We start from the raw sequence: 144,179 nt of genomic DNA, 5'->3' as shown, positions 1-144,179 counted from the left end.
GCTGTGATGTGATTGCGACAGTGAGATTGAATGACAGTGCTACCCTGAGACACAGGTGACTTTGATATTCATGTTAGGGTTCAGGTCCATCATTCAGGGCAAGTGTTAGGTTTTGGTATGTGGGAATGTGTTCATGGGAGATATGTTTACGCTTAGAGTCTGGAGAGGTACCTGATGTGATGGGGTGTGCAAAACTGGCTCTCAGGTATAGGCTTTGGTGGGGCTTACCTTAATGGAATTCTGTGGAATACGGTGCCAAGTCCTGGGCTAGAGTTAGGTTTAATTGTTTTGCAATGCTTAGGGGCAGGATACGCTACAATTACAATGTGAATCTGTCTCCAATATGAGGGTTAAGGCGACATTGAGTGACATGTTTATGGTGAGGTCTGGGTGACATCGGTGTTCACCATGACGGTCAAGTCCATATGCCAGGGCTAGGCTTACATTTGTCTGTTTGGAAACAGGTAAGTCAGGATTGTGCTTCGGCTACAGTGAGGTTCTGACTGTGATGAGAGATCGAGGGCGAGATTCGGTCTCACATTTACTATTTTGTGGGGCTGACAAGAAAGGTATTCTGATGGGTGAGGAACAGAATACAGGGCTAGGGTTAGGGTTAAGTGTTTGTTAATGATTATGGGCAGGATAGCACTATGATTACAGTGAGAATCTGGCTGTGATGTGAGCATGAGGGTGACATTGCGTGAGAGGTGTAGGTTGAGCTGTGGGTTTTGTCGATGTTGACTGTGAGGTATCAGTCCCAGGGGACAGGGCAGGGTTCGGGTTAGGGGTTCAGTAAGGTGTATGGGCAGGATAAGGTAATGTTTACATTTAGGACTCTGCTCTGATATGAGGGAGACAGTGTGATTGAATGACAGTGCTACAGTGTCATAAGTTTGGAGATGATATTCATGGTAGGGTTCTGTTCCCACAGTCCGGGCTAGGGTTAGGGTTCGGTGTTTGAGAAGGTGTACTTTGGTGATAGGGTTTCGGATCTAGTTAGGGTCCGTCTGTAATGTGAGGGTGAGTGGGGGATTGGGTCTCGGGTTCATGATTTTGTGGGGCTGACCGTTAAAGCATTATGATGGGTCCAGTGCACAGTACAAGCATAGGGTTAGCGTTACATGTACGGTAATGGTTATCGGCAGTATAGTGCTATTTTTACAGTGAGGTGCTTTCTCTGATAAGAGGTTGAGGGAAAGATTGAGTGAGAGCATCACGGTGCGGTGTTCGTTATGTCGATGCTGACCGTGAGGTTCCGATCCAGGAAGCCGAGGAGGGTTAGGGTTCAGGGTGCAGTAATGTGTACGGACAGGATAGCATTATCAGTACATTTAGGGGTCGGCTGAGATATGAGGGCAACAGTGATATTGAATGACAGTATTACGTTGAGACACGGATGACGTTGATATTCATGGCAGGCGTCTGTTCCAAGAGTCAGGGCTAGGGTTAGAGTTCGGTGTTTGGGAAGGTGTACGTTGGTGATAGGGTTTCAGTTCGAGTTAGGTTTCGTCTGTAATGAGAGGGTGAGTGTGAGATTGGGTCTTAGGTTTCGATTTTGTGGGGCTGACCCATAAAGCATTCTGATGGGTCCCATGCACACTCCCAGTCTTGGGTTAGGATTAGATGTTCGGTAATCGGTATGGCAGGATAGTGCTTCTTTTACAGTGAGTTTGTCTCTGGTATGAGGGTGAGGGCGAATTTGAGTGTCGGTTTATACTGAGCGGTGGGCTTTGTCAAAATTGTCCCTGACGTGTCAGTATCAGGGGCCAGAGCTAGGGTTAGGGCTAAGTGATCGGTGAGACGTGCAGGCATGATAGGGTTATGTTTACATTTAGGACTCCACTCTGATGTGAGGGAGACAGTGCGATTGAATGACAGTGCTACATTGAGACATGTGTGTCGACGATATTCATGGTAGGGGTCTGGTCCCAGAGTCAGACCTAGGTTTATTGTTCTGTGTTTGGAAGGACAGAACCTCACTGTAAAAGAGGCACTATCCTGCCCATACCGATTAACGAACATCTAACCCTAACCCTAGACTTGGAGTGTGCATGAGACCCAGTAGAATGCCTTAAGGGTCAACCCCACAAAATCGTAAACCCGAGACACAATCTCTCACTCACCCTCACATTACAGACGGACCCGCACTCGAATCGAAACCCTATCAACAAGGTACACCTTCTCAAACACCAAACCCTAACCCTAGCCATGACTGAGGGATCAGACCCCAACCATGAATATCGTCGTCACACATATCTCACTATAAGAGTGATATTCAATCACACTGTCCCCCTCACATCAGAGCAGAGCCTAAAAGTAAACATCGCCTTATCCTGCCCATAAACCTTACTGAACCCCTAACCATAACCCGACCCTAGCCCCAGGGATTGATACCTCAGAGTGAACAAAGACAACACCCACAGCTCATCCTACACATGTCACTCAATGTCACCCTCACCCTCACATCAGAGACAGATTCTCACTGAAATCATTTGCTCTCCTGCCCATATGTATTAACAAACACTTAACCCTAACCCTAGCCCTGTACTTGGTTCCTCACTCATCAGAATACCTTTCTTGTGAGCCCCACAAAATAGTGAATGTGAGACCGAATCTGGCACTCCATCCACATCACAGACAGAACCTCGCTGTAGCCAAAACACAATCCGGACTTTACATGTTTCGATGCAAAGAAACGAAAGCCTAGACCTGCACATGGACTTGAAAGTAATGTTGAACACCGACATCACAAAGAGTTCACAATGAACATGTCACTCAATGTCGACTTAACCCTCACAATGGAGGCAGATTCAGATTGTAATTGTAGCGGTATCCTGCCCGCAAGCATTGCAAAGCACTTACACCTAACTCTAGCCCAGGACTCGGAACCGTTTTCCTCAGAATTACCTTAAGGTAAGAACCATGAAAGGAGAAACCTGACGTCCAATTTTCACAGACCGTAACATCAAGGACCTCTCCTGACTCTAAGCGGAACCGTATCTCCCATAAACACATTCCCACATACCGAACCTTAACCCTAGCCCTGAATGATGTACCTGACCCTAACATGTATATCAAAGTCACCTGTGTCTCAAGGTAGCACTGTCATTCAATCTCACTCTCGCCCTCACATCACAGCTTACACCGAAATGTACTCATAAAACTGTCCTATCCAAACACCTTACTGAACCCCTAACCCTAAACCTTTCCCTGGCGGCTGTATGCAAACCTCACGGTCAAAATCGACATAACCCACAAATGAACATAAAAGTGTTGTGCAATCTCACCGTCACCCACACATCACACCCGGACGCTAACACGAATCACATCCTATGCCCTCATACAACTTGCAAAACACCGAAGAATAACCCTAGCTCTGAATCTTGGAAAAGACTCCTACCATGAACATCGATGTCACCCTGGTGTCACTGTAACACTGTCATTCAATCATGCTGTCTAGCTCACGTCAGAACCGAGTCCTAAATGGAAACATAACCGTATCACTCCTGCATGTCTCACTGAACACTTAACACGAACCCTAGCTCTGGCCCCTGGAACTGACAAGTCAGGGTCAACATTGACAAACCCCACCACTCAACATATACCTGACACTCAATCTCGCACTCACCCTCATACCAGAGACAGAACCTCATTGTAAAAGTAGCTCTATGCTGCCCATACTGATTACCGAACATCTAACACTAAGCCTAGACTTGGAGTGTGCATGGGACCCATCAAAATGCTTTAAGGGTGAGCACCACAAAATCGTAAACCTAAGACCCAATCTCACACTCACCCTCACATTACAGTTGAAACCTAACTCGAACTGAAACCCTATCAACAATGTACACCTTCCCAACAGCGAACCCTAACCCTAGTCCTGACTCTTGGAACAGATGCCTGCAATGAATATCAACGTCACCCATGTCTCAACGAACGTAATACTGCATTGAATCTCCCTGTTGCCCTCATATCTCAGTCGACCCCTAAATGTACTGATAACCCTATCCTGTCCGTACACATTACTGTACCCTGAACCCTAACCCTTCACTGCTTCCTGGATCGGAACCTCACGGTAAGCATCAACATAACGGACACCTCACCACGATGCTGTCACTCAATCTCTCCCTCACCCTCATATCAGAGAAAGCACCTCACTGCAAATATAAAACTATCCTGCCCATGCCCATTACCGAACATGTAACCCTGACCCTAGGCTTGGACTGTGCACGGGACCCGTCAGAATGCTCTAAGGGTCAGCCCCACAAAATCGTAAACCCGGGACCCAGACTCGCACTCACCCTCACACTACAGACAGACCCTAACTCGAACCGAAACCCTATCAGCAAGGTACACCTTCTCAAACACCGAACCCTAACCCAAGCCATGACTCTGGGACCAGACCCCTACCATGAATATCGTCATCACACATATCTCACTGTAACACTGTCATTCAATCACACTGTCTCCCTCACATCAGAGTGGAGTCCTAAATGTAATCATATCCTTATCCTGCCCACACACCTTTCTGAACTCCTAAGCCTAACCCTACCCTGACCTCTTGGACTGAAACCTCACAGTCAAAATCGACAACACCCACAGCTCACACTACACCTGTCACTCAATGTCGCCCTCACCCTCACATCAGAGCAAGATTATCACTGTAATCATATTGCTCTCCTGACCATATGCATTAACAAACACTTGTCTCTAACCCTAGCCCTGTATTCTGTTCCTCACCCATCAGAATACCTCTCTTGTCATCCCCACAAAATAGTGAACGTGAGACCGAATCTCGCCCTCGATCTCACATCACAGTCAGAACCTCTCTGTAGCCAAAGCACAATCCTGGCCTTACCTGTTTCCAAACACAGAAACGTAAGCCTACCCATGGCACATGGACTTGACCGTCATGATGAACACTGACATCGCACAGAGCTCACAATAAACATGTCACTCAACGTCGACTTAACCCTCACATTGGAGGCACATTCAGATTGTAATTATAGTGGTATCCTGCCCATAAGCATTGCAAAACACTTCCACCGAACTCTAGGAAATGACGGCACCGTTTTCCTCAGAATTCCTTTAAGTTAAGCCCCACCAAAGCAGAACCCTGAGTCAGGAGAGGTCCCTGATGTGAGGATGAGTGCAAAATTGGATCTCAGGTTTCTGCTTTGGTAGGGCTTACCTTAAAGTAATTCTGAGGAAAACAGTGCCGAGTCCTGGGCTAGAGTTAGGTGTAAGTGTGTTGCAATGCTTACGGGCAGGACACCGCAACAATTACAATCTGTATCAGCCTCCAAAGTGAGGGTTTAGGTGACATTGAGTGACATCTTTATTGTGAGTTCTGAGTGATGTCGGTGTTCACCATTACAGTCAAGCCCATGTCCCAGGACTACGCTTACATTTCTGTGTTTGGATAGAGGATAGGTCAGGATTGTGTTTTCGCTACAGTGAGGTTCTGTCTGTAATGTCAGATCGAGGGGGAGATTCGGTCTCACATTCACTATTTTGTGGGGCTGATAAGAAAGGTATTCTGATGGGTGAGGAACAGAATACAGGGCTAGGGTTAGTGTTAAGTGTTTGTTAATGCATATGGTCAGGAGAGCAATATGATTACAGTGAGAATCTGGCTCTGCTGTGAGGGCGAGGACGATATTGAGTGACAGGTGTAGGGTGAGCTGTGGGTGTTGTCGATGTTGATTGTGAGGTATCAGTCCCAGGGGCAAGGTTAGGGTTAGGTTTAGGGGTTCACTAAGGTGTATGGGTTGAATAAGGTTATGTTTACATTTTGGACTCCGCTCTGATGTGAGGGAGATAGTGTGATTGAATGACAGTGTTACAGTGACATATGTGCGATGACGATATTCATGGCAGGCGTCTGTTACAGGAGTCTGGGTTACGGGTAGGGTTCCGTGTTTGAGAAGGTGTACCTTGGTGATAGGGTTTCATTTCGAGTTAGGGTCCATCTGTAATGTGAGGGTGAGTGTGAGATTGGGTCTAGGGTTTACTATTTTGTGGGCCTGACCCTTAAAGCATTATGATGGGTCCCATGCACAGTCCAAGCCTAGGGTTAGGGTTACCTGTTCGGTAATGGGTATGGGCAGGACAGTGTTATATTAGCAATGAAGTGCTTTCTCTGATATGAGAGTGAGGGAGAGATTGAGTGACAGCGTCTCGGTGAGGTGTCGATTATGGCGATGCTGACTGTGAGGTTGTGATCCAGAAGCAGTGCAAAGTTTAGGTTTCAGGGTTCAGTAAAGTGTACGGAAAGGATGGGTTATCAGTACATTACTGGTCGCTGAGTTATGAGAGCAACAGTGAGATTGAATGCCAGTATTACGTTGAGACACGGGTGACGTTGATATTCATGGCAGGCGTCTGTTCCAAGAGTCAGGGGTAGGGTTAGGGTTCGGTGTTTCGGAAGGTTTACGTTGGTGGTGGGGTTTCAGTTCGAGTTAGGTTTCGACTGTAATGTGAGGGTGAGTGTGAGATTGGGTCTTAGGTTTACGATTTTGTGGGGCTGACCCATTAAGTACACTGAAGGGTCCCATGCACACTCCAAGTCTGGGGTAAGGGTTAGATGTTCGGTAATCGGTATGGGCAGGATAGTCCTAATTTGACAGTGAGGTTCTCTCTCTGGTATGAGGGTGAGGGCGAGATTAAGTGTCAGGTATATGTTGAGCGGTGGGGTTTGTCAATGATGACCCTGACTTGTCAGTTCCAGGGGCCAGAGCTAGGGATAGGGTTAAATGTTCAGTGAGACGTGCAGGCATGATACCGTATGTTTCCATTTAGGACTCGGTTCTGATGGGCGGCAGACAGCATGATTGAATCACAGTGTTGCAGTGACACCAGGGTGACGTCGATGTTCATGGTAGGAGTCTTTTCCAAGATTCAGGGCTAGGGTTATTGTTCGGTGTTTGGAAAGTTGTACGTGGGTGATATGATTTGATTCTTGTTAACGTCCGGGTGTGATGTGAGTGCGACGGCGAGATTGCATGACTCCTTTATGGTGATATGTGGGTTATGTCGAATTTGACCGTGAGGGTCACATGCAGCACCCAGGGCAATGTTTAGGGCTAGGGGTACAGTAAGGTGTCCAGATAGGATAGGTTTATGAGTACATTTCTGTGTCAGCTGTGAAGTGAGGTCGGCAGTGAGTTGAATGACAGTGCTACCTTGAGACACAGGTGACTTTGATATTCATGTTAGGGTCAGGTACATCATTCAGGGCTAGGGTTAGGGTTCGGTATGTGGGAATGTGTTCATGGGAGATACGGTTATGCTCTGAGTTAGGAGAGGTACCTGATGAGATGGTGAGTGCAAAATTGGATCTCTGGTTTCTGCTTTGGTTGTGCTTAGCTTAAGGGAATTCTGAGGAAAACGGTGCCGAGTCCTGGGCTAGAGTTATGTGTAAGTGTTTGCAATGCTTATGGGCAGGATACCACTACAATTACAATCTGAATCTGCCTCCTATGTGAGGGTTAAGTCGACATTTAGTGACATGTTTATTGTGAGCTCTGGGTGATGTCAGTGTTCACCATGACGGTCAAGTCGATGTGCCAGGGCTAGGCTTACGTTTCTGTGTTTGGAAAATGGTAAGGTCAAGATTGTGCTTCGGGTAAAGTGAGGTTCTGACTGTGATGTGGAATGAGGGTGAGATTCGGTCTCACATTCGCTATTTTGTGGGGCTGACAAGAAACGTATTCAGAATACAGGGCTGGGGTAAGATTTAAGTGTTTGTTAATGCATATGGGCAGGAGAGCAATATGATTGCAGTGAGAATCTCACTCTGATTTGAGGGTGAGGGCAACATTGAGTGACAGGTGTAGGGTGAGCTGTGGGTGTTGTCCTTGTTGACTCTGAGGTTTCAATCCCAGGCACAACGGTAGGGTAAGGTTTAGGGATTCAGAAAGGTGTATTTGCAGGATGAGGTCATGTTTACATTTAGGACTCCGCTCTGATGTGAGAGGGACAGTGTGATTGAATAACAGTGTTACAGTGAGATATGTGTGACAACAATATTCATGGCAGGGGTCTGGTCCCAGATTCAGGGCTAGGGTTAGTGTTCGGTGTTTGAGAAGGTGTACCTTGGTGACACGGTTTCGTTTCGAGTTAGGTTCCGTCTGTAATGTGAGGGTGAGTGCGAGTTTGGCTCTAGGGATTACGATTATGTGGGTCTGACCCATAAAGCATTCTGATGGGTCCCGTGCACAGTCCAAGCCTAGGGTTAGGGTTACCTGTTCGGTAATGGGTATGGGCAGGACAGTGTTATATTAGCAATGAAGTGCTTTCTCTGATATGAGAGTGAGGGAGAGATTGAGTGACAGCGTCTCGGTGAGGTGTCGGTTATGTCGATGCTGACTGTGAGGTTGTGATCCAGGAAGCAGTGCAAGCGTTAGGTTTCAGGGTTCAGTAAAGTGTACGGAAAGGATGGTTTATCAGTACATTACTGGTCGCTGAGTTATGAGGGCAACAGTGAGATTGAATGACAGTATTACGTTGAGACACGGGTGACGTTGATATTCATGGCAGGCGTCTGTTCCAAGAGTCAGGGGTAGGGTTAGGGTTCGGTGTTTCGGAAGGTTTACGTTGGTGGTGGGGTTTCAGTTCGAGTTAGGTTTCGACTGTAATGTGAGGGTGAGTGTGAGATTGGGTCTTAGGTTTACGATTTTGTGGGGCTGACCCATTAAGTACACTGAAGGGTCCCATGCACACTCCAAGTCTGGGGTAAGGGTTAGATGTTCGGTAATCGGTATGGGCAGGATAGTCCTAATTTGACAGTGAGGTTCTCTCTCTGGTATGAGGGTGAGGGCGAGATTGAGTATCAGGAATATGTTGAGCGGTGGGGTTTGTCAACGATGACCCTGACTTGTCAGTTCCATGGTCCAGAGCTAGGGTTAAGGTTAAGTGTTCAGTGAGACGTGCAGGCATGATACGGTTATGTTTCCATTTAGGACTCGGTTTTGATGTGAGGTAGACAGAATGTTTGAATGACAGTGTTACAGTGATACCAGGGTGACGTCAATGTTCACGGCAGGAGTCTTTAACAAGATTCAGGGCAAGGGTTATTGTTCGGTGTTTGGAAACTTGTCTGTGGGTGATAGGATTTGATTCGTGTTAGCATCCTGGTGTGATGTGAGGGTGACGGCGAGGTTCCGCGACACTTTTACGGTGATGTGTGGGTAATGTCGATTTTGACCGTGAGTTTCAGATCCAGCAGCCAGGGCAAGGATTAGGGTTACCGGTTCAGTAAGGTGTCAGGATAGGATAGGTTTATGAGTACATTTCGGTGTCAGCTGTGATGTGACGGCGACAGTGAGATTGAACAACAGTGCTACCTTGAGACACAGGTGACTTTGATATTCATGTTAGGGTCAGGTACATCATTCAGGGCTAGGTTTAGGGTTCGGTATGTGGGAACGTGTTCATGGGAGATACGGTTCCGCTTAGAGTTAGGAGAGGTCCCTTATGTGAGGGTGAGTGCAAATTTTGGATCTCTGGTTTCTGCTTTGGTAGGACTTACCTTAAAGGAATTCTGAGGAAAATGGTTCCGAGTCCTGGGCTAGAGTAGGAATGTAAGCCTAGACCTGGCACATGGACTTGACTGCAATGGTGAACACCGACATCAACCAGAGCTCAAAATAAACATGTCACTCAATGTCGACTTAACCCTCACATTGCAGGCAGATTCAGATTGTAATTGTAGATGTATCCTTCCCATAAGCAATGCAAAACACTTACACCTATCTCTAGCCCAGGACTCGGCACCGTTTTCCTCAAAATTCCTTTAAGGTAAGCCCCACAAAAGCAGAAACCTGAGATACAATTTTGCACTCACTGTCACAACAGTGACCTCTCCTGACTGTAAGAGGAACCGTGTCTCCCATGAACACATTCCCACATACCGACCCCTAACCGTAGTCCTGAATGAAGTACCTGACACTAACATGAATATCAAAGTCTCCTGTGTCTCAAGGTAGCACTGACATTCTATCTCACTGTCACCCTCATATCACAGCTGACACCGAAATGTACTCATAAACCTATCCTATCCGGACACCTTACTGAACCCCTAGCCATAAACCTTCCCTTGCTGCTGGATCTGAAACTCAAGGTAAAAATTTACATAAACCACACATCACTGTAAAAGTGTCGTGCAATCTTGCCGTTACATTTACATCACACCCAGACCATAACACTAATCACGTCCTATCACCCACGTACAACTTTCCAAACAACAAACAATAACCCTAGCCCTGAATCTTGGAAAAGACTCCTACCATGAACATTGACATCACCCTGGTGTCACGGTAACACTGTCATTCAATCATGCTGTCTACCTCACATCAGAACGAGTCCCAAATGGAAACATAACCGTATCATGCCTGCACGTCTCAAAGAACAGTTAACCCTAACCCTAGCTCTGGCCCCTGGAACTGACACGTAAGGGTCAATATTGACAAACCCTACCACTCAACATATACCTGACACTCAATCTAGCCCTCACCCTCAAACCAGAGACAGACCCTCACTGTAAAAGGAGCACTATCCTGCAAATACCGATTACCGAACATCTAATCCTAACACTAGACTTTTAGTGTGCATGGGACCCATCAGAATGCTTTAAGGGGTCAGCCCCACAAATATCCTATACCTAAGACCGAATCTAACACTCACCCTCACATTACAGTCGAAACATAACTTGAACTGAAACCATATCAACAACGTCCACCTTCACAAACACCGAACCCTAAGCCTAGCCCCGACTCTTGGAACAGAGGCCTGCCATGAATATCAACGTCACCCGTGTTTCAACGTAATACTGTCATTCAATCTCACTCTTGCCCTCATATCTCAGCTGACACCTAAATGATCTGATAACACTATCGTGTCCGTACACATTACTGAACACTGAACCCTAACACTTGCACTTCTTCCCGGATCAGAACCTCACGGTCAGCATCGATATAACCGACACCTCACCGAGACGCTGTCACTCAATCTCTCCCTCACTCTCATATCAGAGAAAGAACTTCATTGCTAATATAACACTGTCCTGCCCATACCCATTACCGAACAGGTAACCCTAACCCTAGGCTTGGACTGTGCACGGGACCCATCAGAATGCTTTAAGGGTCAGCCCCACAAAATCGTAAACCCGAGACCCAATCTCAAAATCACCCTCACATTACAGACCGACCCTAATTCAAAACGAAACTCTATCACCAAGGTACACCTTCTCAAACACCGAACCCTAACCCTAGCCCTGACTCTGGGACCAGACCCCTACCATGAATATCGTCGTCACACATATCTCACTGTAACACTGTCATTCAATCCCACTGTCTCCCTCACATCAGAGCGGAGTCCTAAATGTAAACATAACCTTATCCTGCCCGTACACCTTACTGAACCCCAAACCCTAACCATACCCTGGCCCCTGGGACTGATACCTCACAGTCAACATCGACAGCACCCACAGCTCACCCCACTCCTGTCACTCAATGTCGCCCTCACCCTCACATCAGAGCTAGATTCTCCCTGTAATCATATTGCTCTCCTGACCATATGCATTAACAAACACTTAACCCTAACACTAGTCCTGTATTCCGTTCCTCACCCATCAGAATACCTTTCTTGTCAGCACCACAAAATAGTGAATGTCAGACCGATTCTCGACCTCGATCTCACATCACAGTCAGAACCTCAATGTAGCCGAAGCACTATCCTGACCTTAGCTGCTTACAAACACAGAAACCTAAGCCAGCCCTGGCACATGGACTTGAACGTCATGGTGAACAACAAAATCACCCAGAGCTCACAATAAACATGTCACTCAATGTCGACTTAACCCTCACATTGGAGGCAGATTCACATTGCAATTGTAGCAGTATCCTGCCTGTAAGCTTTGCAAAACCCTTACACTTACCTCTAGCCCAGGACGTGGCACCGTTTTCCTCAGAATTCCTTTAAGGTAAGCCCCACCAAAGCAGAAAAGTGAGATCCAATTTTGCACACACCCTCTCATCAGGACCTCTCCTGACTCTATGAGGAACCGTATCTCCCAAGAACACATTCCCACATAGCGAACCCTAACCCTAGCCCTGAATGATGTACCGGACCCTAACATGAATATCAAAGTCACCTGTGTCTCAAGGTAGCACTGTCATTCATTCTCACTCTCGCCCTCACATCACAGCTGACACCAAAATGTACTCATAAACCTATCCTATCCGGTCACCTTACTGAAATCCTAACCCTAAACCTGGCCCTGGATGCCTGAACTGTACCTCACGGTCAAAATCGACATAACACACACATCACCGTAAACGTGTCGCGCAACCTCGCCGTCACCCTCACATCACACCCGGACGCTAACACAAATCAAATCCTACCACCACGTATAACTTTCCAAACACCGAAAAATAACCCTACCCCTGAATCTTGGAAAAGACTCCTACAGTGAACATCGACGTCACTCTGGGGTCACTGTGACACTGTCATTCAATCATGGTGTCTACCTCACATCAGAACCATGTCCTAAATGGAAATATAACCGTATCATGCAGGCGCGTCTCACTGAACACTTAACCCTAACGCTAGCTCTGGTCCCTGGAATTGACATGTCAAGGTCAACATTGACAAACCCCACCGCTCAACGTATACCTGACACTCAATCTCGCCCTCACCCTCATACCAGAGAAAGAGCCTCACTGGAAAAATAACTCTATCCTGCCCATACCCTTTACCGAACATGTAACCGAACCCTAGGCTTGGACTCTGCACGGGACCCATCACAATGATTTAAGGCTCAGCCCCACAAAGTCATAAACCCGCAACCCAATCTCGCACTCACCCTCACATTACCAACGTTCCCTCACTCGAAACGAAACCCTGTCACCTAGGTACACCTTCTCAAACACCGAGCACTAACCCTACCCCTGAATCTGGGACCAGACCCCTACCATGAATATCGTCGTCACACGTATCTCACTGTAACACTGTTATTCAATCACACTGTCTCCCTCACATCAGAGCGGAGTCCTAAATGTAAACATAACCTTATCCTGCCCATACACCTTACTGAACCCCTAACCGTAACCCGACCCTAGCCCCAGGGATTGATACCTCAGAGTGAACAAGGACAACACCCACAGCTCACCCTACACATGTCACTCAAGGTCACCCTCTCCCTCACATCGGAGACAGATTCTCACTGTAATCATATTGCTCTCCTGCCCATATGCATTAACAAACACTTAACCCTAACCCTAGCCCTGTATTCTGTTCCTCACCCATCAGAATACCTTTCTTGTCAGCCCCACAAAATAGTGAATGTGAGACAGAATCTAGCCCTCGATCTCACATCACAGTCAGAACCTCACTGTAGCCGAAGCACAATCCTGACCTTACCTGTTCCCAAACACAGAAATGTAATCCTAGCCCTGGCACATGGTCTTGACCGTCATGGTGAACACCGACATCACCCAGAGCTCACAATAAACATGTCACTCAATGTCGACTTAACCCTCACGTTGGAGGCAAATTCAGATTGTAATCGTAGTGGTATCCTGCCCATAAGCATTGCGAAACACTTACACCTAAATCTAGCCCAGGACTCGGCACCGTTTAACTCAGAATTCCTTTGAGGTAATCCCTCCCGAAGCAGAAAAGTAAGGTCCAATTTTGCACTCACCATTACATCAGGGACCTCTCCTGACTCTAAGTGAAACCGTATCTCCCATGAACACATTCCCACATACCGAACACTAACCCTAGCCCTGAATTATGTACCTGACTCTAACATGAATATCAAAGTCACCTGTGTCTCAAGGTAGCACTGTCATTCAATCTCACTGTCGCCCTCACATCACAGCTGACACCGAAATGTACTCATAAACCTATCCTATCCTGACACCTTACTGAACCCGTAACCCTAAACCTTGCCCTGGCTGCTGGATTTGAAACTCACGGTCAAAATCGACATTACCCACACATCACCGTAAAAGTGTCGCGCAACCTCGCCGTCACCCTCACATCACACCCGGATGCTAAAACGGATCAAATCCTATCACCCACGGACAAGTTTCCAAACACTGAACAATAACCCTTGCCCTGAATCTTGTTAAAAACTCCTGCCGTGAACATCGACGTCACCCTGGTGTCACTGTAACACTGTCATTCAAACATTCTGTCTACCTCACATCAAAACAGAGTCCTAAATGGAAACATAACCGTATCATGCCTGCACGTCTCACTGAACACTTAACCTTAACCCTAGCTCTGGCCCATGGAACTGACAAGTCAGGGTCATCATTGACAAACCCCACCGCTCAACATATTCCTGATACTCAATCTCGCCCTCACCCTCATACCAGAGAGAGAACCTCACTGTCAAATTAGGACTATCCTGCCCATACCGATTACCGAACATCTAACCCTTACCCCAGACTTGGAGTGTGCATGGGACCCTTCAGTGTACTTAATGGGTCAGCCCCACAAAATCGTAAACCTAAGACCCAATCTCACACTCACCCTCACATTACAGTCGAAACCTAACTCGAACCGAAACCACACCACCAACGTAAACCTTTCGAAACACCGAACCCTAACCCTACCCCTGACTCTTGGAACAGACGCCTGCCATGAATATCAACGTCACCCGTGTCTCAACGTAATACTGTCATTCAATCTCACTGTTGCCCTCATAACTCAGCGACCAGTAATGTACTGATAACCCATCCTTTCCGTACACTGTACTGAACCCTGAAACCTAACCCTTGCACTGCTTCCTGGATCACAACCTCACAGTCAGCATCGACATAACCGACACCTCACCGAGACGCTGTCACTCAATCTCTCCCTCACTCTCATATCAGAGAAAGCACTTCATTGCTAATATAACACTGTCCTGCCCATACCCATTACCGAACAGGTAACCCTAACCCTAGGCTTGGACTGTGCACGGGACCCATCAGAATGCTTTAACGGTCAGCCCCACAAAATCGTAAACCCGAGACCCAATCTCAAACTCACCCTCACATTACAGACCGAACCTAATTGAAAACGAAACTATATCACCAAGGTACACCTTCTCAAACACCGAACCCTAACCCTAGCCCTGACTCTGGGACCAGACCCCTACCATGAATATCGTCATCACACATATCTCACTGTAACACTCTCATTCAATCCCACTGTCTCGCTCACATCAGAGCGGAGTCCTAAATGTAAACATAACCTTATCCTGCCCGTACACCTTACTGAACCCCAAACCCTAACCATACCCTGGCCCCTGGGACTGATACCTCACAGTCAACATCGACAGCACCCACAGCTCACCATACTCCTGTCACTCAATGTCGCCCTCACCCTCACATCAGAGCTAGATTCTCCCTGTAATCATATTGCTCTCCTGAAAATGTGCATTAACAAACACTTAACCCTAACACTAGTCCTGTATTCCGTTCCTCACCCATCAGAATACCTTTCTTGTCAGCACCACAAAATAGTGAATGTCAGACCGATTCTCGACCTCGATCTCACATCACAGTCAGAACCTCAATGTAGCCGAAGCACTATCCTGACCTTAGCTGCTTACAAACACAGAAACCTAAGCCAGCCCTGGCACATGGACTTGAACGTCATGGTGAACAACAAAATCACCCAGAGCTCACAATAAACATGTCACTCAATGTCGACTTAACCCTCACATTGGAGGCAGATTCACATTGTAATTGTAGCAGTATCCTGCCTGTAAACTTTGCAAAACCCTTACACTTACCTCTAGCCCAGGACGTGGCACCGTTTTCCTCAGAATTCCTTTAAGGTAAGCCCCACCAAAGCAGAAAAGTGAGATCCAATTTTGCACACACCCTCTCATCAGGACATCTCCTGACTCTATGAGGAACCGTATCTCCCAAGAACACATTCCCACATACCGAACCCTAACCCTAGCCCTGAATGATGTACCGGACCCTAACATGAATATCAAAGTCACCTGTGTATCAAGGTAGCACTGTCATTCAATCTCACTCTCGCCCTCACATCACAGCTGACACCAAAATGTTCTCATAAACCTATCCTATCCGGTCACCTTACTGATATCCTAACCCTAAACCTGGCCCTGGCTGCCTGAACTGTACCTCACGGTCAAAATCGACATAACACACACATCACCGTTAAAGTGTCTCGCAACCTCGCCGTCACCCTCACATCACACCCGGACGCAAACACGAATCAAATCCTACCACCACGTACAACTTTCCAAACACCGAACAATAACCCTAGCCCTGAATCTTGGAAAAGACTCCTACCATGAACATCGACGTCACCCTGGGGTCACTGTAACACTGTCATTCAATCATGGTGTCTACCTCACATCAGAACCATGTCCTAAATGGAAATATAACCGTATCTTGCAGGCACGTCTCACTGAACACTTAACCCTAACCCTAGCTCTGGTCCCTGGAATTGACATGTCAAGGTCAACATTGACAAACCCCACCGCTCAACGTACACCTGACACTCAATCTCGCCCTCACACTCATACCAGAGAAAGAGCCTCACTGGAAAAATAACTCTATCCTGCCCATATCCATTACCGAACATGTAACCGAACTCTAGGCTTGGACTGTGCACGGGACCCATCACAATGCTTTAAGGCTCAACCCCAGAAAGTCATAAACCCGAAACACAATCTCGCACTCACCCTCACTTTAACAACGGTCCCTCACTCGAAACGAAACCCTGTCACCAAGGTACACCTTCTCAAACACTGAGCACTAACCCTACCCCTGAATCTGGGACCAGACCCCTACCATGAATATCGTCGTCACACGTATCTCACTGTAACACTGTTATTCAATCACACTGTCTCCCTCACATCAGAGCGGAGTCCTAAATGTAAACATAAACTTATCCTGCCCATACACCTTACTGAACCCCTAACCGTAACCCGACCCTAGCCCCAGGGATTGATACCTCAGAGTGAACAAGGACAACACCCACAGCTCACCCTACATATGTCACTCAAGGTCACCCTCACCCTCACATCGGAGACCGATTCACACTGTTATCGTATTGCTCTCCTGCCCATATGCATTAACAAACACGTAACCCTAACCCTAGCTTTGTATTCTGTTCCTCACCCATCAGAATACCTTTCTTGACAGCCCCACAAAATAGTGAATGTGAGACAGAATCTAGCCTTCGATCTCACATCACAGTCAGAACCTGACTGTAGCCGGAGCACAATCCTGACCTAACCTGTTCCCAAACACAGAAATGTAAGCCTAGCCCTGGCACATGGACATGACCGTCATGGTGAACACCAACATCACCCAGACCTCACAATAAACATGTCACTCAATGTCGACTTAACCCTCACGTTGGAGGCAAATTCAGATTGTAATCGTAGTGGTATCCTGCCCATAAGCATTGCGAAACACTTACACCTAAATCTAGCCCAGTACTCGGCACCGTTTAACTCAGAATTCCTATAAGGTAATCCCCCCCAAAGCAGAAAAGTAAGATCCAGTTTTGCACTCACCCTTACATCAGGAACCTCTCCTGACTCTAAGTGAAACTGTATCTCACATGAACACATTCCCACATACCGAACCCTAACCCTAGCCCTGAATGATGTACCTGACCCTAACATGAATATCAAAGTCACCTGTGTCTCAAGGTAGCACTGTCATTCAATCTCACTGTCGCCCTCACATCACAGCTGACACCGAAATGTACTCATAAACCTATCCTATCCTGACACCTTACTGAACCCGTAACCCTAAACCTTGCCCTGGCTGCTGGATCTGAAAATCACGGTCAAAATCGACATTACCCACACATCACCGTAAAAGTGTCACGCAACCTCGCCGTCACCCTCACATCACACCCGGATGCTAACACGGATCAAATCCTATCACCCACGGACAAGTTTCCAAACACCGAACAATAACCCTTGCCCTGAATCTTGTTAAAGACTCCTGCCGTGAACATCGACGTCACCCTGGTGTCACTGTAACACTGTGATTCAAACATTCTGTCTACCTCACATCAAAACCGAGTCCTAAATGGAAAAATAACCGTATCATGCCTGCACGTCTCACTGAACACTTAACCTTAACCCTAGCTCTGGCCCATGGAACTGACAAGTCAGGGTCAACATTGACAAATCCCACCGCTCAACATACCTGACTCTCAATCTCGCCCACACCCTCATACCAGAGAAAGAGCCTCACTGGAAAAATAACTCTATCCTGCCCATACCCATTACCGAACACGTAACCGAACCCTAGGCTTGGACTGTGCACGGGACCCATTACAATGCTTTAAGGCTCAGCCCCACAAAATCATAAACCCGAAACCCAATCTCGCACTCACACTCACATTACCAACGGTCCCTCACTCGAAACGAAACCCTGTCACCAAGGTACACCTTCTCAAACGCCGAACACTAACCCTAGCCCTGAATCTGGGACCAGACCCCTACCATGAATATTGTTGTCACACATATCTCACTATAACACTGTTATTCAATCACACTGTCCCTCTCACATCAGAGCGGAGTCCTAAATGTAAACATAACCTCATCCTGCAAACACACCTTTCTGAATCCCTAAAACTTACCCTACCGTTGTGCCTGGGATTGAAACCTCAGAGTCAACAAGGACAACACCCACAGCTCACCCTACACCTGTCACTCAATGCTGCCCTCACCCTCATATCAGAGTGAGATTCTCACTGTAATCATATTGCTCTCCTGCCCATATGCATTAACAAACACTTAAACCTTACCCCAGCCCTGTATTCTGAATACCTTTCTTGTCAGCCCCATCAAATAGCGAATGTGAGACCGAATCTCACCCTCAATCCACATCACATTCAGAACCTCACTTTACCCGAAGCACAATTCTGACCTTACCATTTTTCAAACACAGAAACATAAGCCTAGCCCTGGCACATTGACTTGACCGTCATGGTGAACACTGACATCACCCAGAGCTCACAATAAACAAGTCACTCAATGTCGTCTTAAGCCTCACATAGGAGGCAGATTCAGATTGTAATTGTAGTGGTATCCTGTCCATAAGCATTGCAAACACTTACACATAACTCTAGCCCAGGACTCGGCTCCATTTTCCTCAGAATTCCCTTAAGCTAAGCACAACCAAAGCAGAAACCAGAGATCCAATTTTGCACTCACCATCTCATCAGGTACCTCTCCTAACTCTAAGCGTAACCGTATCTCCCATGAACACTTTCCCACATACCGAACCCTAACCCTAGCCCTGAATGATGTACCTGACCCTAACATGAATATCAAAGTCACCTGTGTCTCAAGGTAGCACTGTCATTCAACTCACTGCCGCCCTCACATCACAGCTGACACAGAAATGTACTCATAAACCTATCCTATCTGGACACCTTACTGTACCCCTAGCCCTAAACATTGCCCTGGGTGCTGGATGTGCCCCTCACGGTCAAATTCGACATAACCCACACATCACCATAAAGGAGTCATGCAATCTCGCCATCGCACTCACATCACACCCGGACGTTAATAAGAATCAAATCATATCACCCACGTACAACTTTCCAAACACCGAACAATAACCCTAGCCCTGAATCTTGGAAAAGACTCCTACCATGAACATCGAAGTCACCCTGGTGTCACTGTAACACTGTGATTCAATCATGCTGTCTACCGCCCATCAGAACCGAGTCCTAAATGGAAACATACGGTATCATGCCTGCACGTCTCACTGAACATTTAACCCTATCCCTAGCTCTGGCCCCTGGAACTGACATGTCAGGGTCAACATTGCCAAACCCCACCGCTCAACATGTACTTGCCACCCAATCTCGCCCTCACCCTTATACCAGAGGCAGAACCTCAGTGTAAAAGTAGCACTATGCTGCCCATACCAATTACCGAACATCTAGCCCTATCCCTGGACTTGGAGGGTGCATGGGACCAATCAGAATGCTTTAAGGGTGAGCCCCACAAATTCGTAAACCTAAGACCCAATCTCACACTCACCCTCATATTACAGTCAAAACCTATCTCGATCTGAAACCCTATCACCAACGTACACCTTCCCAAACACCGAACCCTAACCCTTGCCCTAACTCTTGGAACAGACACCTACCATGAATATCAACATCACCCGTGTCTCAAAGTAATACTGTCATTCAATTTCACTGTTGCTCTCATATCTCAGCGACCATTAATGTACTGATAACCCATCTTGTCTGTACACTTTACTGAACCCTGAACCCTAACCCTTGCACTGCTTCCAGGATCGCAACTTCACAGTCAACATCGACATAACCGACACCTCCCCGAGATGCTGTCAATCAATCTATCCTTCACATTCAAATCAGAGAAAGCACCTCACTGCAAATATAACACTATCCTGCCCATACGCATTACCAAACATGTAACCCTAACCCCAGGCTTGGAGTGTGCACGGACAAATCAGAATTCTTTAAGCGTCAGCCACAGAAAATCGTAAACCCGAGACCCAAGCTCGCACATACCCTCACATTACAGACGGACCCTAACTCGAAACAAAACACTATCACCAAGGTACACCTTTCAAACACCGAACCCTAACCTTAGCCCTGGCTCTGGGACAAGACCACTACCATGAATTCGTCGTCACACATATCTCACTGTAACTCTGTCATTCAATCACACTGTCTCCCTCACATCACAGCGGAGTCCTAAATGTATACATAACCTTATTCTGCCCATACACCTTACTGAACACCAAACCCTATCTTTTCCCTGGCCCCAGGTACTGATACCTAACAGTCAACATCGACAACACCCACAGCTCACCCTACAACTGTCACTCAATGTCGCCCTCACCTCACATCAGAGGCAGATTCTCACTGTAATCATATTGCTCTCCTGCCCATATGCATTAACAAACACTAAACCCTAACCCTAGCCCTGAATTCTGTTCCTCACCCATCAGAATACATTGCATGTCCGCCCACAAAATAGTGAATATGAGACCGAATCTCACCCTCGATCTCACATCACAGTCAGAACCTCACTGTATCCGAATTACAATCCAGACCTTACCTGTTTCCAAACACAGAAATGTAAGCCTAGACCTGGCACAAGGACTTGACAGTCATGGTGAACACCGACATCAGCCAGAGCTCACAATAAACATGTCACTCAATGTTGCCTTAACCCTCACATTGGAGGCAGATTCATATTGGAATTGTAGCGGTATCCTGCCTGTAATCATTGCAAAACCTTTAAACTTAACTCTAGGCCAAGACTTGGCACTGTTTTCCTCTGAATTCCTGTTAGGTAAGCCTCGCCAAAGCAGAAACCTGAGACCAATTTTGCACTCACCCTCACATCAGGGAACTCTCCTCACTCTCAGAGGAATCGTACCTCCCATGAACACATTCCAACACACTGAACCCTCACCTTAGCCCTGTATGATAGACCTGACCACTCATATTAATATCGAAGTCACCTGTGTCTCAAGGTACCAATGTCATTCAATCTCACTGTCGCCCTCACATCACAGCTGACAAAGAAACGTACTCAAAAACCTATCCTATTGGAACGCCTTACTGAACCCCTAACCCTAACCCTTGCCGTGGCTTCTGGATCTGAACCTCACAGTCAAAATCGACATTACCACACATCACCGTAAAAGTGTTGTTCAATCTCGCCCTCACCGTCATATCACATCCGGACACTTATACGAATCAAATCCTATCATCCACGTACAATTTCCCAAACACCGAACAATAACCCTAGCCCTGAATCTTGAAAAAGACTCCTACCATGAACATCAACGTCACCCTGGTGTCACTGTAACACTGTCATTCAATCATGATATCTCCCCCACATAAGAACCGAGTCCTAAATGGAAACATAACCCTATCATGCCTGCACGTCTCACTGAACACTTAACCTTAACCCTAGCTCTGTCCCTGGAACTGACACGTCAGGGTCAACATTGCGAAACACCACCGCTCAACATAAACCTGACACTCAATCTCGCCCTCACCCTCATACCAGAGACAGAACCTCACTGTAAAAAAAGCACTATCCTGCCCATACCAATTACCGAGTATCAATCCCTAACCCTAGACTTGAAGTGTGCATGAGATCCAGCAGAATGCTTTAAGTGTAATCCCCACAAAATCGTAAACCTAAGACCCAATCGCACACTCACCCTCACATTACAGTCGAAACCTAATTCGAACTGAAATATTATCACTAACGTACAACTGCAAAATCATTGAACCCTAACCCTAGCGCTGACTCTTGGAACAGAGGCCTACCATGAGTATCAACGTCACCTGTGTCTCAACGTAATACTGTCATTCAGTCTCACTGCTGCCCTCATACCTCAGGCGACCCCTAAATGTACTGATAATAATATCCTGTCCATAAACATTACTGAACCCTGAACCCTAACCCTTACAATGCTTCCTGGTTCAGAACCTCACGGTCAGCAACGACATGACACCTCATCGCAGTGCTGTCACTCAATCTCTCCCTCCCCTCATATCAGGGAAAGCACCTCACTGCAAAAATAACACTATCCTTCCTTACCCATTACCGAACATGTAACTCTTACCCTAGGCTTTGAATGTGCACAGATACAAAGAGAATGATTTAGGGGTCAGCAGCACAAAATAGTAAACCGGTGACAGAATCTCGCACTCACCGTCAAATTACAGATGGACCCTTACTCAAACAGAAACCCTATAACCAAGGTAAACCTTCTCAAACACCGTTCCCTAAACTTAGCACTGACTCTGAGACCAGACCGCTACCATGAATATCGTCATCACAGATATCTCACTGCAACACTGTTATTCAATCACACTGTCTTCATCACATCAGAACGGAGTCCTAAATGTAAACATAACCTCATACTGCCCATACACCTAACTGAACCCCTAAACCTAACCCTACACTGGCCCCTGGTACTGATACATCACAGTCAAAATCGACAACACCCACAGCTCACCGTACACCTGTCACTCAATGTCACAGTCACCCTCACATCAGAGCCAGATTATCACTGGAATCATATTGCTCTCCTGACAATATGCATTAACAAACACTTAACCCTAACCCTAGCCCTGTATTATGTTAACCACCCATCAGAATACCTTTCTTGTCAGCACCACAAAATAGTGAATGTGAGTCCGAATCTCGTCCTCGATCTCACATCACAGGCAGAACCTCACTGTAGCCGAAAGACAATCCTGACCTTACCTGTTTCCAAACACAGAAATGTAAGCCTAGCCCTGGCACATGGACTAGACCGCAATGGTGAACACTGACATCAACCAGAGCTCACAATAAACATGTCACTCAATGTCGACCTAACCCTTACATTGGAGGCAGATTCAGATTGTAATTGTAGCAATATTTTACCCATAAGCAATGCTAAACACTTACACTTAACTCTAGCCCAGGGCTTGGCACCATACTCCTCAGAATTCCTCTAATGTTAGCCCCACCCAAGAAGAAACCTGAGATCCAATTTTGCAATCACCCTCACATCAGGGACCTCTCCTGACTCTAAGCAGAACCGTATCTCCCATAAACACATTCCCACATACCGAACCCCAAACCTAGCACTGAATGATGTACCTGACCCTAACATGAATATCAAAGTCACCTGTGTCTCAACGTAGCACTGTCATTCAATCTCACTGTCGCCCTCACATCACAGCTGACACCGAAATGTACTCATAAATCTATGCTATCCGGACACGTTACTGAAACCCTAATGCTAAACTTTGCCCTGGCTGCTAGATGTGAACCTCACGGTCAAAATTGACATAACCCACACATCACTGTAAAAGTTTCACGCAACCTCGCCGTCATCCTCTTATCACCCCGGTATGCAAACACGAATCAAATCCTATCACTCACGTACAACTTCCCAAACACCGAACAATAACCCTAGCCCTGAATCTTGGAAAAGACTCCTGCCATGAAGATCTACGTCACCCTGGTGTCACTGTAACACTGTCACTCAATCATGCTGCTACCTCCCAGCAGATCCGTGTCCTAAATGGAAACATAACTGTATCATGCCTGCTCATCTCACTGAACACTTAACCTTATCCATAGCTCTGGCCTCTGTAACTGACACGTAAGGGTCAACATTGACAAACCCGACCGCTCAACATATACCTGACACTTAATTTCGCCCTCACCCTCATACCAGAGACAGAACCTAACTGTAGAAGTAGCACTATTCTGCCCATACCTATAACCGAACATCCAGCCCTATCCCTAGAATTGGAGGGTGCATGGGACCCATCAGAATGCTTTAAGGGTGAGGCAAACATAATCGTCAACCTAAGACCCATTCTCACACTAACCCTCACATTGCAGTCGAAACCTAACTCGAACTGAAAACCTATCACCAACGTACACCTTCCCAAACACCGAACCCTAACCCTAGCCCTGACTCTTGGAACAGACGCCTGACATGAATATCAACATCACCCCTGCCTCATCGTAATACTGTCATTCAATCCACTGCTGTCCTCATATCTCAGCCGACCCCTAAATGTACTGATAACCCATCCTCTCCATACACATTACTGAACCATGAACCCTAACCCTTGCACTGCTTTCTGGATCGGAACCTCACGGTCAGCATCGACATAACCGACACCGCACCGCGATGCTGTCACTCAGTCTCTCCGTCACCCTCATATCAGAGAAAGAACCTCACTGCAAAAATAACACTATTCTGCCCATACCCTTTACCAAACATTTAACCCTAACCCTGGGCTTGGACTGTGCACGGGACCCATCAGAATGCTTTAAGGGTCAGACCCACAAAATTGTAATCCCTAGAGCCAATCTCGCACTCACCCTCACATTACAGAAGGAACCTAACTCGAAACGAAACCCTATCACCAAGGTACACCTTCTCAAACACCAAACCCTAACCCTTGCCCTGACTCTGGGACCAGACCCCTACCATGAATATCGTCGTCACACATATCTCACTCTAACACTGTCGTTCAATCACACTGTCTCACTCACATTAGAGTGGAGTTCTAAATGTTAACATAAACTTATCCAGCCCGTACACCTTACTAAACCCCAAACCCTAACCATACCCTGGCCCCTGGGACTGATACCTCACAGTCAACATCGACAGCACCCACAGCTCACCCCACTCCTGTCACTCAGTGTCGCACTCACCCTCACATCAGAGCTAGATTCTCCCTGTAATCATATTGCTCTCCTGACCATATGCATTAACAAACACTTAACCCTAACCCTAGTCCTGTATTCCGTTCCTCACCCATCAGAATACCTTTCTTGTCAGCACCACAAAATAGTGAATGTGAGACCCAATCTCGCCCTCGATCTCACATCACAGTCAGAACCTCAATGTAGCCGAAGCACTATCCTGACCTTAGCTGCTTACAAACACAGAAACGTAAGCCAGCCCTGGCACATGGACTTGAACGTCATGGTGAACAACAAAATCACCCAGAGCTCATAATAAACATGTCACTCAATGGCGACTTAACCCTCACATTGGAGGCAGATTCACATTGTAATTGTAGCAGTATCCTGCCTGTAAGCTTTGCAAAACCCTTACACTTACCTCTAGCCCAGGACGTGGCACCGTTTTCCTCAGAATTCCTTTAAGGTAAGCCCCACCAAAGCAGAAAAGTGAGATCCAATTTTGCACACACCCTCTCATCAGGACCTCTCCTGACTCTATGAGGAACCGTATCTCCCAAGAACACATTCCCACATACCGAACCCTAACCCTAGCCCTGAATGATGTACCAGACCCTAACATGAATATCAAAGTCACCTGTGTCTCAAGGTATCACTGTCATTCAATCTCACTCTCGCCCTAACATCACAGCTGACACCAAAATGTACTCATAAACCTATCCTATCCGGTCACATTACTGAAATCCTAACCCTAAACCTGGCCCTGGCTGCCTGAACTGTACCTCACGGTCAAAATCGACATAACACACACATCACCGCAAAAGTGTCGTGCAACCTCGCCGTCACCCTCACATCACACCCGGACGCTAACACGAATCAAATCCTACCATCACGTACATCTTTCCAAACACCGAACAATAACCCTAGCCCTGAATCTTGGAAAAGATTCCTACCATGAATATCGACGTCACCCTGGGGTCACTGTAACACTGTCATTCAATCATGGTGTCTCCCTCACATCAGAGCGGAGTCCTAAATGTAAACATAACAGTATCCTGCCCATACCCATTACTGAACATACAACCCTAACCCTAGGCCTGGACTGTGCATGGGACCCATCAGAATGCTTTAACGATCAGCCCCACAAAATCATATAACTGAAACCCAATCTCGCACACACCCTCAAATTATAGACAGACCCCAACTAGAACCGAATCCCTATAACCAAGGTACAACTTCTCAATCACTGAACACTAACCCTAGCCCTGACTCTGGGACGAGACTCCTACCATGAATATCGTCGTCACACATATCTCACTGTAACACTGTCATTCAATCTCAGTGTATCCTTCACATCAGACCAGAGTCCAACATATAAACATAAACTTATTCTACCCGTACACCTTACTGAACCCCTAACCCTACGTGTATGCTATCCTCTGGGACTGAAACCTCACACTCAATATCGACAACACACACAGCTCACCCTACACCAGTCCCTCAATGTCGCACTTACCCTCACATCAGAACAAGGTTCTCACTGTAATCATAGTGCTATCCTGCCCATATGCATTAACAAACACTTAAGCCTAACCCTAGCCCTGTATTCTGTTCCTCGCCATTCAGAATACCTTTTCTGTCAGCCACAAAAAATAGTAAATTTGAGACCGAAACTCGCCCTCGATCACACATCAAAGTCAGAACCTCACTGTAGCCGAATCACAATCCTGACCTTACATGTTTCCAAACACAGAAACGTAAGCCTAGTCCTGGCACATGGATTTGACCGTGATGGTGAACACCGACATCACCCAGAGCTCACAATAAACATGTCACTCAATGTCGGCTTAACGCTGACATTGGAAGCAGATGCAGATTGTAATTGTAGCGGTATCCTGCCCGCAAGTATTGCAAAACACTTAGAGCTAAGTCTAGTCCAAGACTCGGCACTGTTTTCCACGGAATTCCTTTAAGGTAAGCCCCACCAAAGCTTAAACCTGAGGTCCAATTTTGCACTCACCCACACATCGGGGAACTCTCCTGACTCTTAGCGGAACAGTATCTCCCATGTACACATTCCCAAATACCGAACCATAACCATAGCCCTGAATGATGGACCTGACCCCAATCGTGATCGAAGTCACCTGTATCTCAAGGTACCACTGGCATTCAATCTCACTGTCGCCCTCACTTCACAGCTGACACTGAAATGTACTCATAAACCTATCCTATCTGGATATCTTACTGAACCCTTAACCCTAATCCTTGCCCTGGCTGCTGAATCTGAACATGACTGTCAAAATCAACATAAACCACACATCACCGTAAATGTGACACTCAATCTCGCCGTCACCCTCACATCACACCTGGATGATAACACGAGTCAAATTCTATCAACCACGTACAACTTCCCAAACACCAAACAATAACCCTAGCCCTGAATCTGGGAAAAGACTCTTACAATGAATAGCGACGCCACCCTGGTGTCACTGTAACACTGTCATGCAATCATTCTCTCCTTCACATCAGAACGGAGTCCTAAATGGAAACATAACTGTATCATGCCTGCACGTCTCACTGAACACTTAACCCTATCCCTAGCTCTTGAGCCTGGAACTGACACGTCAGAGTCAAAATTGACAAAACACACCGCTCAACATATACCTGACACTCAATCTCGCCCTCACCCTCATACCAGAGACAGAACCTCAGTGTAAAAGTAGCACTATCCTGCCCATACCGATTACCGAACATCTAACCCTAACCCTAGACTTGGAGTGTGCATGGGAACCATCAGAATGCTTGAAGGGTCACCCCCCAAAATCGTAAACCTAAGACCCAATATCACACTCACCGTCACATTACAGTCGAAACCTAATCAAACTGAAACCCTATTACCAACGTGCCCCTTCCCAAACACCGAACCCTAACCCTAGCCCAGACTCTTGGAACAGACGCCTGCCATGAATATCAACGTCACCCGTGTCTCAATATAATACTGTCATTCAATCTCTCTGCTGCCGTCATATGTGAGCTGACCCCTAAAAACACTGATAACCCCATTCTGTCCGTACACATTACAGAAACCTGAACCCTAACCCTTGCACTGCTTCCTGGATCGGAACCTCACAGACAGCATCGACATAAACAACACCTCACCACGATGCTGTGACTCCATCTCTCCCTCGTCCTCATATCAGAGAAATCACCTCAAGGCAAAAATAACACTATCCTGCCCATACCCATTACCGAGCATGTTACCCTAATCCAAGGCTTGGACTCTGCACGGGACCCATCAGAATGCTTTAAGGATTAGCCCCACAAAATCATAACCCGAAACCCAATCTCGCACTCAACCTCACATTACAGACAGACCCTAACTCAAAAAGAAACCCTATCTCGAAGGTACACCTTCTCAAACACCGAACCCTAACCCTAGCCCTGACTCTGGGACCAGACCCCTACCATGAATATGGTCGTCACACATATCTCACTGTAACACTGTCATTCAATCACGCTGTCTCCCTCACATCAGAGCGGAGTCCTAAATGTAAACATAAACTTATCCTGCCCATACAATTTACTGAACCCCTAACCCTAACCCTACACTGCCCCCTGGGACTGATACCTCACAGTCAACATCGACAACAATCACAGCTCACCCTACACCTTTCCCTCAATGTCGCCCTCACCCTCACATCAGAGCCAGATTCTCACTGTAAACATATTGCTCTACTACCTATATACATTAAGAAACACTTAACCCTTACCCAAGCCCTGTATTCTGTTCCTCACCCATCAGAATACCTCTCTTGTCAGCCCCACAAAATAGTGAATGTGAGACCCAATCTCGCCCTCGATCTCACATCACAGTCAGAACCTCACTGTAGCTAAGCACAGTCCACACCTTATCTGTTTCTAATCACAGAAATGTAAGCCTAGCCCTGGCACATGGACTTGACCGTCATGGTGAACACTGAGATCACCCAAATTTCAGAATAAACATGTCACTGAATGTCGCATTAACCCACACATTGGAGTCAGATTCAGATTTTAATTGGAGCAGTATCCTGCCCGTAAGCATTGCAAAACCCTTACACCTAGCTCTAGCCCAGGAGTCTGCACCGTTTTTCTGAGAATTCCTTTAAGTTAATCTCCACCAAAGCGTAAACCTGAAATCCGCGTATGCACTCACCCTCAGATCAGGGACCTCTCCTGACTCTAAGCGGTACCGTTTTTCCCATGAATGCATTGCCACATACAAAAACCTAACCCTAGCCCTGAATGATGGACCTGACCCCTAACATGAATTCGTGTTAGCGTCCGGGTGTGATGTGAGGGTGACGGCGAGATTGAGCGACACTTTTACGGTGATGTGTGGGTTATGTCGATTTTGACGTGAAGTTTAGATCCAGCATCCAGGGCAAGGTTTATGGTTAGGTGTTCAGTAAGGTGTCTGGATAGCATAGCTCTGTGAGTACATTTCAGTGACAGCTGTGATGTGAGGGCAAAAGAGAGATTCAATGACAATGCTACCTTGAGACACAGGTGACTTCAATATTCGTGATAGTGGTCATGTCCATCATTCAGGGCCAGGGTTAGGGTTCGGTATGTGGATATGTGATCATGGGAGATACAGTTCCGCTTAGAGTCAGGAGAGGTCACTGATGGGAGGGTGAGTGCCAAATTGACACTCATGTTTATGCTTCGGTTGGGCTTACCTTAAAGGAATTCTGAGGAAAACAGTGCTGAGTCCTGGGCTAGAGTTAGGTGTAAGTGTTTTGCAATGCTTATGGGCAGGATACCGCTACAATTACAATCTGAATCTGCCTCCAATGTGAGGGTTAAGTCGACATTGAGTGACATGTTTATTGTGAGCTCTGGATGATGTCGGTGTTACCATGACGGTGAAGTCCATGTGAAAGGGCTAGGCTTACATTTCTGTGTTTGGAAACAGGTAAGGTCAGGATTGTGCTTCGGCTACGGTGAGGTTCTGCCTGTGATGTGAGATTGCGGGCGAGAATCGGACTCACATTCAGTATTTTGTGGGGCTGACAAGAAAGGTATTGTGATGGATGAGGAACAGAATACAGGGCTAGTGTTAGGGTTAAGTGTTTGTTAATGCATATGGGTAGGAGAGCAATATGATTACAGTGAGAATCTAGCTCAGATGTGAGGGTGAAAGCGTCATTGATTGACAGATTTAGAGTGAGCTGAGGGTGTTTTCGATGTTGAGTGTGAGGTATCAGTCCCAGAGTCCATGGTAGGGTTAGAGTTAGGGATTCAGTATGTTGTATGGGCAGAATAAGTTTATGTTTACATTTAGAACTCCGCTCTTATGTGAGGGAGACAGTGTGATTGAATGACAGCGTTATAGTGAGATATGTGTTATGACGGTATTCATGGTAGGGATCTGGTCCCAGAGTCAGGGATACGGATAGGGTTCGGGGCTTGAGAATGTTTACCCTGGTGATAGGGATTCGTTTCGAGTTAGGGTCCATCTGTAATGTGAGGGTGAGTGTGAAATTGGGTCTTAGGTTTACGATTTTGTGGGGCTGACCCATTAAGTACACTGATGGGTCCCATGCACACTCCAAGTCTGGGGTAAGGGTTAGATGTTCGGTAATCGGTATGGGCAGGATAGTCCTAATTTGACAGTGAGGTTCTCTCTCTGGTATGAGGGTGAGGGCGAGATTGAGTATCAGGAATATGTTGAGCAGTGGGGTTTGTCAATGATGACCCTGACTTGTCAGTTCCATGGGCCAGAGCTAGGGTTAAGGTTAAGTGTTCAGTGAGACGTGCAGGCATGATACGGTTACGTTTCCATTTAGGACTCGGTTTTGATGTGAGGTAGACAGAATGTTTGAATGACAGTGTTACAGTGACACCAGGGTGACGTCGATGTTCACGGCAGGAGTCTTTCACAAGATTCAGGGCAAGGGTTATTGTTCGGTGTTTGGAAACTTGTCCGTGGCTGATAGGATTTGATTCGTGTTAGCATCCGGGTGTGATGTGAGGGTGACGGCGAGGTTGCGCGAAACTTTTACGGTGATGTGTGGGTAATGTCGATTTTGACCGTGAGTTTCAGATCCAGCAGGCAGGGCAAGGTTTAGGGTTACGGGTTAAGTAAGGTCTCAGGATAGGATAGGTTTATGAGTACATTTCGGTGTCAGCTGTGATGTGAGGGCGACAGTGAGATTGAATGACAGTGCTACCTTGAGACACAGGTGACTTTGATATTCATGTTAGGGTCAGGTACATCATTCAGGGCTAGGGTTAGGGTTCGGTATGTGGGAATGTGTTTATGGGAGATACGGTTTCACTTAGAGTCAGGAGAGGTCCCTGATGTAAGGGTGAGTGCAAAATTGGATCTTACTTTTCTGCTTTGGGGGGGATTACCTTAAAGGAATTCTGAGTTAAACGGTGCCGAGTCCTGGGCTAGATTTAGGTGTAAGTGTTTCACAATGCTTATGGGCAGGATACCACTAGGATTACAATCTGAATTTGCCTCCAACGTGAGGGTTAAGTCGACATTGAGTGACATGTTTATTGTGAGCTCTGGGTGATGTCGGTGTTCACCATGACGGTCAAGTCCATGTGGCAGGGCTAGGCTTACATTTCTGTGTTCGGGAACAGGTAAGGTCAGGATTGTGCTTCGGCTACAGTGAGGTTCTGACTGTGATGTGAGATCGAGGGCTAGATTCTGTCTCACATTCACTATTTTGTGGGGCTGACAAGAAAGGTATTCTGATGGGTGAGGAACAGAATACAGGGCTAGGGTTAGTGTTAAGTGTTTGTTAATGCATATGGACAGGAGAGCAATATAATTACAGTGAGAATCTGTCTCCGATGTGAGGGTGAGGGTGACCTTAAGTGACATGTGTACGGTGAGCTGTGGGTGTTGTCCTTGTTAACTCTGAGGTATCAATCCCTGGGGCTAGGGTCTAGTTACGGTTAGGGGTTCAGTAAGGTGTATGGGCAGGATAAGGTTATGTTTACATTTAGGACTCCGCTCTGATGTGAGGGAGACAGTGTGATTGAATAACAGTGTTTCAGTGAGATATGTGTGACGACGATATTCATGGTAGGGGTCTGGTCCCAGATTCAGGGGTAGGGTTAGTGTTCGGTGTTTGAGAAGGTGTACCTTGGTGACAGGGTTTCGTTTCGAGTGAGGGACCGTTGGAAATGTGAGGGTGAGTGCGAGATTGGGTTTCGGGTTTATGATTTTGTGGGGCTGAGCCTTAAAGCATTGTGATGGGTCCCGTGCACAGTCCAAGCCTAGGGTTCGGTTACATGTTCGGTAATGGGTATGGGCAGGATAGAGTTATTTTTCCAGTGAGGCTCTTTCTCTGGTATGAGGGTGAGGGCGAGATTGAGTGTCAGGTACATGTTGAGCGATGGGGTTTGTCAATGTTGACCTTGACATGTCAATTCCAGGGACCAGAGCTAGGGTTAGGATTAAGTGTTCAGTGAGACGTGCATGCATGATACGGTTATATTTCCATTTAGGACATGGTTCTGATGTGAGGTAGACACCATGATTGAATGACAGTGTTACAGTGACCCCAGGGTGACGTCGATGTTCATGGTAGGAGTCTTATCCAAGATTCAGGGCTAGGGTTATTGTTCGGTGTTTGGAAAGTTGTACGTGGTGGTAGGATTTGATTCGTGTTAGCGTCCGGGTGTGATGTGAGGGTGACGGTGAGGTTGTGCGACACTTTTACGGTGATGTGTGTGTTATGTCGATTTTGACCGTGAGGTACAGTTCAGGCAGCCATGGCCAGGTTTAGGGTTAGGATTTCAGTAAGGTGACCGGATAGGATAGGTTTATGAGTACATTTTGGTGTCAGCTGTGATGTGAGGGGGAGAGTGAGATTGAATGACAGTGCTACCTTGAGACACAGGTGACTTTGATATTCATGTTAGGGTCCGGTACATCATTCAGGGCTAGGGTCAGGGTTCGGTATGTGGGAATGTGTTCTTGGGAGATACGGTTCCTCATAGAGTCAGGAGAGGTCCTGATGAGAGGGTGTGTGCAAAATTGGATCTCACTTTTCTGCTTTGGTGGGGCTTACCTTAAAGGAATTCTGAGGAAAACGGTGCCACGTCCTGGGCTAGAGGTAAGTGTAAGGGCTTCGCAAAGCTTACAGGCAGGATACTGCTACAATTACAATGTGAATCTGCCTCCAATGTGAGTGTTAAGTCGACATTGAGTGACATGTTTATTATGAGCTCTGGGTGATTTTGTTGTTCACCATGACGTTCAAGTCCATGTGCCAGGGCTGGCTTACGTTTCTGTGTCTGTAAGCAGCTAAGGTCAGGATAGTGCTTCGGCTACATTGAGGTTCTGACTGTGATGTGAGATCGAGGTCGAGAATCGGTCTGACATTCACTATTTTGTGGTGCTGACAAGACTGGTGTTCTGATGGGTGAGGAACGGAATACAGGACTAGGGTTATGGTTAAGTGTTTGTTAATGCATATTGTCAGGAGAGCAATATGATTACAGGGAGAATCTAGCTCTGATGTGAGGGTGAGGGCGACATTGAGTGACAGGTGTGGGGTGAGCTGTGGGTGCTGTCGATGTTGACTGTGAGGTATCAGTCCCAGGGGCCAGGGTATGGTTAGGGTTTGGGGGTCATTAAGGTGTACGGGCAGGATAAGTTTATGTTTACATTTAGGACTCCACTCTGATGTGATGGAGACAGTGGGATTGAATGACAGTGTTACAGTGAGATATGTGTGACGACGATATTCATGGTAGGGGTCTGGTCCCAGAGTCAGGGCTAGGGTTAGGGTTCGGTGTTTGAGAAGGTGTACCTTGGTGATAGAGTTTCGTTTTGAATTAGGGTCGGTCTGGAATGTGAGGGTGAGTTTGAGATTGGGTCTCGGGTTTACGATTTTCTGGGGCTGACCCTTAAAGCATTCTAATGGGTCCCGTGCACAGTCCAAGCCTAGGGTTAGGGTTACCTGTTCGGTAATGGGTATGGGCAGGACAGTGTTATATTAGCAATGAAGTGCTTTCTCTGATATGAGAGTGAGGGAGAGATTGAGTGACAGCGTCTCGGTGAGGTGTCGGTTATGTCGATGCTGACTGTGAGGTTGTGATCCAGGAAGCAGTGCAAGGGTTAGGTTTCAGGGTTCAGTAAAGTGTACGGAAAGGATGGGTTATCAGTACATTACTGTTCGCTGAGTTATGAGTGCAACAGTGAGATTGAATGACAGTATTACGTTGTGACACGGGTGACGTTGATATTCATGGCAGGCGTCTGTTCCAAGAGTCAGGGGTAGGGTTAGGGTTCGGTGTTTCGGAAGGTTTACGTTGGTGGTGGGGTTTCAGTTCGAGTTAGGTTTCGACTGTAATGTGAGGGTGAGTGTGAGATTGGGTCTTAGGTTTACGATTTTGTGGGGCTGACCCATTAAGTACACTGAAGGGTCCCATGCACACTCCAAGTCTTGGGTAAGGGTTAGATGTTCGGTAATCGGTATGGGCAGGATAGTCCTAATTTGACAGTGAGGTTCTCTCTCTGGTATGAGGGTGAGGGCGAGATTGAGTGTCAGGAATATGTTGAGCGGTGGGGTTTGTCAATGATGACCCTGACTTGTCAGTTCCATGGGCCAGAGCAAGGGTTAAGGTTAAGTGTTCAGTGAGACGTGCAGGCATGATACGGTTATGTTTCATTTAGGACTCGGTTTTGATGTGAGGTAGACAGAATGTTTGAATGACAGTGTTACAGTGACACCAGGGTGACGTTGATGTTCACGGCAGGAGTCTTTAACAAGATTCAGGGTAAAGGTTATTGTTCGGTGTTTGGAAACTTGTCCGTTGGTGATAGGATTTGATCCGTGTGAGCATCCGGGTGTGATGTGAGGGTGACGGCGAGGTTGCGCGACACTTTTACGGTGATGTGTGGGTAATGTCGATTTTGACCGCGAGTTTCAGTTCCAGCAGCCAGGGCAAGGTTTAGGGTTACGGGTTCAGAAAGGTGTCAGGATAGGATTAGTTTATGAGTACATTTCGGTGTCAGCTGTGATGTGAGGGCGACAGTGAGATTGAATGACAGTGCTACCTTGAGACACAGGTGACTTTGATATTCATGTTAGGGTCAGGTACATCATTCAGGGCTAGGGTTAGGGTTCGGTATGTGGGAATGTGTTCATGGGAGATACGGTTTCACTTAGAGTCAGGAGAGGTCCCTGATGTAAGGGTGAGTGCAAAATTGGATCTTATTTTTCTGCTTTGGGGGGGATTACCTTAAAGGAATTCTGAGTTAAACGGTGCCGAGTCCTGGGCTAGATTTAGGTGTAAGTGTTTCGCAATGCTTATGGGCAGGATACCACTACGATTACAATCTGAATTTGCCTCCAACGTGAGGGTTAAGTCGACATTGAGTGACATGTTTATTGTGAGCTCTGGGTGATGTCGGTGTTCACCATGACGGTCAAGTCCATGTGCCAGGGCTAGGCTTACATTTCTCTGTTTGGGAACAGGTAAGGTCAGGATTGTGCTTCGGCTACAGTGAGGTTCGGACTGTGATGTGAGATCGAGGGCTAGATTCTGTCTCACATTCACTATTTTGTGGGGCTGACAAGAAAGGTATTCTGATGGGTGAGGAACAGAATACAGGGCTAGGGTTAGGGTTAAGTGTTTGTTAATGCATATGGGCAGGAGAGCAATATGATTACAGTGAGAATCTGTCTCCGATGTGAGGGTGAGGGTGACCTTGAGTGACATGTGTAGGGTGAGCTGTGGGTGTTGTCCTTGTTCACTCTGAGGTATCAATCCCTGGGGCTAGGGTCGGGTTACGGTTAGGGGTTCAGTAAGGTGTATGGGCAGGATAAGGTTATGTTTACATTTAGGACTCCGCTCTGATGTGAGGGAGACAGTGTGATTGAATAACAGTGTTACAGTGAGATATGTGTGACGACGATATTCATGGTAGGGGTCTGGTCCCAGATTCAGGGGTAGGGTTAGTGTTCGGTGTTTGAGAAGGTGTACCTTGGTGACAGGGTTTCGTTTCGAGTGAGGGACAGTTGGTAATGTGAGGGTGAGTGCGAGATTGGGTTTCGGGTTTATGATTTTGTGGGGCTGAGCCTTAATGCATTGTGATGGGTCCCGTGCACAGTCCAAGTCTAGGGTTCGGTTACATGTTCGGTAATGTGTATGGGCAGGATAGAGTTATTTTTCCAGTGAGGCTCTTTCTCTGGTATGAGGGTGTGGGCGAGATTGAGTGTCAGGTATATGTTGAGCGGTGGGGTCTGTCAATGTTGACCTTGACATGTGAATTCCAGGGACCAGAGCTAGGGTTATGGTTAAGTGTTCAGTGAGATGTGCATGCATGATACGGTTATATTTCCATTTAGGACATGGTTATGATGTGAGGTAGACACCATGATTGAATGACAGTGTTACAGTGACCCCAGGGTGACGTCGATGTTCATGGTAGGAGTCTTTTCCAAGATTCAGGGCTAGGGTTATTGTTCGGTGTTTGGAAAGTTGTACGTGGTGGTAGGATTTGGTTCCTGTTAGCGTCCGGGTGTGATGTGAGGGTGACGGCGAGGTGGCGCGACCCTTTTACGGTGATGTGTGTGTTATGTCGACTTTGACCGTGAGGTGAAGTTCAGGCAGCCAGGGCCAGGTTTAGGGTTAGGATTTCAGTAAGGTGACCGGATAGGATAGGTTTATGAGTACATTTTGGTGTCAGCTGTGATGTGAGGGCGAGAGTGAGATTGAATGACAGTGCTACCTTGAGACACAGGTGACTTTGATATTCATGTTAGGGTCCGGTACATCATTCAGGGCTAGGGTTAGGGTTCGGTATGTGAGAATGTGTTCATGGGAGAAACGGTTTCACTTAGAGTCAGGAGAGGTCCCTGATGTAAGGGTGAGTGCAAAATTGGATCTTACTTTTCTGCTTTGGGGGGGATTACCTTAAAGGAATTCTGAGTTAAACGGTGCCGAGTCCTGGGCTAGATTTAGGTGTAAGTGTTTCACAATGCTTATGGGCAGGATACCACTAGGATTACAATCTGAATTTGCCTCCAACGTGAGGGTTAAGTCGACATTGAGTGACATGTTTATTGTGAGCTCTGGGTGATGTCGGTGTTCACCATGACGGTCAAGTCCATGTGGCAGGGCTAGGCTTACATTTCTGTGTTCGGGAACAGGTAAGGTCAGGATTGTGCTTCGGCTACAGTGAGGTTCTGACTGTGATGTGAGATCGAGGGCTAGATTCTGTCTCACATTCACTATTTTGTGGGGCTGACAAGAAAGGTATTCTGATGGGTGAGGAACAGAATACAGGGCTAGGGTTAGTGTTAAGTGTTTGTTAATGCATATGGACAGGAGAGCAATATAATTACAGTGAGAATCTGTCTCCGATGTGAGGGTGAGGGTGACCTTAAGTGACATGTGTACGGTGAGCTGTGGGTGTTGTCCTTGTTAACTCTGAGGTATCAATCCCTGGGGCTAGGGTCTAGTTACGGTTAGGGGTTCAGTAAGGTGTATGGGCAGGATAAGGTTATGTTTACATTTAGGACTCCGCTCTGATGTGAGGGAGACAGTGTGATTGAATAACAGTGTTTCAGTGAGATATGTGTGACGACGATATTCATGGTAGGGGTCTGGTCCCAGATTCAGGGGTAGGGTTAGTGTTCGGTGTTTGAGAAGGTGTACCTTGGTGACAGGGTTTCGTTTCGAGTGAGGGACCGTTGGAAATGTGAGGGTGAGTGCGAGATTGGGTTTCGGGTTTATGATTTTGTGGGGCTGAGCCTTAAAGCATTGTGATGGGTCCCGTGCACAGTCCAAGCCTAGGGTTCGGTTACATGTTCGGTAATGGGTATGGGCAGGATAGAGTTATTTTTCCAGTGAGGCTCTTTCTCTGGTATGAGGGTGAGGGCGAGATTGAGTGTCAGGTACATGTTGAGCGATGGGGTTTGTCAATGTTGACCTTGACATGTCAATTCCAGGGACCAGAGCTAGGGTTAGGATTAAGTGTTCAGTGAGACGTGCATGCATGATACGGTTATATTTCCATTTAGGACATGGTTCTGATGTGAGGTAGACACCATGATTGAATGACAGTGTTACAGTGACCCCAGGGTGACGTCGATGTTCATGGTAGGAGTCTTATCCAAGATTCAGGGCTAGGGTTATTGTTCGGTGTTTGGAAAGTTGTACGTGGTGGTAGGATTTGATTCGTGTTAGCGTCCGGGTGTGATGTGAGGGTGACGGTGAGGTTGTGCGACACTTTTACGGTGATGTGTGTGTTATGTCGATTTTGACCGTGAGGTACAGTTCAGGCAGCCATGGCCAGGTTTAGGGTTAGGATTTCAGTAAGGTGACCGGATAGGATAGGTTTATGAGTACATTTTGGTGTCAGCTGTGATGTGAGGGGGAGAGTGAGATTGAATGACAGTGCTACCTTGAGACACAGGTGACTTTGATATTCATGTTAGGGTCCGGTACATCATTCAGGGCTAGGGTCAGGGTTCGGTATGTGGGAATGTGTTCTTGGGAGATACGGTTCCTCATAGAGTCAGGAGAGGTCCTGATGAGAGGGTGTGTGCAAAATTGGATCTCACTTTTCTGCTTTGGTGGGGCTTACCTTAAAGGAATTCTGAGGAAAACGGTGCCACGTCCTGGGCTAGAGGTAAGTGTAAGGGCTTCGCAAAGCTTACAGGCAGGATACTGCTACAATTACAATGTGAATCTGCCTCCAATGTGAGTGTTAAGTCGACATTGAGTGACATGTTTATTATGAGCTCTGGGTGATTTTGTTGTTCACCATGACGTTCAAGTCCATGTGCCAGGGCTGGCTTACGTTTCTGTGTCTGTAAGCAGCTAAGGTCAGGATAGTGCTTCGGCTACATTGAGGTTCTGACTGTGATGTGAGATCGAGGTCGAGAATCGGTCTGACATTCACTATTTTGTGGTGCTGACAAGACTGGTGTTCTGATGGGTGAGGAACGGAATACAGGACTAGGGTTATGGTTAAGTGTTTGTTAATGCATATTGTCAGGAGAGCAATATGTTTACAGGGAGAATCTAGCTCTGATGTGAGGGTGAGGGCGACATTGAGTGACAGGTGTGGGGTGAGCTGTGGGTGCTGTCGATGTTGACTGTGAGGTATCAGTCCCAGGGGCCAGGGTATGGTTAGGGTTTGGGGGTCATTAAGGTGTACGGGCAGGATAAGGTTATGTTTACATTTAGGACTCCACTCTGATGTGATGGAGACAGTGGGATTGAATGACAGTGTTACAGTGAGATATGTGTGACGACGATATTCATGGTAGGGGTCTGGTCCCAGAGTCAGGGCTAGGGTTAGGGTTCGGTGTTTGAGAAGGTGTACCTTGGTGATAGAGTTTCGTTTTGAATTAGGGTCGGTCTGGAATGTGAGGGTGAGTTTGAGATTGGGTCTCGGGTTTACGATTTTCTGGGGCTGACCCTTAAAGCATTCTAATGGGTCCCGTGCACAGTCCAAGCCTAGGGTTAGGGTTACCTGTTCGGTAATGGGTATGGGCAGGACAGTGTTATATTAGCAATGAAGTGCTTTCTCTGATATGAGAGTGAGGGAGAGATTGAGTGACAGCGTCTCGGTGAGGTGTCGGTTATGTCGATGCTGACTGTGAGGTTGTGATCCAGGAAGCAGTGCAAGGGTTAGGTTTCAGGGTTCAGTAAAGTGTACGGAAAGGATGGGTTATCAGTACATTACTGTTCGCTGAGTTATGAGTGCAACAGTGAGATTGAATGACAGTATTACGTTGTGACACGGGTGACGTTGATATTCATGGCAGGCGTCTGTTCCAAGAGTCAGGGGTAGGGTTAGGGTTCGGTGTTTCGGAAGGTTTACGTTGGTGGTGGGGTTTCAGTTCGAGTTAGGTTTCGACTGTAATGTGAGGGTGAGTGTGAGATTGGGTCTTAGGTTTACGATTTTGTGGGGCTGACCCATTAAGTACACTGAAGGGTCCCATGCACACTCCAAGTCTTGGGTAAGGGTTAGATGTTCGGTAATCGGTATGGGCAGGATAGTCCTAATTTGACAGTGAGGTTCTCTCTCTGGTATGAGGGTGAGGGCGAGATTGAGTGTCAGGAATATGTTGAGCGGTGGGGTTTGTCAATGATGACCCTGACTTGTCAGTTCCATGGGCCAGAGCAAGGGTTAAGGTTAAGTGTTCAGTGAGACGTGCAGGCATGATACGGTTATGTTTCATTTAGGACTCGGTTTTGATGTGAGGTAGACAGAATGTTTGAATGACAGTGTTACAGTGACACCAGGGTGACGTTGATGTTCACGGCAGGAGTCTTTAACAAGATTCAGGGTAAAGGTTATTGTTCGGTGTTTGGAAACTTGTCCGTTGGTGATAGGATTTGATCCGTGTGAGCATCCGGGTGTGATGTGAGGGTGACGGCGAGGTTGCGCGACACTTTTACGGTGATGTGTGGGTAATGTCGATTTTGACCGCGAGTTTCAGTTCCAGCAGCCAGGGCAAGGTTTAGGGTTACGGGTTCAGAAAGGTGTCAGGATAGGATTAGTTTATGAGTACATTTCGGTGTCAGCTGTGATGTGAGGGCGACAGTGAGATTGAATGACAGTGCTACCTTGAGACACAGGTGACTTTGATATTCATGTTAGGGTCAGGTACATCATTCAGGGCTAGGGTTAGGGTTCGGTATGTGGGAATGTGTTCATGGGAGATACGGTTTCACTTAGAGTCAGGAGAGGTCCCTGATGTAAGGGTGAGTGCAAAATTGGATCTTATTTTTCTGCTTTGGGGGGGATTACCTTAAAGGAATTCTGAGTTAAACGGTGCCGAGTCCTGGGCTAGATTTAGGTGTAAGTGTTTCGCAATGCTTATGGGCAGGATACCACTACGATTACAATCTGAATTTGCCTCCAACGTGAGGGTTAAGTCGACATTGAGTGACATGTTTATTGTGAGCTCTGGGTGATGTCGGTGTTCACCATGACGGTCAAGTCCATGTGCCAGGGCTAGGCTTACATTTCTCTGTTTGGGAACAGGTAAGGTCAGGATTGTGCTTCGGCTACAGTGAGGTTCGGACTGTGATGTGAGATCGAGGGCTAGATTCTGTCTCACATTCACTATTTTGTGGGGCTGACAAGAAAGGTATTCTGATGGGTGAGGAACAGAATACAGGGCTAGGGTTAGGGTTAAGTGTTTGTTAATGCATATGGGCAGGAGAGCAATATGATTACAGTGAGAATCTGTCTCCGATGTGAGGGTGAGGGTGACCTTGAGTGACATGTGTAGGGTGAGCTGTGGGTGTTGTCCTTGTTCACTCTGAGGTATCAATCCCTGGGGCTAGGGTCGGGTTACGGTTAGGGGTTCAGTAAGGTGTATGGGCAGGATAAGGTTATGTTTACATTTAGGACTCCGCTCTGATGTGAGGGAGACAGTGTGATTGAATAACAGTGTTACAGTGAGATATGTGTGACGACGATATTCATGGTAGGGGTCTGGTCCCAGATTCAGGGGTAGGGTTAGTGTTCGGTGTTTGAGAAGGTGTACCTTGGTGACAGGGTTTCGTTTCGAGTGAGGGACAGTTGGTAATGTGAGGGTGAGTGCGAGATTGGGTTTCGGGTTTATGATTTTGTGGGGCTGAGCCTTAATGCATTGTGATGGGTCCCGTGCACAGTCCAAGTCTAGGGTTCGGTTACATGTTCGGTAATGTGTATGGGCAGGATAGAGTTATTTTTCCAGTGAGGCTCTTTCTCTGGTATGAGGGTGTGGGCGAGATTGAGTGTCAGGTATATGTTGAGCGGTGGGGTCTGTCAATGTTGACATTGACATGTGAATTCCAGGGACCAGAGCTAGGGTTATGGTTAAGTGTTCAGTGAGACGTGCATGCATGATACGGTTATATTTCCATTTAGGACATGGTTATGATGTGAGGTAGACACCATGATTGAATGACAGTGTTACAGTGACCCCAGGGTGACGTCGATGTTCATGGTAGGAGTCTTTTCCAAGATTCAGGGCTAGGGTTATTGTTCGGTGTTTGGAAAGATGTACGTGGTGGTAGGATTTGGTTCCTGTTAGCGTCCGGGTGTGATGTGAGGGTGACGGCGAGGTGGCGCGACCCTTTTACGGTGATGTGTGTGTTATGTCGACTTTGACCGTGAGGTGAAGTTCAGGCAGCCAGGGCCAGGTTTAGGGTTAGGATTTCAGTAAGGTGACCGGATAGGATAGGTTTATGAGTACATTTTGGTGTCAGCTGTGATGTGAGGGCGAGAGTGAGATTGAATGACAGTGCTACCTTGAGACACAGGTGACTTTGATATTCATGTTAGGGTCCGGTACATCATTCAGGGCTAGGGTTAGGGTTCGGTATGTGAGAATGTGTTCATGGGAGAAACGGTTTCACTTAGAGTCAGGAGAGGTCCCTGATGTAAGGGTGAGTGCAAAATTGGATCTTACTTTTCTGCTTTGGGGGGGATTACCTTAAAGGAATTCTGAGTTAAACGGTGCCGAGTCCTGGGCTAGATTTAGGTGTAAGTGTTTCGCAATGCTTATGGGCAGGATACCACTACGATTACAATCTGAATTTGCCTCCAACGTGAGGGTTAAGTCGACATTGAGTGACATGTTTATTGTGAGCTCTGGGTGATGTCGGTGTTCACCATGTCGGTCAAGTCCATGTGCCAGGGCTGGCTTACTTTTCTGTGTTTGTAAGCAGCTAAGGTCAGGATAGTGCTTCGGCTACATTGAGGTTCTGACTGTGATGTGAGATCGAGGTCGAGAATCGGTCTGACATTCACTATTTTTTGGTGCTGACAAGAAAGGTATTCTGATGGGTGAGGAACGGAATACAGGACTAGGGTTAGTGTTAAGTGTTTGTTAATGCATATGGTCAGGAGAGCAATATGATTACAGGGAGAATCTAGCTCTGATGTGAGGGTGAGGGCGACATTGAGTGACAGGAGTGGGGTGAGCTGTGGGTGCTGTCGATGTTGACTGTGAGGTATCAGTCCCAGGGGCCAGGGTATGGTTAGGGTTTGGGGGTCAGTAAGGTGTACGGGCAGGATAAGGTTATGTTTACATTTAGGACTCCGCTCTGATGTGAGGGAGACAGTGTGATTGAATGACAGTGTTACAGTGAGATATGTGTGACGACGATATTCATGGTAGGGGTCTGGTCCCAGAGTCAGGGCTAGGGTTAGGGTTCGGCGTTTGAGAAGGTGTACCTTGGTGATAGAGTTTCGTTTTGAATTAGGGTCGGTCTGTAATGTGAGGGTGAGTTTGAGATTGGGTCTCGGGTTTACGATTTTGTGGGGCTGACCCTTAAAGCATTCTGATGGGTCCCGTGCACAGTCCAAGCCTAGGGTTAGGGTTACCTGTTCGATAATGGGTATGGGCAGGACAGTGTTATATTAGCAATGAAGTACGTTCTCTGATATGAGAGTGAGGGAGAGATTGAGTGACAGCGTCTCGGTGAGGTGTCGGTTATGTCGATGCTGACTGTGAGGTTGTGATCCAAGAAGCAGTGCAAGGGTTAGGTTTCAGGGTTCAGTAAAGTGTACGGAAAGGATTGGTTATCAGTACATTACTGGTCGCTGAGTTATGAGGGCAACAGTGAGATTGAATGACAGTATTACGTTGAGACACGGGTGACGTTGATATTCATGGCAGGCGTCTGTTCCAAGAGTCAGGGGTAGTTTTAGAGTTCGGTGTTTCGGAAGGTTTACGTTGGTGGTGGGGTTTCAGTTCGAGTTAGGTTTCGACTGTAATGTGAGGGTGAGTGTGAGATTGGGTCTTAGGTTTACGATTTTGTGTGGCTGACCCATTAAGTACACTGAAGGGTCCCATGCACACTCCAAGTCTGGGGTAAGGGTTAGATGTTCGGTAATCGGTATGGGCAGGATAGTCCTAATTTGACAGTGAGGTTCTCTCTCTGGTCTGAGGGTGAGGGCGAGGTTGAGTATCAATAATATGTTGAGCGGTGGGGTTTGTCAATGATGACCCTGACTTGTCAGTTCCATGGGCCAGAGCTAGGGTTAAGGTTCAGTGTTCAGTGAGACGTGCAGGCATGATACGGTTATGTTTCCATTTAGGACTCGGTTTTGATGTGAGGTAGACAGAATGTTTGAATGACAGTGTTACAGTGACACCAGGGTGACGTCGATGTTCACGGCAGGAGTCTTTAACAAGATTCAGGGCAAGGGTTGTTGTTCGGTGTTTGGAAATTTGTACGTGGTGGTAGGATTTGATTCGTGTTAGCATCTGGGTGTGATGTGATGGTGACAGCGAGGTTGCGCGACCCTTTTAAGGTGATGTGTGTGTTATGTCGATTTTGACCGTGAGGTACAGTTCAGGCAGCCAGGGCCAGGTTTAGGGTTAGGATTTCAGTAAGGTGACCGGATAGGATAGGTTTATGAGTACATTTTGGTGTCAGCTGTGATGTGAGGGCGAGAGTGAAATTGAACGACAGTGCTACCTTGAGACACAGGTGACTTTGATATTCATGTTAGGGTCCAGTACATCTTTCAGGGCTAGGGTTAGGGTTCGGGATGTGGGAATGTGTTTTTCGGAGATACGGTTCCTCATAGAGTCAGGAGAGGTCCTGATGAGAGGGTGTGTGCAAAATTGGATCTCACTTTTCTGCTTTGGTGGGGCTTACCTTAAAGGAATTCTGAGGAAAACGGTGCCACGTCCTGGGCTAGAGGTAAGTGTAAGGGTTTTGCAAAGCTTACAGGCAGGATACTGCTACAATTACAATGTGAATCTGCCTCCAATGTGAGGGATAAGTCGACATTGAGTGACATGTTTATTGTGAGCTCTGGGTGATTTTGTTGTTCACCATGACGTTCAAGTCCATGTGCCAGGGCTGGCTTATGTTTCTGTGTTTGTAAGCAGCTAAGGTCAGGATAGTGCTTCGGCTACATTGAGGTTCTGACTGTGATGTGAGATCGAGGTCGAGAATCGGTCTGACATTCACTATTTTGTGGTGCTGACAAGAAAGGTATTCTGATGGGTGAGGAACGGAATACAGGACTAGGGTTAGGGTTAAGTGTTTGTTAATGCATATGGTCAGGAGAGCAATATGTTTACCGGGAGAATCTAGCTCTGATGTGACGGTGAGGGCGACATTGAGTGACAGGAGTGGGGTGAGCTGTGGGTGCTGTCGATGTTGACTGTGAGGTATCAGTCCCAGGGCCCAGGGTATGGTTAGGGTTTGGGGGTCAGTAAGGTGTACGGGCAGGATAAGGTTATGTTTACATTTAGGACTCCGCTCTGATGTGAGGGAGACAGTGTGATTGCATGACAGTGTTACAGTGAGATATGTGTGACGACGATATTCATGGTAGGGGTCTGGTCCCAGAGTCAGGGCTAGGGTTAGGGTTCGGTGGTTGAGAAGGTGTACCTTGGTGATAGAGTTTCGTTTTGAATTAGGGTCGGTCTGTAATGTGAGGGGTGAGGGTGAGTTTGAGATTGGGTTTCGGTTTTACGATTTTGTGGGGCTGACCCTTAAAGCATTGTGATGGGTCCCGTGCACAGTCCAAGCCAAGGGTTAGGGTAACCTGTTCGGTAATGGGTATGGGCAGGACAGTGTTATATTAGCAATGAAGTGCTTTCTCTGATATGAGAGTGAGGGAGAGATTGAGTGACAGCGTCTCGGTGAGGTGTCGGTTATATCGATGATGACTGTGAGGTTGTGATCCAGGAAGCAGTGCAAGGGTTAGGTTTCAGGGTTCAGTAAAGTGTACGGAAAGGATTGGTTATCAGTACATTACTGGTCGCTGAGTTATGAGGGCAACAGTGAGATTGAATGACAGTATTACGTTGAGACACGGGTGACGTTGATATTCATGGCAGGCGTCTGTTCCAAGAGTCAGGGGTAGGGTTAGGGTTCGGTGTTTCGGAAGGTTTACGTTGGTGGTGGGGTTTCAGTTCGAGTTAGGTTTCGACTGTATTGTGAGGGTGAGTGTGAGATTGGGTCTTAGGTTTACGATTTTGTGGGGCTGACCCATTAAGTACACTGAAGGGTCCCATGCACACTCCAAGTCTGGGGTAAGGGTTAGATGTTCGGTAATCGGTATGGGCAGGATAGTCCTAATTTGACAGTGAGGTTCTCTCTCTGGTATGAGGGTGAGGGCGAGATTGAGTATCAGGAATATGTTGAGCGGTGGGGTTTGTCAATGATGACCCTGACTTGTCAGTTCCATGGGCCAGAGCTAGGGTTAAGGTTAAGTGTTCAGTGAGACGTGCAGGCATGATACGGTTATGTTTCCATTTAGGACTCGGTTTTGATGTGAGGTAGACAGAATGCTTGAATGACAGTGTTACAGTGACACCAGGGTGACTTCGATGTTCACGGCAGGAGTCTTTCACAAGATTCAGGGCAAGTGTTATTGTTCGGTGTTTGGAAACTTGTCCGTGGGTGATAGGATTTGATCCGTGTTAGCATCCGGGTGTGATGTGAGGGTGACGGCGAGGTTGCGCGACACTTTTACGGTCTAGAGTTAGGGTTAAGTGTTTGTTAATGCATATGGTCAGGAGAGCAAAATGATTACAGGGAGAATCTAGCTCTGATGTGAGTGTGAGGGAGACATTGAGTGACAGGAGTGGGGTGAGCTGTGGGTGAGGAACAGAATACAGGGGTAGGGTTAGGGTTAAGTGTTTCTGAATGCATATCGGCAGGAGAGCAATGTGTGGGGAGGATAAGGATATGATTACATTTAGGACTTCACTCTGATGTGAGGGAGACTGTGTGACTGAATGACAGTGTTACCCTGAGATATGTGTGACGACGATATTCATGGTAGGGTTCTTGTCCCAGAGTCAGGTCAAGAGTTAGGGTTCGGTGTTTGAGAAGGTGTACCTTGGTGATAGGGTTAAGGTTCGAGTTAGGGTCTGTCTGTAGTGTGAGGGTGAGTGCGAATCTGGGTCCTGGGTGTACGATTTTGTGGGGCTCTCCCTGAAAGCATTCTGATGGTTCACGTGCACATTCCAAGCCTAGGGTTAGGGTTACAAGTTCCGTAATGGGTATGTTCAGGAAAGTGTTATTTTTGCAGTGAAGTGCTTTCTCTGGTATGAGGGTGAGGGAGAGATTGAGTGACAGCATCGCGGTGAGGTGTCGGTTATATCGATGCTGACCGTGAGGTTCTGATCCGGGAAGAAGTGCAAGGGTTAGGGTTCAGTGTTCAGTAATGTGTACGGACACGATAGTGTTATCAGATCATTTAGGTGTCAGCCTAGATATGAGGGCAAGAGTGAGATTGAATGACAGTATTACGTTGAAACACGGGTGACGTTGATATTCATGGCAGGCCTCTGTTCCAAGAGTCAGGGCTAGGCTTAGGGTTCGGTGTTTGTGAAGGTGGACGTTGTTGATATGGTTTCAGTTCAAGTTATGTTTCGACTGTAATGTGAGGGTGAGTGTTAGATTCGGTCTTAGGTATAGGATATTAGTGGGGCTGACCCTTAAAGCATTCTGATGGGTCCCATGCACACTAAAAGTCTAGTGTTAGGATTAGATGTTCGGTAATCGGTATTTGCAGGATAGTGCTCCTTTTACAGTGAGTGTCTGTCTCTGGTATGAGGGTGAGGGCGAGATTGAGTGTCAGGTATATGTTGAGCGGTAGGGTTTGTCAATATTGACCCTTACGTGTCAGTTCCAGGGGCCAGAGCTAGGGTTAGGGTTAACTGTTCATTGAGACGTGCAGGCATGATACGGTTATGTTTCCATTTGGGACTCGTTCTGATGTGAGGTAGACAGCATGATTGAATGACAGTGTTACCGTGACACCAGGGTGATGTCAATGTTCATGGTAGGAGTCTTTTCCAAGATTCAGGGCTAGGGTTATTGTTTGTTGTTTGGAAAGTTGTACGTGGGTGATAGGACGTGATTAGTGTTATGGTCCGGGTGTGATGTGAATGTAACGGCGAGATTGCACGACACTTTTACAGTGATGTGTGGTTTATGTAAATTTTTACCTTGAGTTTCAGATCCAGCAGCAAGGGAAGGTTTATGGCTAGGGGTTCAGTAAGGTGTCCGGATAGGATAGGTTTGTGAGTACATTTCGGTGTCAGCTGTGATATGAGGGTGACAGTGAGATAGAATGTCAGTGCTACCTTGAGACACAGGTGACTTTGATATTCATGTTAGTGTCAGGTACTTCATTCAGGACTACGGTTAGGGGTCGGTATGTGGGAATGTGTTCATGGGAGACACGGTTCCTCTTACAGTCAGGAGAGGTCACTGTTGTGACAGTGAGTGCAAAATTGTATCTCAGGTTTCTGCATTTGTGGGGCTTACCTTAAAGGAATTCTGAGGAAAACGGTGCCGAGTCCTGGGCTAGAGATAGGTGTAAGAGTTTTGCATTGCTTATGGGAACGATACATCTACAATTACAATCTGAATCTGCCTGCAATGTGAGGGTTAAGTCGACATTGAGTGACATGTTTATTTTGAGCTCTGGTTGATGTCGGTGTTCACCATTGCAGTCAAGTCCATGTGCCAGGTCTAGGCTTACATTCCTACTCTAGCCCAGGACTCGGCACCATTTTCCTCAGAATTCCTTTAAGGTAAGTCCTACCAAAGCAGAAACCAGAGATCCAAAATTTGCACTCACCCTCACATAAGGGACCTCTCCTAACTCTAAGCGGAACCGTATCTCCCATGAACACATTCCCACATACCGAACCCTAAACCTAGCCCTGAATGATGTACCTGACCCTAACATAAATATCAAAGTCACCTGTGTCTCAAGGTAGAACTGTTGCGCTCACATCACAGCTGACACCGAAATGTACTCATAAACCAATCCTATCTGGACAACTTACTGAACCCCTGTCCCTAAACCTTACACTGGCTGCTGAATCTGAACTTCACGATCAAAATCGACATAACGCACACATCACCGTAAAAGTGCGCACAATCTCGTCGTCACCCTTACATCACGCCCCGACGCTAACACAAATCACATCCTATCACCCAAGTACAAATTTCAAAACACCAAACAATAACCCTAGCCATGAATCTTGGAAAAGACGCCTGCCATGAATATCAATGTCACCCGTGTCTCAAGGTAATACTGTCATTCAATCTCACTGTTGCCCTCATATCTCAGCTGACCCCTAAATGATCTGATAACACTATCGTGTCCGTACACATTACTGAACACTGAAACCTAACTTTTGCACTGATTCCTGGATCGGAACCTCACGGTCAGATTCGACATAACCTACACATCACCGCGATGCTGTCACTCAATCTCTCCCTCACCCTCATATCAGAGAAAGCACCTCACTGCAAAAATAACAGTATCCTGCCCATACCCGTTACTGAACATGTAACCCTTACCCAAGGCTTGAACTCTGAACGGGACCCATCAGAATGCTTTAAGGGTCAGACCCACAAAATCGTAATCCCGAGAACCAATCTCGCACTCACCCCTACATTACAGATGGACTCTCACTCAAAACGAAACCCTATCACCAAGGTACATCTTCTCAAACACCGAACCCCAACCCTAACCCTGACTCTGGGAACAGACGCCTCAATGAATATCATCGTCACACATATCTCACTGTAACACTGTTACTCAATCACACTGTCTCCCTCACAACAGAGCGAAGTCCTAAATGTAAACATAACCTTATCCTGCCATTACACCTTACTGAACCCCTAACCGTTACTCTACCCTGGCCACAGGGATTGATACCTCAGAGTGAACAAGGAAAACACCCATATCTTACCCTACACATGTCACTCAGTGTCACCCTCACCCTCACATCGGAGAAAGATTCTCACTGTAATCATATTGCTCTCCTGCCCATATGCATTAACAAACAACCCTAACCCTAGCCCTGTATTCTGTTCCTCAACCATCAGACTACCATTCTTGTCAGGCCCACAAAATAGCGAATGTGAGACAGAATCTCGCCCTCGATCCACATCACTGTCAGAACCTCACTGTAGCCGAAGCACAGTCCTGGCCATACCTCTTTCCAAACACAGAAACGTAAGCCTAGCCCTGGCACATGGACTTGACCGTCATGGTGAACAACAAAATCACCCAGAGCTCATAATAGACATGTCACTCAATGTCGACTTAACCCTCACATTGGAGGCAGATTCACATTGTAATTGTAGCAGTATCCTGCCTGTAAGCTTTGCAAAACCCTTACACTTACCTCTAGCCCAGGACGTGGCACCGTTTTCCTCAGAATTCCTTTAAGGTAAGCCCCACCAAAGCAGAAAAGTGAGATCCAATTTTGCACACACCCTCTCATCAGGACCTCTCCTGACTCTATGAGGAACCGTATCTCCCAAGAACACATTCCCACATACCGAACCCTGACCCTAGCCCTGAATGATGTACCGCACCCTAACATGAATATCAAAGTCACCTGTGTCTCAAGGTAGCATTGTCATTCAATCTCACTCTCGCCCTCACATCACAGCTGACACCAAAATATACTCATAAACCTATCCTATCCGGTCACCTTACTGAAATCCTTACCCTAAACCTGGCCCTGGCTGCCTGAACTGTACCTCACGGTCAAAATCGACATAACACACACATCACCGTAAAAGTGTCTCGCAACCTCGCCGTCACCCTCACATCACACCCGGACGCTAACACTAATCAAATCCTACCACCACGTACAACTTTCCAAACACCGAACAATAACCCTAGCCCTGAGTCTTGGATAAGACTCCTACCATGAACATCGCCGTCACCCTGGGGTCACTGTAACACTGTCATTCAATCATGGTGTCTACGTCACATCAGAACCATGTCCTAAATGAAAATATCACCGTATCATGCATGCACGTCTCACTGAACACTTAACCCTAACCCTAGCTCTGGCCCCTGGAATTGACATGTCAAGGTCAACATTGACAAACCCCACCGCTCAACATATACCTGAAACTCAATCTCGCCCTCACCCTCATAAAAGAGAAAGAGCCTCACTGGAAAAATAACTCTATCCTGCCCATACCCATTACCGAACATGTAACCGAACCCTAGGCTTGGACTGTGGACGGGACCCATCACAATGCTTTAAGGCTCAGCCCCACAAAATCATAAACCCGAAACCCAATCTCGCACTCACCCTCACATTACCAATGGTCCCTCACTCGAAACGAAACCCTGTCACCAAGGTACACCTTCTCAAACACCGAACACTAACCCTACCCCTGAATCTGGGACCAGACCCCTACCATGAATATCGTCGTCACACATATCTCACTGTAACACTGTCATTCAATCACACTGTCTCCCTCACATCAGAGCGGAGTCCTAAAAGTAAACATAACCTTATCCTGCCCATACACCTTACTGAACCCCTAACCGTAACCCGACCCTAGCCCCAGGGATTGATACCTCAGAGTGAACAAGGACAACACCCACAGCTCAGCCTACACATGTCACTCAAGGTCACCCTCACCCTCACATCGGAGACAGATTCTCACTGTAATCATATTGCTCTCCTGCCCATATGCATTAACAAACATTTAACCCTAACCCTAGCCCTGTATTCTGTTCCTCACCCATCAGAATACCTTTCTTGTCAGCTCCACAAAATAGTGAATGTGAGACAGAATCTAGCCCTCGATCTCACATCACAGTCCGAACCTCACTGTAGCCGAAGCACAATCCTGACCTTACCTGTTACCAAACACAGAAATGTAAGCCGAGCCCCGGCACATGGTCTTGACCGTCATGGTGAAAACCGACATCACCCAGAGCTCACAATAAACATGTCACTCAATGTCGACTTAACCCTCACGTTGGAGGCAAATTCAGATTGTAATCGTAGTGGTATCCTGCCCATAAGCATTGCGAAACACTTACACCTAAATCTAGCCCAGGACTCGGCACCGTTTAACTCAGAATTCCTTTAAGTAATCCCCACAGAAGCAGAAAAGTAAGATCCAATTTTGCACTCACCCTTACATCAGGGACCTCTCCTGACTCTAAGTGAAACCGTATCTCCCATGAACACATTCCCACATACCGAACCCTAACCCTAGCCCTGAATGATGTACCTGACCCTAACATGAATATCAAAGTCACCTGTGTCTCAAGGTAGCACTGTCATTCAAACTCACTGTCGCCCTCACATCACAGCTGACACTGAAATGTACTCATAAAAATTTCCTACCTGCACCTTACTGAACCCGTAACCCTAAACCTTGCCCTGGCTGCTGTATCTGAAACTCACGGTCAAAATCGACATTACCCACACATCACCGTAAAAGTGTCGCGCAACCTCGCCGTCACCCTCACATCACACCCGGATGCTCACACGGATCAACTCCTATCACCCACGGACAAGTTTCCAAACACCGAACAATAACCCTTGCCCTGAATCTTGTTAAAGACTCCTGCCGTGAACATCGACGTCACCCTGGTGTCACTGTAACACTGTCATTCAAACATTCTGTCTACCTCACATCAAAACCGAGTCCTAAATGGAAACATAACCGTATCATGCCTGCACGTCTCACTGAACACTTAACCTTAATGCTAGCTCTGGCCCATGGAACTGACAAGTCAGGGTCATCATTGACAAACCCCACCGCTCAACATATTCTGATACTCAATCTCGCCCTCACCCTCATACCAGAGAGAGATCCTCACTGTCAAATTAGGACTATCCTGCCCATACCGATCACCGAACAGCTAACCCTTACCCCAGTCTTGGAGTGTGCATGGGACCCTTCAGTGTACTTAATGGGTCAGCCGCACAAAATCGTAAACCTAAGACCCAATCTCACACTCACCCTCACATTACAGTCGAAACCTAACTCGAACTGAACCCCACCACCAACGTAAACTTTCCGAAACACCGAACCCTAACCCTACCCCTGACTCTTGGAACAGACGCCTGCCATGAATATCAACGTCACCCGTGTCTCAGCGTAATACTGTCATTCAATCTCACTGTTGCCCTCATAACTCAGCGACCAGTAATGTACTGATAACCCATCCTTTCCGTACACTTTACTGAACCCTGAAACCTAACCCTTGCACTGCTTCCTGGATCACAACCTCACAGTCAGCATCGACATAACCGACACCTCACCGAGACGCTGTCACTCAATCTCTCCCTCACTCTCATATCAGAGAAAGCACTTCATTGATAATATAACAATGTCCTGCCCATACCCATTACCGAACAGGTAACCCTAACCCTAGGCTTGGACTGTGCACGGGACCCATCAGAATGCTTTAAGGGTCAGACCCACAAAATCGTAATCCCTAGAGCCAAAATCGCACTCACCCTCACATTACAGACGGAACCTAACTTGAAACGAAACTCTATCACCAAGGTACACCTTCTCAAACACCGAACCCTAACCCTAGCCCTGACTCTGGGACCAGACCCCTACCATGAATATCGTCGTCACACATATCTCACTGTAACACTGTCATTCTATCCCACTGTCTCCCTCACATCAGAGCGGAGTCCTAAATGTAAACATAACCTTATCCTGCCCGTACACCTTACTGAACACCAAACCCTAACCATAACCTGGCCCCTGGGACTGATACCTCACAGTCAACATCGTCAGCACCCAGAGCTCACCCCACTCCTGTCACTCAATGTCGCCCTCACCCTCACATCAGAGCTAGATTCTCCCTGTAATCATATTGCTCTCCTGACCATATGCATTAACAAACACTTAACCCTTACCCTAGTCCTGTATTCCGTTCCTCACCCATCAGAACACCTTACTTGTCAGCACCAAAAAATAGTGAATGTCAGACCGATTCTCGACCTCGATCTCACATCACAGTCAGAACCTCAATGTAGCCGAAGCACTATAGCTGCTTACAAACACAGAAACGTAAGCCAGCCCTGGCACATGGACTTGAACGTCATGGTGAACAACAAAATCACCCAGAGCTCATAATAAACATGTCACTCAATGTCGACTTAACACTCACATTGGAGGCAGATTCACATTGTAATTGTAGCATTATCCTGCCTGTAAGCTTTGCGAAGCCCTTACACTTACCTCTAGCCCAGGACGTGACACCGTTTTCCTCAGAATTCCTTTAAGGTAAGCCCCACCAAAGCAGAAAAGTGAGATCCAATTTTGCACACACCCTCTCATCAGGACCTCTCCTAACTCTATGAGGAACCGTATCTCCCAAGAACACATTCCCACATACCGAACCCTAACCCTAGCCCTGAATGATGTACCGCACCCTAACATGAATATCAAAGTCACCTGTGTCTCAAGGTAGCACTGTCATTCAATCTCACTCTCGCCCTCACATCACAGCTGACACCAAAATGTACTCATAAACCTATCCTATCCGGTCACCTTACTGAAATCCTAACCCTAAACCTGGCCCTGGCTGCCTGAACTGTACCTCACGGTCAAAATCGACATAACACACACATCACCGTAAAGGTGTCGCGCAACCTCGCCGTCACCCTCACATCACACCCGGACGCTAACACGAATCAAATCCTACCACCACGTACAACTTTCCAAACACCGAACAATAACCCTAGCCCTGAATCTTGGATAAGACTCCTACCATGAACATCGACGTCACCCTGGGGTCACTGTAACACTGTCATTCAACCATGGTGTCTACCTCACATCATAACCATGTCCTAAATGGAAATATAACCGTATCATACATGCACGTCTCACTGAACACTTAACCCTAACCCTAGCTCTGGTCCCTGGAATTGACATGTCAAGGTCAACATTGACAAACCCCACCGATCAACATATACCTGACACTCAATCTCTCCCTCACCCTCAAACCTGAGAAAGAGCCTCACTGGAAAAATAACTCTATCCTGCCCATACCCATTACCAAACATGTAACCGAACCCTAGTCTTGGACTGTGCACGGGACCCATCACAATGCTTTAAGGCTCAGCCCCACAAAATCATAAACCCGAAACCCAATCTCGCACTCACCCTCACATTACCAACGGTCCCTCACTCGAAACGAAACCCTGTCACCAAGGTACACCTTCTCAAGCACCGAGCACTAACCCTACCCCTGAATCTGGGACCAGACCCCTACCATGAATATCGTCGTCACACATATCTCACTGTAACACTGTTATTCAATCACACTGTCTCCCTAACATCAGAGCGGTGTCCTAAATGTAAACATAACCTTATCCTACCCATACACCTTACCGAACCCCTAACCGTAACCCGACCCTAGCCCCAGGGATTGATACCTCAGAGTGAACAAGGACAACACCCACAGCTCACCCTACACATGTCACTCAAGGTCACCCTCACCCTCACATCGGAGACAGATTCTCACTGTAATCATATTGCTCTCCTGCCCATATGCATTAACAAACACTTAACCCTAACCCTAGCCCTTTATTCTGTTCCTCACCCATCAGAATACCTTTCATGTCAGCACCACAAAATAGTGAATGTGAGACAGAATCTAGCCCTCGATCTCACATCACAGTCCGAACCTCACTGTAGCTGAAGCACAATCCTGACCTTACCTGTTCCCAAACACAGAAATGTAAGCCTAGCCCTGGCACATGGACTTGACCGTCATGGTGAACACCGACATCACCCAGAGCTCACAATAAACATGTCACTCAATGTCGCCTTAACCCTCACGTTGGAGGCAAATTCAGATTGTAATCTTAGTGGTATCCTGCCCATAAGCATTGCGAAACACTTACACCTAAATCTAGCCCAGGACTCGGCACCGTTTAACTCAGAATTCTTTAAGGTAATCCCCCCCGAAGCAGAAAAGTAAGATCCAATTTTACACTCACCCTTACATCAGGGACCTCTCCTGACTCTAAGTGAAACCGTATCTCCCATGAACACATTTCCACATACCGAACCCTAACCCTAGCCCTGAATGATGTACCTGACCCTAACATGAATATCAAAGTCACCTGTGTCTCAAGGTAGCACTGTCATTCAATCTCACTGTCGCCCTCACATCACAGCTGACACCGAAATGTACTCATAAACCAATCCTATCCTGACACCTTTCTGAACCCGTAACCCTAAACCTTGCCCTGGCTGCTGGATCTGAAACTCGCGGTCAAAATCGACATTACCCACACATCACCGTAAAAGTGTCGCGCAACCTCGCCGTCACCCTCACATCACACCCGGATGCTCACACGGATCAAATCCTATCACCCACGGACAAGTTTCCAAACACCGAACAATAACCCTTGCCCTGAATCTTGTTAAAGACTCCTGCCGTGAACATCGACGTCACCCTGGTGTCACTGTAACACTGTCATTCAAACATTCTGTCTACCTCACATCAAATCCGAGTCCTAAATGAAACATAACCGTATCATGCCTGCACGTGTCACTGAACACTTAACCTTAACCCTAGCTCTGGCCCATGGAACTGACAAGTCAGGGTCATCATTGACAAAACCCACCTCTCAACATATTCCTGACACTCAATCTCGCCCTCACCCTCATACCAGAGAGAGAACCTCACTGTCAAATTAGGACTATCCTGCCCATACCGATCACCGAACAGCTAACCCTTACCCCAGTCTTGGAGTGTGCATGGGACCCTTCAGTGTACTTAATGGGTCAGCCGCACAAAATCGTAAACCTAAGACCCAATCTCACACTCACCCTCACATTACAGTCGAAACCTAACTCGAACTGAAACCCCACCACCAACGAAAACCTTCCGAAACACCGAACCCTAACCCTACCCCTGACTCTTGGAACAGACGCCTGCCATGAATATCAACGTCACCCGTGTCTCAACGTAATACTGTCATTCAATCTCACTGTTGCCCTCATAACTCAGCGACCAGTAATGTACTGATAACCCATCCTTTCCGTACACTGTACTGAACCCTGAAACCTAACCCTTGCACTGCTTCCTGGATCACAACCTCACAGTCAGCATCGACATAACCGACACCTCACTGAGACGCTGTCACTCAATCTCTCCCTCACTCTCATATCAGAGAAAGCACTTCATTGCTAATATAACACTGTCCTGCCCATACCCATTACCGAACAGGTAACCCTAACCCTAGGCTTGGACAGTGCATGGGACCCATCAGAATGCTTTAAGGGTCAGCCCCACAAAATCGTAAACCCGAGACCAATCTCAAACTCACCCTCACATTACAGACCGACCCTAATTCAAAACGAAACTCTATTACCAAGGTACACCTTTTCAAACACCGAACCCTAACCCTAGCCCTGACTCTGGGACCAGACCCCTACCATGAATATCGTCGTCACACATATCTCACTGTAACACTGTCATTCAATCACACTGTCTCCCTCACATCAGAGCGGAGTCCTAAATGTAAAAATAACCTTATTTTGCCCGTACACCTTACTGAACCACAAACCCTAACCATACCCTGGGCCCTGGGACTGATACCTCACAGTCAACATCGACAGCACCCACAGCTCACCCCACTCCTGTCACTCAATGTCGCCCTCACCCTCACATCAGAGCTAGATTCTCCCTGTAATCATATTGCTCTCCTGACAATATGCATTAACAAACACTTAACCCTAACCCTAGTCCTGTATTCCGTTCCTCACCCGTCAGAATACCTTTCTTGTCAGCACCACAAAATAGTGAATGTCAGACCGATTCTCGACCTCAATCTCACATCACAGTCAGTACCTCAATGTAGCCGAAGCACTATCCTGACCTTAGCTGCTTACAAACACAGAAACGTAAGCCAGCCCTGGCACATGGACTTGAACGTCATGGTGAACAACAAAACCACCCAGAGCTCATAATAAGCATGTCACTCAATGTCGACTTAACCCTCACATTGGAGGCAGATTCACATTGTAATTGTAGCAGTATGCTGCCTGTAAGATTTGCAAAACCCTTACACTTACCTCTAGCCCAGGACATGGCACCGTTTTCCTCAGAATTCCTTTAAGGTAAGCCCCACCAAAGCAGAAAAGTGAGATCCAATTTTGCACACACCCTCTCATCAGGACCTCTCCTGACTCTATGAGGAAACGTATCTCCCAAGAACACATTCCCACATACCGAACCCTAACCCTAGCCCTGAATGATGTACCGGACCCTAACGTGAATATCAAAGTCACCTGTGTCTCAAGGTAGCACTGTCATTCAATCTCACTCTCGCCCTCACATCACAGCTGACACCAAAAAGGTACTCATAAACCTATCCTATCCGGTCACCTTACTGAAATCCTAACCCTAAACCTGGCCCTGGCTGCCTGAACTGTACCTCACGGTCAAAATCGACATAACACACACATCACCGTAAAAGGTTCGCGCCACCTCGCCGTCACCCTCACATCACACTCGGACGCTAACACGAATCAAATCCTACCACCACGTACAACTTTCCAAACACCGAACAATAACCCTAGCCCTGAATCTTGGAAAAGACTCCTACCATGAACATCGACGTCACCCTGGGGTCACTGTAACACTGTCATTCAATCATGGTGTCTACCTCACATCAGAACCATGTCCTAAATGGAAATATAACCGTATCATGCATGCACGTCTCACTGAACACTTAACCCTAACCCTAGCTCTGGTCCCTGGAATTGACATGTCAAAGTCAACATTGACAAACCCCACCGCTCATCATATACCTGACACTCAATCTTGCCCTCACCCTCATACCAGAGAAAGAGCCTCACTGGAAAAATAACTCTATCCTGCCCATACCCATTACCGAACATGTAACCGAACCCTAGGCTTGGACTGTGCACGGGACCCATCACAATGCTTTAAGGCTCAGCCCCACAAAATCATAAACCCGAAACCCAATCTCGCACTCACAGTCACATTACCAACGGTCCCTCACTCGAAACGAAACCTTGTCACCAAGGTACACCTTCTCAAACACCGAACACTAACCCTACCCCTGAATCTGGGACCAGACCCCTACCATGAATATCGTCGTCACACATATCTCACTGTAACACTGTTATTCAATCACACTGTCTCCCTCACATCAGAGCGGAGTCCTAAATGTAAACATAACCTTATCCTGCCCATATACCTTACTGAACCCCTAACCGTAACCCGACCGTAGCCCCAGGGATTGATACCTCAGAGTGAACAAGGACAACACCCACAGCTCACCCTACACATGTCACTCAAGGTCACCCTCACCCTCACATAGAAGACAGATTCTCACTGTAATCATATTGCTCTCCTGACCATATGCATTAACAAACACTTAACCCTAACCCTAGCCCTGTATTCTGTTCCTCACCCATCAGAATACCTTTCTTGTCAGCCCCACAAATTAGTGAATGTGAGACAGAATCTAGCCCTCGATCTCACTTCACAGTCAGAACCTCACTGTAGCCGAAGCACAATCCTGACCTTACCTGTTCCCAAACACAGAAATGTAAGCCTAGGCCTGGCACATGGACTTGACCGTCATGGTGAACACCGACATCACCCAGAGCTCACAATAAACATGTCACTCCATGTCGACTTAACCCTCACGTTGGAGGCAAATTCATATTGTAATCGTAGTGGTATCCTGCCCATAAGCATTGCGAAACACTTACACCTAAATCTTGCCCAGGACTCGGCACCGTTTAACTCAGAAATCCTTTAAGGTAATCCCCCCCAAAGCAGAAAAGTAAGATCCAATTTTGCACTCACCCTTACATCAGGGACCTCTCCTGACTCTAAGTGAAACCGTATCTCCCATGAACACATTCTCACATACCGAACCCTAACCCTAGCCCTGAATGATGTACCTGACCCTAACATGAATAACAAAGTCACCTGTGTCTCAAGGTAGCACTGTCATTCAATCTCACTGTCGCCCTCACATCACAGCTGACACCGAAATGTACTCATAAACCTATCCTAACCTGACACCTTACTGAACCCGTAACCCTTAACCTTGCCCTGGCTGCTAGATCTGAAACTCACGGTCAAAATCGACATTACCCACACATCACCGTAAAAGTGTCGCGCAACCTCGCCGTCACCCTCACATCACACCCGGATGCTAACACGGATCAAATCCTATCACCCACGGACAAGTTTCCAAACACCGAACAATAACCCTTGCCCTGAATCTTGTGAAAGACTCCTGCCGTGAACATCGACGTCACCCTGGTGTCACTGTAACAGTGTCATTCAAACATTCTGTCTACCTCACATCAAAACCGACTCCTAAATGGAAACATAACCGTATCATGCCTGCACGTCTCACTGAACACTTAACCTTAACCCTAGCTCTGGCCCATGGAACTGACAAGTCAGGGTCATCATTGACAAACCCCACCGCTCAACATATTCCTGATACTCAATCTCGCCCTCACCCTCATACCAGAGAGAGAACCTCACTGTCAAATTAGGACTATCCTGCCCATACCGATTACCGAACATCTAACCCTTACCCCAGACTTGGAGTGTGCATGGGACCCTTCAGTGTACTTAATGGGTCAGCCCCACAAAATCGTAAACCTAAGACCCAATCTCACACTCACCCTCACATTACAGTCGAAACCCTAACTGGAACTGAAACCACACCACCAATGTAAACCTTCCGAAACACCGAACCCTAACCCTACCCCTGACTCTTGGAACAGATGCCTACCATGAATATCAACGTCACCCGTGTCTTAACGTAATACTGTCATTCAATCTCACTGTTTCCCTCATAACTCAGCGACCAGTAATGTACTGATAACCCATTATTTCCGTACACTTTACTGAACCCTGAAACCTAACCCTTGCACTGCTTCCTGGATCACAACCTCACAGTCAGCATCGACATAACCGACACCTCACCGAGACGCTGTCACTCAATCTCTCCCTCACTCTCATATCAGAGAAAGCACTTCAATGCTAATATAACACTGTCCTGCCCATACCCATTACCGAACAGGTAACCTTAACCCTAGGCTTGGACTGTGCACGGGACCCATCAGAATGCTTTAAGTGTCAGCCCCACAAAATCGTAAACCCGAGACCCAATCTCAAACTCACCCTCACATTACAGACCGACCCTAATTCAAAACGAAACTCTATTACCAAGGTACACCTTCTCAAACACCGAACCCTAACCCTAGCCCTGACTCTGGGACCAGACCCCTACCATGAATATCGTCGTCACACATATCTCACTGTAACACTGTCATTCAATCACACTGTCTCCCTCACATCAGAGCGGAGTCCTAAATGTAATCATAACCTTATCCTACCCGTACACCTTACTGACCCCCAAACCCTAACCTTACCCTGGCCCCTGGGACTGATACCTCACAGTCAACATCGACAGCACCCACAGCTCACCCCACTCCTGTCACTCAATGTCGCCCTCACCCTCACATCAGAGCTAGATTCTCCCTGTAATCATATTGTTCTCCTGACCATATGCATTAACAAACACTTAACCCTAACCCTAGTCCTGTATTCCGTTCCTCACCCATCAGAATACATTTCATGTCAGCACCACAAAATAGTGAATGTCAGACCGATTCTCGACCTCAATCTCACATCACAGTCAGAACCTCAATGTAGCCGAAGCACTATCCTGACCTTAGCTGCTTACAAACACAGAAACGTAAGCCAGCCCTGGCACATGGACTTGAACGTCATGGTGAACAACAAAATCACCCAGAGCTCATAATAAACATGTCACTCAATGTCGACGTAACCCTCACATTGGAGGCAGATTCACATTGTAATTGTAGCAGTATGCTGCCTGTAAGCTTTGCAAAACCCTTACACTTACCTCTAGCCCAGGACGTGGCACCGTTTTCCTCAGAACTCCTTTAAGGTAAGCCCCACCAAAGCAGAAAAGTGAGATCCAATTTTGCACACACCCTCTCATCAGGACCTCTCCTGACTCTATGAGGAACCATATCTCCCAAGAACACATTCCCACATACCGAACCCTAACCCTAGCCCTGAATGATATACCGGATCCTAACATGAATATCAAATTCACCTGTGTCTCAAGGTAGCACTGTCATTCAATCTCACTCTTGCCCTCACATCACAGCTGACACCAAAATGTACTCATAAACCTATCCTATCCGGTCACCTTACTGAAATCCTAACCATAAACCTGGCCCTGGCTGCCTGAACTGTACCTCACGGTCAAAATCGACATAACACACACATCACCGTAAAAGTGTCGCGCAACCTCGCCGTCACCCTCACATCACACCCGGACGCTGACACGAATCAAATCCTACCACCACGTACAACTTTGCAAACACCGAACAATAACCCTAGCCCTGAATCTTGGAAAAGACTCGTACCATGAACATCGACGTCACCCTGGGGTCACAGTAACACTGTAATTCAATCATGTTGTCTACCTCACATCAGAACCATGTCCTAAATGGAAATATAACCGTATCATGCATGCACGTCTCACTGAACACTTAACCCTAACCCTAGCTCTGGTCCCTGGATTGACATGTCAAGGTCAACATTGACAAATCCCACCGCTCAACATATACCTGACACTCAATCTCGCCCTCACCCTCATACCAGAGAAAGAGCCTCACTGGAAAAATAACTCTATCCTGCCCATACCCATTACCGAACATGTAACCGAAACCTAGGCTTTTACTGTGCACGGGACCCATAACAATGCTTTAAGGCTCAGCCCCACAAAATCATAAACCCGAAACCCAATCTCGCACTCACCCTCACATTACCAACGGTCCCTCACTCGACACGAAACCCTGTCACCAAGGTACACCTTCTCAAACACCGTACACTAACCCTACCCCTGAATCTGGGACCAGACCCCTACCATGAATATCGTCATCACACATATCTCACTCTAACACTGTTATTCAATCACACTGTCTCCCTCACATCAGAGCGGAGTCCTAAATGTAAATATAACCTTATCCTGCCCATACACCTTACTGAACCCCTAACCGTAACCCGACCCTAGCCCCAGGGATTGATACCTCAGAGTGAACAAGGACAACACCCACCGCTCACCCTACACATGTCACTCAAGGTCACCCTCACCCTCACATCGGAGACAGATTCTCACTGTAATCATATTGCTCTCCTGCTCATATGCATTAACAAACACTTAACCCTAACCCTAGCCTTGTATTATGTTCCTCACCCATCAGAATACCTTTCTTGTCAGCCCCACAAAGTAGTGAATGTGAGACAGAATCTAGCCCTCGATCTCACATCACAGTCAGAACCTCACTGTAGCCGAAGCACAATCCTGACCTTACCTGTTCCCAAACACAGAAATGTAAGCCTAGCCCTGGCACATGGACTTGACCGTCATGGTGAACACCGACATCACCCAGAGCTCACAATAAACATGTCACTCCATGTCGACTTAACCCTCACGTTGGAGGCAAATTCAGATTGTAATCGTAGTGGTATCCTGCCCATAAGCATTGCGAAACACTTACACCTAAATCTAGCCCAGAACTCGGCACCGTTTAACTCAGAATTCCTTTAAGGTAATCCCTCCCGAAGCAGAAAAGTAAGATCCAATTTTGCACTCACCCTTACATCAGGGACCTCTCCTGACTCTAAGTGAAACCGTATCTCCCATGAACACATTCCCACATGCCAAACCCTAACCCTAGCCCTGAATGATGTACCTGACACTAACATGAATACCAAAGTCACCTGTGTCTCAAGGTAGCACTGTCATTCAATTTCACAGTCGCCATGACATCACAGTTGACACCGAAATGTACTCATAAACCTATTCTTTCCGGAAAGTTTCCTGAACCCCTAACCCTAAAATTTGCCCTGGCTGCTGTATCTGAACCTCACGGTCAAAATCGACATAACTCACACATCACCGTAAAAGTGTCCCGCAACCTCGCTGTCACCCTCACGTCACACGCGGACGCTAACACCAATCCAATTCTATCACCCACATAGAACTTTCAAAACACCGAACAATAACCCTGACCTTGAATCTTGGAAAAGACTCCTACCATGAACATCGATGTCACCCTGGTGTCACTGTAACACTGTCATTCAATCATGCTGTCTACCTCACATCAGAACCGAGTCCAAAATGGAAACAAAAGTATAATGCATGCACTTCTCAATGAACACTTAGCCCTAACCCTAGCTCTGGCCCCTGGAACTGACACATCAGGGTCAACATTGACAAACCCCACCGCTCAACATATACCTGTCACCCAATCTCGCCCTCACCCTCATACCAGAGACAGAACTTCAGTGTAAAAGTAGCACTATGCTGCCTATACCGTTTACCGAAAAAACAACCCTAAACCTAGACTTGGAGTGTGCATGGGAACCATCAGAATGCTTTAAGGGTCAGCCCCACAAAATCGTAAAGCTAAGACCGAATCTCACACTCACCCTCACATTACAATAGAAATGTAACTCGAACTGAAACCCTATCAACAACGTATACCTTCCCAAACACTGAACCCTAACCGAAGCCCTGATTCTTTGAACAGATTCCTGCCATGAATATCAACGTCCCCCGTGTCACATAATAATACTGTCATTCAATCTCACTGTTGCCCTCATATCACAGCCAATCTCTAAATATACTGATAAACCTATCCTGTCCATACACATTACTGAACCCTGTTCCCTAACCCTTGCACTGCTTCCTGCATCGGAACCTCACGGTCAGCATCGACATGAGCGACACCTCACCGCGATGCTGTCACTCAATCTCTCACTCACCCTCATATCAGAGAAAGCAACTCACTGCAAAAATAACACAATCCTGCCCGTACCCATTACAAAACATGTAATCCTAACCCTAGGCTTGAAATCTGCATGGGACCCATCAGAATGCTTTAAGGGTCAGCCCCAAAAAAGAGTAAACCTGAGACCCAATCTCGCACACACTCTCACATTACCAACGGTCCCTCACTCGAAACGAAACCCTGTCACCAAGGTACACCTTCTCAAACACCGAACACTAACCCTAGCCCTGAATCTGGGACCAGACCCCTGCCATGAATATTGTTGTCACACATATCTCACTGTAACACTGTTATTCAATCACACTGTCCCTCTCACATCAGAGCGGAGTCCTAAATGTAAACATAACCTCATCCTGCAAATACACCTTTCTGAATCCCTAAACCTTACCCTACCGTTGTGCCTGGGATTGAAACCTCAGAGTCAACAAGGACAACACCCACAGCTCACCCTACACCTGTCACTCAATGTTGCCCTCACCCTCATATCAGAGTGAGATTCTCACTGTAATCATATTGCTCTCTTGCCCATATGCATTAACAAACACTTAAACCTTTCCCCAGCCCTGTATTCTGAATACCTTTCTTGTCAGCCCCATAAAATAGCGAATGTGAGACCGAATCTCACCCTCAATCCACATCACATTCAGAACCTCACTTTACCCGAAGCACAATCCTGACCTTACCATTTTCCAAACACAGAAACGTAAGCCTAGCCCTGGCACATTGACTTGACCGTCATAGTGAACACTGACATCACCCAGAGCTCACAATAAACATGTCACTCAATGTCGACTTAACCCTCACATAGGAGGCAGATTCAGATTGTAATTGTAGTGGTATCCTGCCCATAAGCATTGCAAACACTTACACATAACTCTAGCCCAGGACTCGGCACCATTATCCTCAGAATTCCCTTAAGCTAAGCACAACCAAAGCAGAAACCAGAGATCCAATTTTGCACTCACCATCTCATCAGGTACCTCTCCTAACTCTAAGCGTAACCGTATCTCCCATGAACACATTCCCACATACCGAACCCTAACCCTAGCCCTGAATGATGTACCTGACCCTAACATGAATATCAAAGTCACCTGTGTCTCAAGGTAGCACTGTCATTCAACTCACTGCCGCACTCACTTCACAGCTGACACAGAAATGTACTCATAAACCTATCCTACCTGGACACCTTACTGTACCCCTAGCCCTAAACATTGCCCTGGGTGCTGGATGTGACCCTCACGGTCAAATTCGACATAACCCACATATCACCATAAAGGAGTCATGCAATCTCGCCGTCGCACTCACATCACACCCTGACGTTAACAAGAATCAAATCATATCACCCACGTACAACTTTCCAAACACCGAACAATAACCCTAGCCCTGAATCTTGGAAAAGACTCCTACCATGAACATCGACGTCACCCTGGTGTCACTGTAACACTGTGATTCAATCATGCTGTCTACCGCCCATCAGAACCGAGTCCTAAATGGAAACATACGGTACCATGCCTGCACGTCTCACTGAACATTTAACACTATCCCTAGCTCTGGCCTCTGGAACTGACACGTCAGGGTCAACATTGACAAATCCCACCGCTCAACATATACATGGCACCCAATCTCGCCCTCACCCTTATACCAGAGGCAGAACCTCAGTGTAAAAGTAGCACTATGCTGCCCATACCAATTACCGAACATCTAGCCCTATCCCTGGACTTGGAGGGTGCATGGGACCAATCAGAATGCATTAAGGGTGAGCCCCACAAATTCGTAAACCTAAGACCCAATCTCACACTCACCCTCATATTACAGTCGAAACCTATCTCGATCTGAAACCCTATCACCAACGTACACCTTCCCAAACACCAAACCCTAACCCTTGCCCTAACTCTTGGAACAGACACCTACCATGAATATCAACATCACCCGTGTCTCAAAGTAATACTGTCATTCAATTTCACTGTTGCTCTCATATCTCAGCGACCATTAATGTACTGATAACCCATCTTGTCCGTACACTTTACTGAACCCTGAACCCTAAACCTTGCACTGCTTCCAGGATCGCAACTTCACAGTCAACATCGACATAACCGACACCTCCCCAAGATGCTGTCAATCAATCTATCCCTCACACTCAAATCAGAGAAAGCACCTCACTGCAAATATAACACTATCCTGCCCATACGCATTACCAAACATGTAACCCTAACCCCAGGCTTGGAGTGTGCATGGACAAATCAGAATTCTTTAAGTGTCAGCCACAGAAAATCGTAAACCCGAGACCCAAGCTCGCACTCACTCTCACATTACAGACGGACCCTAACTCGAAACAAAACACTATCACCAAGGTACACCTTTCAAACACCGAACCCTAACCTTAGCCCTGACTCTGGGACAAGACCACTACCATGAATGTCGTCGTCACACATATCTCACTGTAACTCTGTCATTCAATCACACTGTCTCCCTCACATCACAGCGGAGTCCTAAATGTATACATAACCTTATTCTGCCCATACACCTTACTGAACCCCGAACACTATCTCTTCCCTGGCCCCAGGTACTGATACCTCACAGTCAACATCGACAACACCCACAGCTCACCCTACACCTGTCACTCAATGTCGCCCTCACCTCACATCAGAGGCAGATTCTCACTGTAATCATATTGCTCTCCTGCCCATATGCATTAACAAACACTAAACCCTAACCCTAGCCCTGAATTCTGTTCCTCACCCATCAGAATACATTGCTTGTCCGCACCACAATATAGTGAATATGAGACCGAATCTCACCCTCGATCTCACATCACATTCAGAACCTCACTGTATCCGAATTACAATCCAGACCTTACCTGTTTCCAAATACAGAAATGTAAGCCTAGACCTGGCACATGGACTTGACAGTCATGGTGAACACCGACATCAGCCAGAGCTCACAATAAACATGTCACTCAATGTTTCCTTAACCCTCACATTGGAGGCAGATTCATATTGGAATTGTAGCGGTATCCTGCCTGTAATCATTGCAAAACCTTTAAACCTAACTCTAGGCCAAGACTTGGCACTGTTTTCCTCTGAATTCCTGTTAGGTAAGCCTCGCCAAAGCAGAAACCTGAGACCAATTTTGCACTCACCCTCACATCAGGGAACTCTCCTCACTCTCAGAGGTATCGTTCCTCCCATGAACACATTCCAACACACTGAACCCTGACCTTAGCCCTGTATGATAGACCTGACCACTCATATTAATATCGAAGTTACCTGTGTCTCAAGGTACCAATGTCATTCAATCTCACTGTCGCCCTCACATCACAGCTGACAAAGAAATGTACTCAAAAACCTATCCTATTGGAACGCCTTACTGAACCCCTAACCCTAACCCTTGCCGTGGCTGCTGGATCTGAACCTCACAGTCAAAATCGACATTACCACACATCACCGTAAAAGTGTTGTTCAATCTCGCCGTCACCCTCATATCACATCCGGACACTTATACGAATCAAATCCTATCATCCACGTACAATTTCCCAAACACCGAACAATAACCCTAGCCCTGAATCTTGAAAAAGTCTCCTACCATGAACATCGACGTCACCCTGGTGTCACTGTAACACTGTCATTCAATCATGCTCTCTCCCTCACTTAAGAACCGAGTCCTAAATGGAAACATAACCCTATCATGCCTGCACGTCTCACTGAACACTTAACCTTAACCCTAGCTCTGGCCCTGGAACTGACACGTCAGGGTCAACATTGCGAAACACCACCGCTCAACATAAACCTGACACTCAATCTCGCCCTCACCCTCATACAAGAGACAGAACCTCACTGTAAAAAAAGCACTATCCTGCCCATACCAATTACCGAGTATCAATCCCTAACCCTAGACTTGAAGTGTGCATGAGATCCAGCAGAATGCTTTAAGTGTAATCCCCACAAAATCGTAAACCTAAGACCCAATCGCACACTCACCCTCACATTACAGTCGAAACCTAATTCGAACTGAAATATTATCACTAACGTACAACTGCAAAATCATTGAACCCTAACCCTAGCGCTGACTCTTGGAACAGAGGCCTACCATGAGTATCAACGTCACTTGTGTCTCAACGTAATACTGTCATTCAGTCTCACTGCTGCCCTCATACCTCAGGCGACCCCTAAATGTACTGATAATAATATCCTGTCCATACACATTACTGAACCCTGAACCCTAACCCTTACAATGCTTCCTGGTTCAGAACCTCACGGTCAGCAACGACATAACAGACACCTCATCGCAGTGCTGTCACTCAATCTCTCCCTCTCCCTCATATCAGGGAAAGCACCTCACTGCAAAAATAACACTATCCTGCCTTACCCATTACCGAACATGTAACTCTAACCCTAGGCTTTGAATGTGCACAGATACAAAGAGAATGATTTAGGGGTCAGCAGCACAAAATAGTAAACCGGTGACAGAATCTCGCACTCACCGTCAAATTACAGATGGACCCTTACTCAAACAGAAACCCTATAACCAAGGTAAACCTTCTCAAACACCGTTCCCTAACCTTAGCACTGACTCTGAGACCAGACCGCTACCATGAATATCGTCATCACAGATATCTCACTGCAACACTGTTATTCAATCACACTGTCTTCATCACATCAGAACGGAGTCCTAAATGTAAACATAACCTCATACTGCCCATATACCTAACTGAACCCCTAACCCTAACCCTACACTGGCCCCTGGTACTGATACATCACAGTCAAAATCGACAACACCCACAGCTAACCGTACACCTGTCACTCAATGTCACAGTCACCCTCACATCAGAGCCAGATTATCACTGGAATCATATTGCTCTCCTGACAATATGCATTAACAAACACTTAACCCTAACCCTAGCCCTGTATGATGTTAACCACCCATCAGAATACCTTTCTTGTCAGCACCACAAAATAGTGAATGTGAGACCGAATCTCGTCCTCGATCTCACCTCACAGGCAGAACCTCACTGTAGCCGAAAGACAATCCTGACCTTACCTGTTTCCAAACACAGAAATGTAAGCCTAGCCCTGGCACATGGACTAGACCGCAATGGTGAACACTGACATCAACCAGAGCTCACAATAAACATGTCACTCAATGTCGACCTAACCCTTACATTGGAGGCAGATTCAGATTGTAATTGTAGCAATATTTTACCCATAAGCAATGCAAAACACTTACACTTAACTCTAGCCCAGGGCTTGGTACCATACTCCTCAGAATTCCTCTAATGTTAGCCCCACCCAAGAAGAAACCTGAGATCCAATTTTGCACTCACCCTCACATCAGGGACCTCTCCTGACTCTAAGCAGAACCGTATCTCCCATGAACACATTCCCACATACCGAACCCCAACCCTAGCACTGAATGATGTACCTGACCCTAACATGAATATCAAAGTCACCTGTGTCTCAACGTAGCACTGTCATTCGATCTCACTGTCGCCCTCACATCACAGCTGACACCGAAATGTACTCATAAATCTATGCTATCCGGACACGTTACTGAAACCCTAATGCTAAACTTTGCCCTGGCTGCTAGATCTGAACCTCACGGTCAAAATTGACATAACCCACACATCACTGTAAAAGTTTCACGCAACCTCGCCGTCATCCTCTTATCACCCCGGTATGCAAACACGAATCAAATCCTATCACCCACGTACAACTTCCCAAACACCGAACCCTAACCCTAGCCCAGACTCTTGGAACAGACGCCTGCCATGAATATCAACATCACCCGTGTCTCAATATAATACTGTCATTCAATCTCTCTGCTGCCGTCATATGTGAGCTGACCCCTAAAAATACTGATAACCCCATTCTGTCCGTACACATTACAGAAACCTGAACCCTAACCCTTGCACTGCTTCCTGGATCGGAACCTCACAGACAGCATCGACATAAGCAACACCTCACCACGATGCTGTGACTCCATCTCTCCCTCGTCCTCATATCAGAGAAAGCACCTCAAGGCAAAAATAACACTATCCTGCCCATACCCATTACCGAGCATGTTACCCTAATCCAAGGCTTGGACTCTGCACGGGACCCATCAGAATGCTTTAAGGATCAGCCCCACAAAATCATAACCCGAAACTCAATCTCGCACTCAACCTCACATTACAGACAGACCCTAACTCAAAAAGAAACCCTATCTCGAAGGTACACCTTCTCAAACACCGAACCCTAACCCTAGCACTGACTCTGGGACCAGACCCCTACCATGAATATGGTCGTCACACATATCTCACTGTAACACTGTCATTCAATCACGCTGTCTCCCTCACATCAGAGCGGAGTCCTAAATGTAAACATACACTTATCCTCCCCATACAACTTACTGAACCCCTAACCCTAACCCTACCCTGCCCCCTGGGACTGATACCTCAGAGTCAACATCGACAACAATCACAGCTCACCCTACACCTTTCCGTGAATGTCGCCCTCACCCTCACATCAGAGCCAGATTCTCACTGTAAACATATGGCTCTACTACCTATATACATTAAGAAACACTTAACCCTTACCCAAGCCCTGTATTCTGTTCCTCACCCATCAGAATACCTCTCTTTTCAGCCCCACAAAATAGTGAATGTGAGACCCAATCTCGCCCTCGATCTCACATCACAGTCAGAACCTCACTGTAGCTAAGCACAGTCCACACCTTATCTGTTTCTAATCACAGAAATGTAAGCCTAGCCCTGGCACATGGACTTGACCGTCATGGTGAACACTGAGATCACCCAAATTTCAGAATAAACATGTCACTGAATGTCGCATTAACCCACACATTGGAGTCAGATTCAGATTTTAATTGGAGCAGTATCCTGCCCGTAAGCATTGCAAAACCCTTACACCTAGCTCTAGCCCAGGAGTCTGCACCGTTTTTCTGAGAATTCCTTTAAGTTAATCTCCACCAAAGCGTAAACCTGAAATCCGCGTATGCACTCACCCTCAGATCAGGGACCTCTCCTGACTCTAAGCGGTACCGTATTTCCCATGAATGCATTGCCACATACAAAAACCTAACCCTAGCCCTGAATGATGGACCTGACCCCTAACATGAATTCGTGTTAGCGTCCAGGTGTGATGTGAGGGTGACGGCGAGATTGAGCGACACTTTTACGGTGATGTGTGGGTTATGTCGATTTTGACGTGAAGTTTAGATCCAGCATCCAGGGCAAGGTTTATGGTTAGGTGTTCAGTAAGGTGTCTGGATAGCATAGCTCTGTGAGTACATTTCAGTGACAGCTGTGATGTGAGGGCAAAAGAGAGATTCAATGACAATGCTACCTTGAGACACAGGTGACTTCAATATTCGTGATAGTGGTCATGTCCATCATTCAGGGCCAGGGTTAGGGTTCGGTATGTGGATATGTGATCATGGGAGATACAGTTCCGCTTAGAGTCAGGAGAGGTCACTGATGGGAGGGTGAGTGCCAAATTGACACTCATGTTTATGCTTCGGTTGGGCTTACCTTAAAGGAATTCTGAGGAAAACGGTGCTGAGTCCTGGGCTAGAGTTAGGTGTAAGTGTTTTGCAATGCTTATGGGCAGGATACCGCTACAATTACAATCTGAATCTGCCTCCAATGTGAGGGTTAAGTCGACATTGAGTGACATGTTTATTGTGAGCTCTGGATGATGTCGGTGTTACCATGACGGTGAAGTCCATGTGAAAGGGCTAGGCTTACATTTCTGTGTTTGGGAACAGGTAAGGTCAGGATTGTACTTCGGCTACGGTGAGGTTCTGCCTGTGATGTGAGATAGCGGGCGAGAATCGGACTCACATTCAGTATTTTGTGGGGCTGACAAGAAAGGTATTGTGATGGATGAGGAGCAGAATACAGGGCTAGTGTTAGGGTTAAGTGTTTGTTAATGCATATGGGTAGGAGAGCAATATGATTACAGTGAGAATCTAGCTCAGATGTGAGGGTGAAAGCGTCATTGATTGACAGATGTAGAGTGAGCTGAGGGTTGTTTTCGATGTTGAGTGTGAGGTATCAGTCCCAGAGTCCATGGTAGGGTTAGAGTTAGGGATTCAGTAAGTTGTATGGGCAGAATAAGGTTATGTTTACATTTAGAACTCCGCTCTTATGTGAGGGAGACAGTGTGATTGAATGACAGCGTTATAGTGAGATATGTGTTATGACGGTATTCATGGTAGGGGTCTGGTCCCAGAGTCAGGGATACGGATAGGGTTCGGGGCTTGAGTATGTTTACCCTGGTGATAGGGATTCGTTTCGAGTTAGGGTCCATCTGTAATGTGAGGGTGAGTGTGAAATTGGGTCTTAGGTTTATGATTTTGTGGGGCTGACCCATTAAGTACACTGATGGGTCACATGCACACTCCAAGTCTGGGGTAAGGGTTAGATGTTTGGTAATCGGTATGGGCAGGATAGTCCTAATTTGACAGTGAGGTTCTCTCTCTGGTATGAGGGTGAGGGCGAGATTGAGTATCAGGAATATGTTGAGCGGTGGGGTTTGTCAATGATGACCCTGACTTGTCAGTTCCATGGGCCAGAGCTAGGGTTAAGGTTAAGTGTTCAGTGAGACGTGCAGGCATGATACGGTTATGTTTCCATTTAGGACTCGGTTTTGATGTGAGGTAGACAGAATGTTTGAATGACAGTGTTACAGTGACACCAGGGTGACGTCGATGTTCACGGCAGGAGTCTTTCACAAGATTCAGGGCAAGGGTTATTGTTCGGTGTTTGGAAACTTGTCCGTGGGTGATAGGATTTGATCCGTGTGAGCATCCGGGTGTGATGTGAGGGTGACGGCGAGGTTGCGCGACACTTTTACGGTGATGTGTGGGTAATGTCGATTTTGACCGTGAGTTTCAGATCCAGCAGCCAGGGCAAGGTTTAGGGTTACGGGTTCAGTAAGGTGTCAGGATAGGATAGGTTTATGAGTACATTTCGGTGTCAGCTGTGATGTGAGGGCGACAGTGAGATTGAATGACAGTGCTACCTTGAGACACAGGTGACTTTGATATTCATGTTAGGGTCAGGTACATCATTCAGGGCTAGGGTTAGGGGTCGGTATGTGGGAATGTGTTTATGGGAGATACGGTTTCACTTAGAGTCAGGAGAGGTCCCTGATGTAAGGGTGAGTGCAAAATTGGATCTTACTTTTCTGCTTTGGGGGGGATTACCTTAAAGGAATTCTGAGTTAAACAGTGCCGAGTCCTGGGCTAGATTTAGGTGTAAGTGTTTCGCAATGCTTATGGGCAGGATACCACTACGATTACAATCTGAATTTGCCTCCAACGTGAGGGTTAAGTCGACATTGAGTGACATGTTTATTGTGAGCTCTGGGTGATGTCGGTGTTCACCATGACGGTCAAGTCCATGTGCCAGGGCTTGGCTTACATTTCTGTGTTTGGGAACAGGTAAGGTCAGGATTGTGCTTCGGCTACAGTGAGGTACTGACTGTGATGTGAGATCGAGGGCTAGATTCTGTCTCACATTCACTATTTTGTGGGGCTGACAAGAAAGGTATTCTGATGGGTGAGGAACAGAATACAGGGCTAGCGTTAGGGTTAAGTGTTTGTTAATGCATATGGGCAGGAGAGCAATATGATTACAGTGAGAATCTGTCTCCGATGTGAGGGTGAGGGTGACCTTGAGTGACATGTGTAGGGTGAGCTGTGGGTGTTGTCCTTGTTCACTCTGAGGTATCAATCCCTGGGGCTAGGGTCGGGTTACGGTAAGGGGTTCAGTAAGGTGTATGGGCAGGATAAGGTTATGTTTACCTTTAGGACTCCGCTCTGATGTGAGGGAGACAGTGTGATTGAATAACCGTGTTACAGTGAGATATGTGTGACGACGATATTCATGGTAGGGGTCTGGTTCCAGATTCAGGGGTAGGGTTAGTGACCGGTGTTTGAGAAGGTGTACCTTGGTGACAGGGTTTCGTTTCGAGTGAGGGACCGTTGGTAATGTGAGGGTGAGTGCGAGATTGGGTTTCGGGTTTATGATTTTGTGGGGCTGATCCTTAAAGCACTGTGATGGGTCCCGTGCACAGTCCAAGCCTAGGGTTCGGTTACATGTTCGGTAATGGGTATGGGCAGGATAGACTTCTTTTTCCAGTGAGGCTCTTTCTCTGGTATGAGGGTGAGGGCGAGATTGAGTGTCAGGTATACGTTGAGCGGTGGGGTTTGTCAATGTTGACCTTGACATGTCAATTCCACGGACCAGAGCTAGGGTTAGGGTTAAGTGTTCAGTGAGACGTGCATGCATGATACGGTTATATTTCCATTTAGGACATGGTTCTGATGTGAGGTAGACACCATCATTGAATGACAGTGTTACAGTGACCCCAGGGTGACATCGATGTTCATGGTAGGAGTCTTTTCCAAGATTCAGGGCTAGGGTTAATGTTCGGTGTTTGGAAAGTTGTACGTGGTGGTAGGATTTGATTCGTGTTAGCGTCCGGGTGTGATGTGAGGGTGACGGCGAGGTGGCGCGACACTTTTACGGTGATGTGTGTGTTATGTCGATTTTGACCGGGACGTACAGTTCAGGCAGCCAGGGCCAGGTTTAGGGTTAGGATTTCAGTAAGGTGACCGGATAGGATAGGTTTATGAGTACATTTTGGTGTCAGCTGTGATGTGAGGGCGAGAGTGAGATTGAATGACAGTGCTACCTTGAGACACAGGTGACTTTGATATTCATGTTAGGGCCCGGTACATCATTCAGGGCTAGGGTTAGGGTTCGGTATGTGGGAATGTGTTCTTGGGAGATACGGTTCCTCATAGAGTCAGGAGAGGTCCTGATGAGAGGGTGTGTGCAAAATTGGATCTCACTTTTCTGCTTTGGTGGGGCTTACCTTAAAACAATTCTGAGGAAAACGGTGCCACGTCCTGGGCTAGAGGTAAGTGTAAGGGTTTTGCAAGCTTACAGGCAGGATACTGCTACAATTACAATGTGAATCTGCCTCCAATGTGAGGGTTAAGTCGACATTGAGTGACATGTTTATTATGAGCTCTGGGTGATTTTGTTGTTCACCATGACGTTCAAGTACATGTGCCAGGGCTGGCTTACGTTTCTGTGTTTATAAGCAGCTAAGGTCAGGATAGTGCTTCGCCTACATTGAGGTTCTGACTGTGATGTGAGATCGAGGTCGAGAATCGGTCTGACATTCACTATTTTGTGGTGCTGACAAGAAAGGTATTCTGATGGGTGAGGAACGGAATACAGGACTAGGGTTAGGGTTAAGTGTTTGTTAATGCATATGGTCAGGAGAGCAATATGTTTACAGGGAGAATCTAGCTCTGATGTGAGGGTGAGGGCGACATTGAGTGACAGGAGTGGGGTGAGCTGTGGGTGCTGTCGATGTTGACTGTGAGGTATCAGTCCCAGGGGCCAGGGTATGGTTAGGGTTTGGGGTTCAGTAAGGTGTACGGGCAGGATAAGGTTATGTTTACATTTAGGACTCCACTCTGATGTGAGGGAGACAGTGGTATTGAATGACAGTGTTACAGTGAGATATGTGTGACGACGATATTCATGGTAGGGGTCTGGTCCCAGAGTCAGGGCTAGGGTTAGGCTTCGGTGTTTGAGAAGGTGTACCTTGGTGATAGAGTTTCGTTTGGAATTAGGGTCGGTCTGTAATGTGAGGGTGAGTTTGAGATTGGGTCTCGGGTTTACGATTTTGTGGGGCTGACACTTAAAGCATTCTGATGGGTCCCGTGCACAGTCCAAGCCTAGGGTTATGGTTACCTGTTCGGTAATGGGTATGGGCAGGACAGTGTTATATTAGCAATGAAGTGCTTTCTCTGATATGAGAGTGAGGGAGAGATTGAGTGACAGCGTCTCGGTGAGGTGTCGGTTATGTCGATGCTGACTGTGAGGTTGTGATCCAGGAAGCAGTGCAAGGGTTAGGTTTCAGGGTTCAGTAAAGTGTACGGAAAGGATGGGTTATCAATACATTACTGGTCGCTGAGTTATGAGGGCAACAGTGAGATTGAATGACAGTATTACGTTGAGACACGGGTGACGTTGATATTCATGGCAGGCGTCTGTTCCAAGAGTCAGGGGTAGGGTAAGGGTTCGGTGTTTCGGAAGGTTTACGTTGGTGGTGAGGTTGCTGTTCGAGTTAGGTTTCGACTGTAATGTGAGGGTGAGTGTGAGATTGGGTCTTAGGTTTACGATTTTGTGTGGCTGACCCATTAAGTACACTGAAGGGTCCCATGCACACTCCAAGTCTGGGGTAAGGGTTAGATGTTCGGTAATCGGTATGGGCAATATAGAGATACTTTTACACTGAGGTTCTGCTTCTGGTATGAGGGTAAGGGCGAAATTGTGTGTCAGGTATATTTTGAGTGGTGGGGTTTGTCAATGTTGACCTTGACATGTCAGTTCCAGGGTCCAGAGCTAGGGTTAGGGTTAAGTGTTCATTGAGACGTGCACGCATGAAACAGTTATGTTTCCATTTAGGACATGGTTCTAATGTGAGGTAGACACCATGATTGAATGACAGTGTTACAGTCACACCAGGGTGACGTCCATGTTCATGGTAGGAGACTTTTCCAAGATTCAGGGCTAGGGTTATTGTTCGGTGTTTGTACAGTTCTTCGTGGGTGATAGGATTGGTTCGTGTTAGCGTCCGGTTGTGATGTGAGGGTGATGGCGAGGTAGCGCGACATTACCAGGGCAAGGTTTAGGACTATTGGTTCTGTTAGGTTCCCGGATAGGATAGGTTTGTGAGTACAATTCGGTGTCAGCTGTGATGTGAGGGCGTCAGTGAGATTGAATGACAGTAGTACCTGAGACACAGGTGACTCTGATATTCATGTTAGTGTCAGGTACATTATTCAGGTCTAGGGTAAGGGTTCGTTATGTGGGAATGTGTTTATGGGAGATACAGTTCAGGAGAGGTACCTTATGTGAGCGTGAGTGCAAAATTGGATCTCAGGTTTCTTCTTTGGTGGGGCTTACCTTAAAGGAATTGTCAGGAGAACAGTGCCGAGTCCTGGGCTAGACTTAGGTGTAATTTTTTTGCAATGCTTATGGGCAGTATTCCGCTAAAATTACAATCTGAATCTGCCTACAATGTGCTGGTTAAGTCGACATTGAGTGACATGTTTATTATGAGCTCTGGGTGATGTCGGTGTTCACCAGAGCAGTCAAGTCCATGTACCATGTCCAGGCTTACGTTTCAGTGTTTGGAAACAGGTAAGGTCAGAATTGTCCTTAGGCTACAGTGAGGTTCTGATTGTGATGTGAGATGGAGGGCGGGATTCGGTCTCACATTCACTATTTTGTGGGGCTCACAAGAATGGTATTCTGTTTGGTGAGGAACAGAATACTGGGCTGGGGTTAGGGTTAAGTGTTTGTTAATGCATATGGGCAAGAGAGCAATATGATTACAGAGAGAATCTGGCTCTTATGTGAGGGTGAGGGCGACATTGAGTAACAGGTGTAGGGTGAGCTGTGGGTGTTGTTGATTTTGACTGTGAGGTTTCAGTCCAATGGGCCATGGTAGGGTTAGGTTTAGGGGTTCAGTAAGGTGTGTGGGGAGGATAAGGATATGATTACATTTAGGACTTCACTCTGATGTGAGGGAGACTGTGTGACTGAATGACAGTGTTACACTGAGATATGTGTGATGACGATATTCATGGTAGGGTTCTTGTCCCAGAGTCAGGTCAAGAGTTAGGGTTCGGTGTTTGAGAAGGTGTACCTTGGTGATAGGGTTAAGGTTCGAGTTAGGGTCTGTCTGTAGTGTGAGGGTGAGTGCGAGTCTGGGTCCTGGGTGTACGATTTTGTGGGGCTCTCCCTGAAAGCATTGTGATGGTTCACGTGCACATTCCAAGCCTAGGGTTAGGGTTACAAGTTCCGTAATGGGTATGTTCAGGAAAGTGTTATTTTTGCAGTGAAGTGCTTTCTCTGATATGAGGGTGAGGGAGAGATTGAGTGACAGCTTCGCGGTGAGGTGTCGGTTATATCGATGCTGACCGTGAGGTTCTGATCCAGGAAGAAGTGCAAGGGTTAGGGTTCAGTGTTCAGTAATGTGTACGGACACGATAGTGTTATCAGATCATTTAGGTGTCAGCTGAGATATGAGGGCAAGAGTGAGATTGAATGACAGTATTACGTTGAAACATGGGTGACGTTGATATTCATGGCAGGCCTCTGTTCCAAGAGTCAGGGCTAGGGTTAGGGTTCGGTGTTTGTGAAGGTGGACGCTGTTGATAGGGTTTCAGTTCAAGTTATGTTTCGACTGTAATGTGAGGGTGAGTGTTAGATTCGGTCTTAGGTATAGGATATTAGTGGGGCTGACCCTTAAAGCATTCTGATGGGACCCATGCACACTAAAAGTCTAGGGTTAGTGTTAGATGTTCGGTAATCGGTATTTGCAGGATAGTGCTCCTTTTACAGTGAGGGTCTGTCTCTGGTATGAGGGTCAGGGCGAGATTGAGTGTCAGGTATATGTTGAGCGGTAGGGTTTGTCAATATTGACCCTTACGTGTCAGTTCCAGGGGCCAGAGCTAGGGTTAGGGTTAACTGTTCATTGAGACGTGCAGGCATGATACGGTTATGTTTCCATTTGGGATTCGTTCTGATGTGAGGTAGACAGCATGATTGAATGACAGTGTTACAGTGACACCAGGGTGATGTCAATGTTCATGGTAGGAGTCTTTTCCAAGATTCAGGGCTACGGTTATTGTTTGTTGTTTGGAAAGTTGTACGTGGGTGATAGGACGTGATTCGTGTTATGGTCCGGGTGTGATGTGAATGGAACGGCGAGATTGCACGACACTTTTACAGTGATGTGTGGTTTATGTAAATTTTTACCTTGAGTTTCAGATCCAGCAGCAAGGGAAGGTTTATGGCTAGGGGTTCAGTAAGGTGTCCGGATAGGATAGGTTTATGAGTACATTTCGGTGTCAGCTGTGATATGAGGGTGACAGTGAGATAGAATGTCAGTGCTACCTTGAGACACAGGTGACTTTGATATTCATGTTAGTGTCAGGTACTTCATTCAGGACTACGGTTAGGGGTCGGTATGTGGGAATGTGTTCATGGGAGACACGGTTCCTCTTACAGTCAGGAGAGGTCACTGATGTGACAGTGAGTGCAAAATTGTATCTCATGTTTCTGCTTTTGTGGGGCTTACCTTAAAGGAATTCTGAGGAAAACGGTGCCGAGTCCTGGGCTAGAGATAGGTGTAAGTGTTTTGCATTGCTTATGGGAAGGATACATCTACAATTACAATCTGAATCTGCCTGCAATGTGAGGGTTAAGTCGACATTGAGTGACATGTTTATTTTGAGCTCTGGTTGATGTCGGTGTTCACCATTGCAGTCAAGTCCATGTGCCAGGTCTAGGCTTACATTCCTACTCTAGCCCAGGACTCGGCACCATTTTCCTCAGAATTCCTTTAAGGTAAGTCCTACGAAAGCAGAAACCAGAGATCCAAAATTTGCACTCACCCTCACATAAGTCTAGGCTTACATTCCTACTCTAGCCCAAGACTCAGCACCATTTTCCTCAGAATTCCTTTAAGGTAAGTCCTACCACAGCAGAAACCAGAGATCCAAAATTTGCACTCACCCTCACATAAGGGACCTCTCCTAACTCTAAGCGGAACCGTATCTCCCATGAACACATTCCCACATACCGAACCCTAAACCTAGCCCTGAATGATGTACCTGACCCTAACATGAATATCAAAGTCACCTGTGTCTCAAGGTAGAACTGTTGCTCTCACATCACAGCTGACACCGAAATGTACTCATAAACCAATCGTATCTGGACAACTTACAGAACCCCTGTCCCTAAACCTTACACTGGCTGCTGGATTTGAACTTCACGATCAAAATCGACATAACGCACACATCACCGTAAAAGTGCGCACAATCTCGTCGTCACACTTACATCACGCCTGGACGCTAACACAAATCACATCCTATCACCCAAATACAAATTTCCAAACACCAAACAATAACCCTAGCCATGAATCTTGGAAAAGACGCCTGCCATGAATATCAATATCACCCGTGTCTCAAGGTAATACTGTCATTCAATCTCACTGTTGACCTCATATCTCAGCTGACCCCTAAATGATCTGATAACACTATCGTGTCCGTACACATTACTGAACACTGAATCCTAACTTTTGCACTGTTTCCTGGATTGGAACCTCAAGGTCAGAGTCAACATAACCGACACCTCACCGAGACGCTGTCACTCAATCTCTCCCTCACTCTCATATCAGAGAAAGCACTTCATTGCTAATATAACACTGTCCTGCCCATACCCATTACCGAACAGGTAACCCTAACCCTAGGCTTGGACTGTGCATGGGACCCATCAGAATGCTATAAGGGTCAGCCCCACAAAATCGTAAACCCGAGACCCAATCTCAAACTCACCCTCACATTACAGACCGACCCTAATTCAAAACGAAACTGTATCACCAAGGTACACCTTCTCAAACACCAAACCCTAACCCTAGCCCTGACTCTGGGACCAGATCCCAACCATGAATATCGTCGTCACACATATCTCACTGTAACACTGTCATTCAATCACACTGTCTCCCTCACATCAGAGCGGAGTCCTAAATGTAAACATAACCTTATCCTGCCCGTACACCTTACTGAACCCCAAACCCTAACCATACCCTGGCCCCTGGGACTGATACCTCACAGTCAACATCGACAGCACCCACAGCTCACCCCATTCCTGTCACTCAGTGTCGCACTCACCCTCACATCAGAGCTAGATTCTCCCTGTAATCATATTGCTCTCCTGACCATATGCATTAACAAACACTTAACCCTAACCCTAGTCCTGTATTCCGTTCCTCACCCATAAGAATACCTTTCTTGTCAGCACCACAAAATAGTGAATGTCAGACTGATTCTCGACCTCGATCTCACATCACAGTCAGAACCTCAATGTAGCCGAAGCACTATCCTGACGTTAGCTGCTTACAAACACAGAAACGTAAGCCAGCCATGGCACATGGACTTGAACGTCATGGTGAACAACAAAATCACCCAGAGCTCATAATAAACATGTCACTCAATGTCGACTTAACCCTCACATTGGAGGCAGATTCACATTGTAATTGTAGCAGTATCCTGCCTGTAAGCTTTGCAAAACCCTTACACTTACCTCTAGGCCAGGACGTGGCACCGTTTTCCTCAAGATTCCTTTAAGGTAAGCCCCACCAAAGCAGAAAAGTGAGATCCAATTTTGCACACACCCTCTCATCAGGACCTCTCCTGACTCTATGAGGAACCGTATCTCCCAAGAACACATTCCCACATACCGAAACCTAACCCTAGCCCTGAATGATGTACCGGAACCTAACATGAATATCAAAGTTACCTGTGTCTCAAGGTAGCACTGTCATTCAATCTCACTCTCGCCCTCACATCACAGCTGACATCGAAATGTACTCATAAACCTATCCTATCCGGTCACCTTAGTGAAATCCTAACCCTAAACCTGGCCCTGGCTGCATGAACTGTACCTCACGGTCAAAATCGACAAAACACACACATCACCATAAAAGTGTCGCGCCACCTCGCCGTCACCCTCAAATCACACCCAGACGCTAACACGAATCAAATCCTACCACCACGTACAACTTTCCAAACACCGAACAATAACCCTAGCCCTGAATCTTGGAAAAGACTCCTACCATGAACATCGACGTCACCCTGGGGTCACTGTAACACTGTCATTCAATCATGCTGTCTACCTCACATCAGAACCATGTCCTAAATGGAAATATAACCGTATCATGCATGCACGTCTCACTGAACACTTAACCCTAACCCTAGCTCTGGTCCCTGGAATTGACATGTCATGGTTAACATGGACAAACCCCACCGCTCAACATATACTTGCCACCCAATCTCACCCTCACCCTTATACTAGAGGCAGAACCTCAGTGTAAAAGTAGCACTATGCTGCCCAATCCAATTACCGAACATCTAGCCCTATCCCTGGACTTGGTGGTTTCATGGGACCAATCAGAATGCTTTAAGGGTGAGCCCCACAAATTCGTAAACCTAAGACCCAATCTCACACTCACCCTCATATTACAGTCGAAACCTATCTCGATCTGAAACCCTATCACCAACGTACACCTTCCCAAACACCGAACCCTAACCCTTGCCCTAACTCTTGGAACAGACACCTACCATGAATATCAACATCACCCGTGTCTCAAAGTAACACTGTCATTCAATTTCACTGTTGCTCTCATATCTCAGCGACCATTAATGTACTGATAACCCATCTTGTCCGTACACTTTACTGAACCCTGAACCCTAACCCTTGCACTGCTTCCAGGATCTCAACTTCACAGTCAACATCGACATAACCGACACCTCCCCGAGATGCTGTCACTCAATCTATCCCTCACACTCAAATCAGAGAAAGCACCTCACTGCAAATATAACACTATCCTGCCATACGCATTACCAAACATGTAACCCTAACCCCAGGCTTGGAGTGTGCACGGACAAATCAGAATGCTTTAAGCGTCAGCCACAGAAAATCGTAAACCCGAGACCCAAGCTCGCACTCACCCTCACATTACAGATGGACCCTAACTCGAAACAAAACACTATCACCAAGGTACACCTTTCAAACACCGAACCCTAACCTTAGCCCTGACTCTGGGACAAGACCACTACCATGAATATCGTCGTCACACATATCTCACTGTAACTCTGTCATTCAATCACACTGTCTCCCTAACATCACAGCAGAGTCCTAAATGTATACATAAACTTATTCTGAACATACACCTTACTGAACCCCGAACCCTATCTCTTCCCTGGCCCCAGGTACTGATACCTCACAGTCAACATCGACAACACCCACAGCTCACCCTACACCTGTCACTCAATGTCGCGCTCACCTCACATCAGAGGCAGATTCTCACTGTAATCATATTGCTCTCCTGCCCATATGCATTAACAAACACTAAACCCTAACCCATGCCCTGAATTCTATTCCTCACCCATCAGAATACAATGCTTGTCCGCCCCACAAAATAGTGAGTATGAGACCGAATCTCACCCTCGATCTCACATCACAGTCAGAACCTCACTGTATCCGAATTACAATCCAGACCTTACCTGTTTCCAAACACAGAAATGTAAGCCTAGACCTGGCACATGGACTTGACAGACATGGTGAACACCGACATCAGCCAGAGCTCACAATAAACATGTCGCTCAATGTTGCCTTAACCCTCACATTGGAGGCAGATTCATATTGGAATTGTAGCGGTATCCTGCCTGTAATCATTGCAAAACCTTTAAACCTAACTCTAGGCCAAGACTTGGCACTGTTTTCCTCTGAATTCCTGTTAGGTAAGCCCCGCCAAAGCAGAAACCTGAGACCAATTTTTCACTCACCCTCACATCAGGGAACTCTCCTCACTCTCAGAGGAATCGTACCTCCCATGAACACATTCCAACACACTGAACCCTGACCTTAGCCCTGTATGATGGACCTGACCACTCATATTAATATCGAAGTCACCTGTGTCTCAAGGTACCAATGTCATTCAATCTCACTGTCGCCCTCACATCACAGCTGACAAAGAAACGTACTCAAAAACCTATCCTATTGGAACGCCTTACTGAACCCCTAACCCTAACCCTTGCCGTGGCTTCTGGATCTGAACCTCACCGTCAAAATCGACATTACCACACATCACCGTAAAAGTGTTGTTCAATCTCGCCGTCACCCTCATATCACATCCGGACACTTATACGAATCAAATCCTATCATCCACGTACAATTTCCCAAACACCGAACAATAACCCTAGCCCTGAATCTTGAAAAAGACTCCTACCATGAACATCAACGTCACCCTGGTGTCACTGTAACACTGTCATTCAATCATGATATCTCCCTCACATAAGAACCGAGTCCTAAATGGAAACACAACCCTATCATGCCTGCATGTCTCACTGAACACTTAACCTTAACCCTAACTCTGTCCTTGGAACTGACACGTCAGGGTCAACATTGCGAAACACCACCGCTCAACATAAACCTGACACTCAATCTCGCCCTCACCCTCATACCAGAGACAGAACCTCACTGTAAAAAAAGCACTATCCTGCCCATACCAATTACCGAGTATCAATCCCTAACCCTAGACTTGAAGTGTGCATGAGATCCAGCAGAATGCTTTAAGAGTAATCCCCACAAAATCGTAAACCTAAGACCCAATCGCACACTCACCCTCACATTACAGTCGAAACCTAATTTGAACTGAAATATTATCACTAACGTACAACTGCAAAAACATTGAACCCTAACCCTAGCGCTGACTCTTGGAACAGAGGCCTACCATGAGTATCAACGTCACCCGTGTCTCAACATAATACTGTCATTCAGTCTCACTGCTGCCCTCATTACCTCAGGCGACCCCTAAATGTACTGATAATAATATCCTGTCCATACACATTACTGAACCCTGAACCCTAACCCTTACAATGCTTCCTGGTTCAGAACCTCACGGTCAGCAACGACATAACAGACACCTCATCGCAGTGCTGTCACTCAATCTCTCCCTCTCCCTCATATCAGGGAAAGCACCTCACTGCAAAAATAACACTATCCTGCCTTACCCATTACCGAACATGTAACTCTAACCCTAGGCTTTGAATGTGCACAGATACAAAGACAATGATTTAGGGGTCAGCAGCACAAAATAGTAAACCAGTGACAGAATCTCGCACTCACCGTCAAATTACAGATGGACCCTTACTCGAACAGAAACCCTATAACCAAGGTAAACCTTCTCAAACACCGTACCCTAACCTTAGCAACGACTCTGAGACCAGACCGCTACCATGAATATCGTCATCACAGATATCTCACTGTAACACTGTTATTCAATCACACTGTCTTCATCACATCAGAGTCCTAAATGTAAACATAACCTCATACTGCCTATACACCTAACTGAACCCCTAACCCTAACCCTACACTGGCCCCTGGTACTGATACATCACAGTCAAAATCGACAACACCTACAGCTCACCGTACACCTGTCACTCAATGTCACAGTCACCCTCACATCAGAGCCAGATTATCACTGGAATCATATTGCTCTCCTGACAATATGCATTAACAAACACTTAACCCTAACCCTAGCCCTGTATTATGTTAACCACCCATCAGAATACCTTTCTTGTCAGCACCACAAAATAGTGAATGTGAGACCGAATCTCAGCACCACAAAATAGTGAATGTGAGACCGAATCTCGTCCTCGATCTCACATCACAGGCAGAACCTCACTGTAGCCGAAAGACAATCCTGACCTTACCTGTTTCCAAACACAGAAATGTAAGCCTAGCCCGGGCACATGGACTAGACTGCAATGGTGAACACTGACATCACCCAGAGCTCACAATAATCATGTCACTCAATGTCGACCTAACCCTTCCATTGGAGGCAGATTCAGATTGTAATTGTAGCAATATTTTACCCATAAGCAATGCAAAACACTTACACTTAACTCTAGCCCAGGGCTTGGCACCATACTCCTCAGAATTCCTCTAATGTTAGCCCCACCCAAGAAGAAACCTGAGATCCAATTTTGCACTCACCCTCACATCAGGGACCTCTCCTGACTCTAAGCAGAACCGTATCTCCCATGAACACATTCCCACATACCGAACCCCAACCCTAGCCCTGAATGATGTACCTGACCCTAACATGAATATCAAAGTCACCTGTGTCTCAACATAGCACTGTCATTCAATCTCACTGTCGCCCTCACATCACAGCTGACACCGAAATGTACTCATAAATCTATGCTGTCCGGACACGTTACTGAAACCCTAATGCTAAACTTTGCCCTGGCTGCTAGATCTGAACCTCACGGTCAAAATTGACATAACCCACACACCACCGTAAAAGTTTCGCGCAACCTCGCCATCATCCTTTTATCACCCCGGTATGCAAACACGAATCAAATCCTATCACCCACGTACAACTTCCCAAACACCGAACAATAACCCTAGCCCTGAATCTTGGAAAAGACTCCTGCCATGAAGATCTACGTCACCCTGGTGTCACTGTAACACTGTCACTCAATCATGCTGCTACCTCCCAGCAGATCCGTGTCCTAAATGGAAACATAACTGTATCATGCCTGCTCATCTCACTGAACACTTAACCTTATCCGTAGCTCTGGCCTCTGGAACTGACACGTAAGGGTCAACATTGACAAACCCGACCGCTCAACATATACCTGACACTTAATTTCGCCCTCACCCTCATACCAGAGACAGAACCTAACTGTAGAAGTAGCACTATTCTGCCCATACCAATTACCGAACATCTAGCCCTATCCCTAGAATTGGAGGGTGCATGGGACCCATCAGAATGCTTTAAGGGTGAGGCAAACAAAATCGTCAACCTAAGACCCAATCTCACACTAACCCTCACATTGCAGTCGAAACCTAACTCGAACTGAAAACCTATCACCAACGTACACCTTCCCAAACACCGAACCCTAACCCTAGCCCTGACTCTTGGAACAGACGCCTGCCATGAATATCAACATCACCCCTGTCTCATCGTAATACTGTCATTCAATCCACTGCTGTCCTCATATCTCAGCCGACCCCTAAATGTACTAATAACCCATCCTCTCCATACACATTACTGAACCATGAACCCTAACCCTTGCACTGCTTTCTGGATCGGAACCTCACGGTCAGCATCGACATAACCGACACCTCACCGCGATGCTGTCACTCAGTGTCTCCGTCACCCTCATATCAGAGAAAGAACCTCACTGCAAAAATAACACTATTCTGCCCATACCCTTTACCAAACATTTAACCCTAACCCTAGGCTTGGACTGTGCACGGGACCCATCAGAATGCTTTAAGGGTCAGACCCACAAAATCGTAATCCCTAGAGCTAATCTCGCACTCACCCTCACATTACAGACGGAACCTAACTAGAAACGAAACCCTATCACCAAGGTACACCTTCTCAAACACCAAACCCTAATCCTAGCCCTGACTCTGGGACCAGACCCCTACCATGAATATCGTCGTCACACATATCTCACTCTAACACTGTCGTTCAATCACACTGTCTCACTCACATTAGAGTGGAGTTCTAAACGTAAACATAACCTAATCCTGACCATTCACCTTACTGAACGCCTAACCCTATCCTTAACCTGGCCCCTGGGACTGATACCTCACAGTCAACATCGAACAGCTACAGCTCACCCTACACCTGTCACTCAATGTCGCACTCACCCTCATATCAGAGCCAGATTCTCACTGTAATCTTATTGCTCTCCTGCCCATATGCATTGACAAAACACTTAACCCTAACCCTAGCCCTGTATTCTGTTCCTCACCCATTAGAATAGCTTTCTTGTCAGCCCCACAAAATAGTGAATGTCACACCGATTCTCGCCCTCGATCTCACATCACAGCCAGAACCTCCCTTTAGCCGAAGCACAATTCAGACCTTACCTGTTTCCAAACACAGAAACGTAATCCTAGCCCTGGCACATGGACTTGACTGTAATCGTGAACACCGACATCACCCAGAGCTCACAATAAACATGTCACTCAATGTCGACTTAACCCTCAAATTGGAGGCAGATTCAGATTGTAATTGTAGCGGTATCCTCCACGTAAGCATTGCAAAACACAACTAACTCTAGCCCAGGACTCGGCACCATTTTCCTCAGAAATGTATAAGGTAAGACCCACCAAAGCAGAAAACTGAAATCCAATTTTGCACTCACCCTCAAATGAGGGACCTCTCCTGACTCTAAGCGGAACCATGAACACATTCCCACATACCGAACCCTAACCCTATCCCTGAATGATGTAACTGACACTAACATGAATATCAAAGTCACCTGTGTCTCAAGGCAGCACTGTCATTTAATCTCACTGTCGCCCTCACATCATAGCTGACAACGAAATGTAGACATAAACCTATACTATCCGGACCCCTTACTGAACCCCTAACCCTAAAACTTGCCCTGGCTGCTGGAACTGACCTAACGGTCAAAATTCACATAACCCACACAACACCATAAAAGTGTCGCGCAACCTCGCCGTCACCCTCACATCACACCTGGACGCTAACACAAATCAAATCCTATCACCCACGTACAAATTTCCAAACACCGAACAACAACCTGAGCCCTGAATCTTGGAAAAGACTCCTACAATGAACATCGACGTCACCATGGTGTCACTGTAACACTGTCATTCAATCATGCTGTCTACCACACATCAGAAGTGAGTCCTAAATGCAAACATAACCGTATCATACCTGCACGTCTCACTGAACACTTAACTCGAACCCTAGCTCTGGCCCCTGGAACTGACACGTCAGGGTCAACATTGACAAACCCCACTGCTCAACATATAACTGACACTCAATCACGCCTTCACCCTCATACCAGAGACAGAACATCACTGTAAATGTAGCACTGTAGTGCCCGTACCGATTATTGAACATCTAACCCTATGCCTAGACTTGGAGTGTGCATGGGACCCATCAGAATGCTTTAAGGTTCAGCCGTACAAAATCGTAAACCTAAGACACAAGCTCACACTCACCCTCATATTACAGTCGAAACGTAACTCGAACTGAAACCCTATCACCAACGTACACCTTCCCCAACACCGAACACTAACCCTTGCACTGACTCTTGGAACAGACGCCTATCATGAATATCAACGTCACCCTTGTCTCAACGTATTACTGTCATTCAATCTCAGTGCAGCCCTCATATTTCAGCTGACCCCTAAATGTACTGATAACACCAACCTGTCTGTATATATTACTGAACCGTGAACCCTAACCATTTCACTGCTCCCTGGATCGGAACCTCACGGTCAGCATCGAAATAACCGACACCTCATTGTGATGCTGTCACTCAATCTCTCCCTCACCCTCATATCAGAATAAGCACCTCACTACAAAAATAACAGTATCCTGCCCATACCCTTTACCGAACATGTAACCCTAACCCTAGGCTTGGACTGTGCACGGGACCCATCATAATGCTTTAAGGGTCAGGCCCACAAAATAGTAAACCCTAGACCCAATCTCACACTCACCCTCACATTACAGATGGACCCTAACTCGAAATGAAACCCTATCACCAAGGTACACCTTCTCAAACACGGAACCCTACCCGTAACCCAGACTCCTGTAACAGACGCCTGCCATGAATATCGTCATCGCACATATGTCACTGTAACACTGTCATTCAATCACACTATCTCCCTCACATCAGAGCGGAGTCCTAAATGTAAACATAACCTTATTCAACCCATACACCTTAGTGAACCCCTAAACCTAACCCTAACCTTGCCCCTGGGACTGATACCTCACAATCAACATCGACAACACCCACAGCTCACCCTACACCTGTCACTCAATATCGTCCTCGCCCTCACAGCAGACCCAGATTCTCACTGTAATCATATTGCTCTCCTGACCATATGCATTAACACTTGACACTAACCCTAGCCCTGTATTCTGTTCCTCACCCATCAGAATACCTTTCTTATCAGCCCCATAAAATAGTGAATGTGAGACCGAATCTCGCCCTCGATCTGACATTACAGACAGAACCTCACTGTAGCCAAAGCACAATCCTGACCTATCCTCTATCCAAACACAGAAACGTAAGCGTAGTCCTGGGACATGGGCTTGACTGTAATGGTGAACACCGACACCACTCAGAACACACAATAAAGATGTCACTCAATGTCACCTAAATCCTCACATTGGAGGCTGATACAGATTGTAATTGTTGCGGTGTCCTGCCCGTAAGCATTGCAACACACTTACACCTAACTCTAGCCCAGGACTCGGCACTATTTTCCTCAGAATTACTTTAAGGTAAGCCCTACCAAAGCAGAAACCTGAAATCCAATTTTGCACTCATTCTCACATCAGGGACCTCTTCTAACTCAGGTTTCTGCTTTGGTGGGGCTTAACTTAAAGGAATACTGAGGAAAACGGTGCCGTCATGGCCTAGAGTTCGGTGGAAGTGTTTTGCAATGCTTATGGGCAGGATACCACTATAATTACAATCTGAATGTGCCCCCAATGTGAGGGTTAAGTCGACGTGGAGTGACATGTTTATTGTGAGCTCTGTGCGATGTCAGTGCTCATCATGACGGTCAAGTCCATGTGCCATGGGTAGGCTTACGTTTCTGTGTTTGGAAACAGGTAAGGCCAGGATTGTGCTTTGGCTACAGAGAGGTTCTGACTGTGATGTGAGATCGAGGGCGAGATTCGGTCTCATGTTCACTATTTTGTGGGGATGACAAGAAAGTATTCTGATGGGTGAGGAACAAAATACAGGGCTAGGGTTAGAGACAAGTGTTTGTTAATGCATATGGTCAGCAGAGCAATATGATCACAGTGAGAATCTTGCTCTGATGTGAGGTTGAGGGCGACATTGAGTGACAGGTGTAGTGTGAGCTGTGGGTGTTGTCGATTTTGACTGTGAGGTTTCAGTCCAAGAGGTCAGGGTAGGGTTAGGCTTAGGAGTTCCGAAAGGTGTGTAGGCAGGATAAGGATATGATTACATTTAGGACTCCACTCTGATGTGAGGGAGACAGTGTGATTAAATGACAGTGTTACAGTGAGATATGTGTGATGACGATATTCATGGTAGGGGTCTGGTCCCAGAGTCAGGGCTTGGGTTAGGGTTCGGTGTTTGAGAAGGTGTACCTTGCTGATAGGGTTTCGGTTCGAGTTAGGGTCTGTCTGTAGTGTGAGGGTGAGTGCGAGTCTGGGTCCCGGGTTTACGATTTTGTGGTGCTGACCCTTAGAGAATTCTGACGGGTCCCGTGCACAGTCCAAGCCTAGGGTCAGGGTTACATGTTCGGTAATGTGTATGGGCAGGATAGTTTTATATTTGCAGTGAGGTGCTTTCTCTGATATGAGGGTGAGGGAGAGATTGAGTGACAGCATCGTGGTGAGGTGTCCGTTATGTTGATGCTTACCGTGAGGTTCCGATCCAGGAAGCAGTGAATGGTTAGGGTTCAGGGTTCAGTAATGTGTACGGACAGGATAGGGTTATCAGTACATTTAGGGGTCGACTGAGATATGAGGGCAACAGGGAGATTGAATGCAGTATTACGTTCGTTGAGACATGGGTGACGTTGATATTCGTTGCAGGCGTCTGTTCCAAGAGTCAGGGCTAGGGTTCGGGTTCGCTGTTGGGAAGGTGTACATTGTTGATAGGGTTTCAGTTCGAGTTAGGTTTCAACTGTAATGTGAGGGTGAGTGTGAGATTGGGTCTTAGGTTTACGATTTTGTGGTGCTCACCCTTAAAGCATTCTGATGGGTCCCATGCACACTCCAAGTCTAGGCTTAGTGTTAGATGTTCGGTAATCAGTATGGGCAGCATAGAGCTACTTTTACAATGAGGTTCTGTCTCTGGTATGAGGGTGAGTGCGAGATTGAGTGTCAGGTATATGTTGAGTGGTGGGGTTTGTCAATGTTGACCCTGACGTGTCAGTTCCAGGGGCCAGAGCTAGGGTTCGTGTTAAGTGTTCAGTGAGACATGCAGGAGTGATACGGTTATGTTTCCATTTAGGACTCGGTTCTGATGTGAGGTAGACAGGATGATTGAATGACAGTGTTACAGTGACACCAGGGTGACATCGATGTTCATGGTAGGAGTCTTTTCCAAGATTCAGAGCTAGGGTTATTCTTCGGGTTTTGCAAGTTGTATGTGGGCATAGGATGTGATTCGTGTTAGCGTCCGGGTGTGATGTGTGTGTGACGGTGAGATTGCACAACACTTTTATGTTCATTTGTGGGTTATGTTGATTTTGACCGTGAGGTTCGGATCCAGCCGCCAGGGAAAGGTTTAGGGTTAGGGGTTCAGTAAGGTGTTTGGATAGGACAGTTTTATGAGTACATTTCGGTGTAAGCTGTGATGTGAGGGCGACAGTGAGATTGAATGACAGTGCTACCTTGAGACACAGGTGACTTTGATATACATGTTAGGGTCAGGTACATCATTCAGGGCTAGGGTTAAGGTTCGGTATGTGGGAATGTGTTTATGGGAGATACGGTTCCGCTTAGAGTCAGGAGAGGTCCTTGATGTTACGGTCTGTGAAAATTGGACGTCAGGTTTCTCCTTTCATGGTTCTTACCTTAAGGTAATTCTGAGGAAAACGGTTCCGAGTCCTGGGCTAGAGTTAGGTGTAAGTGTTTTGCAATGCTTGCGGGCAGGATACCGCTACAATTACAATCTGAATATGCCTCCATTGTGAGAGTTAAGTCGACATTGAGTGACATGTTCATTGTGAACTCTTTGTGATGTCGGTGTTCAACATTACTTTCAAGTCCATGTGCAGGTCTAGGCTTTCGTTTCTTTGCATCAAAACATGTAAAGTCCGGATTGTGTTTTGGCTACAGTGAGGTTCTGTATGTGATGTGGATCGAGTGCAAGATTCGGTCTCACATTCACTATTTTGTGGGGCTCACAAGAAAGGTATTCTGATGAGTGAGGAACCAAATACAGGGCTAGGGTTAGGGTTAAGTGTTTGTTAATACATATGGGCAGGAGAGCAAATGATTTCAGTGAGAATCTGTCTCTGATGTGAGGGTGAGGGTGACATTGAGTGACATGTGTAGGGTGAGCTGTGGGTGTTGTCCTTGTTCACTCTGAGGTATCAATCCCTGGGGCTAGGGTCGGGTTACGGTTAGGGGTTCAGTAAGGTGTATGGGCAGGATAAGGTTATGTTTACATTTAGGCTCTGCTCTGATGTGAGGGGGACAGTGTGATTGAATAACACTCTTATAGTGAGATATGTGTGACGACGATATTCATGGTTGGGGTCTGATCCCTCAGTCATGGCTAGGGTTAGGGTTCGGTGTTTGAGAAGGTGTACCTTGTTGATAGGGTTTCGATTCGAGTGCGGGTCCGTCTGTAATGTGAGGGTGAGTGCGAGATTGTGTCTCGGGTTTACGGTTTTGTGGGGTTGACCCTTAAGGCATTCTACTGAGTCCCATGCACACTCCAAGTCTAGGGTTTGGGTTAGATGTTCATTAGTCGGTATGGGCAGGATAGTGCCTCTTTTACAGTAGGTTCTGTACTTCCAAACACAGAACAATAAACCTAGGTCTGACTCTGGGACCAGACCCCTACCATGAATATCGTCGACACACATGTCTCAATGTAGCACTGTCATTCAATCACACTGTCTCCCTCACATCAGAGTGGAGTCCTAAATGTAAACATAACCCTATCATGCCTGCACGTCTCACCGATCACTTAGCCCTAACCCTAGCTCTGGGCCCTGATACTGACACGTCAGGGACAATTTTGACAAACCCCACCGCTCAGCATAAACCGACATTCAAATTCGCCCTCACCCTCATACCAGAGACAAACTCACTGTAAAAGAAGCACTGTCCTGCCATCCCGATTACCGAACATCTAATCCTAACCCAAGACTGGGAGTGTGCATGGGACCCATCAGAATGCTTTATGGGTCAGCCTCACAAAATCGAAACCTAAGACCCAATCTCACACTCACCCTCACATTACAGACGAAACCTAACTCGAACTGAAACACTATCACCAACGTACACCTTCCCAAACACCGAACTCTAACCCTAGCCCTGACTCTTGGAACAGACACCTGCCATGAATATCAATGTCATCCCTGTCTCAACGTAATACTGTCATTCAATATCACTGTTGCCCTCATATCTCAGCCGATCCCTAAATGTACTGATAACGCTATCCTGTCCGTACACATTACTGCATGCTGAACCCTAACCCTCCTCGGCTTCCTGGATCGGAACCTCACGGTCAGCATCGACATAACGAACACTGCACCGTGATGCTCTCACTCAATCTTTCCCTCACCCTCTTATCAGAGAAAGCACCTCACTGTAAAAATAGCACGATACTGCCGATAACCATTACCGTACATGTAACGCTAACCCTATGCTTGTACTGTGCACTGGACCCATCATAATGCTTTAACGGTCAGACCCACAAAATCATGAACCCGAGACCTAATCCCCCAGTCACCCTCACATTAAAGACGGACCCTAACTAGATCCGAAACCCTATTACCAAAGTACACCTTCTCAAACATCGAACCCTAACCCTAGCCCGGACTGTGGGAACAGAACCCTACCATGAATATCATCTCCACACTTATGACACTGTAGCACTGTCATTCAATCACACTGTCTCCCTCACATCAGAGCAGAGTCCTAAATGTAAACATTACCTTATCCTGCCCATACACCTTACTGAACCCCTAACCCGAACCCTGCCCTGTCCCCTGGGACTGATACCTCACAGTCAACATCGACAAAACCCACAGTTCAACCTACACCTGTCATGCAATGTCGCCCTCATGCTCACATCACAGCCAGATTCTCACTGTAATCATAGTGCTATCCTGCCCATAATCATTAACAAACACTTAACTCTAACCCTAGCCCTGTATTCTGTTCCTCACCCATCAGAATACCTTTCTTGTCAGCCCCACAAAATAGTAAATGTGAGACCGAATCTCGCCCTCGATCTCTCATCACAGTCAGAACCTCACTGTAGCCGAAGCACAATCCTGACTTACCTGTTTCCAAACAGACAAATGTAAGCCTAGCCCTGGCATATAGACTTGACCGTCATGGTGAAACCGATGTCACCCAGACCTCACCATAAACATGTCACTCAATGTCGCCTTAACCCTCATATTGGAGACAGATTCACATTGTAATTGTAGCGTATCCTGCCCCTAAGCATTGCAAAACAATTAAACCTAACTCTAGCCCAGGACTTGGCACCGTATTCCACAGAATTCCATTAAGGTAAGCCCCACCAAAGCCTATACCTGAGAGCCAGTTTTGCACACCCCATCACATCAGGTACCTCTCCAGACTCTAAGCGTAAACATATCTCCCATGAACACATTCCCACATACCAAAACCTAACACTTGCCCTGAATGATGGACCTGAACCCTAACATGAATATCAAAGTCACCTGTGTCTCAGGGTAGCACTGTCATTCAATCTCACTGTCGCAATCACATCACAGCTGACACCGAAATGTACTCATAAACCTATCCCATCCAGAAACCTTACTGAACACCTAACCCCAAACTTTGCACTGGCTGCATTATCTGAACCTCACAGTCAAAATCGCATAACCCACACATCACCGTAAAAGTGTCGCATAATCTCACAATCACCCTCACATCAAAACTGGATGCTAAAAAGAATCAAATCCTATCACCCATGTGCAAGTTCCCAAACACCGAACATTAACCCAAGCCCTGAATCTTGGAAAAGACTCCTATCATGAACATTGACGTCACCCTGGTTTCACTGTAATGCTGTCATTCAATAATGCTGTCTCCCTCACATCAGATCCGAGACCTAAATGGAAACATAACCCTATCATGCCTGCACGTCTCAACGAACACTTAACGCAAACCCTAGCTCTGGCCACTGGAACTGACACGTCAGGGTCAACATTGACAAACCCCACCGTTCAACATAAGCATGACACTCAATCACGCCCTCACCATCATTGCAGAGACAGAATCTCTCTGTATAAGTAGCACTATCCTGCTCGTACCGATTCCCGAACATCTAACCCTAACCCTAGACTTGGAGTGTGCATGGGACCCATCTGACTGGTTTAAGGGTAAGCCACAGAAAATCGTAAACCTAAGGTCGAATCTCACACTGACCCGCACATTACAGTCGAAACCTAACTCGAACTGAAACCCTGCCACCAACGTACTCCTTTCCAAACACCGAACCCTAATCCTAGAACTGACTCTTGGAAAAGATGCCTACCATGAATACCAACATCACCCGTGTCTCAACGTAATACTATCATTCAATCTCACTGTTCCCCTCATATGTCAGCCGAACCCTTAATGTACTGATAAACCTTTCCTGTCTGTACACATTACTGAACCCTGAACACTAACCCTTGCACTGCTTCCTGGATCTGAACCTCACAGTCAGCATCGCCATAAATGACACCTTACCGTGATGCTGTCACTCAATCTCTCACTCACCCTCATATCAGAGAAATCACCTCACTGTAAAAATAGCAGTATACTGCCCATACCCATTCCCGAACATGTAACTCTCACCCTAGACTTGGACTGTGCACGGGACCCATCGGAATGCTTTAAGGATCAGCCCGACCTAGTCATAAACCCGAGACCCAATCTCACGCTCACCCCCATATTATAGACGGACCCTTACTCGAACCGTAATCCTATCACTAACGTACACCTTCTCAAACACCGAACCCTAACTCTAGCCCTGACTTTGGGACCAGACACCTACCGTGAATATCATCGTCACAGGTATCTCTCTGCAACACTGTCATTCAACCACTCTGTTTCCCTCACATCAGAGAGGAGTCATGAATGTAAACATAACCTTATCCTGCCCATACACCTTACTAAACCCCTAACCCTAACCCTACACTGTCCCCTTGGACTGATACATGACAGTCAACATCGACAACACCCGCAGCTAACCTACACCTGTCACTCAATGTCGCCGTCACCCTCACATCAGACCCAGATTCTCCCTGTATACATAGTGCTACCCTACCCATATGCATTAACAAACACTTAACCCGTACCCTAGCCCTGTATTCTGTACATCACCCATCAGAATACCATCTTGTCTCTCCCACAATATAGTAAATGTGAGTCCGAATCTCGCCCTCAATCTATCACAGTCAGAACCTCACTGTAGCCAACGAATGATCCTGAACTTACCTGCTACCAAACACAGAAACCTAGGACTGGCCCTGGCACATGGACATGACTGTCATGGTGAACACCGACATCACCCAGAGCTCACAATAAACATGTCACTCAATGTCTCCTTAAACCTCACATTGGAGGCAGATTCAGATTGTAATTGTAGCGGTATCCTGCCCGTAAGCATTGCAAAACACTTTAACCTAAGTCTAGCCCAGGACTCAGCACCGTTTTCCTCAGAATTCCTTTAAGGTAAACCCCACAAAACTGTAAACCTGAGGTCCAGGTTTGCACTCCACCTCACATCAGGGACCTCTCCTGCCTCTAAGTGAAACCGTACCACCTATGGTCACATGCCCACATACTGATACCTAACCCTAGTCCTGAATGATGGACCTGACCCCTAACATGTATATCGAAGTCACATGTGTCTCAAGGTAGCACTGTCATTCAATCTCACTGTCGCCTTCACATCACAGCTGACATCGAAATGTCGTCATAAACTTATCCTATCCGGACACCTTACTGATCCCCTAACCCTAAACCTTCACTGGCAGCTGGGTCTGAACCTCACAGTCAAAATTGACATAACTCACACATCACCATATATGTGTCCCTCAATCTCATCCTCACCCTCACATTGCACCCGGACGTTAACACAAATCAAATCCTATCACTCACGTACAAACACCCAAGCAACGAACAACAACCCTAGCCATGAATCTTGGAAAAGTCTCCTACAATGAATATCGACGTCACCCTCGTGTCACTGTAACACTGTCATTCAATCATGCTGTCTCCCTCACATCAGAACTGAGTCCTAAATGGAAACACAACCCTATTATGCCTCACTTCTTACCGTTCACTTAACCCTAACCCTAGCTCTGGCCCCTGTAACTGACTCATCAGATTCAACATCGACAAACCCCACCGTTCAACATAAACATGACTCTCAATCTCGCCCTCACCATCATACCAGAGACAGAACCTCACTGTAAAAGTAACACTATCCTGCCCATACCTATTGTCGAACATCTAATCTTAACCCTAGACTTGGACTGTGCCTGGGACCCATCACAATGCTTTAAAGTTCGACCCCAAATAATCGTAAACCTAAGACCCAATCTCGCACTCACCCTCACATTACAGTCGAAATGTAACTAGAACTGGAATCCTATCACCAACGTACACCTTTCCATACACTGTACACTAACCCTAGCCGTGACTCTTGGAACAGACCCCTACCATGAATATTAATGTCACCCATATCTCACTGTTACTCTGTCATTCTATCATGCTGACTCCCTCACATCAGAGCCAAGTCCTAAATGTAATCATAACCGTATCCTGCCAGTACACCTTACTGAACCCCTAACCCTAACCCAAGTCTGGCCCCTGGGGCTGATACCTCACAGTCAACATCAACAAACCCCAAAGCTCACCCTACACTTGTCACTCAATATCACCCTCACCCTCGCATGAGAGCCAGATTCGCACTGTAATCATACTGCTATCCTTCCCATATGCATCCACAAACACTTAACCCTAACCCTAGCCCTGTATTCTGCACCCGACCCATCAGTATACCTTTCTTGTCAGCCCCACAACATAGTAAATGTGAGACCGAATCTCACCCTCAAACTCACATCAGAGTCAGAACCTCACTGTAGCCGAAGCACAATCCTGAACTTACCCATTACCGAATACAGATACCTAACTGTAGCGCTGGTAAATAGACTTGACCATCATGGTGAACATCGACATCACCCACAGCTCACCATAAACCTGTCTCTCATTCTCGGCTTAACACACACATTGAATTCAGATCCACACTCTGACAGTAGAGCTCTCCTGCCCGTAAGTATTACCAAACACTTAAACCTATCCATAGCCCAAGACTGTGCACCGGGTATTTCAGTATTCTTTTAGGCTCAGCCCCACAAAGCCGTAAACCTGAGAGCAAATTTCACACTCACCCTCCCAGCAAATACCTATCCTAAGTCAAAACAAAACCATATCACCCACGGACACATTCCCAAATACCGAACCTTAACCCAAGCTGTGAATGTTGGAACAGACCCCTACCATGAATATCGAAGTCACCTGTATCTCAATGTAATACTATCATTCAATCTCACTGTTGCCCTCATATTACATCCGACCCATAAATGTACTGATAACCCTATTCTGTCTGTACAAATTACTGAACCCTGAATCCTAACCCTTGCACTGCTTCCTGGATCTGAAACTCATGGTCAGCATCGACATAACCGAAACCTCACCGTGATGCTGTCACTCAATCTCGCCCTCACCCTCCTATCAGAGAAAGCAACTCCCTGTAAAAATAGCACTATCCTGCCCATACCATTTACCGAACATTTAGCCCTTACCCTAGACTTGGACTGTGCACAATACCCATCAGAATGCTTTAAGGGTCAGCCCCACAAAATCGTAAACCCAAGACCCAATATCGCATTCACCCTCAAATTACAGACGGACCCTAACTCGAACTGAAACCCTATCACCAAAGTACACCTTCCCAAACACTGAACACTAACCCTAGCCCTGACTCTGGGAACAGACCCCTACCATGAATATCGTCATCACACATATCTCACTCTAACACTGTCATTCAATCACACTGTGTCCCACACATCAGAGCGGAGTTCTAAATGTAAACATAACCTTATCCTGCCCCTACACCTTACTGAACCTGTAACCCTATCCCTACCTTGGCCCTTGGGACTGATACCTCACAGTCAACTTTGACAACACCCACAGCTCACCGTACAACTGTCACTCAATGTCGCCCTCACCCTCACATCAGAGCCAGATTCTCACTGTAATCGTAGTGCTATACTGCCCATATGCATTATGAAACACTTAACCCTAACCCTAGCCCTGTGATCTGTACTTGACTCAACAGAATACCTTACTTGTCAGCCCCAAATAATAGTAATTGTGAACCGAATCTCGCCCTCATTCTCACATCACAGTCAGAGCCTCACTGTAGCTGAAGCACAATCCTGACCTTACCTGTTACCAAACACAGAAACCTAAGCCTAGCCCTGGCACATGGACTTGACTGTCATGGTGAACACCCACATCACCCAGAGCTCAAAATAAACATATCACTCTATCTCGCCTTAATCCTCACATTGGAGGCACATCCAGATTGTAACTGTAGTGGTATCCTGCCTTTAAACATTACAAAACACTTAAAACTAACTCTAGCCCAGGACTCGGCACTGGGTTCCTCAGAATTCCTTTAAGGTAAGCCCCAAAAAAGTGTAAACCAGAGATCCTATTTTGCACTCACCCTCACATCAGGGACCTCTCCTAACTCTAACCGAAATCACATCAACCATGGGCACACTCCCACATTCCGAATCCTAAACCTAGCCCTGAATGTTGGAACCAAGCCCTAACATCAATATCGAAGTCACCCGTGCCTCAACGTAACATTGTCATTCAATCTCACTGTCACCCTCACATCACAGGTGACACCGAAATATACTCATAACCCGATCCTATCTGGACACCTTACTGAACCCCTAACCCTAAGGCTTGCACTGGCTGCTGGATCTGAACCTCATGGTCAACATTGACATAACCTTACACATCACCGTAAAAGTGTTGCTCAATCCTGTCCTCACCCTCACATTATGCCCAGAAGCTAACACGAATCAAATCCCATCACCCACGTACAACTTCCCAAACACCAAACACTAACCCTAGCCCTTTCACCTGGAACAGACCCCTACCATGTATATTGAAATCACCCATTGCCCACTGTAACATTTTCATTCAATCTCACTGTTGCCCTCATGTCAGAACCAAGTCCTAAATGTAGCCATAAACCTATCCTTACCATACACCTTACTGAACCCCTAACCCTAATCCTAGCCCTGGATCCTGGTCCAGTCCACCCATGAGCAGCATTGACATCATCCACCGCTCACTGAAAAGCTGTTCCTCAACTGTGACCTCATGCTCACATCAAAGCAAGACCCTACGTGTAAGCAGAATGGTATCCATGTGGCACCCATTACCAAACACTTAATCCTAACCATTGTCTGGCCATTGCACCAGACCCCTCACCATCATTTTGGTCTCAGCCTGACCACATCATAAACCTAAGACCCAATATCGCACTCACCCTCACATCACAGCCCGAAACTAACTCTATCTGAAACCCTATCAACCCCGTACACCTTCCCAAACACTGAACCCTAAATTCTCCCTTTCACTCAGAACAGACACCTACCATAAATAATGATGTCACCCATGTCTCACTGAAACACTGTCATTCAGTCTTGCTGTCGCCCCCACATCTGAGCTGAGTCTTAATTTAACCATAACCCTATCCTGCACGTACACCTTACTGAAAACCTAAATGATTCCCAAGCCCAGACCCCTGGACCTTACCCCTCATGGTCAACTACAACAAACCCCACAGCACACTGTAAACCTGTTGTGCAGTCTCACACTCAACCTCATGTCAGATACAGATCCTCACTGTAAATGTAGTGCTATCCTACCCATACACATGACTGAACACTTAACTCTAACCCCAGCCCTTGTCTCTGCACCCAACACCTCACCATCATTTTAGTGTCAGAACCACCAAATCATAAACCTGAGATCCAGACTCGGACTAACCATCACATCACAGCTGGACCCTAACTTGAACTGAACCCGTATTACCCACGTACACATTCCCAGACACTGAAACTTAACCCTAGCCCTGACTCTTGGAACAGACGCCTACCATGAATATTGACATCACCTGTGTCTCACTGTAATACTGTCATTCAATCTCGCTATCATGCTAACATTAGAGCTGAGTCCTAAATGGAACAATAACCCTATCCTGCACATACACCATAAGGAACCCCTAATACTAAGCCTAGCCCTGGCCCCTCGATCTGATCCCTCATGGTCAACATTGACACCCTGCAGAGCTCACCAAAAAACTGTCACTCAATCTCTCCCTCACCCTCACATCAGAGCTATATCTTCACTGTAACTGTAGCACTATCCTGCCAGTAAGTATTACTGAACACTTAACCCTAACCATAGCCCTGGACCCTGCACCAGAACAATCAGAATCATTTAAGGGTCAACCCTGCTAAATCATAAACCTTAGAACCAAACTCGGACTCACCCACACATAACAGTGGACCCTATCTCGAAACGAAACCTTCTCACCCACGTACACCTTCCCAAACACCAAACCCAAAATCTAGCCCTGAGTCTTGGAATAGACCCCTCTCTTGAATTTCAATGTCACGCATGTCTCACTGTAATGCTGTCATTTAATCGCACTGTCACCCTCACATCAGAACTGTGTTCTAAACGTAAACATAACCCCATCCTGCCTGTACACCTTAAGGAACACTTAACCCTATCCCTAGCTCTGGCCACTGGAACTGACACCTCAGGGTCAATATTGACAAACCCCACCATTCAACGGACTCCTGTCACTCAATCTCACCCACAGCCTCATATCAGAGACAGAACCACACTGTAGAAATAGTGCTATCCTGCCCATACCCATTATCGAATATTTAACCCAAACCATAGCCTTGGACTATGCATGGGACCCATCAAAATGCTTTAAGGGTCAGCCCCACAAAATCATATATTTGAGATGCAATCTCGCATTCACCCTCACATTACAGCCGGACACTAACTCGAAAAACAACCCTAGCACCAATGTACACCTTCCCAAATACCGAACCATAACTCTAGCCCTGACTCTTGGAACAGTTCCCAACCATGAATATCGACGTCACCCATATCTCTCTGCAACACTGTCATTCAGCCACGCTATCTTCCTCACATCAGAGCCAAGACCTAAATGTAAACATAACCCTAACCTGCCCATACACCTTACCAAACCCCTAACCCTAACCCTAGCCCTGGACCCTGGGACTGACACCTCATGGTCAACATCGACAACCCCCACAGCTCACCGTACACCTCTGACTCAATCTCGCCCTCACCCACACATCACAGCCAGGTTCTCACTGTATTCGTTGTGCTATCCTGCCCATATGCATTACCAAATATTTAGTAATAACCCTACCCCTGGATTATGCACCCAACACATCAGAAAACCTTAATTTTTAGCCCCACAAAATAGTAAACGTGAGACCCAATCTCACCGTCAAACTCACATCAGAGTCAGAATCTCACTGTAGGCGAAGCACGATCCTGACCTTACCCATTACTGAACACAAAAACCTAAGCTTTGCCCTGGCACATGGATTTGACTGTCATAGTGAACACCGACACCACCCACAGCTCACCATAAACCTGTCACTCAATCTCACCTTAACTCTCACATTAGAGGCAGATCCACACTGTAACTGTAGCTCTGTCCTGCCCATAAGCATTACCAAACACTAAAACCTAATCCCAGCCCAGGTCTCTGGACCGGAGACCTCAGAACTCTTTAAAGTAAGCTCCACAAAATCGTAAATCTGAGACCCCGTTTCACACCAACCCATCAAAGACTTATCCTAACTCGAACCAAAACCGTATCACCAATGGACACCTTCCAACATACCCAACACTAACCCTAGCCCTGAATGTTGGAACCGAACCCTACCATGAATATCGAAGTCACCTGTGTCTCAACGTAACACTGTCATTGAATTTCACTGTCGCCCTCACATCACAGCTGACACTGAAATGTACTCATAACCCTATCCTATCCGGACACTTTACTGAATCCCTAACACTAAACCTTGGACTGTCTCCTGGAACTGAACCACATGGTCAACATCAACATAACCCACACCTCACCGTAAACCTGTCGCTCAATCTCACCCTCAACCTCACATTACGGTCGGAATCTAACACGAATCAATCCCTATCACCCACGTACAACTTCCCAAACATGGAACACTAACTCTAGCCCTGACTGTTGGAACAGACCCCAACAATGAATATCAAAGTCACACGTGACTCAACATAACACTGTCATTCAATCACGTGGCCTACAGCACATCAGAAACCAGTGCTAAATGTAAATGTCACCCATATCTCACTGTAACACTGTCATTCAATAACGCTGCCTCCCTCACATCAGAACCAAGTCCTAAATGTAAACGTAACCCTATCCTGCTCATACACCTTACCGAACACTTAACCCTAACCCTATCTCTGGCCCCTGGAACTGACACTTCAGGGTCAACATTGACAAATCCCACCGTTCAACATACACCTGTCCCTCAATCTCACCCTCACCCTCATATCAGAACCAGAACCTGACTGTAAAAATATTGCTACCCTGCCCATACCCATTACCGAACATTTAACCCTAACCCTAGCCTTTGACTCTGCATGGGACCCATTAGAATCCTTTAAGTGTCAGGCCCACAAAATCGTAACCCTGAGACATAGTCTCGCACTCACTCCACATTACAGCCAGAATCTAACTTGAAACAAAACCCTATCACCAACGAACACATTCCCAAACACTGAACCCTAACCAAACCCTAACTCTTGGAACAGACCCCTGTCATGAATATCGGTTACCCATATCTGACTGTAACACTGTCATTCAATCACGCTGCCTCCCTCACATCATAGCCAAGTCCTAAAGTAAACATAACCCTATCCTACACTTACACCTTACAGAACCCCTAACACTAAACCTATCCCTGGCCCCTGGGACTGACACCTTACGGTCAACATCGACAAACCCCACAGCTCACCATACACCTGTCACTCAATCTCACCCTCACCCTCATATCAGAGCCAGATTCTCACTGTAATCATTGTGCTATCCTGCCCATATGCATTACCAAATATTTAGTCCTAACCCTAGCCCTGGATTATGCACCCAACACATCAGAACACCTTTATTTTCAGCCCCACAAAATAGTAAACGTGAGACACAATCTCACCCTCAAACTCACATCAGAGTCAGAATCTCACTGTAGCCGAAGCATGATCCTTACCTTACCCGTTACTGAACACAGAAACCTAACCCTAGTCCTGGCACATGGACTTGACTGTCATGGTGGACATCAACATCACCCACAGCTCACCGTAAACCTATCAGTGAATCTCACCTTAACCCTCACATAAGAGGCAGATCCACACTGTAACTGGACTGCTATCATGCCCGTAACCATTACCAAACACTTAAACCTAACCCTAACCCAGGACTATGCACTGGGACCCTCAGAATTCTTTTAGGGTCAGACCCACAAAATCGTAAACCTCAGACCCAGTTTCACACTCACCCTCCCATCAACGGGCTATCCTAACTCGAACCGAAACCTTATCACCCATTGACACATTCCCAAATACCAAACCCTAACCCTAGGCCTGAATGTTGGAACCCTACCATGAATATCGAACTCACCTGTGACTCAACGTAACACTGTCATTCAATCTCACTGTCCCCCTCACATCACAGCTGAACTGTAAATGTACTCATAATCCTATCCTATCCATACACCTTACTGAACCCCTAACCATAACCCCTGCACTGGCTCCTGGATCTTAACCACAAGGTCAACGTTGAACTAACCCATACCTCACTGTAAACCTGTCCTCAATATTGCATTCGCCCTCACATTATGGCCAGTCCCTAACATGAATCAAACCCTATAACCCACGTACAACTTTCCAAACACTGAACCCTAACCCTAGCCATGACTCTTGTAAAAGACCCTTCCATGAATATCGACATCACCCCTGTGTCACTGTAACACTGTCATTCAATCTTGCTGTCACCCACACATCAGAGCCGAGTCCTAAATGTAACCATAAAACAATCCTACCCATATAGCTTACCAAAGTCCTAAACCTATCCCTAGCCATTGGCCAATGGATATGACCCCTCATGATCAACATCAACACAACACCCAGATCCCCATATACTGGATGCTCAATCTCACAGTCATGCTCACATCAGGCAGATCCTCACTGTAACAATAGCGCTTTCATCCCATAACCATTACCGAACATTTAACACTAACCCTAGACTTGGACTCTGCACTGGACACATCAGAATACTTTAAGAGTCACCCCAAAAAATCATAAACCTGAGAACCACTCCCACACTCCCCCTCACATCACAGGCAGACCCTAATTCAAACTGAGACCCTATCACCCAGGTACACCTCTCCAAACACCGAACCATAACCATACCCCTGACTCTTGGAACAGACCCCTACTATGAGTATCACCATCACCCATGTCTCACTGTAACACTGTCATTCAATTATGCTGTCTCCCTCACATCAGAATCGAGTCATAAATATAAACATGACCCTATCCTGCCCGTGCACCTTACCAATCACTTAACCCTAACCCTATCTCTGGCCCCTGGAACTGACACCTCAGTGTCAACAATGACAAACCCCACCGTTCAACAGACACCTGTCACTCAATCTCGCCCACACCATCATTTCAGAGATAGAACTTCACTATTAAAAATAGTGCTATCCTGTCCATATCCATTACCGAACATTTAACCCTAACCCTAGCCTTGGACAGTGGCCGGGACCCATCAGAACGCTTCAAGGGTCAGCCCCACAAAATCGTAAACCTGAGACCCAATCTCGCACTCACCCTCACATTACAGCTGGAGCACAACTCAAACCAAAGCCCTTTCACCAAAGTACACCTTCCCAAACACCGAACCCTAACCCTAGCCCTGACTCCTGGAACAGACCACTACCATGAATATCGACATAACCCATATCTAACTGTAACACTGTCATTCAATCACGCTGTCTCCCTCACATCAGAGCTGAGTCCTAAATGTAAACACAACCCTATCCTGCCCGTACACCTTACCAAACCCCTAAACCTAACCCTAGCCCTGGCCCCGGGAACTGACACCTCATGGTCAACATCAACAACCCTCACAGTTCACCGTACACAGGTCACTCAATCTTGACCGCACCCTAACATCAGAGCCAGATTCTCACTGTAATCATTGTGCTATCCTGCCCATATGCACTAACAAACACTTAACTGTAACCTTAACCCTAGATTTTGCACCAGACCCATCAGAATGCCTTTAATGTCAGCCCCACAAAATAGTAAACGTGAGGCCCAATCTCAACCTTTAACTCACATCAGAGTCAGAACTTCACTGTAGCCGAAGCATGATCCTGACCTTACCCATTACCAAACATAGAGCCTAACCATAGCCCTGGCACATGGACTTGACCATCATGGTGAAAATCTACGTCACCCACAGCTCACCATAAACCAGTCACTCAATCACACCTTAACCCTAACATTAGAGGCAGATTCACACTGTAGCAGTAGTGCTATCCTGCCATTAATTATTATAAAACACTTAAACTTAACTCTAGCCCAGGACTCTGCACTGAGCCCCTCAGAATTCTCTTAGGTTCAGCCCCACCAAGTCGTAAACTTGAGATCCAATTTTGCACTCAGCCTCATATTAGGAACGGTCCTAACTCTAACTGAAACCGTATCACCAATGGACAAATTCCCAAATACCGAACTTTAACCCAAGCCCTGAATGTTGGAAGAGACCACTACCATGAATATCGAATTCACCAGTGTCTCAACACAACTCTGTCATTCAATCTCACTGTCGCCCTCACATCACAGCCAACCCCTAAATGTACTCATAACCCTATCCTCTCTGTACACATTACTGAAACCCTAACCCTAACCCTTGCACTGGATCCTGGATCTAAACAGCAAGGTCAACATTGACATAACCCACACCTCACCGTAAACTTGTCACTCAGTCTTGCCCTCACCCTCACATTATGGCCGACCCAAACACGAATCAAACCCTATCACCCACATACAACTTCCCAAACACTGAAACCTAACCCTAGCCCTGACTCTTGGAAAAGACCCCTGCCATGAATATTGATGTCACCCTTGTGTCACTATAACACTGTCATTCAATCTCACTGTCACCCTCACATCAGAGTTGAGTCCTAAATGAAACAATAAACCAATCCTGCCTGTATACCTTACTGAAACCCTAACTATAACCCTAGCCATGGCTTCTGGATTTGACCCCTCATGGTTGACATCGAAACAACACACTGCTTCCCGTATACTGATCCCTCAATTTAACCATCACGCTCACATCAAAGCCAGATCCTCACTGGAACAAGAGCACTATTGTGCCATAACCATTACCGAACATTTAACACTAACCCTAGCCTTACACTCTGCATGGGACCTATCAGAACACTTTTAGAGTCAACCCCGCAAAATCGTAAACCAGAGACCCACTCCCGCACTCCCCGTCACATCACAGCCAGACACTAATTCAAACTGAGACCTTATCACCCACGTACACCTTCCCTAATTCCAAACCCTAACCCTACTCCTGAGTCTTGGAACAGATCCCTACTATGAATATTGCTGTCTCCCATGTCTCACTGTAACACTGTCATTCAATCACGCTGTCTCCCTCACATCAGAGCAGAGTCCTAAATGTAACCATCAATCTAACTTGCCTGTACAGTTTACTGAACGCATAACCTTTATCTTATCCCTGGCCCCTGGATCTGACACCTCAGGGTCAACATCGACAAACCTCATGTTTCAACGTACACCTGTCAATCAATCTCGCCCTCACCCTCACATCAGAGCCAGATTCTCACTGTAAACATAGCTCCATCCTACTCACATGCTTTAACGAATATTTAACTCTAATCCAAGCCATGAACTCTGCACCGGACCCATCAGAATACTTTTATGGTCAGCCCCACAAAATCGTAAACCTGAGACTGAGTCTCACTCTCAACCTCACATCAGAGCCAGAACCTCACTGTAACCTAAGTGCGATACTGATTTTAACAATTACCGAACACAGAACACTAACCCTAGCCTTGGTGCCTGGACCTGACCGTCATGGTGAGCATCGATATCACCTACAGCTTACCATATACCTGTCCTTCAATCTCGCCCTCACACTCACATCAGAGGCAGATCCACAATGTAACTGTAGAGCTATCCTGCCAATATGCATTACCAAACATATAACCCTAATGCTAGCCCTGGATTCTGCACCTGACCCATCAGTATACCTTTTTTGTCAGCCCCACAAAATAGTAAACATGAGACCCAAACTTGCCCTCTTACTCACATCAGAGTCAGAACTTCACTGTAGCCGAAGTACAATCCTGATCTTACCCATTACCATACACAGAAACCTAACCCTAGCCTTGGCACATGGACTTGACCATCATGGTGAAAATCGCCATCACCCACAGCTCACCATAAACCTGTCACTCATTCTCGCCTTAACCCTCACATTAGAGTAAGATCCACACTGTAACCGTAGTGCTATCCTGCCCGTAAGCATTACCAAACACTTAAACCTAACCTTACCCCAGGACTCTGCACTGGGCCTCTCAGAATTCTTTTAGGGTCAGCCCCGCAAAATCGTAATCCTGAGACCCAATTTCTCACTCACCCTCACATCAATGACCTACCCTAACTCGAACCAAAACTGTATCACCCAAGGACACATTCCCAAATAGCAAACCCTAACCCTAGCCCTGAATGTTGGAACAGACCCCTACTGTGAATATCGAAGTCACCCGTCTTAATGTAACACTATAATTCAATCTCACTTGTCGCCCTCACATCACATCCGACCCATAAATGTACTCATAACCCTATTCTGTCCGTACACATTACTGAACCCCTAACCATAACCCTTGCACAGGCTCCTGGATCTGAACCTCACGGTCAACATCGACAACCCACACTTCACCATAAACCTATCACTCAACCTCGCATTCACCGTCACATTACAACCAGATCCTAACAAGAATCAAACCCTATTACCCACGTACAGCTTCGCAAATGCCAAACCCTAGCCCTAGCCCTGACTCTTGGAAAAGACCCCTACCATGAATATCGACATAACCCTTGTGTCACTGTAACACTGTCATTCAAACTTGCTGTCAACCTCTCATCAGAGCCAAGTGCTAAATGTAAACATAACCCTATCCTACCCATATAGCTTTCCCAATTCCTAATCCTAACCCTAGCCATGGCTCCTGTATCTGACCACTCATGGTCAACATCGAAACAACACACAGCTCCCCATATACCAGTCACTCAATCTCTCTGTCACGCTCACATCAGAGCCAGATGCTCACTGCAACAAGAGCACTATCATCCCATAATAATACATTTAGCAGGGTCCTAAATGTAAACATAACCCTATCCTGCCCGTATACCTAACCGAACACTTAAACCTAATCGTACTTCTGGCCACAGGACCTGACACCTCAGGGTCAATATCGACAAACCCCACATTTCAACGTACACCTGTGAATACATCTCACCCTCACCCTCATATCAGAGCCAGATTCTCGCTGTAAACATAGATCTATCCTGCTTATACACATTAACGAACATTGAACTCTAATCATAGCCATGGACTCTGCACTGAACCCATCAGAATACTTTTATGGTCAGCACCAGATAATTGTAAACCTGAGACCCAGTCTCACTCTCAACCTCACATCAGAGCCAGAACCTCACTGTAAACTAAGTGCGATCCTGATTTTAATGATTACCAAACACAGAACCCTAACCCTAGCCCTGGTGACTGGACTTGACCATCATGAACATCGATATCACCTACAGCTCACCATATACCTGTCACTCAACCTCGCCCTCACCTTTGCATCAGATGCAGATCCTTACTGTATATGTAGTGCTATCCTGCCTGTAATCATTACAAAACACTTAACCCTTACCCTAGCCCTGGACTCAGCACTGGACCCATCAGAATCCCTTTAGAGTCAGACCCACAAAATTGTAAACCTGAGATACAATATCACACTCACACTCACAACAAAGATGGACTCTACGTTAAGCTCTATCATCCACGTACACCTTCTCAAACACCGAACCCAAACCCTACCCCTGACTCTTGGAACAGATACCTACCATGAACAAAGACATCACCCTGTCACAATATAACAGAGTAATTCCATCTCGCTCTTGCCCTCACATCAGAGCTGAGTCCTATATGTAGCCATAACCCTATCCTGCACATACACCTTACCAAACCCCTAACCCTAAAACTGGTCATGGTCCCTGGAACTGACCCTCACAATCAAAATCGACAACAAACACAGATCACTGTAAACCTGTTACTCAATCTCGCCCTCACTCTCACATCAGAGCCAAAATCTCACTGTAACAGTAGAGCTATCCTGAACATAAACATTCCCAAACATAAAAGCCTAATCCAAGACCTGGCCCCTGGACCTGACCGTCACAGTCAAAATGGACATCACCCACAGCTCACAATGAACCTGTCACACAATCTTTCCTTCACCCTCACATCAGAGCCAGATCCTCACTGAAACAATAGCGCTATCCTGCCTGCATCCATTACGAACATTTAATGCAAACTCAAGCCTTGGGCTCTGCATCGGACCCATCAGAATGCTTTAAGGGTCAGCCCCACAAAATCATAAACCTGAGACCTAATCTTGCACTCACCCTCAAATTACAGATGGACGCTAACTCGAACTGAACCCCTATCACCAATGTACACCTTCCCAAACACCGAACCCTAACCCTAGCCCTGACTCTTGGAACAGACACCTACCATGAATATTGATGTCACCTGTGTCTCACTGTAACACTGCCATACAATCACGCTGTCTCCCTCACATCAGAACAGGTTTCTAAATGTAAACATAACCCTATCCTGCCCATACACTTTACTGAACAACTAATCCTAACCCTAGCCCTGGCCCTTTGACCTGACGCCTCATGGTCAACATTGACATCACACACAGCGCACCATACACCTGTCACCCACTCTCACCCTCACCCTCACATCAGAGCCATATTCTCACCTTAACCGAAGCGTTATGCTGCCCATGCCCATTACCAAACACGTAACCCTTACCTAGCCATCGCACATACACTGGACACCTAACCATCATTATAGTGTCAGCCCCACCAAATCGTGAACCTGACAACCAATCTTGCACTCTCCTTCACATCACAGCCAGACCCTAACTTGAACCGAAACCCTATCACCCCCGTACAACCTCCCAAACAACGATCCCTAACCAGAGACCTGACTCTTGGAACAGACCCTACCATGAATAGTGATATCACCTGTGTTTCACTGTAACACTGTCATTCAGTATCGGACTCGCTCTCACACCAGAGCCAAGACATAAATGTAACCAAAAGCTATGCTGCCCATACACCTTACCAAAACCGTAACACTATCCTTAGCCATTGTCCCTGGAACTGACATTCACATCCAACATCAACATCACCCACAGCTAACCAGAATACTGTTGCTCAATCTCACCCTCATCCTCACATCATAGCCAGAACCTCACTGTAACTGTAGCACTATCCTGACCATACCCATAACAGAACACACTACCTTAACCGTTGTCCTGAACCCTGGCCCTTACTGTCATGGTCAACATCGACATCACCCACAGCTCACCATAAACGTGTTACTCAATCTCGCCCTCACCCTCACACCAGAGCGAGATCTGCACTGTAACCATAGCGCTATCCTGCCCATCCCCTTTAGAGAACACCTAACCCTAACCCTAGAAATGGCCATTGTACCAGACCCCTCATAATAATTTTAGTTTCAGCCCCACCATATCTTAAACCTTAGACCCAATCTTGCACTCACCCTCACATCACAGATGTACCCTAACTCAAACCAAAAACCTATCACTCCAGTACACCTTTCCAAGCACCGATATCTAACCCTAGCCCTTTCACTTGGAACAGACCTCTACCAAGAATATCGACATCACCCATGTCTCACTGTAACACAGACATTCAATCTCGCTGTTGCCCTCACATTAGATCCAAATGCTAAATGTAACCATAAACCAAACCTGCCCATACAGCTTTCCAAACCCATAACCTTAACCTTAGCCATGACCGCTGCACCTGACCCCTTGCGGTCAACATTAACATCACCCAAAAGCTCACCAAATACCGGTCACGCAATCACACCCTTACCCTCACATCAGTACCATGTCCTCAAAATAACCATAGCGCTATGCTGCCTGTACACATTATGGAATACTTAAACCTAACCCTAGCACAGGACACTGCACTGGAGTCTTCAGATTCATGTTAATGTCAGTTCAAAAAATTCATAAACCTGAGACCCAATCTCACACTCAACCTCACAAAACAGACTGACCCTAACTCGAACCAAAACACTACCATGCACATACATCTTCCCAACCGTGAAACCCTAACCTTAGCCCTAACTCTTGGAACAGACCCCTACCATGAGTATCGACACAACCTGTGTCTCCCTGTAACACTGTCATTCAATCATGCTGTTGTCCTCACATTAGAGCCAAGTCTTAAATGTAAACAGAAACCTATCCTGCCCATACACCTTACCCAACCCCTAAGCTGAACCCAAGCTCGGGCCCCTGGACCTGATACCTCACAGTCAACACTGACAGCCCCACAGCTCACCATACCCCTGTTGCTCAATCACACCCAAACCCTCATATCAGAGCCAGAACCTCATTATAACTTAAGAATGATCGTGACCATACCAATTACCGAACACACAATGCTAATCCTACTCCTGGTGCCTGTCTGTGACCATCATGGTGAACATCGACATCACCCACACATCACCATAAACCTGTTGCTCAATCTCGCCCTCACCCTCACATCAGAACCAGATCCTCACTGTAACCATAGCACTATCCTGCCTATACGCATTAATGAACACTTAACCATAACGCTAGCCCTGGCAACTGCTCCAGTTCCCTCACTTTAATTTTAATGTCAACCCCACAAAGTCAAACCTGAGACCCAATCATGCACTCACCCTCACATCACAGGTGGACTCTAACTAGAACCGAAACCCTATCACAGCCTTACTCCTTGCCAAACACCAAACCCTAACCCTATCACTGACTCTTGGAACAGACCCCTACCATGAATATTGACATCATCCATGTATCACTGAAACGCTGTCATTCAAACTCACTGTCTCCCTCACATCAGAGCCATGTCCTAAATATAACCATGACCCTATATTACCCATCCAACTTTCAGAACACCTACTCATAAACCTAGCATGGTCCCATGGTCTGACACTTCACGGTCAACATCAAAACCCCCCACAGCTCACCATGAACCTATCTCTCTATCTCTCACTCACCTCACATCAGAGCCCTATCTTTAACTTAACCATAGTGCTATGCTGCCCATACCCATTACTGAACACATAACTCTAACCCTAGCCATGGCCCCAACACAGGTGAACTAAATATTTTATTGTCAACCCCACTATATGACAAACCTGAGACCCAACCTCGCACTTGCCGACACATGACAGCCAGTCCCTAACTCGAATCCAAACCTTATCACCCACCTACACCTTCCCAAATACCGAACCCTAACCCTAGCACTGACTCTTGGAACAGACCCCTACCATGAATATCAACATCACCTGTGTATAACTGTAACATTGTCATTCAATCTCAGTGTTGCTCTCACATCAGAGCCGAGTCCTAAATGTAACCATGGCCCTATCCTGCTGAAAACCTGTACCGAACACAGAACCCTAATCCTATCCCTGGCCCGTGGATCTGAGCTTCCTTCAAAACATCAACACCACACACATCTCTGATAACCCTATCCTGTCCGTACACATTACTGAAACCTGAACCTTAACCCTTCGACTACTTTATGGATCTGAACCTCATGGTCAGCATCGACATAACCGACACCTCACCGTGATGCTGTCACTCAGTCTCTCCTTCACCCTCATATCAGAGAAAGCACCTCACTGCAAAAATAACACTATCCTGCCCAAACCCATTACTGAACATGCAACCCTAAACCTAGGCCTGGACTGTGCAAGGGACCCATCAGAATGCTTTAACGATCAGCCCCACAAAATCATATAACTGATACCCAATCTCGCACACACCCTCAAATTATAGACAGACCCCAACTAGAACCGAATCCCTATAACCAAGGTACAACTTCTCAATCAACGAACACTAAACCTAGCTTTGACTCAGGGACCAGACTCCTACCATGAATATCGTCGTCACACATATCTCACTGTAACACTGTCATTCAATCTCAGTGTATCCTTCACATCAGAGCAGAGTCCAAATTGTAAACATAAACTTATCCTACCCGTACACCTTACTAAACCCCTAACCCTACCTGTACGCTAGCCTCTGGGACTGAAACCTCACACTCAATATCGACAACACACACAGCTCACCCTACACCAGTCCCTCAATGTCGCACTTACCCTCACATCAGAGCAAGGTTCTCACTGTAATCATAGTGCTATCCTGCCCATATGCATTAACAAACACTTAAGCCTAACCCTAGCCCTGTATTCTGTTCCTCGCCCATCAGAATACCTTTTCTGTCAGCCACAAAAAATAGTAAATGTGAGACCGAAACTCGCCCTCGATCACACATCAAAGTCAGAACCTCACTGTAGCCGAAGCACAATCCTGACCTTACATGTTTCCAAACACAGAAACGTAAGCCTAGCCCTGGCACATGGATTTGACCGTGATGGTGAACACCGACATCGCCCAGAGCTCACAATAAACATGTCACTCAATGTCGACTTAACCCTGACATTGGAGGCAGATGCAGATTGTAATTGTAGCGGTATCCTGCCCGCAAGTATTGCAAAACACTTAGAGCTAAGTCTAGCCCAAGAATCGGCACTGTTTTCCACAGAATTCCTTTAAGGTAAGCCCCACCAAAGCATAAACCTGAGATCCAATTTTGCACTCACCCACAAATCAGGGAACTCTCCTGACTCTTAGCGGATCTGTATCTCCCATGTACACATTCCCACATACCGAACCATAACCATAGCCCTGAATGATGGACCTGACCCCTAAGATGAATATCGAAGTCACCTGTATCTCAAGGTACCACTGGCATTCAATCTCACTGTCGCCCTCACTTCACAGCTGACACTGAAATGTACTCATAAACCTATCCTATCTGGATATCTTACTGAACCCTTAACCCTAATCCTTGCCCTGGCTGCAGAATCTGAACCTGACTGTCAAAATCAACATAAACCACACATCACCGTAAATGTGACACTCAATCTCGCCGTCACCCTCACATCACACCTGGATGATAACACGAGTCAAATTCTATCAACCACGTACAACTTCCCAAACACCAAACAATAACCCTAGCCCTGAATCTGGGAAAAGACTCTTACAGTGAATAGCGACGCCACCCTGGTGTCACTGTAACACTGTCATTCAATCATGCACTCTCCCTTACTTCAGAACGGAGTCCTAAATGGAAATATAACTGTATCATGCCTGCACGTCTCACTGAACACTTAACCCTATCCCTAGCTCTTGCCCCTGGAACTGACACATCAGGGTCAAAATTGACAAAACACACCGCTCAACATATACCTGACACTCAATCTCGCCCTCACCCTCATACCAGAGACAGAACCTCAGTGTAAAAGTAGCACTATCCTGCCCATACCGATTACCGAACATCTAACCCTAACCCTAGACTTGGAGTGTGCATGGGAACCATCAGAATGCTTGAAGGGTCAGCCCCCAAAATCGTAAACTTAAGACCCAATTTCACACTCACCCTCACATTACAGATGGACCCTAACTCGAAACGAATTCCTATCACCATGGTAAACATTCTCAAGCCCCGATCCCTATCCGTATCCCTGACTCTGGGACCAGACCCCTACCATGAATACCGTCATAACACATATCTCACTATAACGCTGTCATTCAATCACACTGTCTCCCTCACATAAGAGCGGAGTTCTAAATGTAAACATAACCTTATTCTGCCCATACAACTTACTGAATCCCTAACCCTAACCCTACCATGGACTCTGGGACTGATACCTCACACTCAACATCGAAAACACCCTCAGCTCACTCTACATCTGTCAATCAATGACGCTTTCACCCTCACATCACAGCTAGATTCTCACTGTAATCATATTGCTCTCCTACCCATATGCATTAACAAACACTTAACCCTAACACTAGCCCTGTATTCTGTTCCTCATCCATCACAATACGTTTCTTGTCAGCCCCACAAAATACTGAATGTGAGTCCGATTCTCGCCCGCAATCTCACATCACAGGCAGAACCTCACCGTAGCCGAAGCACAATCCTGACCTTACCTGTTTCCAAACACAGAAATGTAAGCCTAGCCCTTTCACATGGACTTCACCGTCATGGTAACACCGACATCATCCAGAGCTCACTATAAACATGTCACTCAATGTCGACTTAACCCTCACATTGGAGGCAGATTCAGATTGTAATTGTAGCGGTATCCTGCCCATAAGCATTGCAAAACACTTACACATAACTCTAGCCCAGGACTCAGCACCGTTTTCCTCAGAATTCCTTTAAGGTAAGCCCAACCGAAGCATAAACATGAGTGTCAATTTGGCACTCACCCTCCCATCAGTGACCTCTCCTGACTCTAAGCAGAACTGTATCTCCCATGATCACATATCCACATACCGAACCCTAACCCTGGCCCTGAATGATGAACATGACCACTATCACGAATATTGAAGTCACCTGTGTCTCAAGGTAGCATTGTCATTGAATCTCTCTTTTGCCCTCACATCACAGCTGTCACTGAAATGTACTCACAGAACTATGCTATCCAGACACCTTACTGAACACCTAACCATAAACCTTGCCCTGGATGCTGGATCTAAACTTCACGTCAAAATCGACATAACCCACACATCACCGTAAAAGTGTCGCTCAATCTCGCCGTCACCCTCACATCACACCCGGACGCTAACACGAATTCATGTTAGGGGTCAGGTCCATCATTCAGGGCTAGGGTTAGGTTTTTGTATGTGGCAATGCATTCATGGGAAATACGGTACAGCTTAGAGACAGGAGAGGTCCCTGATCTGAGGGCGAGTGCATACGCGGATTTCAGGTTTACGCTTTGTTGGAGCTTAACTTAAAGGAATTCTGAGAAAAACGGTGCAGACTCCTGGGCTAGAGCTAGGTGTAAGGGTTTTGCAATGCTTACGGGCAGGATATGCTCCAATTAAAATCTGAATCTGACTCCAATGTGTGGGTTAATGCGACATTCAGTGACATGTTTATTCTGAAATTTGGGTGATCTCAGTGTTCACCATGACGGTCAAGTCCATGTGCCAGGGCTAGGCTTACATTTCTGTGATTAGAAACAGATAAGGTGTGGACTGTGCTTAGCTACAGTGAGGTTCTGACTGTGATGTGAGATCGAGGGGGAGATTGGGTCTCACATTCACTATTTTGTGGGGCTGACAAGAGAGGTATTGGGATGGGTGAGGAACAGAATACAGGGCTTGGGTAAGGGTTAAGTGTTTCTTAATGTATATAGGTAGAAGAGCCATATGTTTACAGTGAGAATCTGGCTCTGATGTGAGGGTGAGGGCGAAATTGAGGGAAAGGTGTAGGGTGAGCTGTGATTGTTGTCGATGTTGACTGTGAGGTATCAGTCCCAGGGGGCAGGGTAGGGTTAGGGTTAGGGGTTCAGTAAGGTGTATGGGCAGGATAAGTTTATGTTTACATTTAGGACTCCGCTCTGATGTGAGGGAGACAGCGTGATTGAATGACAGTGTTACAGTGAGATATGTGTGACGACCATATTCATGGTAGGGGTCTGGTCCCAGATTCAGGGGTAGGGTTAGTGTCCGGTGTTTGAGAAGGTGTACCTTGGTGACAGGGTTTCGTTTCGAGTGAGGGACCGTTGGTAATGTGAGGGTGAGTGCGCGATTGGGTTTCGGGTTTATGATTTTGTGGGGCTGAGCCTTAAAGCATTGTGATGGGTCCCATGCACAGTCCAAGCCTAGGGTTCGGTTACATGTTCGGTAATGGGTATGGGCAGGATAGAGTTATTTTTCCAGTGAGGCTCTTTCTCTGGTATGAGGGTGAGGGCGAGATTGAGTGTCAGGTATACGTTGAGCGGTGGGGTTTGTCAATGTTGACCTTGACATGTCAATTACACGGACCAGAGCTAGGGTTAGGGTTAAGTGTTCAGTGAGACGTGCATGCATGATACGGTTATATTTCCATTTAGGACATGGTTCTGATATGAGGTAGACACCATGATTGAATGACAGTGTTACAGTGACCCCAGGGTGACGTCGATGTTCATGGTAGGAGTCTTTTCCAAGATTCAGGGCTAGGGTTATTGTTCGGTGTTTGTAAAGTTGTACGTGGTGGTAGTATTTGATTCATGTTTGCGTCCGGGTGTGATGTGAGGGTGACCGCGAGGTGGCGCGACACTTTTACGGTGATGTGTGTGTTATGTCGATTTTGACCGTGGGGTACAGTTCAGGCAGCCAGGGCCAGGTTTAGGGTTAGGATTTCAATAAGGTGACCGGATAGGATAGGTTTATGAGTACATTTTGGTGTCAGCTGTGATGTGAGGGCGAGAGTGAGATTGAATGACAGTGCTACCTTGAGACACAGGTGACTTTGATATTCATGTTAGAGTCCGGTACATCATTCAGGGCTAGGGTTAGGGTTCGGTATGTGGGAATGTGTTCTTGCGAGATATGGTTCCTCATAGAGTCAGGAGAAGTCCTGATGAGAGGGTGTGTGCAAAATTGGATCTCACTTTTCTGCTTTGGTGGGGCTTACCTTAAAGGAATTCTGAGGAAAACGGTGCCACGTCCTGGGCTAGAGGTAAGTGTAAGGGTTTTGCAAAGCTTACAGGCAGGATACTGCTACAATTACAATGTGAATCTGCCTCCAATGTGAGGGTTAAGTCGACATTGAGTGACATGTTTATTATGAGCTCTGGGTGATTTTGTTGTTCACCATGACGTTCAAGTCCATGTGCCAGGGCTGGCTTACGTTTCTCTGTTTGTAAGCAGCTAAGGTCAGGATAGTGCTTCGGCTACATTGAGGTTCTGACTGTGATGTGAGATCGAGGTCGAGAATCGGTCTGACATTCACTATTTTGTGGTGCTGACAAGAAAGGTATTCTGATGGGTGAGGAACGGAATACAGGACTAGGGTTAGGGTTAAGTGTTTGTTAATGCATATGGTCAGGAGAGCAATATGATTACAGGGAGAATCTAGCTCTGATGTGAGGGTGAGGGCGACATTGAGTGACAGGATTGGGGTGAGCTGTGGGTGATGTCAATGTTGACTATGAGGTATCAGACTCAGGGGCCAAGGTAGGGATTAGCGTTAGGAGTGACATGTGTAGTGTGAGCTGTGGGTGTTGTCCTTGTTCACTCTGAGGTATCAATCCCTGGGGCTAGGGTCGGATTAGGGTTAGGGGTTCAGTAAGTGTATGGGCAGGATAAGGTTATGTTTACATTTAGGACTCCGCTCTAATGTGAGGGAGACAGTGTGATTGAATAACAGTGTTACACAGATATATGTGTGACGACATTATTCATGGAAGGTGTCTTGTCCCAGAGTCATAGCTAGGGTTAGTGTTCGGTATTTGAGAAGGTGTATCTTTGGTGATACGATTTCGTTTCGAGTTAGGGTCTGTCTTTAATGTGAGGGTGAGTGCGAGACTGGGTTTCGGTTTACGATTTTGTGGGGCTGACCCTTAAAGCATTCTGATGGGTCCCGTGCACAGTCCTATCCTGGGGTTAGTGTTAGGGTTACATTTTCGCTAATGTGTATGGTCAGGATTGTCTTATTTTTGCAGTGAGGTGCTTTCTCTGATATGAGGGTGAGGGAGAGATTGAGTCACAGCATCGTGGCGAGGTGTCGGTTATGTCGATGCTGACCGTGAGGTTCTGATCCTGGAAGCAGTGCATGGGTTACAGTTCAGTCTTCAGTAATGTGTACGATCAGGATGTGGTTACCGGTACATTTAGGGGTCAGCTGTCATATGAGGGCAACAATGAGATTGAATGACAGTATACGTTGAGAAATGGGTGATGTTGATATTCTTGGCAGGCGTCTGTTCCAAGATTCAGGGCTAGGGTTAGGTTTGGTGTTTGGGAAGGTGTATGTTGGTGATACAGCTTCAGTTCGAGTTAGGTTTCGACTGTAATGTGAGGGTGAGTGTGAGATTTTGTCTTATATTTACGATTTTTTGGGGCTGATCCTTAGAGGATTCTGATGGGTCACATGCACACTCCAAGTCTAGGGATAGGGGTAGATGTTCGTAATCGGTAAGGGCAGTATAGTGCTACCTTTACAGTGAGGTTCTGACTGTGGTATGTGGGTGAGGGCGAGATTGAGTGTCAGGTATATGTTGAGTGGTGGGGTTTGTCAATGTTGACCCTCACGTGTCAGTTCCAGGGGTCATAGCTATTGTTCGGGTTAAGTGTTCAGGGAGATCTGCAGGCATGATACGGTTATGGTTCCATTTAGGACTCGGTTCTTATGTGGGGTAGACAGCAGGATTGAATGACAGTGTTACAGTGACACCAGGGTGACGTCGATATTCAAGGTAGGAGTCTTTTCCAAGATTCAGGGCTAGGGTTATTGTTCAGTGTTTGGAAAGTTGTACGTCGGTGATAGGATTTGATTTGTGTTAGCGTCCGGGTGTGATGTGAGGGTGACGGTGAGGTTCCGCGACACTTTTATAGTGATGTGTGGGTTATGTCAATTTTGACCGTGACGTTCAGGTACAGCAGCCAGGTCAAGGTTTAGGGCTAGGGGTTCAGTTACGTGTCTGGATAGGATAGGTTTATGAGTACATTTCAGTGTCAGCTGTGATGTGAGCGTGACAGTGATATTGAATGACAGTGCTACCTTGAGACACAGGTGACTTTGATATTCATGTTAGGGTCAGGTACATAATGCAGGGCTAGCGTTAGTGTTTGGTATGTTGGATTGTGTTCATGGGAGATATGGTTCCACTTAGACTCAGCAGAGGTCCCTGATGTGAGTGTGAGTGGAAAATTTGATCTCAGGTTTCTGCTTTGGTGGGACTTACCTTAAAGGAATTCTGAGTTAAAGGGTGCCGAGTCCTCGGCTACAGTGAGGTGTAAGTCTTTTCAAATGCTTACGGGCAGGATACCGCTACAATTACGATCTGAATCTCCCTCCATTGTGAGGATTATGTTGACATTGAGTGAGCTCTGGGTGATATCGGTGTTCATCATGACGGTCAAGTCCATATTCCAGGGCTAGGCTTACGTTTCTGTGTTTGGAAACAGGTAACGTCAGGATTGTGCTTTGGCTACAGTGAGGTTCTGACTGTGATGTGAAATCGAGCGCGAGATTCGGTCTCACATTCACTATTTTGTTGGGCTGACAAGAAAGGTATTCTGATGGAGGAGTAGCAGGAAAAGGGCTAGGGTTAGGGTTAACTGTTTGTTAATGCATATGGAAAGGAGCGCAATATGACTAGAGTGAGAATCTGGCTCTGATGTGAGGTTGAGGGCGACATTGAGTGACAGGAGTAGGGTGAGCTGTGGGTGTTGTCGATGTTGCCTGTGAGGTATCAGTCCCTGAGGCCAGGAAAGGGTTGGGGTTAGGGGTTCAGTAAGGTGTATTGGGCAGGATAAGTTTATGTTTACATCTAGGACTCCGCTCTAATGTGAGGGAGGTAGTGTGATTGAATGACAGTGTTATAGTGACATATGTGTGATGACGATATTTATGGTAGGGGTCTGGTCCCAGATTCAGGGCTAGGGTTACTGTTCGGTGTTTGAGAAGATGTATCTTTGTGATAATGTTTTGTTTCGAGTTAGGGTCCGTCTGTAATGTAATGGTGAGTGCGATACTGGGTCTACGGTTTACGATACTGTGGGGCTGACCCTTAAAGCATTCTGATGGGTCCCGTGCAGAGCCCAAACCTAGGGTTAGGGTTACATGTTAGGTAATGGGTATGGGTAGGATAGTGTTATTTTTGCAGTGAGGTGCTTTCTCTGATATGAAGCTGAGCGAGAGATTGAGTGACAGCATAGCGGTGAGGTGTCGGTTATGTCGATGCTGACCGTGAGGTTCCGATCAAGGAAGCACTGCAAGTGTTAGGGTTCAGGGTTCAGAAATGTGCACGGACAGGACTGGGTTATCAGTATATTCAGGGGTCGGCTGAGATATGAGTTCAACAGTGAGATGGAATGACAGTATTACGTTGAGACATGGGTGACGTTGATATTCATGGCAGGCGTCTGTTCCAAGAGTCAGGGGTAGGGTTATTGTTCGGTGTTTCAGAAAGTTTATGTTGGTGGTAGGGTATCAGTTCGAGTTAGGTTTCAACTGTAATGTGAGGGTGAGTGTGAGATTGGGTCTTAGGTTTACGATTTTGTGGGGCGGACCCATTAAGTATTCTGAAGGGTGCCATGCACACTCCAAGTATAGGGTTAGGGTTAGATGTTCGGTAATTGGTATGGGCAGGACAGTGCTAATTTTACAGTGAGGTTCTGTATCTGGTATGAGAGTGAGGGCGAGATTGTGTGTCAGGTATATGTTGAGCGGTGGGGTTTGTCAATGTTCATCCTGACGTGTCAGTTCCAGGTGTCATAGCTATGGTTCGGGTTAAGTCTTCAGTGAGACCTCCAGGCATGATACAGTTATGTTTCCATTTAGGACTCGGTTCTGATGTGATGTAGACAGCATGATTGAATGACAGTGTTACAGTGACACCAGGGTGACGTCGAAGTTCATGGTAGGACTCTTTTACAAGATTCAGGGCTAGGGTTATTGTTCGGTGTTTGGAAACTTGTACGTGGGTGATATGATTTGATTCTTGTTAACGTCCGTGTGTGATGTGAGGGTGACGACGAGGTTGCGCGACACTTTTACCGAGATGTGTGGGTTATTGCGGTTTTGACCGTGAGGTTCAGATACAGCAGCCAGGACAAGGTTTAGGGCTAGGGTTTCAGTAAAGTATCCGGATAGGAAAGGTTTATGAGTACATTTCGGTGTAAGCTGTGATGTGAGGGTGACAGTGAGATTGCAAGACAGTGCTACCTTGAGACACAGGTGACTTTGATATTCATGTTAGGGTCAGGTACATCATGCATGGGTAGGGTTAGGGTTCGGTATGTGGGAATGTGTTCATGGGAGACACGGTTCCGCTTAGAGTCTGGAGAGGTCACAGATATGAGGGCGAGTGCAAAATTGGATCTCAGGTTTCTGCTTTGGTGGGGCTTACCTTAAAGGAATTCTGAAGAAAATGATGCCGAGTCCTGGGCTAGACTTAGGTGTAAGTGTTTTGGAATGCTTACGGACAGGATCCTGCTACAAATACAATCTGAATCTGCCTCCCGTGTGAGGGTTAATTCGACATTGAATGACATGTTTATTGTGAGCTCTGGGTTATGTCAGTGCTGACAATGACGGTCAAGTCCATGTGCCAGGGCAAGGCTTTCGATTCTCTGTTTTGGAACAGGTAAGTTCAGGACTGTGCATCGGCTACAGTGAGGTTCAGACTGTGTTGTGACATCGAGGGCGAGATTCCGTCTCACATTCACTATTTTGTGGGGCTGACAAGAAAGGTAGTCTGACGGGTGAGGAACAGAATACAGGGCTACGGTTAGGGTTAACTGTTTGTTAATGCATATGGGCAGGAGACCAATATGATTACAGTGAGAATCTGCCTCTGATGTGAGGGGCAGGGCGACATTGAGTGACAGGTGTAGGGTGAGCTGTGGGTGTTGTCGATGTTGACTGTGAGGTTTCGATTCAGGACCCAGTGCAAGGGTTAGGGTTCAGGCTTCAGTAAAGTGTACGGACAGGATGGGTTATCAGTACATTACTGGTCGCTGAGGTATGAGGGGAACAGTGAGATTGAATGACAGTATTACCTTCAGACACGGGTGACATTGATATTCATGGTAGGCATCTGTTCCAAGAGTTAGGGCTAGGGTTAGGGTTCGGAGTTTGGGAAGGTGAACGTTGGTGATAGGGTTTCAGTTCGAGTTACGTTTTGACTGTAATGTGAGGGTGAGTGTGAGATTGGGTCTTAGGTTTACGGATTTGTGGGGCTCACCCTTAAAGCATTCTGATTGGTCCATGCACTCTCCAAGTCTAGGGTTAGGGCTAGATGTTCAGCAATCGTTATGGGCAGGATAGTGCTACTTTTACAGTGATGTTCTGTCTCTGGTATGAGGGTGAGGGCGAGATTAAGTGTCAGGTATATGTTGAGCGGTGGGGTTTGTCAATGTTGACACTGACGTGTCAGTTCCCAGGGCCAGAGCTAGTGATAGGGTTAAGTGTTCAGTGAGACGTGCAGGCATGATACAGTTATGTTTCCATTTAGGACTCGGTTCTGATGGGAGGTAGATTGCATGATTGAAAATCAGTGTTACAGTGACACCTGGGTGACGTCGATGTACATAGTAGCATTCTTTTCCAAGATTCAGGGCTAGGGTTATTGTTCAGTGTTTGGAAAGTTGTACGTGACTGATATGATTTGATTCTTGTTAACGTCCGTGTGTGATGTGAGGGTGAAGGCGAGGTTGCGTGACACTTTTCCGGTGATGTGTGGGTTATTTCGATTTTGTCCTTGAGGTTCAGATCCAGCAGCCAGGGCAAGGTTTAGGGTTAGGGGTTCAGTAATGTGTCCGGAAAGCATAGGTTTATGAATACAGTTTGGTGTCAGCTGTGATGTGGGGGCGACATTGAGGTTGAATGACAGTGCTACTTTGAGACACAGGTGACTTTGATATTCATGTTAGGGTCAGGTACATCATTCAGGGCTAGGGTTAGGGTTCGGTATGTGGGAATGTGTTCATGGGAGATACGGTTCTTCTTAGAGTCAGGAGAGGACCCTGATGTGAGGGTGAGTGCAAAATTGGATCTCAGGTTTCTGCTTTGGTGGGGCTTACCTTAAAGGAATTCTGAGGTAAATGGTGCAAGTCCTGGGCTAGAGGTAGGTGTAAGTGTTTTGCAAAGCTTACAGGCAGGATACTGCTACAAATACAATGTGAATCTGCCTCCAATGTGAGGATTAAGTCGACATTGAGTGACATGTTTATTGTGAGCTCTGGGAGATGTTGTTGTTCACCATGACGGTCAAGTCCATGTGCCAGGGTTAGGCTTACATTTCTGTGATTGGAAACAGGTAAGATCAGGATTGTGCTTCGGCTACAGTGAGGTTCTGACTGTGATGTGAGATCGAGGTCTAGATTTGGTCTCACATTCACTATTTTGTGGGACTGACTAGAAACGTATTCTGATGGGTGGGGAACAGAATACAGGGCTAGGGTTAGGGTTAAGCTTTTGTTAATGCATATGGGCAGCAGAGCAATATGATTACAGTGAGAATCTGAATCTGATGTGAGGGTGAGGGCGACACTGAGTGACAGGTGTAGGGTGAGCTGTGGGTGTTGTTGATGTTGACTGTGAGGTATCAGTCCCAGGGGCCAGGGTAGGGATAGGGTCCGGTGTTCAGTAAGGTGTATGGGCAGGATAAGGTTATGTTTACATTAAGGACTCTGCTCTGATGTGAGGGAGACAGTGTGATTGAATGACAGTGTTACAGTGAGATATGTGTGATGACGATATTCATGGTAGGGGTCTGGTCCCAATGTCAGGGCTAGGGTTAGGGTTCGGTGTTTGAGAAGGTGTACCTTGTTGATAGGGTTTCATTTCGAGTTAGGCTCCGTGTGCAATGTGAGGGTGAGAGGAGATTGGGTCTGTTGTTTCCGGTTTTGTGGTACTGACCCTTAAAGCATTCTGATGGGTCCCGTGCACAGTCCAAGCCTAGCGTTAGCGTTACATGTTCGGTAATGGGTATGGCAGGATAGTGTTATATTTGCTGTAAGGTGCTTTCTCTGATATGAGGGTGAGGGAGAGATTGAGTGATAGCATCTCGCTGAGTTGTTGGTTATGTTGATGCTGACTGTGAGGTTGTGATCCATGAAGCAGTGCAAGGGTTAGGGTTCAGGCTTCAGTAAATTGTACGGACAGTACGGGTTATCAGTACATTGCTGGTCGCTGAGTTATGAGCGTAACAGTGAGATTGAATGACAGTATTACTTTGAGACACGGGTGAAGTTCATATTCATGGTACTCATCTGTTCTAACAGTCAGGGCTAGGTTTAGGTTTCGGCGTTTGGGAAGGTGTACGTCTGTGATAGGGTTTCAGTTCGAGTTAGGTTTCGACTGTAATGTAACGGTGATTGTAGGATTGGGTCTTAGGTTTACGAATTTGTGGGGCTCAACCTTAAAGCATTCTGATGGGTCCCATGCACTCTCCAAGTCTAGGGTTAGGGCTAGATGTTCAGTAATCTGTATGGGCAGGATAGTGCTACATTTACAGTGAGGTTCTGTCTCTGGTATGAGGGTGAGGGCGAGATTAAGTGTCAGGTATATGTTGAGCGGTGGGGTTTGTCAATGTTGACACTGACGTGTCAGTTCCCAGGGCCAAGGCTAGGGATAGGTTAACTGTTCAGTGAGACGTGCAGGCATGATACGGTTATGTTTTCATTTAGGACTCGGTTCTGATGGGAGGTAGACAGCATGATTGAATGACAGTGTTACAGTGACACCAGGGTGACGTCGATGTCCATGGAAGGATTCTTTTCCAAGATTCAGGGCTAGGGTTATTGTTCGGTGTTTGGAAAGTTGTACGTGAGTGATATGATTTGATTCTTGTTAACGTCCGTGTGTGATGTGAGGGTGACGGTGAGGTTGCGCGACACTTTTACGGTGATGTGTGGGTTATGTCGATTTTGACCTTGAGGTTCAGATCCAGCAGCCAGGGCAAGGTTTAGGGTTAAGAGTTCAGTAAGGTTTCTGGATAGGATAGGTTTATGAGTACGTTTCGGTGTCTGTCTGATGTTAGGGGTCACTGAGATTGAACGGCAGTGCTACATTGAGACACAGGTGACTTTGATATTCATGTTAGAGTCAGGTACATCATTCAGGGCTAGTGTTAGTTTTGGTATGTGGGAAAGTGTTCATGGGAGAAACGGTTCTGCTTAGAGTCAGGAGAGGTCCCAGATGTGAGAGAGAGTGAAAAGTTGGATCTCACTTCTCTCCTTTTGTGCGGCTTTTCTTAAAGGAATTCTGAGGAAAACGGTGGCGAGTCCTGGGCTAGAGGTAGGTGTAAGTGTTTTGCAATGCTTACGGGTGGGATACCGCTACAATTACAATCTGAATCTGCCTCCAATGTGAGGGTAAAGTCGACATTGAGTGACATGTTTATTGTGAGCTCTGGTTGATATCGCTGTTCACCATGACGGTCAAGTCCATGTGCCAGGGCTAGGTTTACGTTTCTGTGTTTGGAAACAGGTATGGCCAGGACTGTGATTCGGCTACAGTGAGGTTCTGACTGTGATGTGGATCGAGGGCGAGATTCAGTCTCACATTCACTATTTTGTGGGGCTGACAAGAATGGTAGTCTGATGGTTGAGGAACAGAATACAGGGCTAGGGTTAGGGTTGTTTGTTAATGCATATGGGCAGGAGAGAAATATGATTACAGTGAGAATGTGTCTCTGATGTGAGGGTGAGGGTGACACTGAGTGACATGTGTAGGGTGAGCTGTGGGTGTTTTCCTTGTTCACTCTGAGGTATCAATCCCTGTGGCCAGGGTAGGGTAACGGTTAGGGGTTCAGTAAGGTGTAATGGCAGGATAAGGTTATGTTTACATTTAGGACTCCGCTCTGATGTGAGGGAGACAGTGTGATTGAATAACAGTGTTACAGTGAGATATGTGTGACGATGATATTCATTGAGGCGTCTGGTCCCAGAGTCAGGGTTAGGGTTGGGGTTCGGTGTTTGAGAAGGTGGACCTTGGTGATAGGGTTTCGTTTCGAGTGAGAGTCCATCTGTAATGTGAGGGTGAGTGCGAGATTGGTTCTCGGGATTACGATTTTGTGGGGCTGACCCTTAAAGCATTCTGATGGGTCGCGTGCAGAGTTCAAGCCTAGGGTAAGGGTTACATGTTCAGTAATGGGTATGGGCAGGGTACTGTTATTTTTGCAGTGAGGTGCTTTCTCTGATATGAGGGTGAGGGAGAGATTGAGTGACAGCATCGCGGTGATGTGTAGGTTATGTCGACTCTGACCGTGAGGTTCCGATCCAGGAAACAGTGCAAAAGTTAGGATTCAGTGTTCAGTAATGTGTACGGACACGATAGTGTTATCAGATCATTTAGGGATCAGCTGAGATATGAGGGCAACAGTGAGATTGAATGACAGTATTACCTTGAGACACGGGTGACATTGATATTCATCGCAGGCGTCTTTTCAAAGATTCAGGGCTAGGGTTATTGTTTGGTGTTTGGAAATTTGTACTTGGGTGATAGGATGTGATTTGTGTTAGCGTCCGGGCATGATGTAAGGGTGACGACGAGATTGTGCGCACTTTTACGGTGATGTGTGGGTTATGTCGATTTTGATCGTGAAGTTCAGATCCAGCAGCCAGTGTAAGGTTTAGGAACAGAGGTTCAGTAAGTTGTCCAGATAGGATTGGTTTATGAGTACATTTCGGTGTCAGCTGTGATGTGAGCGCAACAGTTCTACCTTGAGACACAGGTGAGTTTGATATTCATGTTAGGGTCAGGTACATCATTCAGGGCTAGGTTTAGGGTTCGGTATGTGGGAATGTGTTCATGGGAGATACGGTTCCGCTTAGAGTTAGGAGAGGTCCCTTATGTGAGGGTGAGTGCAAATTTTGGATCTCTGGTTTCTGCTTTGGTAGGACTTACCTTAAAGGAATTCTGAGGAAAATCGTGCCGAGTCCTGGGCTAGAGTAGGAATGTAAGCCTAGACTTATGTGAGGGTGAGTGCAAATTTTGGATCTCTGGTTTCTGCTTTGGTAGGACTTACCTTAAAGGAATTCTGAGGAAAATGGTGCCGAGTCCTGGGCTAGAGTAGGAATGTAAGCCTAGACCTGGCACATGGACTTGACTGCAATGGTGAACACCGACATCAACCAGAGCTCAAAATAAACATGTCACTCAATGTCGGATTAACCCTCACATTGCAGGCAGATTCAGATTGTAATTGTAGATGTATCCTTCCCATAAGCAATGCAAAACACTTACACCTATCTCTAGCCCAGGACTCGGCACCGTTTTCCTCAGAATTCCTTTAAGGTAAGCCCCACAAAAGCAGAAACCTGAGATACAATTTTGCACTCACTGTCACATCAGTGACCTCTCCTGACTGTAAGAGGAACCGTGTCTCCCATGAACACATTCCCACATACCGACCCCTAACCGTAGTCCTGAATGAAGTACCTGACACTAACATGAATATCAAAGTCACCTGTGTCTCAAGGTAGCACTGACATTCTATCTCACTGTCGCCCTCAAATCACAGCTGACACTGAAATGTACTCATAAACCTATCCTATCCGGACACCTTACTGAACCCCTAGCCATAAACCTTCCCTTGCTGCTGGATCTGAAACTCAAGGTAAAAATTTACATAAACCACACATCACTGTAAAAGTGTCGTGCAATCTCGCCGTTACATTCACATCACACCCGGACGATAACACTAATCACGTCCTATCACCCACGTACAACTTTCCAAACACCGAACAGTAACCCTAGCCCTGAATCTTGGAAAAGACTCCTACCATGAACATTGACATCACCCTGGTGTCACTGTAACACTGTCATTCAATCATGCTGTCCACCTCACATCAGAACGAGTCCCAAATGGAAACATAACCGTATCATGCCTGCACGTCTCAATGAACAGTTAACCCTAACCCTAGCTCTGGCCCCTGGAACTGACACGTAAAGGTCAATATTGACAAACCCTACCCCTCAACATATACCTGACACTCAATCTCGCCCTCACCCTCATACCAGAGACAGACCCTCACTGTAAAAGGAGCACTATCCTGCAAATACCGATTACCGAACATCTAACCCTAACCCTAGACTTTTAGTGTGCATGGGACCCATCAGAATGCTTTAAGGGTCAGCCCCACTAATATCCTATACCTAAGACCGAATCTAACACTCACCCTCACATTACAGTCGAAACATAACTTGAACTGAAACCCTATCAACAACGTCCACCTTCACAAACACCGAACCCTAACCCTAGCCCTGACTCTTGGAACAGAGGCCTGCCATGAATATCAACGTCACTCATGTTTCAACGTAATACTGTCATTCAATCTCACTCTTGCCCTCATATCTCAGCTGACACCTAAATTATCTGATAACACTATCGTGTCCGTACACATTACTGAACACTGAACCCTAACCCTTGCACTTCTTCCCGGATCAGAACCTCACGGTCAGCATCGATATAACCGACACCTCACCGCGATGCTGTCACTCAATCTCTCCCTCACCCTCATATCAGAGAAAGCACTTCACTGAAAAAATAACACTTTCCTGAACATACCCATTACGGAACTTGTAACCCTAACCCTAGGCTTGGAATGTGCACGTGAACCATCACAATGCTTTCAGGGACAGCCCCACAAAATCGTACACCCAGGACCCAGACTCGCACTCACCCTCACACTACAGACAGACCCTAACTCGAACCTTAACCCTATCACCAAGGTACACCTTCTCAAACACCGAACCCTCACTCTTGACCTGACTCTGGGACAAGAACCCTACCATGAATATCGTCATCACACATATCTCAGTGTAACACTGTCATTCAGTCACACAGTCTCCCTCACATCAGAGTGAAGTCCTAAATGTAATCATATCCTTATCCTCCCCACACACCTTACTGAACCCCTAAACCTAACCCTACCTTGGCCCATTGGACTGAAACCTCACAGTCAAAATCGACAACACCCACAGCTCACCCTACACCTGTTACTCAATGTCGCCCTCACCCTCACATAAGAGCCAGATTCTCTCTGTAATCATATTGCTCTCTTGCCCATATGCATTAACAAACACTTCACCCTAACCCCAGCCCTGTATTCTGTTCCTCACCCAACAGAATACCTTTCTTGTGAGCCCCACAAAATAGTGAATGTGAGACCGAATCCTGCCCTCCATCTCACATCACAATCAGAACCTCACTGTAGCCGAAGGACGATTCTGACCTTACCTGTTTCCAAACACTGAAACATAAGCCTGGACATGGTACATGGACTTGACTGTTCTGGTGAACACCGACATCACCGAGAGCTCATAATAAACATGTCACTCAATGTCAACTTAACCAGCACATTGGAGGCAGATTCAGATTGTAATTTTAGCGGTATACTGCCCATAAGCATTGCAAAAAAATTACACCTAAGTCTAGCCCAGGACTCGGCACTGTTCTCCTGACAATTCCTTTAAGGTAAGCCCCACCAAAGAAGAAACCTGAGATCCAATTTTGCACTCACGCTCACATAAGGTACCTCTCCTGAACTGTATCTCCCATGAACACATTCCCACATAACGAACCCTTACCCTAGACCTGAATGATGTACCTGACACTAACATGAATATCAGAGTCACCTGTGTCTCAGGTACTACTGTCATTCAATCTCACTGACAGCCTCACATCACAGCTGACACCGAAATGTACTCACATACCTATCCTAAACGGGAACCTAACAGAACCACTAGCCCTAAACCTTGCCCTGGTAGTGTCGCGCTACCTCGCCATCACCCTCACATCACAACCGGACGCTAACACGAACCAATCCTATTACCCACGTAGAACTGTACAAACACCGAACAATAACCCTAGCCCTGAATCTTGGAAAAGACTCCTACCATGAACATGGACGTCACCCTGGTGTGACTGTAACACTGTCATTCAATCATGGTGTCTACCTCACATCAGAACCATGTCCTAAATGGAAACATAACTGTATCATGCGTGCACGTCTCAATGAACACTTAACCCTAAACCTAGCTCTGGACCCTGGAACTGACATGTCAAGGTCAACATTGACAAACCCCACCACTCAACATATACCTGACACACAATTTCGCCCTCACCCTCATACCAGAGACAGAACCTCAGTGTAAAAGTATCTCTCTACTGCCCATACCGATTACCGAACATCTAACACAAACCCTAGACTTGGAGTGTGCATGGGAGCCATCAGAATGCTTTAAGGGTCAGCCCTACAAAATCTTAAACCTAAGTTCCAATCTCACACACGTCCTCACATTATAGTTGAAACCTAACTCGAACTGAAACCCTATCACCTACGTACACTTTCCCAAACACCAAACCCTAACCCTAGCCATAACTCTTGGAACAGACACCTACCATAAATATCAACGTCACCCGTGCCTCAATGTAATACTGTCATTCAATCTTACTGTTGTCCTCATATCTCAGCCGAGCACTAAATATACTGATAACCCCATCCTGTCCATACACATTACTGATCCCTTAACCCTAACACTTCGACTGCTTCCATAATCGGAACTTCACAGTCAGCATTGATATACCGAACACCTCACCACGGTGCTGTCACTCAATCTCTCCCTCAACCTCATATCAGAGAAAGCACTTCATTGCAAAATAACACTATCCTGCCCATACCCATTACCGAACATGTAACCGAACCCTAGGCTTGGACTGTGCAGAGGACCCATCACAATGCTTTAAGACTCACCCCACAAAATCATAAACCCGAAACCCAATCTCGCACTCACCCTCACATTACCAACGGTCGATCACTCGAAACGAAACTCTGTCACCAAGGTACAACATCTAAAACACCGAACACTAACCCTACCCCTGAATCTGGGACCAGACCCCTACTATGAATATCGTCGTCACACATATCTCACTGTAACACTGTTACTCAATCACACTGTCTCCCTCACAACAGAGCGGAGTCCTAAATGTAAACATAACCTTATCTTGCCCATACACCTTACTGAACCGCTAACCGTAACCCGACCCTAGCCCCAGGGATTGATACCTCAGAGTGAACAAGGGCAACACCCACCGCTCACCCAACACATGTCACTCAAGGTCACCCTCACCCTCACATCGGAGACAGATTCTCACTGTAATCATATTGCTCTCCTGCCCATATGCATTAACAAACACTTAACCCTAACCCTAGCCCTGTATTCTGTTCCTCACCCATCAGAATACCTTTATTGTCAGCCCCACAAAATAGTGAATGTGAGACAGAATCTAGCCCTCGATCTAACATCACAGTCAGAACCTCACTGTAGCCGAAGCACAATCCTGAACTTACCTGTTCCCAAACACAGAAATGTATGCCCAGCCCTGGGACATGGACTTGACCGTTATGGTGAACACCGACATCACCCAGAGCTCACAATAAACATGTCACTCAATGTCGACTTAACCCTCACGTTGGAGGCCCATTCAGATTGTAATCGTAGTGGTATCCTGCCCAGAAGCATTGCGAAACACTTACACCTAAATCTAGCCCAGGACTCGGCACCGTTTAACTCAGAATTCCTTTAAGGTAATCCACCCCCAGAGCAGAAAAGTAAGATCCAATTTTGCACTCACCCTTACATCAGGGACCTCTCCTGACTCTAAGTGAAACCGTATCTCCCATGAACACATTCCCACATACGGAACCCTAACCCTAGCCCTGAATGATGTACCTGACCCTAACATGAATATCAAAGTCACCTGTGTCTCAAGGTAGCACTGTCATTCAATCTCACTGTCGCCCTCACATCACAGCTGACACCGAAATGTACTCATAAACCTATCCTATCCTGACACTTTACTGAACCCGTAACCCTAAACCTTGCCCTGGCTGCTGGATCTGAAACTCACGGTCAAAATCGACATTACCCACACATCACCGTAAAAGTGTCGCGCAACGTCGCCGTCACCCTCACATCACATCCGGATGCTAACACGAATCAAATCCTATCACCCACGGACAAGTTTCCAAACACCGAACAATAACCCTTGCCCTGAATCTTGTTAAAGACTCCTGCCGTGAACATCGACGTCACCCTGGTGTCACTGTAACACTGTCATTCAAACATTCTGTCTACCTCACATCAAAACCGAGTCCTAAATGGAAACATAACCGTATCATGCCTGCACGTCTCACAGAACACTTAACCTTTACCCTAGCTCTGGCCCATGGAACTGACAAGTCAGGGTCATCATTGACAAACCCCACCGCTCAACATATTCCTGATACTCAATCTCGCCCTAACGCTCATACCAGAGAGAGAACCTCACTGTCAAATTAGGACTATCCTGCCCATACCGATTACCGAACATCTAACCCTTACCCCAGTCTTGGAGTGTGCACGGGACCCTTCAGTGTACTTAATGGGTCAGCCCCACAAAATCGTAAACCTAAGAACCAATCTCACACTCACCCTCACATTACAGTCGAAACCTAAGTCGAACTGAAACCCAACCACCAACGTAAACCTTGTGAATCACCGAACCCTAACCCTACCCCTGACTCTTGGAACAGAAGCCTGCCATGAATATCAACGTCACCCGTGTCTCAACGTAATACCGTCATTCAATCTCACTGTTGCCCTCATAACTCAGCGACCAGTAATGTACTGATATCCCATCCTATCCGTACACTTTACTGAACCCTGAAACCTAACCCTTGCACTGCTTCCTGGATCACAACCTCACAGTCAGCATCGACATAACCGACACCTCACCGAGACGCTGTCACTCAATCTCTCCCTCACTCTCATATCAGAGAAACCACTTCATTGATAATATAACACTGTCCTGCCCATACCCATTACCAAACAGGTAACCCAACCCTAGACTTGGACTGTGCACGGGACCCATCAGAATGCTTGAAGGGTCACCCCCCAAAATCGTAAACCTAAGACCCAATATCACACTCACCCTCACATTACAGTCGAAACCTAATTCAAACTGAAACCCTATTACCAACGTGCCCCTTCCCAAACACCGAACCCTAACCCTAGCCCAGACTCTTGGAACAGACGCCTGCCATGAATATCAACGTCACCCGTGTCTCAATACAATACTGTTATTAAATCTCTCTGCTGCCGTCATATGTGAGCTGACCCCTAAAAATACTAATAACCCCATTCTGTCCGTACACATTACAGAAACCTGAACCCTAACCCTTGCACTGCTTCCTGGATCGGAACCTCACAGACAGCATCGACATAAGCAACACCTCACCGCGATGCTGTGACTCAATCTCTTCCTCGTCCTCATATTTGAGAAAGCACCTCAAGGCAAAAATAACACTATCCTGCCCATACCCATTACCGAGCATGTTACCCTAATCCAAGGATTGGACTCTGCACGGGACCCATCAGAATGCTTTAAGGATCAGCCCCACAAAATCGTAACCCGAGACCCAATCTCGCACTCAACCTCACATTACAGACAGACCGTAACTCAAAAAGAAACCCTATCTCGAAGGTACACCTTCTCAAACACCAAACCGTAACCCTAGCCCTGACTCTGGGACCAGACCCCTTCCATGAATATGGTCGTCACACATATCTCACTGTAACACTGTCATTCAATCACGCTGTCTCCCTCAAATCAGAGCGGAGTCCTAAATGTAAACATAAACTTATCCTGCCCATACACCTTACTGAACCCCTAACCCTAACCCTACCCTGCCCCCTGGGACTGATACCTCACAGTCAACATCGACAACAATCACAGCTCACCCTACACCTTTCCCTCAATTTCGCCCTCACCCTCACATCAGAGCCAGATTCTCACTGTAAACATATGGCTCTTCTACCTATATACATTAAGAAACACTTAACCCTTACCCAAGCCCTGTATTCTGTTCCTCACCCATCCCAATACCTCTCTTGTCAGCCCCACAAAATAGTGAATGTGAGACCCAATCTCCCCCTCGATCTCACATCACAGTCAGAACCTCACTGTAGCTAAGCACAGTCCACACCTTATCTGTTTCTAATCACAGAAATGTAAGCCTAGCCCTGGCACATGGACTTGACCGTCATGGTGAACACTGAGATCACCCAAATTTCAGAATAAACATGTCACTGAATGTCGCATTAACCCACACATTGGAGTCAGATTCAGATTTTAATTGGAGCATATCCTGCCCGTAAGCATTGCAAAACCCTTACACCTAGCTCTAGCCCAGGAGTCTGCACCGTTTTTCTCAGAATTCCTTTAAGTTAAGCTCCAACAAAGCGTAAACCTGAAATCCGCGTATGCACTCGCCCTCAGATCAGGGACCTCTCCTGTCTCTAAGCTGTACCGTATTTCCCATGAATGCATTGCCACATACAAAAACCTAACCCTAGCCCTGAATGATGGACCTGACCCCTAACATGAATTCGTGTTAGCGTCCGGGTGTGATGTGAGGGTGACGGCGAGATTGAGCGACACTTTTACGGTGATATGTGGGTTATGTCGATTTTGACGTGAAGTTTAGATCCAGCATCCAGGGCAAGGTTTATGGTTAGGTGTTCAGTAAGGTGTCTGGATAGCATAGCTCTGTGAGTACATTTCAGTGACAGCTGTGATGTGAGGGCAAAAGAGAGATTCAATGACAATGCTACCTTGAGACACAGGTGACTTCAATATTCGTGATAGTGGTCATGTTCATCATTCAGGGCCAGGGTTAGGGTTCGGTATGTGGATATGTGATCATGGGAGATACAGTTCTGCTTAGAGTCAGGAGAGGTCACTGATGGGAGGGTGAGTGCCAAATTGACACTCATGTTTATGCTTCGGTTGGGCTTACCTTAAAGGAATTCTGAGGAAAACGGTGCTGAGTCCTGGGCTAGAGTTAGGTGTAAGTGTTTTGCAATGCTTATGGGCAGGATACCGCTACAATTACAATCTGAATCTGCCTCCAATGTGAGGGTTAAGTCGACATTGAGTGACATGTTTATTGTGAGCTCTGGATGATGTCGGTGTTACCATGACGGTGAAGTCCATGTGAAAGGGCTAGACTTACATTTCTGTGTTTGGAAACAGGTAAGGTCAGGATTGTGCTTCGGCTACGGTGAGGTTCTGCCTGTGATGTGAGATTGCGGGCGAGAATCGGACTCACATTCAGTATTTTGTGGGGCTGACAAGAAACCTATTGTGATGGATGAGGAACAGAATACAGGGCTAGTGTTAGGGTTAAGTGTTTGTTAATGCATATGGGTAGGAGAGCAATATGATTACAGTGAGAATCTAGCTGTGATGTGAGGGTGAAAGCGTCATTGATTGACAGATGTAGAGTGAGCTGAGGGTGTTTTCGATGTTGAGTGTGAGGTATCAGTCCCAGAGTCCATGGTAGGGTTAGGGTTAGGGATTCAGTAAGTTGTATGGGCAGAATAAGGTTATGTTTACATTTGGAACTCTGCTCTTATGTGAGGGAGACAGTGTGATTGAATGACAGCGTTATAGTGAGATATGTGTTATGACGGTATTCATGGTAGGGGTCTGGTCCCAGAGTCAGGGATACGGATAGGGATCGGGGCTTGAGAATGTTTACCATGGTGATAGGAATTCGTTTCGAGTTAGGGTCCATCTGTAATGTGAGGGTGAGTGTGAAATTGGGTCTTAAGTTTACGATTTTGGGGGCTGACCCTTCAAGCATTCTGATGGTTCCCATGCACACTCCAAGTCTAGCGTTAGGGTTAGATGTTCGGTAATCGGTACGGGAAGGATAGTGCTACTTTTACACTGAGGTTCTGTCTCTGGTATGAGGGTGAGGGCGAGATTGAGTGTCAGGTATATGTTGAGCGGTGTGTTTTGTCAATTTTGACCCTGATGTGTCAGTTCCAGGGGCAAGAGCTAGGGATAGGGTTAAGTGTTCAGTGAGACGTGCAGGCATGATACAGTTATGTTTCCATTTAGGACTCCGTTCTGATGTAAGGGAGAGAGCATGATTGAATGACAGTGTTACAGTGACACCAGGGTGGCGTCGCTATTCACTGTAAGAGTCTTTTCCCAGATTCAGGGCTAGGGTTATTGTTTGGTGTTTGGGAAGTTGTACGTGGTTGATAGAATTTGACTCGTGTTATCATCCAGGTGTGATGTGAGGGTGACGGCGAGATTGAGTGTCACATTTACAGTGATGTGTGGTTTATGTTGATTTTGACAGTCAGGTTCAGATTCATCAGCCAGGGCAAGGATTAGGGTTAAGGGTTCAGTAAGATATCCAGATAGGATAGGTTTATGAGTACATTTCAGTGTCAGCTGTGAAGTGAGGGCGACAGTGAGATTGAATGACAGTGGTACCTTGAGATACAGGTGACTTCGATATTCATCTTAGGGGTCAGGTTCATCATTCAGGGCTATGGTTATGGTTCGGTATTTGGGAATGTGTACATGGGAGATACAGTTCCGCTAAGAGTCAGGAGAGTTCCCTGATTTGTGGGTGAGTGCAAAATTGGATCTCAGGTTTATGCTTTGGTGGGGCTTACCTTATAGGAATTCTGTGGAAAACAGTGCCGATTCTTGGGCTAGACTCAGCTCTAAGTGTTTTGCAATGCTTGCGGGCAGGATACCGCTACAATTACAACCTGCATCTGCCTCCAATGTCAGGGTTAAGTCGACATTGAGTGACATGTTTATTGTGAGCTCTGGGTGATGTCGGTGTTCACCATCACGGTCAAATCCATGTGCCAGGGCTAGGCTTACGTTTCTGTGTTTGGAAACATGTAAGGTCAGGATTGTGCTTCGGCTACAGTGAGGTTCTGACTTTGATGTGTGATCGAGGGCGAGTTTCGGTCTCACATTTACTATTTTTTGTGGCTGACATAAAAGGTATTCTGATGGGCGAGGAACAGAATACAGGGCTAGGGTTAGGCTTAAGTGTTTGTTAATGCATGTGGGCAGGATAGCACTATGATTACAGTGAGAACCTTGCTCTGATGTGAGGGTAAGTGCGACATTGAGGGACTGGTGTAGGGTGAGCTGTGTGTGTTGTCGATATTGAGTGTGAGGTTTCAGTCCCAGAGGCTAGCGTACAGGTAGGGTTAGGGATTTAGTAAGGTGTACGGGTAGGATAAGTTTATGTTTACAATTTGGACTCTGCTCTGATGTGAAGGATACACTGAGATTGAATGACAGTGTTACAGTGAGATATGTGTGACGACGATATTCATGGTAGGAGTCTGGTCCCTGAGTCAAGGCTAGGTTTAGTGTTCGTTGATTGAGAAGTTGTACCTTGGTTATAGGGATTCGGTTCTAGTTGGGGTCTGTCTATAATTTGAGGGTGTGTGCGAGATTGGGTATCAGTTATATGATTTTGTGGGGCTGATCGTTAAAGCATTCTGATGGGTCCCATGCACAGTCCAGGCCTAGTTTTAGGGTTGCATGTTCAGTAATGGGTATGGGCAGGATAGTGTTATTTTTGCAGTGAGGTGCTTTCTCTGATATGAGGGTGAAGGAGAGTTTGAGTGACAGCATCGCGGTGAGGTGTCGGTTATGTCGATGCTGACCATGAGGTTCAGATCCATAAAGTAGTCGAAGGGTTAAGGTTCAGGGTTCAGTAATGTGTACGGACAGGATAGGGTTATCAGAGACGTGTGTGGTGTTGATGTTTTGAAGGAAGCTCAGATCCACGGGCCAGGGATAGGATTAGGGTTCTGTGTTCGGTACAGGTTTTGAGCAGGATAGGGCCATGGTTACATTTAGGACTTGGCTCTGATGTGAGAGCAACACTGAGATTGAATGACAATGTTACAGTTATACACAGGTGATGTTGATATTCATGGTAGGGGTCTGTTCCAAGAGTCAGTGCTAGGGTTAGGGTTCGGTATTTGGGAAGGTGTAGGTGGGTGATAAGGTTTGGATTCGAGTTAGGGACTGGCTGTCATGTGTCGGCAAGTGCGAGGTTGGGTCTCAGGTTTGTCATATAGTGGGGTTGACAATAAAATATTTAGTTCACCTGTGTTGGGGCCATGGCTAGGGTTAGAGTTATGTGTTCAGTAATGGGTATGGGCAGCATAGCACTATGGTTAAGTTAAAGATAGGGCTCTGATGTGAGGTGAGTGAGAGATAGAGAGATAGGTTCATGGTGAGCTGTGGGGGGTTTTGATGTTGACCGTGAAGTGTCAGACCATGGGACCATGCTAGGTTTATGAGTAGGTGTTCTGAAAGTTGGATGGGTAATATAGGGTCATGGTTATATTTAGGACATGGCTCTGATGTGAGGGAGACAGTGAGTTTGAATGACAGCGTTTCAGTGATACATGGATGATGTCAATATTCATGGTAGGGGTCTGTTCCAAGAGTCAGTGATAGGGTTAGGGTTTGGTGTTTGGCAAGGAGTAAGGCTGTGATAGGGTTTCGGTTCTAGTTAGAGTCCACCTGTGATGTGAGGGTGAGTGCATGATTGCGTCTCAGGTTTGACTTTGTGGGGTTGACATTAAAATTAAAGTGAGGGAACTGGAGCAGTTGCCAGGGCTAGCGTTAGGGTTAAGTGTTCATTAATGCGTATAGGCAGGATAGTGCTATGGTTACAGTGAGGATCTGGTTCTGATGTGAGGGTGAGGGCGAGATTGAGCAACAGGTTTATGGTGATGTGTGGGTGATGTCGATGTTCACCATGATGGTCACAGACAGGCACCAGGAGTAGGATTAGCATTGTGTGTTCGGTAATTGGTATGGTCACGATCATTCTTAAGTTATAATGAGGTTCTGGCTCTGATATGAGGGTTTGGGTGTGATTGAGCAACAGGGGTATGGTGAGCTGTGGGGCTGTCAGTGTTGACTGTGAGGTATCAGGTCCAGGGGCCCGAGCTTGGGTTCAGCTTAGGGGTTGGGTAAGGTGTATGGGCAGGATAGGTTTCTGTTTACATTTAAGACTTGGCTCTAATGTGAGGACAACAGCATGATTGAATGACAGTGTTACAGGGAGACACAGGTTGTGTCGATACTCATGGTAGGGGTCTGTTCCAAGAGTTAGGGCTAAGGTTAGGGTTTCACGGTTGGGAAGATGTATGTGCATGGTAGTGTTTTGGTTCGAGTTAGGGTCAGTCTGTTTTGTGAGGTTGAGTGTGAGATTGGGTCTCAGGTTTATGAATTTTTTGGACTGACATTAACATGAACCTGAAGACTCCAGTGCAGTGTCCTGTGCTAGGGTTAGGTTTAAGTATTCCATAATGTGTACAGGCAGCATAGCGCTATGGTTATTTTGAGGACATGGTACTGATGTGAGGGTAAGGGTGTGATTGCGTGACCGGTATTTGGTGAGCTTTGGGTGATGTTAATGTTGACCGCAAGGGGTCAGGTGCAGCTGTCATGGCTAAGGTTAAGGTTATGGGTTTGGAAAGCTGTATGGGCAGGTTTGGTTTATGGTTACATTTAGCATTTGGATCTAATGTGAGGGCAACAGCGAGATTGAATGTCTGTGTTACAGTGAGACATGGGTGATGTCGATATTCTTGGTAGAGGTCTGTTCCAAGTGAAAGGGCTAGGGTTAGATATCGGTGCTTGGAAAGGTGTACTGGAGTGATAGGTTTTTGGTTTGAGTTAGGGTACATCTGTGATGTGAGGGTGAGTGCAAGATTGGGTCTAAGGTTTAAGATATGGTGGGGCTGAAACTAAAATTATTATGAGGGGTCTGGTACAATGGCCATTTCTAGGGTTAGGGTTAGGTGTTCTCTAAAGGGGATGGGCAGGATAGCGCTATGGTTACAGTGCAGATCTCGCTCTGGTGTGAGGGTGAGGGCGAGATTGAGTAACACGTTTATGGTGAGCTGTGGGTGATGTCGATGTTGACCATGACAGTAAGGGCCAGGGTTCAGGGCAACGGTTAAGGTAGTGTGTTCAGTTATGGGTATGGTCAGGATAGTGCTACAGTTACAGTGAGGTTCTGGCTATGATGTGAGGATGAGGGTGAGATTGAGCAACAGTATTCTGGTTAGCTGTGGGTGATGTTGATGTTGGATGTGAATGTCAGTTCCAGGGACAATGGCTAAGGATAGTGTTACGGTTTTGGTAAGGTGTATGGGCAGCATAGCTTTTGGTTACATTTATGTCTTGGCTCTGGTGTGAGAGCGAGTCCGATACTGAATGACAGTGTTACAGTGAAACACAATTGATATCACTATTCATGGTAGGGTCTGTTCCAAGAGTCAGGTCTCTGGTTAGGGATCGTTGTTTGGGAGGTTGTACGGGGGTGATAGGGTTTCGGTTCAAGTTAGGGTCTGGCTGTGATGTGAAGGAGAGTGCAAGATTGGTTGTCAGGTTCACGATTTGGTGGGGCTGACACTATAATGATGGTTAGGTGTCCAGTGTATGTGCGATGCCTAGGTAAGGGTTACGTGTTTGGTAATGGGCATGGGCAGCATAACGCTTCGGTTAAGGTGAGAACATGGCTCTGATGTGAGGGTGAGGGTGAGAGTGGGTGACAGGTGTATGGTGTGCTGTGTGTGATGTCAATGTTGACCATGAGGCGTCAGGTCAAAGAGCCAGGGCTAGGGTTAGGATCCGTTGTTCAGTAAGGTGTATGGGCAGGATAGGGTTATGTTTACATTTAGAAATCTGTTCTGATGTGAGGGAGACAGCGTGATTGAATGACAGTGTTACAGTGAGACACAGGTGACATCAATATAAATGGTAGGTGTCTGTTCCAAGAGTCAGGGCTAGGGTTAGGGTTCGGTGTTTGGGA

Source organism: Manis javanica, chromosome 1 (assembly GCF_040802235.1).
Source record: "Manis javanica isolate MJ-LG chromosome 1, MJ_LKY, whole genome shotgun sequence".
Taxonomy (NCBI): Eukaryota; Metazoa; Chordata; class Mammalia; order Pholidota; family Manidae; genus Manis; species Manis javanica.
This window is presented reverse-complemented; position numbering follows the sequence as displayed.